The sequence below is a fragment of the Pan troglodytes genome, chromosome 2 (assembly GCF_028858775.2).
Source record: "Pan troglodytes isolate AG18354 chromosome 2, NHGRI_mPanTro3-v2.0_pri, whole genome shotgun sequence".
Classification (NCBI taxonomy): domain Eukaryota; kingdom Metazoa; phylum Chordata; class Mammalia; order Primates; family Hominidae; genus Pan; species Pan troglodytes.
Genome location: NC_086015.1, coordinates 193,507,017 through 193,628,912, shown reverse-complemented (window position 1 = coordinate 193,628,912; position 121,896 = coordinate 193,507,017). Strand labels below are relative to the sequence as shown.

Genomic DNA, 121,896 nt, shown 5'->3' with positions numbered 1-121,896 from the left:
TCAGAGATATGATATATCTATCATCATCATCTAGAAGTCCTTAATAAATAGCAGGTTGAATCATATATAATTGAGAGTATTAAATCATTTTAACCAACAAAATATAATTTTATATGGTTCAATCTAATAATTACTGAATGAACAAAGGAATAAATGAATATTAAATTAGGAAGTCCTTTTAATTTTCAGTAGATAAAAATATAACTCCTTTAAAAAACAGTTTTAGCAGGACAAAAAATAAAAATAAAAACACAAATTTACTACAGCACTTGCCAGAAAAAAATAACCTTTTCTTTCACTGTGTGCTAAACATTTTTGAAGAGGTCTAAAGCAGTTAGTTAAGTATTGCATGTACATTTATTTACTCGAGTAGATTTACTCAGAAACATTACATTGAAAATCCATTGTGCCTTTTATATACTGATAAGCAAAATTGTTATTTTACTATTTATTATTATTATGAATAATGCCAAAAATGAAAAAAGCTACCTAAAAAAGTGACAGAAAATGTAATAGCAAGATATTTTTTCATTTAAAAGGAAAAGGCCTTATCCTTTAATTCAGCTTATATAACTTATATGATTCAATATTTGTTGGTTTTTGTCATCTTCGCACAAGAATCTTAAGCTTCACAGAAAGAAAGGAGTGGCTAGTTTAAAATTTTTTTTCAAGATTCCAAGTTACTCTGAATATAATTTTCTTATGTTGTTGTCAGGGAGTCATGAATGTCACCACAAGTGCAATTTTTTGTTCTTATTTTGATTTCCATTAACTAAGCTTTTCCCTTTTCAGCCACTTAGTGTCACCCTATCACAACCCAAATTAAAGCCTAAATTACAGAGACAAAGTGCTCCTGTCCTCAGCCATAGTGGAATGCAGACTCCACGGAGCAGAAATTCTCCCTAGGGCATTCACTGGTCAATCTTTCCTTTTCCTTTACATTCCTCATTCAAGGGAATTGCTGGCAAAATTATGTGATGGGAAAATGAATATTTGGTTTCCTTGACATTTTGGTACATTTACAGCCTAAATTACTTTCATCATTCTGTTAAAAATCTGATCAATTATTAACATGTTTAACACCTAAATAAAAACTAAGTAAAGACATGATTAATTATTAATAAAATGCTGAAGTACATGCAACCATTTTGTGGTTTAGATGTTAATAGTAGCAAGCACGTCACTTGACATTTTCTCCAGCCAGAACGATCTCTAAATGAGATACTAATCATGGTGTCACCTTGCTTAAAAATCTTCGAAGCAATTTCATTTCCTGAAGGGAAAGACTTGTGCAGTCTCCTTATTCCGATAATCAAACCTCCACGGTATGTCCCTGCATTCCTGTTTCTAGCTTCATTGAACTCCCCTGTTGCCATACCCCAAGGATACCTTACACATTCTTGACTCTGTACCTTTGCTCATCTGTTATCTGCCGTCTAAGATGCTCATAACATTCACTTTTCTTTTATGCATACTTAATGATTTATCTCTAATAATGTCTCCTCCATGAAACTTGCTATGAAATAGACACAAGGTTATAACACAAAGAATTCAGAGTCAGAAAGTGTCCTCATCCTCCAGTTAATATTTTATAAGTGTGGAGAAATGTTTCTATAATCCAAATTCCTCATGGTGTATTTCTTCTCGTGTCTCATTATCTAACACTGGACACACCTAAACTAATACCATGCCGAAACTAATTGTTAACAAAGTGAATGAATGTATACCACAAATGGTTGAGCCTTCCATGGGGATAAAACCTACGCTACATGGAAGAGGAGTAAATAGTTCAATAAAACCACTGCTATAAGAAAAGAGGAATCGATTTTGATTAGGCAGTCATTATTGGTTTTAGCGCTTTCCAATGCAAAACTAATTGCTATCTCCTTAAATCCAAATTGCATTTTCTTTACACAGTTATTAAAGAAATCATATTCCAGTCTCCTGTGTGTCTGACATGAGAAACAGACTTGAGACTTCATCTCTGCATCCCCAGTATCGGGCACACAGTGAATACCAACAAAGGTCTGTGGAAGCAAATGCCATCAAGTGTATTCTTGAATAACAGAATGATGACTCGGTATGTAGTTCATGTCTAGACAGCAATACATTGAAGTTAAAGGGAGAAGAGGAGCATTTGTGTACACATGCTGCTGGCAGGCATGGTAGTTTCTTTTTCCAATTCCTCTTCTCTCACTTCCTAGCTATATGAATGTTGGCAAGGTACACAAGTTCTATTGTTTTACCATCTCCATCTGTAAAATGGAATGACTTTACATGAAAATAAGTTATGGTAAGGCTTAAGCAATCACTAATTGTAGATTGCTTAGCCCAGTGTCAGAGGCTTGGTAAATAGTATCTACAGTTAGTACAATCTGCTTAGATCAGAAAATTGTGGCTATTTTGGTCAGTGTGATATGTGGAAATAAAAGAAGCTTCCAGGAGCTTGTATTCTCTCCACAAACCAAACAAAGCCAATTTTCATAGTGATGGATAGGCCTAACAAGTCACATTTGTCCTTTACTAACTGTCATGGAAACAGCAAAATTGATAAATTCTGAATTCTCTCATCACTTCTTCTGGATTTAAAACAACAAAGCAAACAGCTCAAAAAGCATTCTTGATTATTATTTTTAATATAATACTGACTCTAATATTTATGTACAAACTGAGAAAACCTGGCAGCCCAAAATGAAAGTAGGAAGGGAGGTATGTAAAGTGAGATATAAAAGAAGAACTAAGAGTATTTATTCTTCATGCATTCACAAAGGTTTGGGTAATACTTTGCATAACCAATTTTGAAAGTTAGAATTCTAAATTTTTAATATTTTACAATGAAGAAAAATCCGGTAAAATGTGTGAAAGGAACTATGGAATAGAGTTTAATATCTGCCACACTGTATTTAGTAGACCAGTAAATTCACCTATTAAACAACTGCAATGTTTATTCAATGATTTTAAAAACAAACCAGAATTTGCAATTTATCAGGAATTCGATAATGTTGTCAGTTAATAAAACAACTCCTACCCTTACACACATCTAACCTAAGCATGGTTTGTCAATTATTACCATAAACAGTGCCACTTATAGCAAATGTTTAACTCCAAGTTATGTCAAAGCACTTTTCAGAGTGATATAATTTGTGTTAAATTTGCAAAGGACTACATTTAATGGTCCATTTCAGACATGGCCTCTTAGTTGCTGGTACAATCTAGTAATGAATGTAGAACAAACCAATGTCAAGTTTTCTGTTCAAAACGCTGTAGAGATACTATTTCCCCAACCTGGCCTTAGATTCATCTACCGACTGAGCCTATGTAGCAACATTGATTCTCTGCTCTCCCCTTCATATTTTTCTGGTTAACAGCTTCTTATATTCACATGACATTAGCTTAATCAGTAAAATTCTAGCAAAAGTGACCTAAGCAGCTTACTTTCTAGTTAGCCAACTGTTATGATGATTTTTAACCAGCCTCTAGGCCAGGTCATTTAAACGTTACTTAGTTAATCAACTAGTTCATCCATTCATCAAATATTTATTGAGGACGTAGTATGTGAAAGGTTCTATTTTAGGTATTGGAGATACACAGTGAATAAAAGAGGCAAAATTCCCTTTCTTCATGAAGTTTACATTCCAAATGATGGGGAAATCAATAAATAAATATTGTATATGTAGTATTACAAACGAGCATTTTCCAAAATTTTTTTGAAAGCATAAATTACAAACGTAGGATAGAGAGTGTTGGCTGGGGAGGAGATTGTTGTGATATCTATTATAGCAGCTGAGGAAAACATCAATGAGAATGTGGCATTTCAGCAAACACCTTAAGGAACTGAGGAGGTAAGCCATATGGAAAATGTGACAGGTGCATTTCAGACAAAGGGAAGATCATAGGAAGCCCCCGAGGCAGGAGAATGCCTAGGAAGTTTGTAGAAAAGCAAGAAGGCCAGAGTGCCCAGAACAGACTGAGTTGAGAGGAGATTAGCAGGCCAGAAACAGAAGGGAGACCAGACCTTGTGAGGCCTTCTAAGCCATTATAAAAACATCTTCGTTTCACTTTGTGGTCATTAAGAAGTTACTTGAGAGTTTTGTATGGAGAAGTGACAAGATCTGACATAGTTAAGAACATCATGGCTGGGCACGCCTGTAATCCCAGCGCTTTGGAGGCTGAGGCAGGTGGATCACCTGAGGTCAGGAGTTCGAGACCAGCCTGGCCATCTTGGTGAAACCCAGTCTCTACTAATAATACAAAAATTAGCCAGGCATGGTGGTGGGCACCTATAATCCCAGCTACTTGGGAGGCTGAGGCAGGAGAATCACTTGAACCTGGAAGGTGGAGGTTGCAGTGAGCCGAGATTCTACCACTGCATTCTCCAGCCTGGGTGACAGAGGGAGACTCTGTCTCAAAAAAAAAAAATCATTCTGGTTGGTATATTGAGGGTATATTGTAGATGGGCAAGTGGAAAAACAGAAGTACCTGCTAAGAACCTATTGGCAGTAATTTTGGTAACATATGAAGGTGGTTGGTGAGTAAGTTAGGTAAAAAGTTGTTAGTCAAGGTAGTATAAAGTGCTGGGGGTCTGTATATATTTTGAAATTTGAGACTACAGGATTTACTGATACATTAGGTATGGCATATGAAAGAGAGAACTAAAAAATATTTAGAAGATTTTTGGTCTGAAAAAACAAAAAGAAAAGGCTTTAACTTACTGATCTAGGAAATATTTGGAGAAAACACAAAGGATAGAGAAGAGATAAGAAAAATGAGAAGCTAGGTTTGGATAAAGTTTGCTTTGCAGAAGTCTAATATGTCCAATGATGATACGGACATTATGTGACATGTGATGTTTTCCTCAGCTGCCGTCACAACAATCTCCTCCCCAGCCAACTGAGAGTCTCCGCTCAACTCCGTCTGTTCTAGGCACACTCTGCCTTCTTGCTTTTCCACACACTTCCCAGGCATTCTTCTGTCTCAGGGAGCTTTGCATTTGATCTTTCCTTTGTCTGAAATGCACCTCCCACATTTTCCACGTGGCTTACTTCCTCACTTCCTTAAGGTCATTGCTGAAATGCCACATTCTCAGTAATGTTTTCCTCAGCTGCTATATTAAATATCACAACAATCTCCTCCCCAGCCAACTGACATGGAGTTGACAGTTAATCTCATGAGTTCAGGGGAAATATCTGGATTGAAGATACAAATCTCAGAGTTGTCACTTTATGGATGATAACCTGTAAAACTGACTGAGATTCTTGAGAAAGTGGATATATACAGAAGAGAAAGAGGTCTGAGAACTGAGTCTTAGGGAATCCCTAACATGGCAGGTCTAGAGAGTTGAATAGAAATGGTCAGCAAACTGGGAGGCAAATCAAAAACGATATCATTCTGGAAGCCACGTGAGGAAGGTAAAGGAGCAAGAAGTGATTAACTGTGTCAAATGTTGTCCATTACTTAAAGTAAGGTGAATAAAAGTTGACCATTGATTTGGCAATGTAATCAATATTTCCTTTCACTAGGGAGAAGAAGCAAATGGAGAAACTAGAGACTCCGACAGCTTGCTGCCTCATTTTATGTCTTCCTTATATTACTTCAACTCCTATTGTTTCCATGGATCTCTGAATTAATTTTGAAATTCTCGTTTATTTTATTGTATTTTGTTGTGTTTTATGCTCCAGTAATCAACATCTTACATCTGTGCTATATCTGATTTCATGTTGATATTTTCAATGTGATCTTTAATGAAATTATTTGAGAAAGATAATTCAATATTATTATCATTATTTTAGAAAATGCAGTTTTTATAAATAACTGTTTATTGTCATACTGCTGATTATTAGTGACCAAGGCTTCCTAACTCCTAGAACCTTAACTTGCGCCTTTAATTTTGATAAAGAGAGTAGCTGGTGATCCCTTGCTTGCTCTTTGGACCTTCCTTTATGCATGCCCACTTTTATTCATACCTTTTATTTATTCTCGCTTAATTCCTTGAATTTTGGTCCTCAATCCTTTCGAACAGCTGCATGCCATGACCTTTAAAGACAAATATTGATATGACTTCAGAGCTTCAGGGAATTTTGACTTATGTCAGGCTCCAAATCCAGAGGATAGTTTTCATATTTCCTGAACTCCAGCCATTTCGGAAGGATTAATCTCTTCTCACAAAGAAAAGAGATAGGTGAATAACCAGAATTGTGAAGTTGAATATATGTGTGTCCATTGTCTTGTAACAAAGATGTAGATAAAAGGTCCACCATCCAAGTACTGGGTGAATTTTATACACTATCACAGTGCATGTCCTCTTTCTTCTTCTACAGTTTCTTTTCAAGTTTTGCTTACTTCTATTTTTATAATCAAACATAAAAAGTCCCTAGAATCTTAGTGATCTAAGAGACCATATTGCTATGTATAGCAGTCATCCATCTTAAGCTTGACTTTCCAGTGATGACAATTCACTACCACAAGTTCATGCACATAAGGATGTAGTTGGACTTACAAAATTGATCACACATTTTAAGTGATAAAATATTACATGCACCCTATAAATATGAATGACTATTATGTACATATAAATTTTTTTAAAATCATGCTGATGGTGGATTGCCTCCATGTCAATTTTCTGGTTGTGATAATGTATAACAGTTATGTAAGATGCTACCACTGGGGTAAACTAAATGAAGAGTATATGGGATCTCTGTAGTAGTTCTTAAGACTGCCTGTGAATTTAAATTTATCACAAAATAAGCTATTTTAATTTTAAGTATCTATTAAAAAAATTTTGCAGGTAAAATTGCGCTCATGGTCAGATTTTGTATTCCACGACCACCAAACTCTCATGATGCTAGGAAGGAAATGTACTAGAGAAACTACTGTCTTAGAAACTGTTATGCTGGACGTTGGAAGTGGCATGGGAAAGTCACAGAAGTAAATGGATAAATGGCAAGGTGGAAATGAATATAAATTTTGATTTTAGCACCAAATATAATTGCTATGTTTGCATTACTATTGCGACTATAGACTCCATCTCCACTCAGCTGCCATACTCCTAATCAGGCAGCTGCTACAGAATCATGCATTTTTTTTGACAATAATTACTTAATCCATGTATGTAGTTGGTCATTATTGCAGTTTCTGAAGCAAAACCAAATATGCTGCCCTTATTTCCATTCTGTCTCTTCTCTAGTCATCTGGCCTCTTCCTTTCCCAGAAATTCTTAAGATCATTGACTCCACTGACGGAAGTCAGGCTTCTGACTGCCTAATAAATAAGTTCACCAGTGAAAAGCCTATTTTTCATTCTGTTTAATTACAGGCTTCAGAGACACTCAAAATGGAGGGTGTCTTGGGGATAAATAATACTGTAGGTTTGGTTTACTTTTCTCCTATTGGCATTGGCACCAAGCCCTTCCTCTGCTTTGAAATTCATGGCTGCGACCGTGGCTGCATACTAAACAGAGCGTAGTCACCACACAGACGGCTTCACCCATCCAGATGCAGCTCAACTAGTCCGTATACCGCGATGGCCAACTCTGTGCAGTAGTTTAGATACCTAATACTGCTGGTTTGTTTCTAGAGCAACCTATGTGTGTGATCATAAATGGGTTCATACATTACAATTTGAGTTGGATTTGGTGAACTACACTGGAGCTTGAATTACGATATTCTCATTCTGCATTGTGGATCATTGCCTTCAAAATTGGCCCTTAGAAGTGAATATATGTAAAAAATAATTAGATGACATATAGACATTGTAAAAAATATCAAAAATACAAGGAAGTAACAGTGTAAAGTAAATTTCCTTCCCACTCTGGTCTTCTTAGTTTGCAATTTCCCTTTCACAGAGCAACCACTGTTAGCAGTTTCATGCAGAGACATCCTATGCATATATAAGTATATAAGCATAAGTTTTGTGTATGGAGAGAATACTATAGCTCTACCTTCCTATTTTTGCATACAAATGTGACATGATGTACACAATGTTCTGTGATTTTTGTTCCTTTTATTCAATAACTACTACAGACCTCTCTATATCAGCATCTGTGATCTGTCTCCACCTTTTAAAACAGATTCCTAGTATTCTGTTGAATTTATATAACCATTTTGTACTTAGTCTGCCACATTTTCATGAATATGTGCTGTTTCCAATATTTTGTTAACATCAACAATGCTTTGATGAACATCATTGCATATCGTAATTTGTGCCATGTGTAAGGGGTACATTCATGTAACTTGCAAGGAGAATTCTTGCTCTAAGGGCATATTTATTTTTTATGTTGATGTATATTGCCTACTTGTTTTCCAAATAAGCTGTACAGTTTTCCCAACCGTATATGAGAGTATTTGTTTCCCCGTATTTATCCCTCTTCCCTATATTATCAATTTTTTGAACTTGCCAATCTGATTATAATTCTAAGGTTTGTTTATCTAATTATGACTGAGGTTAAGCATCTTAACAATCATTTGTTACATTCTTTCCACATAACCATTTAGCTCTTCATTATACCCTGAAAGATATCCATCTTCTCTCCACTAGTTTCAAATGGAAGCTTAAATAACTTTGTTTGAGTCTAAACTCTCCATTTCTAAACTGTCTACTCTTTTACATTTACCTTATTATTTACACGTATCAGTACTAATTTTTGTAAAATGCATAGATTAAGACATCTTAATGTACAATAGGTTAGTGCCTCTTCTTTTTCTCAGAATTTCCCTAGATATTCTTGCTTTATTTTTAAGTGGTAGTGATGGAGTTGTTTCATAAAATAAACATTGAAATATACCTTGTTTAAAAGAGGGGTATTATCACAATAAAACAAGGAAAGCTTTATGCCTAAGTTTGGGTTAGACCTGGAACTGAAAATGGTGTGTAGGAGAACAAAGAGTACCAACAAAGGGAAGAAAATTGAATAAATGTTCCAAATATGAGATACTATTAGAAACCCAGAAGTTCCCTGGACTAAAACATGCACTTGAATGTGGAAAGTTATTAAGTAGCCAGCTAGCTCTGTAGGTCAGCATTCATAACCCCTACTTTTAAAGGCCTTGACAAACAGTGCTAAAGTTCTCACCTTAAACTTAAATTCCTTGGGCTCTTAGTACCTGTAAACATGTACCCAACATTCCTTCCCCTAGCATGCACTTTACGAGTCACAAGGAGCCATTATTAATGCATGTCCTGGTAGGAAGCATAACTTACAGAGAAGCTAGTAAGTTCTGAGAAAGAAGGAAATAAACACAGGCACCAAACCACTATCCTAAGCTGACTGTCCTTTAAATATGTCAAGATCCAGACTTTTCAGTGTCACCTCAGCGATCTCAACGATAGGGATCTTGTGTTTGCCGCTATTCCAGGTAACTATCTCTCTTTCTGGGTTAAGGTTTTCAGAGGTACTCTGAGGTACTCTGAGGACTTGATTTGCTATAGATTTATATGTGAGCAACTTAACTGCTTCTACATTTAAAAGATTTCCTTCAAGCTTTACTAGCATCTTATGATTTCTTGTATTCACTGGTCAGAGGGACAAAACAAAATGTCCAAGGCATTAGTCTTATTTCTCCTTCAATTAGTTCTATTGCTACTGAAATAACGTGATTGCAAATTTAACCTTTGTTTAACTTTGCTATGCTGTAATTTTTTAAATTCAAAATGCTATTGACACAGAACAAAATGCTATGGCTGGATTAATTTAAGACATGTTTACTATTGCCTACAAGCATACTTGATGCTTGACAGTTTTTCAATGCTGACTGATGTAGACAGAACCATTTTAGGATTTATTTCAGTTCCTCTGCTCCAGCGTCCCCTTCTGACTAACACGTGCATCTCTATATCTGTGTGACTTCAATGCAAGGTATCTGAAAGATTTAGATCTAAAGTAAATTATAGCTTTCCTTACCTCTTCATAATAACTGGAAGTTTGACAGCTAATGTGTTGGCAGTGAGGTGCTAATAATTTAATACTGTGTACTATTGCTAGGGTACAACACACAGAAAAAACATGGAAGTGACTTGAAAGTGAAATACTGGTTTTATTTGTTTATCTGTTAAGCTGGATCCCAAACGATTTCATCTACTCATAAATAAACTTTCTTTATGGACAAAATGTGAATGTTCATTTTCCTTTCACTTAGTATGCAAATCTATTTGCAGCATTCTAGCAAAAAAGAATGCAACTCATTTTCTGTGCTTATAAATTGTTCATTACCATGCTCTCTGATGGCCAATTCATGGCTCCATCTGCAACTCCACAAATCTCTTTGCCCAGATAAACTTGGTGGAGTAAATACAAGGTGCTGAAGAAGATGCTTTTGGGATTAAGGGGGGAAAAGACACATCTCACACAGAACTCCCAAGTCTATCACTTTAAATTTTGTAACTTCTTACTTGTACTTTTATTTGCGTGTTATAGTCCAGGAAAATAAATACTTCAACTGACCTCATCAACTAAGTGTTCAGAGCTATACATAAATGACGTTTAAAGACTTTCTCCCTGTACAAGGAAGGAGTCCTGGTTCAAAGGGTAAGCAAGCAAATAGATAATAAGATCTTTAGAAAGAAGTGCCTTTTTCCTTGTGATTTAGTGTATGAGATGTTGTAACCTATGACACTCAGTGCAGATAACTAAGAGCATTATTTTAGAATGCTTATAGTATTGGACTTTTCAAACAAAGCAACAAAGATGATTACTTTTTTTCTCTTCTCTGATAAAGAGAAGACTGTAAATCTCAACTGGAATGTCATGTGATCTTAAATGGACCTTACCCTTAGAGCAGGTTAAAGTCGCCCTTTCATGAATATATATTTAATGCCCATTAATGCTAATAGGCTTGACTTCTGTTTCCATGTATGTACTTGGAACTTGTTTTTTTTTGCGTGAAAATAATACTCACTAATAATGAACCTCTGACCTCTAGCTACAACATGAAAACAAAAAATGCAAAGTGCACAAAAGCTCTTTAGAGCAGCAAAATCTGCATATAGAAAAAACAAAAATTGTCATAAAATCCATTTATATTGGTATGTAGAAATGGAATCTGGTTCACAATATATATCTTCTGCCACTGCTGAGCTTAAGAATCCACCCAGAGATTTTTTTCAATTAAAATTCTGTGTACCCACAATAAACTCTGCTATAGAGCTTTTAATTAAAAAAGCAAACGAAATGATATAAACCCACATTGTCTCTAGGCGCTGCTTGTATTAAAGGATTAGACTGATGAGATGTTTGGATTTTATTGTTCTAAACATGTGTTTCAGTTGGTGCTCTCGGACCTACCATGCGAAGAAGATGAAATGTAAGTAAACAGCGAAAAACTCCATGTTTTTATTTCGCATTTAAAAAATTCAAAGTATAAAAAAGGCTCAAGCCATTAGAAAAAGCCCAGTTGAGTTTCAAATGATCATTATAATCAGAAGAAAAGTAAATGGTTTGTAAATGCAGATGGCTCCATTTTTTTTTCTGAAAACAGGAAAGATAATTTTCATTACGATCAGCTTTGTTAAATAAATAAGAGGCCTAGTTGATTTCTAGATATTTTTGCACACTGAATTTATCTTCCTCAAGGTTTCAAGGGTACTTTAAGTTCATGAAAGAATCATGATGTCATCTATGGCTTCATCCACACTCAAAAATCACAGTGACCAAGGGAGGCAGTTTTCTGTATAACTCAGTTTAAAATACAAGCAAACTGACCAAAATTCTAACCTGTACTGTGTGTCTATTTCAAAGTGCTTGTGATATGAATTATGTGAACAATTGACTCAATTTTTTCACTTTTTGTGCGATAGACTTAATGGTTCTCAGAATTCTATTCATGAGATGAAGAGAAGGTGCCATTAATAATGATACTGATAATTAATATCTGTAATTCATTGTGATTTAGTATCAGAAAAGCACTTCCACCCAGCACTATCTTCTCCTGCTTGCAGCCCTTACTGTTAGCAGCTGTTTTCAGTTTTCATTGCCTGTTACACTCAAAGCCATGCTCTCTGTATAGCAGGAGGCTATGACTGTATTTCGCAGCAGAAATTGGGACCATTCACCTGCTTCTGGTGGATCTTCTTATTGTTAACAATCTGCTTATTAAATTTGTGCTGCTCTTTCAGCTTTTGCATGGCTCTCGATTGCTATTTCTTTACGTTAATTTTGGAACTGCTTTTTCACTCTGTCTTATGCTGTTTGTGATGTAACAGAGTATTTGATTGTTTGCATGCTTATCTGACTCAGGATTTCCTGGCTGCCCTTATCTTATCTCCTCATCTTCTGCCTTTGACCCAGACTAACAAAATAAAGAAGTTCAGAATTGGAAAGGATCTTAAATGTTGAATCTAACTCTAATCAACGTGACAGAAACATACGGTATTAAGAAAGTTTTTATGCTGACTTTAGCGGTAGCTGAGGCTACCGCTCTCCCTTTTAGGTGAAGGGATTGAAACCTAAGAGAAATAGTGAATAAGTAGTAGGGCTTCAACTGGTACTTAGGCATCACATTCTACTTAGGCATCACATTCTCTGGCTACATCATTTTGCAACTAAGTGTCTGTAATGGTTATCATTATTTAATACAATTGCTTTCGAGTAAAAACAAAAAAAAATTAACCCTCAAATGAAATGTAAATTGGCAGAAAATAAACACAAAGAAGAGAGTGGCTGGGAATGTAGGGTGGTCGTATAAGGTAAGTAAATGTATTGAAGACGTGCACAATATCTCAAATCTTTTGTTATCGCAAGACAGTGTCAGCGGAATGAATCTGTAAGGAAAGTCATGCTGTTTTCTGAGGGAGTAAAAAGTCCCCTCCAACAAAAATCCTCTTTCTCTAACTATATTTATACAAGAGATTTCAGTTTCAAATCACTTCTTTGATCTGAGCCATTATCTCCTGTTAAAATACACTACCCAGCCAAGAGACCATATTCATCCATTTACCAGCACTGCTATAAGAGAGTAACACACAAACATGGCAGATTACAGTGAAAAGGACCGTAAAGATGGCCTACTCCAAATGTCTTTTAAAAAATGAGAAACACAAAAGGACAGTAGCTTGTCCAAAGTTCGCATGCAAAATGGACACAGAAAAGGGAGACTTGGATTGGAATGCAAGGGAGCATCAAAGTAAAAACAGGAAACATGGATCGCCTAGGTAGAGGCCATGGTGGAGGAGGCGCTGATTAGCTAGAAATAAAAACATATGTATTAATCAACTTCTATGTTCCAAGAATTGTGCGAAACAATTTGCATATATTTTCCATTAAAACAAACAAACAAACAAAAAAACTGGTCGACCGGGCGCAGTGGCTAACCCTGTAATCCTAGCACTTTGGGATGCCAAAGTGGGTGGATCACCTGAGGTGGGGAGTTCGAGACCAGCCTGGCCAACATGGTGAAACCCCATCTCTACTGAAAATACAAAAATTAGCCGGGCATGGTGGCACGCACCTGTAATCCCAGCTACTCAAGAGGCTGAGGCAGGAGTATCGCTTGAACCTGGGAGGTGGCGGTTGCAGTGAGCCGAGATCGCACCACTGCACTCCAGCCTGGGTAACAGAGCAAGACTCCGTCTCAAATAACAACAACACTGGTCTATTTTATTATTCCCTATTTAAATTTGTTTTCAACACCAGGGTACGTTTTTCTGATCCAATCCAATTATTTCACTTTTCTAACTGTATTTTTAACATGAACAAAGCATTGCTGTGCTGTCTTTGTATAAAATTTAAATGCTATAAGTAATTTATTTTATGAAATAAAGCATGACAGAGCCCCTCTTATCATACTTCTGACTTAGTCCTCTTCTGATAAATAGCCAAGGACACTGATGTGCATGAATGAACAAAAATAGATTGATTTATGAAATATAAATATGACTATACATATAAAAGATTCTGTAAATTAATTGCATTGATAAATTTTCTAATGATATACCACATCTTGCTTGGCTTGATAAAGTGAAATAGCTTACTCAAGAGTAGGAAAGCAAGTTAAAAGGCAGAGCTTGGACTTGGACCTGGGACAGACTCCTGAGCCCAGAATTTCAACCACAAAGTTATATTGTATATCCAACATTTAATCTATTATACATCTGGTGAAATACCTGAGAGATGCATAGTCCATTCATTCTTTGAGATACTATACAATTTACTACCAGTTTCTGGGTAATATGATTTGTGACTCATCCATCCCTCAAATTACTGTAGCTGAATTGCACTTTGGCCTATGTTGAGGAATGACTTTTTAAAAATAAAAAAAAATTCATGAAATGTGTTACTGAATTTATTCTGAGAATACTATGGAAAACATTGTTCTTATGTTAACAGTGTTCTCTTTATGAGGCCTCATAGCTTGAATTTTTCTCTGGTTTCGATGCCAGGAATAGTTGTACATCTGGTGAGTAATGCTGTTCATTTTGTTAATTTTAGAGGACACTATATAACCAATATTCTCTCTCATTATGCTAGCTGCTAGGAAGCTTAAGTCAGATCTACAGTTCAATTCAAATTTTATATATGGTATTTACTATATTCGGTTTACAAACTGATCTCACTATTGGCCTATTCTCTGTCTGATCCTCACCAGGCTCTCATTTCTATTTTTTTTTTTTTAATTTTCAGTATTTCCTTAAAGCATTTGGAACACGGGATATTGGATTCATTCAGGCAATACTCCACATGGTAATATGAGGTTAGAGCTGGCTATTACTGTTCCCAGTCGCACCACGACATGGTGCTAAGAGACATGGACTCTGCAGACAGAGCATTTGGGTTGAAAACCTACTTCTACCACTTCCAGCTATGCTAACTTGCGCAAGTTACTTAATGGCTCTGTGATTGAGTTTTCTCAGTTGTAAAAGGAGAATTATAATAGTATGACCCTACTGTATAGTGGCGTAAGTTTGAGAGTCCATTATTTCACATGAAGTTACGCATCTGGTTTTAGAAGAGTGTCTGCCCTAGAAAATGCTGAGTGATGTAACAGAGAAACCAATGAAGCAACTCTGCATATTTCTTCCTGAATTTATCAAATTCATAAATGTATAATCTAAGGTCCACAGATTCTCAGCACAGAGAAGAAGAATAAAGATCAACTCATCTAACCATTCGTATTGCGCAGAAATCATCTCCATGACATCAAAGTAACAAAAGGAAATCGTTCTGATAAGGACAGAAATTATCTCCAACAATTAATTCTAGATAATTCTTATTCCAAATGTCTTTCTTACGCATTATAGTCAGCTCTCACTTCCCCCGATGATTAATTTTCTTTTTAGCATAATCGTACCAATTTGACCAATCCCTGAGGAATAATTTCATTTTCAAAAATATAACCTTTCCTATACTGAATATCTTGGAAGTAATATTTGAGTAATTAGAATACTCTTACTTTTTTAGGAACTCAAAAAGTTTCTGTTTAAAACTTGAATTTAAGAGAGAAATGGAAATAATGATTCGAGGAGGGAAGCATATGGAGCCAAAAGACACATGTTCCAGTGTAGTTCTCTGACTACGTAGTGAATTCCCCTCTTCCTTTCTCCACCTTAAGTCTCAGTGGTACACCGTGCAAAATCCTAAAGGTCAATAAATGATCTGAAAGATGCCTGCGATTTGGAACTTACATGATTACTGCACTTCTCCAGCTAACTGCTTCCTAGCCATGTTATTTCTTATCAGAAGCTCCACCAGAGGGTGCACCAGCTCAGAAAAAAAAGTGAAATAAAGTTGGTTTGGAAAATTGTTAGCCCAGGAAGAAAAAAAAATAGAGGGCCTTAAAAATTAGATTTAAGAAACACAATGAGGTGGTTAATATTTAGAATTGAGTTTAACGATAAGTAAAGGGGCTATTTTCAAACAGAAAAAAAGTAAAGGAAGAGGAGGGAGATGAAATAATCCATACTCCTGACCATGAGCTTAGATGTCACAATTCAAAAAAGAAAAACAAAACAAAACAAAAAAAAGCTTTTTTAATTGTGTCAGGACACCAAGAGAATTTCCCCACATCTGTCTCTTAAAAAATGTATATTTTTAAGGTTTTAATTTTTTAATATAATATTTTAAAGTTCTTTTTACTACAAAGTGATTCATGTACATTACAATAATTCAAACAATATGAAAGGGATAGAGTTTTTCATAATGCCATCTTCAAGAGAAGTGGGCACTTCAGTAGTCTGGTGTAAATTTATGTCTGGTAGTAATTTTGGTGAAATCATTGTACTTGTAGAAAATAATATATACAAAGTAAGATTGAAGTCTCTATACTATTTTATGTAGCAAGACTTATTTATAAACATGTTTACATTATTTTTGATGATTGAATAATATTCCCTTGTAAGTATGTCCCATTAATTATTTTTCACATCTTTTATTCATGGCCATTTGTCTTAGGGTGCTTTTCAAAGTCACACTTCAGTTGCCATTTTTTTTTTCCAGCCATACCTGTGAATTTTGCTAAACACTCTGGGTGCTCAAAAGAACAAAGAGCAAATAAACAGAAAACAGACAAAAGAAAAAGACGCAGAGATTTATATGTGGAGGGGAATGAAATCATCTGTAGGCTGGGTGATTGGTTTTTGTCTTAAATGTTTGTGATAAAATTTTTAAATTGACACTTCACATATGTTAAAAGTCATTTCTGACTGGTATGATGATGGGATGACACACTGCCTCTTCAGGGAAGCTAGACGCAATAAATTAACTGACATTTATGAATGTCTTCAAACTGCAATGAACTGAGTTATTTTAACAATGGCTGAAGAAGATATGATTAAGTATAGTGTCTTCTCAGAAGTGTATCTGACTGTGAATAACAGATTTCCACTGTTCAAGCTCAGTTCAGAATACCTTAAAAGTAGCTTGTATATTGAGGTATGAAAAAAGTCCATCAGCCCACATACATTTAGTGTGCCATGTTAGGCATAGTGAGGGACTCTACACCTACGGAGTTATACCTCCCAAAAATCACTCTGTGAACTTTGTCTGTCTGCGATCTTTTAAAACTTGTCTCAAGAAAGATTGAATTGTGGCTAGACACACACAGGAGGGTCAACTTCCTGACTGAAGGAGTCAACTTCTAACTCCTTGGTAAATGGTAGGTATGGCCACGTTCATTCATTTTCCTCCTAGCCTAATTTCTTTCCTCACCAATTGTATAACAAGAGGGCAAACAGTTGTCCAATGCCTCCTATTCTCTACCAAGGTATTCTTCCCTGGAGAATTTGAGTTTTACATGACTGTAGGTCTCTAGATGAACAGAATATAGCTATAATGGTTATCTACCTAATACCAAACACCTACGATTTGTTGTCCCTGAAGAGTTAGTCACTGCCTTCTCAATGCTTAACAGTATTTGTAACTCTAGAATCAAACCCATTATAATGCATTTATCTGTTTATGTATCAGTCTGATAATTTCACATTTACTTGTATTCTCAGTGCCTTGAATTGAGTGGGCATAAACATTTGCATAATTGTGCTGGGTGCGGGACGGTATGGGCTGGTATGGGAATATGTAGGTGATTGTTCTGGAGAAACAAGTGTGATCAGTACCAATTTTATTGGGTGAAAGAAACAGGCTTTGGCTATCCTGAGTTCCAGGACTAACGCTCTCCCTTTATCACCAGGTGTGTAAGTTATAATGACCAACACCCTGATGGCTGGTATATCTGGTAAGGATATCTTCCATTTGTTTTATATGACAGTTGGTGGTATACACACTCTTTGTCCTAAATAATTTGAGATGGTACATGAAATCATACAGCTTAAAGAAAGATTAGCCGTCATGCAAATGAATATAGAAACATCACTTTCAGATCGTTGGCCAATGTTTACTTAAACACTTCTTGTGACAAAAGGACTCACTATTTTAAAAAATAAGCTTATTCTAGAGTTGAAAATCTTTAACAGCAAAATAATTGTTATTTGTCTTGAAATCTCCCTAAATGACCCTCCACTGATATTAGTTCTGGCCTTAAAAGGCATTCCAAATGACCACTGTCTCTTCTATGAGATAATCCTTCAGATTTTTTTTTTCTCTGAGACACAGTTTTGCTCTGTCGCCAGGCTGCAGTGCAGTGGCGCCATCTTGGCTCAATGCAAGCTCCGCCTCCCAGGTTCCCGCCATTCTCCAGCCTCAGCCTCCGGAGTAGCTGGGATTACAGGCGCCCGCCATCACGCCCGGCTAATTTTTTGTATTTTTTAGTAGAGACGGGGTTTCACCGTGTTAGCCAGGATGTTCTCGATCTCCTGACCTCGTGATCCGCCCGCCTAGGCCTCCCAAAGTGCTGGGATTACAGGCTTGAGCCACCGCGCCCCGCCCCTCTGCCTACTTTTGAATTCCTATCCCCAATATCTAAAGTGTGTGTAGTTGCTTAAATACTAACTGAATGGATGGATGGATGAATGGATGGATGGATGTCTGAAAGGAAGAATGGATGAATGAATTAAGACTCTGCCTTTTAGAATAACCCTCCAATTTCTAAGGAGAAAATGATTATTACCACCTGGAAAGATCAACCCTTTCTGAGGCCAAAGAATATTTTCAGTTCAGTGGAAATGTATGGGTGGTGGTAGGAAATTGCGTAAGGAATTCAGTGTCCCACATTGCTTGCGGCCAGTCTAGCTGAGTCTTCACCCCACTTCTAGGTAGTGATGGAAGCTCTTAACTTCCCTGCATACTCTACCTCATTCTTTTCTCGGTTACTTTTGGAGTCAGGATCCTCCTGCTGCTGGTTTTGGTGGCAGCTCTTCTCTGTGGAGCCGTGGTCCTCTGCCTCCAGTGCTGGCTGAGGAGACCCCGAATTGATTTTCACAGGCGCACCATGGCAGTTTTTGCTGTTGGAGACTTGGACTCTATTTATGGTGAGTTGTCTGCACGCTTCTGGACTCTTTTTTGATACTTTGTGGTTTTGCGGTTAATTGAAAAACTGTTCTCCCAAAAGCAGATCTGGGAACTTAGAAAAAGATGTGGCTTATTGGAGACACCAAGGCCTGCATTGAGGAGAGTTTAAGGGAGAAAATTTCATAAGAAAGACAATCCCAGAAGAAAGAAAATGTGTCTTGGGAACTGACCCACAGTTAAGTATAAGGAAAGCAACTAAATATTTTGTTGTTCAATAAGCAGAAGAGAAGAAGTATGCAGGGCTGGGCAGTCCAGGTGAATGGTAGGGTTTAGGGTACTGCAAAGCATCTCTGAGCTTTTATTATCAACCTGTCTTAACTTGTATTTATAATTTCATTTACTGAGCTTTCTATGCTTTACTGAACTCATCTGAAGTAACACTGAATGACACTTTCCAGATTGTCTGCGGTCAATGCAGAATCTGAAATTCCATGGAATAGTCAGGGGAATGTCAATTTTCATGCCCTTTCATCTCAGCGTCCTGATCCTGTCAGCTCCCAACCCCCCCTCCCAAAACCATGCCCTTCCCTTCATTTTCCAGTTTGCATAAGGAAGTAAAGAACAGAGGAAATTCAGGGCTTAGAGTTATTTGCAGCTGCCAGCCTTAGCTGTGAGTAGAAAAAAACAACTTACTGATTTCTGGGAAGGCATAATTGATAGCTATTTCTTCATCTTAAGTATTGGCTCAAGCAGGGACTGTTGTGAGACTTTATTCTAAGTTACTGCATTACACACTACAGTTACCTCGGGAGCGCTTAACAGAGATAATAGCTAAAGCCGTCTTTCAGAAACTGGGCCACCGTGAAATTTGCAATAGATGGAGCAGGGTGTGCCCTGGGGAAAACTAACAGCAAGATGAAAAGTGGGGTAAAAATAAACAAAAATTTGTTAACATCAAACTTAGTTTTCCAAGATAATGATTATATTCACCTCCAGCTTTTTTTTTTTTTCCTTCAAAGGTTATTACTTAACAGAGGCAATGCATTATCAGTTAGGAAAATGGTTCTTTTAGGAAGGATAATTAAAGTCTTCAAAACAATAGTTCTTCCTCCTAAAATCAAAAGCACCTTCCACAGGGCATAGAGGGAAACAGGGTTATTGATATTTTAACAAAATATGTTAGTCAAAGGAGTCAACATGCTAACATTGGACTATTTTTCTTTATTTACCTCGAGGTATTTAATAAGTAAATGCAATTATGCTTCTTTTATCTGAACTTAAGTTTCTAAAAAGAAAAATGCAGCCTAGTATTTTCAGCTCTTCTCTCACTTCGAGAAAGACCTTTTCCTCGACTGTCTTGAATCTTAAAAGAATTTTGATTTTAATTTTAAGTATATTATTAAGCTAGACAGTTATACTGCTAAAAATTTTTAAAGCAGTTTATGTGACATGGTTATACTCTTCTTTATCTAGTGTTTTTATATTTCTTGCATGGCAGGTTCCATATGTGCTCTTGAACTTGACTGAACGTCATGAGTGTGAAGGAAGGGTCAAGGCTGATGTACTGCTTTAGCAATCTGGGTGTGCTAGCACTGAGTGATGGGCAATAGACTCACATTCCCTGTGTTACTCTGAAATCATTCAGAACAGGCAAAAAAAAAAAAGCCCTTGGGGATAAATTGCTTTATTATTATTATTATACTTTAAGTTTTAGGGTACATGTGCATAATGTGCAGGTTAGTTACATATCTATACATGTGCCATGCTGGTGTGCTGCACCCATTAACTCGTCATCTAGCATTAGGTATATCTCCCAATGCTATCCCTCCCCCCTCCCCCCACCCCACCACAGTCCCCAGAGTGTGATATTCCCCTTCCTGTGTCCATGTGTTCTCATTGTTCAATTCCCACCTATGAGTGAGAACACACGGTGTTTGGTTTTTGTCCTTGCGATAGTTTACTGAGAATGATGATTTCCAATTTCATCCATGTCCCTACAAAGGACATGAACTCATCATTTTTTATGGCTGCATAGTATTCCATGGTGTATATGTGCCACATTTTCTTAATCCAGTCTATCATTATTGGACATTTGGGTTGGTTCTAAGTCTTTGCTATTGTGAATAGTGCCGCAATAAACATACGTGTGCATGTGTCTTTATAGCAGCATGATTTATAGTCCTTTGGGTATACACCCAGTAATGGGATGGCTGGGTCAAATGGTATTTCTAGTTCTAGATTCCTGAGGAATCGCCACACTGACTTCCACAATGGTTGAACTAGTTTACAGTCCCACCTACAGTGTAAAAGTGTTCCTATTTCTCCACATCCTCTCCAGCACCTGTTGTTTCCTGACTTTTTAATGATCGCCGTTCTAACTGGTGTGAGATGGTATCTTATTGTGGTTTATATGGTCACAATTTGTTTTACGTCTGTCAAATGCTAAGCAGTAATTTGCGGATTTTCAGATATTATCTCTAATTCCTAAATATCAACTTGGAAAAGTGACTGTTATTTATCTTAGAGGATGTTATGTACTTCTCTCACTCTCAAAGGGACACATACATGCATAGATGTTTACTGCACGTCAACTAATCGAGTTTAAATTTTAAACTGTCCAGAATTGGGGCTAGGGAACCAGTGAAAATATGGGCTGGTCACTCACAGCCCAGCCCATCCCTGGACACTAAGTAGAGCCTCACTATTTGAACACCTAGACTTTTCTATAGAGCAGCTTTTCAGTAGCAGGGCTTGTGCTCCAGGATCTTCATGCCCATCCTCACTCTATTCTTTCACCCCAATTCCACTGGTTTAACTTCTGGATCTTATTTTGCTGAAGAAACATTTAAACTCTTCCATCCTGAGTTGCACTGCAAATCTCTCTACTATTGATTCCCATTAGTTACTCTGTCCTATTTATCTTTTGTGTGTGTGTGTGCCTATGCTGAATTCATTGTTAGGTTGTTCCACCCACTGCCCATGTTCCATCTTGTCCCAGGGAGGCTCAGGATGGCAGGACAGGCAGGGAACAGCCATTCATACAGTCTTTGATGTGGATAAGATGCCCAGAGCTGTGCTTTTTGGCATTTCTGTTTCTCTTCTCCAAAACAAAATACAAAAGAGTAATTTAGGAAGTGGTGATCTCCCATCTCTAGTGACTTCTTACCTAGTAATTTCTGGAAGCAAATTTCAGGCGGTCAATATTTTAAGACAATTTGAAACCTGGACCCATGCTAGATTTACGTTCCTCACTGGATCTTCATGATACCTTCACTTCTCCATACAAATCATTCTTCCTACCTAATATTTCTATAAAAAGAAGCTGCTCTCCAAAAGGGAAGTTAAAGAACCACTTGCTTTTGTGGCTACAGAAGGAGGTGAGGGTCAAAACCACAGCATCTACCTCCACAGCTCCCACAGAGTATGTGCTCACAGCGGAGAACTGAGTCCAGCTGCCACAGGATTCATACGCCCACACCAAGGTTATGGGACTGTGCTTCTGAATTTCCCTCACAGTCCCTGTTCAGAAGAGAAAGAGAAAAATGAGAAATCTCTGGAATGACACTGGTGACATGTTAGAATACAAAATAAGGTTTCTGGACTCCCTGCCATTTCTTGAGCACAAAGGAGAAGATGGGATGTTCCCCACTGAATACAGAATGTGGGAAATGGGTCATTTATTTGAAACATTTTAATGGAGAGACTAGATTTGATATATTAACCTTGGGTTCCTCCCAGAACTTAATTTTTTAAATTTTTACCAAAACTTATTCTACTTAATTATCACCATTTATTGAATATATTAATTGAAATAGCTCGGCTCTTCTGACGTGTAGGGCAAAGGTTTGACTCTCAGGATCTCCCGGAAGCTGCCCTCAGCTGAGCAGAACTCAGAGGAAACTTCTGACTGAGAAACTGAGGTGGACAAATTGTGCTAATGTTAAAATACATAAAACAGAGAATTTCTTTCCATCAGAACTACTGACACTATTACATGGTGCAGGTTGCCAGTTATTCTGATTAGAAATACTAAACAGAAAAAAGAAAACCCTTGGCTTGGATCCTTATAAAAGTATGTAAGGAGGGTGTTGCCAGCACAGCCCATCCCAATGTCTGGTGGAATTTCCTGTCTGGGAGAGGTCCGTGGGTTCTCACCCAAACACCACAGACCACAGTAGTGTTTCGCGGGCTAATGTTCCTGTCTTTTCACAGTACTCTGCTGATTCAGTCTTTAGATAACTGGTCTTCCTTCCTCTTCATAGGATCTATACCCCTGAAGTGTGGATCCTAAACTGAGGGGCTTCTCGAAAGTCTTTGGATTCTGTAGAAGAGACCCTGGCACTTATTGTGCGCTCAAAGATCACTCTCCATGTCCACAATATGTTAGGAAGATCTTTACCTTTCAGAAAGGGAAAAATATTCCCTCTGATGCCCCCTGTTGTGGGTTGAACTGTGTCCCACCCAATTTCATATGTTCAAATTCTAACCCCAGTACCTCAGAATATGACTATATTTGAAGATAGGGCCTTTAAAAAGACAAAGGCAATGAAATTAAAATGAGGTAATTGGGATGAACCTTAATTCAATATGACCAGCATTCTTATAAGAAGATATTAGCACACAGACAGATAGGCACAAAGTAAAGACCATGTAGAGACACAAGGAGAAGGGTGGCCATCTGCAATCCAAGGAGAGAGGCCTCAGAAGAAACCTACCCTGCCGAAACCTTGGTCGTGGATGTCTAGACTCCACAATCGTGAGAAAATAAATTTATGTTATTTAAGTGATCCAGTCTGTGGTACTTTGTTATGACAGCCCTAGCAAACTAATACAACTGCTCTCTTGGGGAGTGAGGAGGAAGAAGAGGGGCTGTCAGAGAAAGAAGAAGAGGAGAAGATCAGAAGAAAGTCAAGAAGGCAGAGAAGGAGAAGATGCAGAGCAAGACGAAGAAGAGAAGAAACACTTTAAAATCAGAGATATTTTAAGGACTAAAATTTAAACCTACTTATTTTATACAGATTCTAAATTCTTCTTTTTTTCTTCAGCCCCACTTCCTCTTCCTGGTCCCAGCTCCAGAATCTCCTCCTCTTTCTTCTCCCTTTACTATGTTCCCCTGAACTTCACTCATCTTCTGGATCCGGTTCTCCTTCACCATCTCTGCTACAACCCAGAGAGCGTCCACTCAATGACCTCATGTCTTCTCAAATGGCATCATCCATGCCGTAGCTTCTGAGACCTTCTTAGTTCCTTCTCTAAATCATCAAAGATGAATAATTCTAGTATTATGTGGGTATGTTTTGTTCAGTATCTGTGTTGAGGTAATTTTTTTTCATTCGTTTTGATGTTTTCTTTTCTTAGTGTATTAGTCCATTTTCATGCTGCTGATAAAAACATAACTGAAACTGCGCAATTTACAAAATAAATAGGTTTAATTGGACTTACAGTTCCATGTGGCTGGGGAAGCCTCACTATCACGGTAGAAAGCAAGGAGGAGCAAGTCACATCTTAGATGGATGGCAGCAGGCAAAGAGAGAGTAAGGAAGATGCAAAAGTGGAAATCCCTGATAAAACCATTAGATCTTATGAGACCTATTCACTACCACAAGAACAATATGGGGGAAACCACCCACCACTCAATTGTCTTCCATCAGATCCCTCCCACAACACATGGGAATTATGGGAGTACAGGTCAAGATGAGATTTGGGTGGGGACACAGTCAAATCATATCAGAATATCTCCTAAGTGATAATACAACTGAAAACACAGAAGACTTCCTGTGTTAGTCCATTCTCACATTACTATAAATAAATACCAGACTGGGTAATTTATGAAAAAAAAGTTTAAATTGGCTCATGGTTCTGCAGGCTGTACAGGAAGCATGATGCTGACATCCGCTTGGCTTCTGGGGAGGCCTCAGGGAACTTAAATCATGGCAGAAGGCAAAGAGGGAGCAAGCACTTCACATGGCTGGGCCAGGAGGAAGAGAGTGGGAGGCGGGAGGTGTTACACACTTTTAAACAATCAGATCTCATGAGAACTCACTATCATGAGAACAGCACCAAGGGTATGGTGCTAAGTCATTCATAAGAAGCCATTCCCATGATCCAGTCAACTCCCACCAGGCCCCATCTTCAACACTGGGGATTACAATTCAACACTGGTTTTGGGTGGGGACACAGATCCAAATCATATCAATCTGCAAAACCAGTTTTCTCCCCCCTCTCAAATGTGGAAATGGGAAGTGAAAACACGCATTGAGCCACAGACAGTGATCTTTTCAAAGGAATGTATGCAAATTTTTAGTAAAGATTGAGAAAAAAGAAGAGAAAAATCCTCAAAATCTTCACATGACCATCTGTATCCCAAATCTCTATTGTTTGTGGTCATCGCTCAGCAGTTCATAAATCCAAGGACTATAATTATGATAGGGTAAAATAAATATTAAAAATAGTTTTTTTAAAAAAAGATAAGGATTTTGGTTTTGTTGATTAGGTTAATTGTTTTGTTTTATTTTTTAAATTTGTATATTAAAAGTAGGCAATGTCAAAGGAATTTTGGAGTTTATTAAAAATGAAAGGTTGTTTTTATTTTAATTTACTAAAAATAAGGATGACAATAAGGTTTTATTAAAAATAAAGTTGTGATGCTGAATAAAAGCCCATCTTAATGAGGAAGCAAGATATTTAAAGATAATTAATGGAAAATGGAGTTTTGGAGGTGAGAAAAGGACAAATAGAGCTTGAGGCAGAAAAACAATTGACTAGGCATTAGAAAAGAGAGAACTTGAGATCATAGGAGAGGGACCCCCACAATTGTTTGTTCATGTTTTTAATAAAACATAATCAATTACATAACATTTAAATAAGGGTCCCTTTGCCTTTATGCCATGAAGTGTGTGGATTGGAGCTGGGTTCCCTCAGGCTTGACAAGGCTTCCTAATGAGGTTCCCTGCCTTTCCTGAGCTGATCGCAAGATGAAGCCCGAGGTGACACCCCTCCTAGGGACACTCATCTTGGCTTAGCTTCTCCCTGGGGCTGATCGCTTGATAATGCTGCCCTTCAACTATACAATCTCTCTGATCCCATTTCTTCTGCAGTTTCAGGGATAATCTTCCCTCTTTCTTATTTCTGGGAAAATAGAAATACTGGCATTCCAGCAGTGATTATATATGAGTGCTCTGAGCTGGGGAGAAATAGGAGGGCTGCAGAGAGGTGAACAAGAAGCAGGGTCTTACGGGCTCTGCTCTCTTCTCCCTCCAGTCTCCCAGGATTCTTTTATTTTATGATTTTTCAGAAATGCCATTTCCCTATGTTTCATGTTCTAAGTGTGAATATTCTGTGACTTATTTTCAGTAATAAAAAAGGAAGTATTTCATTCACAGATTTTCATGGAAAGACATGATAACAGTAATGACTCATTCATTGAGCATTTCCCAGGAGCCATGCTCTGTGCTAACACTTGACATCCTTAATCTCATTTATTCTTCCTTACCACTCTATGAAGGTTCACTATCATTCTGACCACTCTACAAATGAGGGAACAAAGGCACTTAGAGATTAAGCAACATAGTAAGTAGATGGCAGAACTGTGACTCAAATTCAGTCCTTCTGGCCACTCCCATAGAAGAGAAAGGAATGAGGTAAAGGAAAGAGAAGAAACAGGTAGAAACAACATGTAGAAAGAGGTGAAGTCTATTTGAGTGATTCTGAAAAACATAGGAAATCTCAACTCTGGCTATAAAAACTAAGCAGTAAGTGTATTGGTTTTACAAAATTAAACAGTAAACTCTGATATCTTAGAGAGCAGTTCTGTAAAAACTATAGGATTTTTGCTGGCATTTTAAATTCAGTTCTCTCAGCTTCTTAATTTGTCAAAAGATAAAAATGCCTGTCCTCCCCAGCATCCAATCACTTGATATTATATGTAAACATGCTTTGAAAAAAATTGAAAACTGATATAACACATATTTGGTTTTCAAAACTTCCTGAACACATTGGCTTAATTATGTTTACCAAATGCCTTGTGGTTTTAATAACAAGTTTAAGATCAACAGCAAAATTTGTAGGAAGAAGATAATGAGTTTTCTACGAAAGCAACTGTGAAGACTCTATTACTGGGAGCACAATATAGACAGTGGCAATCGTACAAATAAATTGGAGCTAGTACAAATAATAGATGTGTCAAGTCAGTTTGGTTGACCATTTCTAGGCAGAAAGATAGTTACCTTTGACTTTGTACTGAATACACTAGGCGCAGTTCACCAAGAAAATAGCCATCATTCATTACAAGTATTCACAATGGAGGAAATTCCTAGGGTAACTGTATTTTACCAATGTTAACTCTGATTGATCAAGTCCCACAGACTTATCTGACATCAACCCAAACTTATAAACTGCAAAGGGCTCTAACTCCATGATACTTTTCATTTAATAACTTCTATATTATAATTAATAATAATAATGTTTAAATCATTATTTAACTATGAAAAGAGGATGGATTGAAAAATAATATTGTAAATAAAAGAAGATGCATGCATGTTCCTATCATTAGTACAGTTCTTGACATATTGTAATAATAATAGTAAACCTTGATGCATAATTCCTGTGCCAGGCTTTGTTTTAAGTACTTTATGCTCATTTAGCCTTGCTTTTATAGAGGTAGACACGAGTATTATACCCTTATTGCCTAAGAGAAAACTGAGGCAAATAAATATTATGTAATAGCCCAAAAGTAGACTATTTAATTAAATAGATAACTCTAAGAAAAGTGCTAAACCAGCAGGTGAGACATATATACTAAACACAGCTCCACCCTTTACATACTTGACTTATTAGTCTTTGCTCTGGTACCAGTGAGATAAGAAATAAGACAAACACAACTGTATGAAAATCCATTATTCTAAATTAACATTATCTGCTTCAAAGTAATCATTTTGAGTAATCTCCGTATGGATCCTAGTGAAGCAACTAATGCCTAATATGCAACTAGTCTTTGAATTCTTTTGATCATTGTGGCATATTCTTTGGAATATTCCTAATGGCGTCAAATCTTACTCCTTTAAGGAAGGTCAGCAAACTTTTTCCATTAAAGGCAGATATAAAATATTTTTGGCTTTGCAAAATATATGGTCTAGGTGGGGACTACTCACCTCTGCCATGGTAGTGCAACAGCAGCCATAGACAATATGTAAATGTATAAATAAGATTGTGTTTCATAAATTCAATACACAAAAACAGAGGCCCGATTTAGTTCACAGGACTAGTTTCTTTTTAAAGATGAATTTTTGATGGTTGCTATTGTTTTGGCAGAAAGCAATCAAAATCATTCAAAGGTAGGTAAAGATCCAGGTGAATACATATTCGTTATATATAAGCATTTATACATATATATATAACCATCTTTATATATATAGTCATATATTAATATAAAGATGGTTATAAAATAGCACTATTTTTTTTTGTGTTACCCAAACACAGTCTTTCAAGGAAATACTAACAGACAATTTCCAAAAGAGCCATTAGAGTAAGTGCATAGTCTTTCAAGGTTACCAGTTAGTGGAAGAAAAGGCCAGTTCGTAATAGTTAATGGCCTATATTATGCCTAATCTAGAAGTCAAGAACTTTGATTTCCAAGTTTTTTTTTAATTTTAGAATATATTCTCTTTATTGTGTGTGTATACTTTAAATGCATGCTTTCATCACTGAGCTTAACATTTTTACTGTTTACTAAAGAGAAATAATTATTTATATTAGTTGAAGTTTGCAACCATACATGTAAAATAATACAATTTAGAAAGTGATATTTTAATTTTTCTAATGCAATTTACATTTCCCATGTTGGCAGCATTAGCTGAAATGCCATTAGTGTTGAGGAATCCTGTTCTGTGATCTACAAAAGAGGATATTCCTTCTAGTTTCAGCTGCTAAATTGTAAATGCTTCTTGATGGGTTAGACAATGATGATTTCATCAGTTCAGGCAAGCAATTTTTTCTTCCCTGTGGTGACTAAACCTTCACTGCAAAGAGCAAGATAGTTGTAATTTTTTTCTCATAGACACAAATAATTTTCTGTTGCTTCAGTGATCCAAGCAATGCCAGATTTTATCGGGCAGTTCATGTACTTATGTTTTATGCTCACTAGAAAGATTACAAGTCTTCATCTTTCTCTTTCCAGGGACAGAAGCAGCTGTGAGTCCAACTGTTGGAATTCACCTTCAAACTCAAACTCCTGACCTATATCCTGTTCCTGCTCCTTGTTTTGGCCCTTTAGGCTCCCCACCTCCATATGAAGAAATTCTAAAAACAACCTGATTTTAGGTGTGGATTATCAATTTAAAGTATTAACGACATCTGTAATTCCAAAACATCAAATTTAGGAATAGTTATTTCAGTTGTTGGAAATGTCCAGAGATCTATTTATATAGTCTGAGGAAGGACAATTCGACAAAAGAATGGATGTTGGAAAAAATTTTGGTCATGGAGATGTTTAAATAGTAAAGTAGCAGGCTTTTGATGTGTAACTGCTGTATCATACTTTTATGCTACACAACCAAATTAATGCTTCTCCACTAGTACCCAAACAGGCAACAATTAGGTGCTGGAAGTAGTTTCCATCACATTTAGGACTCCACTGCAGTATACAGCACACCATTTTCTGCTTTAAACTCTTTCCTAGCATGGGGTCCATATAAATTATTATAATTTAACAACAGCCCAAGCCGAGAATCCAACATGTCCAGAACCAGAACCAGAAGATAGTATTTGAATGAAGGTGAGGGGAGAGAGTAGGAAAAAGAAAAGTTTGGAGTTGAAGGGTAAGGGATAAATGAAGAGGAAAAGGAAAAGATTACAAGTCTCAGTCCAAGAGGTTTTATGCCCCAACCTAAAGAGGAAGAAATTGTAGATAGAAGGTGTAGGAGATTGCTGAAGATATGGAGCACATATAATGCCAACAGGGGGAGAAAAGAAAAGTTCCCCTTTTACAGGAATGAATGTGGCCTCCATAGTCCATAGTGTTTCTCTGGAGCCTCAGGGCTTTGCATTTATTGCAGCATCATGCTAAGAACCTTCGGCATAGGTATCTGTTCTCATGAGGACTGCAGAAGTAGCAATGAGACATCTTCAAGTGGCATTTTGGCAGTGGCCATCAGCAGGGGGACAGAAAAAAACATCCATCACAGATGACATATGATCTTCAGCTGACAAATTTGTTGAACAAAACAATAAACATCAATAGATATCTAAAATTTAGCTTGACCAAACGTATTTCCTAATCTTCTTTTTCCAAATCTGTTTTATCCAAACCTTCCCCATCTCAGTTAACTGCAACTGTTGCTCAGGCCAAAAAATACTTGGAGCCATAGAAGCTAGGGTAATCCTTTTTAATAAACTAGTTTTAGAGCAGTTTTAGGTCCGCAGGAATATTGAGCAGAAGGTAGAGAGATTTATTGTATACACCCTGCTTTGACACTTACATAACCTCCCCCATTACCAACATTTCTCACCAGAGTGATACACTTCTTACAATTGATGTGCCTATACTGACATCATGATCATCCAAAGTCCATAGTTTATATTATGATTTACTCTTGGTGTTGTACATTCTGTAGGTCTGACAAATTTAGAATGACATGTACCTACCATTATAGTGTCACACAAAGTAATTTCAACGCCTCTGAAAGTCCTCTGTGCTCTGCCTATCTATCCATTCTTCCCTCCCTTCTAAATCCAAACAACCATTGATCTTTTTATTTTCTCCACAGCTTTGCATTTTTAGAATGCCCTATAGTTGGAATCATACAGTATGTAGCCTTTTCAGATTAGCACGTAAGTTTCCTCTATGTCTTTTCATGGCTTGATAGTTCATTTCTTTTCAGGGCTAAATAAAATCCATTGTCTGGTTTACCAAAGTTTATGTATGCCTTCACCTGCTGAAGGATATCTTGGTTGCTTCCAAGTTTTGGCAATTATGCATAAAGCTACTGTCAATATCCATATGCAAGATTTTGTGGAGACATAAGTTTGTAACTTATGTTTGTTGGGTTGTATGTTTAGTTTTGCAACAAAACCACTAACCTATCTTTCAAAGTGTCTGTACCATTTTGGAGTTCTAGCAGCAATGAACGAGAGTTCCCATTGCTCCACATCCTCACCAGCATTTGGTGTTGTCAGTATTCTGAATTTTGGCCATTCTAATAAGTGTGCTGTGGTATTCCATTGTTGTTTTAATTTGCAATTCCCTAATGACATATGATGTAAAGAAACTTTTGATATGTGGAGTAATCTTTTTACAATGTAAGAAGCATCATTTACTTTAAACTCTAACTGAGGCACTCCACCTGAGTAAAGGAAAATGTCAAATTCCTTGACACATGGCTCTATATGATCTGTACTCCTTCCCCATCTCCATTCTTGTGACTTTCCCTGTTATTCATTTGTTCCAGAAACATTGTCCTCAAACCTGTCAGGTACTAGCCTACACCCATTTTGCAGTTATTTTTGTCCACAACATTCTTCCCCCAGATATCAACATTGCTTCACCAACTCACCTACTTGAATTCTTTGTTGGAAAGTCACCTTCTCAATTAGGCCCAACCTTTCTATTCTACTTTAAATCGCAGCCTCTCCCAACCCTGACACTCTCAACCTCCTTATACTAGAAACACTTTTCACTTTTCCGTAGCACTTATCATCTTCTACTATGCTATACAGCTGAATTCTACTGGTAGTCTGGTATGTTTCTTCCAGGACTAGAATGTAAATCCACAAGTGAAGGAAATCATTGCCTGATACTAAAACTAAGTTATAAAGTAATGTTTCCTAGTTCTGGAAATTCCCAAAAAACTGGATGAGGGTTTAATGGGGATAAGACCTTACGAAAGCGAGGGTGAGTAAAAGCCAGAGACAGCTGACTTAGTGCTGTTAACATAATCTCACTTGTATCCGCTGATGAAAAAGATCTGAAGAAGCATGTGTTTATGTACTGCAATAATCCCTGGTGTGTGTGTAGGGCTTTATAGTGAACAAACTGCTTTCATATACGCTATCAGATTTTATTCTAATGACAATTTTGTGAACTGGCTATTCCTAACTTCAAGTTGAACATGGTAGAATGAAGACATCTACTCTCTTCGGAAACCTACTAAGATTATAGGAAAGAAATTAAACTGTTTTTAATTCACAGAGACAGAGGTAAGAAGATGACAGTAAGAAGAAAGTTAATCAGAAGATTTTAGTACTTGGAAAGATGAATGAGATGGACACAGATGGTTGTCATGATTCACTGAGATTTTGAGTTTCTCTGCTTTGCTAAGTGTCAGGGAAGAAATAGAATGATTAAGCTAATATTTGCTATGGCAATCCAGAAATGTCCAAGAATTAGAGGCAAAAGAAGTGAAGAGAATTCTGAAAATGATGATGAAGCTAATCTATAGGAAGACAGCATTGCAGCAGCCCGAAGAAGAGCCAGTTCCAATTGGAACATAACAGCAGTGAGCTACAGGAAATAAGAGGCATGATTAAAGAAAAATATATATGTAGCTTTAATGTTAAATTAGTAGTAAGTGGAAAACAGAGGAAGTGAAAAGAACAAGGCATTTATTAAATCCATGAAAAACAAAAATTGGATTAACTATAAAAAGGTTAAGCTATGAAAATTACAAATAATTAGTACTGTTATAAATGGTTAAGCTATGGATAATGTAAATAATTAATACTTAAATTGATTAAAATGTTTAAATTAATATTTTAAATATGTATTATTTATATTAACAAGATAGGCAAAGGGAAAAGGTTTGTGAAGGAAGGTGGCAGGATACAGTAAGAAACCTAAATGCTAATCTGAGCTTGTGAAAATTTAATTAATTAAATTATTATTATTTATTAATAATTTATTATTTATTAATTTATTAAATTAAGTATTAATAAATTAAAACCAAGTGGTGCCAAAACACATCATTTTAGAATTAGATAATAAATATTTGTAACAAAATACTTAAAGAGTTGAAAATTGTTGTCTCAAGAAATTGGACTCGGGGATAATGTGTGGCTTAGGTATGGCAGAAAAGTACTGATTTCTATTTCGATTCTATAGTACTACTTCACTTTTAAAATTAAGTTCATTTATTACTTAAATAGAAAGAAATATAAAATTAAACAAGTACATGATTTGGCAGTGTTATAGCTTGTAATTCCAAGCCAACAAAGGAAGTTGTACTCTAAAGAAGTAAAAAATGTAAAACATATCTTCACGTAATGGGGCTACAGGTGATTTTATTTTTTATGTTTCTTGATTTTCTAATTGTTCAATTAGACTTCAAAAGTATATATATATACTTTTATAGTTGAAAAGCTCACAAATTCTGTTTTAAAAAATAGACAAAAAGGTATCTATCTATCTATCTATCTATCTATCTATCTATGCATGTGTGTCTGCTTTCATTTAATATATGAGAAAGTGTGGACCCTGGAAGACGATTTGACTTGCCCAAGTTGTATAGCTAATTAGTGTAAGAAACAAAACTAGAGACTAGGTATTGACATCTTTCAGTTCCTATTTCAGGCATTTTTCCACTATGATCTTCTAACTTTAAAAGTGACTATAATAAGTAAACATCAGAGAATGATCAATATAACTACATTGATCTCAAATGAGTGACTCTAAGAAAAAGTTTTTGTTTGTATCCTATGAGCTACGTATGTTACACCCCATTCGATTTACAGAGCAGGCAGTGGTTATAATTAACCCTTAGAAAAGCGTAAGCACATCTAGAAACAGAGCTAATGATTTAGCAGCTAATTTGCTTAAGACAGTAGTGAAAGTCGGAGTTGAAGTAACTGGAATTTATTTTAAAGTTAATTGCGTTTATGAGTCAGTACACTTCAAACAAAAGCACCTGTTTGGTGTTGGTTGGTTGATTGGTTTATTTCTGTGTTTGTAATAAATAGATTGAATTTTTTTTCTTCCCATGTTAAAGAACGTTATTTATTTATTTATTTTCGGAGACTTGATTTTTTTTTTCTTCCCCTGTTAAAGAATGTTATTTATTTATTTATTTTCGGAGACAGAGTCTCACTCCGTCGCCCAGGCTGCAATGCACTGCAACCTCCACCTTCCAGGTAGGTTGAAGCAATTCGCCTCCCTCAGACTCCGCACCCGCCACAACGTCTGGCTAACTTTTTTTTTTTTGTATTTTTAGTAGAGGTGGGGTTTCGCCATGTTGGCCAGGCTGGTCTCGAACTCCTGACCTCAGGTCATCTGCCCACATCGGCCTCCCTGGTATTACAGGCAGAGCCACAGCGCCAGGCCAAGAATGTTTGTTTTTTAAAATGAGGGTTGTTTTTTTTTCCTTTTTACTAATGATTGTAGCAATTTCTTTGAGCATCCACCAGAGGGCATGAAAGCCAATCTATGATTCCAGCCCATTAGCTAGATTGGATTTAATGGCTAGAAGAAACTATGAAGCTGAGTTACTACTGATATCAAATTTTTGACAGACCCTAGCAGAATGAAATAATAATGAGGTTCACATTTGCAAAAAGGTATCTAGTTTCTTTCACAAGAAAGCTGAGCATCAGGTGAGATGCCTGGCATCAGAATGTAGAAAATGTGAAATAGAAACCATCTTTCTGAGGATGAGGCCTATGAGTTTGAGGTGTCTACAAAGGTAGGCTAATTTGTGCATATAATGCCCACGTGGTACGCAATATCTACAACACTGGCCTTATAGATCTAACCTATATCATTTTTACCTGACTGCAAGTTCCTTTTTAATTTTCAGTTTTGTAGTTCCAAATTTGTTTCATTTACATTAGCACCACAACTTTATAAGAGACAACTTTAAAATTCAATATCTTTCACAAAAATGAAATAGAGCTGGGATAGAGTTAAAATAGCATTCATGTGGACAATAAAATGAAACTCTCCCAGAATATTATATTTAAGGCAAAATGTGAAATTCTTCAAAATTGTGTAAGAGAAAATGAAATAATGAAAATGTGTTGGCTATAAAACCATTCTGTTGAGAGTGATCTAAAAAAAAAAGAAGAAGAAAAGAAATTGACTATACATTCCAAGGGAATCTTTTACTTTCAAATTCATTTTGCTTTGTGATTTTGTACAAAATAATCCTATGCAGGCATTTTTGAATGTTTAATATTAGATATGATAAAAAGTACCATTTTTGTTTTTCACAGAACTAGCTATAGTTCTCTGAAAATGAAATAAAAGTAATGCCTGCTTTACAGAATGGAATAGGTTAATAATAAACAAAATGAAATTTGTATTTGTGCATTTGGAAAATAGTTATTTATTCTCTGAAATTATGCCAATTTATGCTTGCGATCTAACTCATGAAAAAATAATCTGTATCAATCAAAATGCTAGATTTTTATATTATTAAGATAAAAATGGCATTGCTCAGAATTACTGACACTGTTGATAAATGCAGGTTGCTTAATGTTACTATTATGTTTGTTTGGGAGGGTTTCCTTTTTGGAAAATCTGTTTTGGGACATAATGAGAAAAAGTAATATGAGTTCACTTTTTCTAATAATTAATGTAATAATGTCTCTCTTTATATTTAAAAAAAAGCCAACTTTTGTCCATAAGGTAGGAAAACTGGCCATACAAAATGAAGTCATATCAACTTAGATTATTCTCTCTTTTATATACCTAAATCCAGGTAAACTTATAATGTTAGAAGAGTCTTGGGTACTACTAATTTTCTTCTACATTTAGAAGGACTAGAGCTATTATCTTGTTTTGAAAGGTGCAAAATAATTTTTAAAAAGCCTAGATATTTATTAGAAACAATCAGTGGACAATTGCATGCTTATCTAATATTCTGTGGAGTGCTTTGCCACCTGTGACATGGTCAAAAACTACATTAATGCTATGTGAAGACAGTTGAAGTAAGAGATGTAATGCCAATCTCTTAAGAGTGGCAAAGCATTGCTGGAATGTTAAGTATCTCCCATAACGCAAAATTTCTTCCATCTTTATTTTTTCTCCTTTTAGCAAGGTTTATTGACTGCTTCAGTTTCTGCTATATTAACTAAATTAACTTACATGGTTCCTATTTACAGAATTTGAAGATTTCCCCTTCTCCTACAGAGATCCTCTCTAACACCCTCCTCTAATCAATACTTTCCATTCAATAGCTTTTTAAAAAACACACAGTAAAATATTTATTTTAATTTAGAAAAAGGAAAACTACCATTTGAAACTAAAGGATTCCTCAATCCCTTTTCCCAATTCGCTTAGTTACATGGGCTTAACTTTGCACACAATAACCTAATTTAGAAAACAGCAGAAAAATTTGATGATTTTAATAACTATTTTCTATCTATTTTTTCTAGCTGACTTAGGATGACAATGAAAGGGATCAAGGTTACTTTGCTTAGTCTCACTTCATCTGTACTTTATTAAATATAAAGTCTTCCTTACAAAGCATCCCCTTTACTTGATTTTTGCTTCTATTTTTCTTTTCAACTCCAATTTTGTTTTTTTCCCCCAATTATCGTCAACAAATATTTAACCTGCTGGTTTTGTGAAGGCAGTCTAATTTCTGCAAAAGAAATCTTATAGTATTTCACATATTTCAAAAATCTCCCAAGCCCTGATGCAAATAAAAGCTACAGAAATTAAAATTACAGTACTTAGGCATGACATCAACCCCGAAGTGTGAACCATTTTCATTGTTGAATTTTCGATCCAATTGAAATGGAGATCTTACAGACTACTGCAACAAAATAAACATTGAGAAAATTCATATTAAGAAATTGTTAATTGTTAATCTTGTTGAATGTGATACTGTATTGTGGCTATGTTGATAAAGTCTTTATTATATAACTATAATGAAGTTCTTATGAGTGGAATTATATGACTTCTAAGATGTTTTAAATAAACAAATATTTTTACTTCCTTATTTTTTGGTTGTGGATAAAGCCTATACATTGAATGTAAACATATACTTGCTAACTCTGATACTATACTATTTATACTTGCTAACTCTGATACTATTATGCCTATGCTTTGCATAAGCAATGAAACTTAATAAACTATCTTTCCTCCTGCTTAGAGTATTTTTAATGGTGAGAATAATACATTGATTAACCCAGTATGTACCGAAATTCAGATACTCACATACAAATGGAAAAGCATTTCTACTTATTTTATTTAATGTATTTTAAAGCCAAATTAGTTTCAAACTGAAATGTTTTTTAAATTGAATCTTTAAATTATATTACAAATGGAAAAGTGACTTTTTTCCAAGTCCACATAAATATTAATAATGGCTATAAAATAAAAATATTCCATGTACTACCTAAATATGTTTCAAATGCCATTTGTAGTAAGTATGTCAACCTTTGAGAAATTCATTAATATATGCTACCAAATTGGAGACACAACATAGGATGAACTAAGAACAAGAATAATATCTTTATAATTCCCCATTTTCAGAAATACACATCCAAACAATTAGTGAAAATAGAAAAAATTGCTCAATTGGCTCCATTGTGCTCAATTTAATTAGATAAACGCATATCAAAACAACAACGTGATACTATTGTTTATCCATAAGATTGGCAATATTAAAGATGGTTAATATCTTGTTTTGGCAAGGGTATGGGGAAGCAAGAGCTTTTATACAGTGTTAGTGGATGTATAACATAGTGCAGCCTTTTTTGAAGGCCAATTTGGCTACGTGTATCTAAAATTTTGATGGATATTAACATGCTGTCAACATTTCTTTTTTTTTTTTGAATGGCAAGATATGTTTAATTTCATAAGAAACTACCAAACCCAATTAAACAATAGGCAAAGATTTGAACAGACATCTTACCAAAGAATATATACAGATGGCAAATAAGCATATGGAAAGATGCTCAATGTTGTATATATCACCAGGGAATTTCAAATTAAAACAACAATGAGATGTGATTATATTCCTAGTAGAACATGCTGTCAACATTTCTACTTCCAGACACAGATATTAATTCTACAGCTAGCGTGCTATAAGAAGGCAAAGATGTTTCTAAAAGTATATTCTCTGAAACATTGTTTATAGTAGCAAAATCTATCAATAGCGATGATGCTTAAAGGGACATTTTAGACAAATATTGGTACATTGGTACAATGAACTATGTAGCTATCAAAAAGAAGAAGGTCATATAGAACAAATATCAATGAATAATTAACTCTAGTCATCTTGCTATATAGTAGATCTCTTAAATTTATTCTTTCTATCTAAATGTAATTATGCATCCTTTGACCAATATCTCCCTACCCCTCTTCCAACTAACCAAGGATCCAGGCTCTGGTGACAACCACTCTACTCTCTATTTTTTTGTGTGATTTTTATTTTTATTTTTTTAGATGGAGTTTCGCTCTTATTGCCCAGACTGGAGTGCAGCGGGGCGATCTTGGCTCACTGCAACCTCCGCCTCCCAGGTTCAAGTGATTCTCCTGCCTCAGCCTCCCAAGTAGCTGGAATTACAGGTATGCATCATCATGCATGGGTCATTTTTGTATTTTTAGTAGAGATGGGGTTTCTCCATGTTGGTCAGGATGGTCTCGAACTCCTGACCTCAGGTGATCTGCCCGCCTCGGCCTCCCAAAGTGCACGATTTTAGACTCCACATAAGTGAGACCATGTGGTATGTGTCTTTCTGTGCCTGGCTTATTTCACTTAATGTAATGTCCTCTAGGTTCATCCATATTGTCATAAATGACAGAATTTCCTTTTTTATGGCTGAATAGTGTTTATTGTGTATAGATTCTTATAGACTTAGACATAGCATTATTGCATATGATACCATTATTTTTAAAGCCTCTATATTTTTATTTTGTTATTATAAAAATGATTGAAAGTAAGCACCTTTGTAGAAAGAAGTAGTTAAACATGACCTCAAAAACTTGTCCTAAGGCTAAATCGGTATTATTACATACATCTAAATCACTAATATAGTGATTCTCTCCTAGCTTTAAATTTTTTCTTTTACATTTAAAAAGTTTTGAAAGAAAATAGCTATATTCATTAATGTCACGGCATGTGTGTATAAATTTCTAGTTCTGTGAAGAATTATCTAAGACACTCTGTGGCAATTAGAGTTCCATTTCTGTATTTACCTCTTTCTAAAGTTAGATTTAAATGAAAGTAAATTTATTCAGATAATTAAACCAGTAAACGTCACTATAGAAGACTGATTTGTAAATAGAGCAATAATCTAGATAAAATTTTCTTCTTTCTATACTGTTTTAAGCATGATTTGCAATTTTAGAAAATTTTCTAGAACTTCTTTATCATCATCTTCTTTATTTCTTTCCATATTTTGTATTTTTATATAGTATCTGATTTTCAATAAGAGGCACTGAAAAGAAGTTAGTTATCTTAACCTTTACCGGTTGGAGTAATTGTCAAATGAAAACTACTTTTTCAGGACCCCAGTTGAGTTTTCTGTGAAAAAAATGCAAAATAAACTACTTTTATAAGAAGTATGTTAAAGCCAATACATCTTCTTATAGGAGGAATGTGTAAGTTATTTTTTAATGACCCTTTTATTGGCAAATAAAATGATGGCTATGGCAATCATTCATTTTATTTCTTAAAATACATTTCTTCAAAAATATTTAGATTCATGTTTAAATTGAACAGCAAGTCAATTTCTAAAGTGAGTAAGTGGTAGAGATTTCTACTGTACTTAAAAAGAAACAGTTGTTCATGCTTTCAAACAAATTAAATTTTGAGCCTTTATGACATCTCAAGCATTCATAAAATAAAACCTATGTTTAGAGGAAATCAAAGAAATACTCCTTTACTTTATAGTCTAAATACACTACTTGATTTTAATCCCAATAAGGATCGTATGTGTGTGTGTGTGTGTGTGTGTACCTTTGGATGTGTATGTATAGTCAATCATTTATTTTTAGTAATATGTCTATATGTAAGCTAATATTGATCATTATGTTTTAATTCAATATATTTAATAAGTTTAAAGTTTGTGGTACCATAAACAAGAAAATTGGCTGGGTGCCGTGGCTCACACCTGTAATCCCAGCACTTTGGGAGGCCAAGGAGGGTGGATCATGAGGTCAAGAGATCGAGGCCATCCTGGCCAACATGGTGAAACCCCATCTCTACTAAAAATACAAAAATTAGCTGAGCGTGGTGGCGCATGCCTGTAATCCCAGCTACTCAGGAAGCTGAGGCAGGATAATAGCTCAAACCTGAGAGCGGAAGTTGCAGTGAGCCGAGATCATGCCACTGCACTCCAGCCTGGTGACAGAGTGAGACTCTGTATCAAAAGTAATAATAATAATAATAAAATAAAATTATATGATGAAAAACATAATTAGAAAGCTGAATAGTACTATTCAGTTTCCTTATAAGGAAATAACTTTTACTCAGATCTTTTTCTTAAAGTAATTTTTAAACTTGAGTCAGTCAACTGAGACTATGCAAGCTGCAGAGGGCTCATGTAGGGAGTGTATAATAAATAACTTCTGGAGTTCTGGTATAATATTATTTCTTGATCTTGATGCTAACAGTGTTTTCATGTGAAAAATTCATCAAATTATACACTTATGATTCATGTACTTTTCTGTGGGTATGTTATACTTGAATAAGGTTTGCACAAAATAAAATACAAGTAAATATTAAAACACATAATTTAGAAGAAAACAAAAGAATATTATGATTTTTTGGTAGGTGAAGACTTTTTATCAGGGCACAAAATATGAGAGCCATAAAGGAAGAAAATAATAAACTGGACTACATTAAAAATAACTTCTCTTCATCAGAAAATATCATTAATAAAATAAGAATGTGACGCATAAGCTAGAAGATATTTGCAATATCTATCTCTGATAAACAACTCATATCAAAGGTATATAAAGATTATCTACAAATAAATCAGAAAAATACATACAATAGAAAAATTGGAAAATAAATTGAACATGAAATTAAATAAATATGATATCCAAATAGACAATAAACATATTAATATGTACAGGACTTCATTACTTATCAGAAGGATGAAAGCTAAAGCTACAAATTTTTATTTGTGGATACCAGTACGTATACACACTAGAATGGCTAAAATGAAAAAAAAAATAGATTATACCAGGTGTTGGGCAAATATGTGTAGAATTGAACTCTCATATACTGCTGTGCAAGGGTAAATGGGTACAAATGCTTTGTAAAATTGTTTGGTAATATCCACTATATATGAACATTTCTATACCATTATATGGTTTGGCTCTGTGTCCCCACCCAAATCTCATCTCAAATTGTAATCCCCATGTGTTGAGGGAGGGACCTGTAATCCCCAAGTGTTAAGGGAGGGAGGTGATTGGATCATAAGGACAGTTTCCCTCATGCTGCTGTCATGATAGAGAGCAAGTTCTCATGAGATCTGATGGTTTTATAAGTGTTTGACAGTTCCTCCTTCAAACACTCACGCTGTCTTGCTGGCCACCATGTAAAATGTGCCTGCTTCCCATTCTGCCATGATTGTAAGTTTCCTGAGGCGTCTCCAGCAATTCAGAACGGTGAGTCAATTAAACCTCTTTTCTTTAGAAATTATTCATTCTTGGACAATTCTTTCTAGCAGTGTGAGAATGAACTAATGTAGTTAATTTGTATCAAGGTAGTGGGATACTGCTTTAAAGATACAGAAAATGTGGAAGTGACTTTGGAACTGGGTAACAAGCAGAGGTTGGAACAGTTTGAAGGGCTCAGAAGAAGACAGGAAGATGTGGGAAAGTTTGGAACCTCCTAGAGATTTGTTGAATGGTTTGGACCAAAATGCTGATAGTGATGTGGACAGTGAAGTTCAAGCCGAGGTGGTCTCAAATGGAGATAAGGAACTTAGTAGGAGCTGGAATGAAGATTACTCTTGCTGTGCTTTAGCAAAGAGACTGGTGGCATTTTGCCTCTGCCCTATATATCTGTGGAACTTTGAACTTCAAAGAGATTATCTGAAATTGGATCTTATGTTTAAAAAGGAAATAGAGCATAAAAGTTTGGAAAATTTGTGGCCTGACAATGTGATAGAAAAGAAAAACCCATTTTCTGGGGAGAAATTCAAGCTGGCTGTAGAAATTAGCCTGAGTAATAAGAAGCCATACTTTAATAGCCAAGACAATTGGGAAAATATCTCCAGGGCATGTCAGAGACTTTTGAGGCAGCCCCTCCCATCACAGGCCTGGAAGCCTAGGAGGAAAAAATGGTTTCGTGGGCCAGGCCCCTGGCTCTGCTGCTTTGTGCAGCCTTGGGATTTGGTGTCCTGTGTCCCAGCAGCTCCAGCTCCAGTTGGCACTACAAGGGGCCAAGGAACAGCTCAGGCCATAGTTTTAGAAGCTGCCAATCCTTGGCAGCTTCCACATGGTGTTGGGCCTGTGGGTACACAGAATTCAAGAATTAAGGTTTGAGAACCTCCACCTAGAGTTCAGAGGATGTATGGAAATGCCTGGATGTCCAGGCAGAAGTCTGCTGCAGGGGTAGAGACTTCCTGGAGAATCTCTGCTAGGGCAGCATGGAAGGGAAATGTGGGGTTGGAGCCCACACACAGATGCCCACTGTGGCACTGCCTAGTGGAGCTGTGAGAAGACAGCCAATGTCCTCCAGACCCCAGAATGGTAGATCCACTGACAGCGTGCACCATGTACCTGGAAAAGCTGCAGACACTCAATGCTAGCCCATGAAAGCAGCCAGGAGACAGGCTGTACTCTGCAAAGCCACAGAAGCAGAGCTGCCCAAGGCCATGGGAGCCCAGTTTTTGCATCAGCATGACCTGGATGTGAGACATGGAGTAAAAAGAGATCATTTTTGGGGCTTTAAAATTTAATGATTGCCCCCACTGGGTTTTGGACTGGCATGGGGCCTGTGGCCCCTTTGTTTTGGTCAATTTCTTCCATTTGGAATAAGAGCATTTATCCAATGTCTCTAACCCCATTTTATCTTGGAAGTAACTAACTTGCTTTTGATTTTACAGGCTTCTGAGTGGAAGGGACTTGCCTTGTCTCAGATGAAACTTTGGACTTATACTTTCAGATTAGTGCTGAAATGAGTTAAGTCTTTGGGGGACTGTTGGGGAGGCATGATTGGTTTTGAATGTGAAAGACATGAGATTTGGGAGGGACCAGGAGTGCAATGATATGGTTTTATTCTGCCTCCCCACCAAAATATCATCTCAAATTATAATCTCCATGTGTCGAGGAAGTGATCTGTATTCCCCACGTGTTGAGAATGGGAAGTGATTGGATCATGGAGGCAGATTTCCTCATGCTGTTCTTGTGATAGTGAGTTCTCATGAGATCTGATGGTTTTATAAGCCTTTGACAGTTCCTCCTTCAAATGATTGCTCTCTCTCACTGGCTGCCATGTAAGATGTGCCTGCTTTCCCTTCCACCATGATTGTAAGTTATTGAGGTTTCCCAAGCCATGCAGAACTGTGAGTCAATTAAATCTCTTTCCTTTATAAATTACCCAGTCTTGGGCAGTTCTTTATAGCAGTTGAGAACAGACTAATACAACCTCTGATGGAGCAATCCTCATCCTGTGTATATTTCTAAGACAAAGGAGTGCATATGTCTCTCAAAATTGTGTCCAACAGTGCTCATAGCAGCACTATTTGCAATTGCCAAAATTGGGAACAAATTAAATATTCATGTCCCATAAAATGGATTAAACATTTGTGTTATATTTATGCAAGATAATATTCTACAGCAATGAAGATAAACAAACTAAATCATATACAACAATATAAAGGAATGTTGACCCTCACAACATAATAGTAAGTGAAAGAAGCCAGACAAAAAGAGTTAAATACATAATAGTTCAGAAATAGAGAAAAACTAATCTATAGTGTTTGAAATCAGGATAGGGATTACCCACCGGATTGTGAGAATAATGGCTGGGTCCAGAACTTCTTGCACAGTGGTGTTGTGGGGGAGAGTTGGTAGTGATTGGCTATCGACAGTGACAGGAGACATACAAATTCCTAGGCAGACAGGGACAGGTCCCTGGTGAAAACTGACCTTCAAGCCAAAGGCAGTTTAAAGCCTGAAAACTGAGCTGTGAGTTATGGGTAGAGTCCATGATGGGAGTGAGAACTTCCTTGATGTCTTTTAATCAATCAATTGGTGCTTTTCCCAATTCACCCATGGACCAATCAGCATGTACTCCCCCATTCAAAGCCCATAAAAACCCCGGACTCAGTCTCACAGAGGCCTACCCACCTTCAGGCCCCCTCTCAAAAAAGAGCTACCCATTCTTGGGTCCCTTCTCCTTTGAGAGCTTTTCTCTGTCACTCAATAAAATTCTTCCTTGCCCTACTCACTATCCAGTGTCTGCGTGCCTTATTCTTTTTGGTCACGGGACAAGAACCTGGAACTCACCAAGCTGTGTGTGGTGGGAACAAGAGAAAGGTGTAACATTTCTTGATACTCAGATCTCAGGACGCCCTGTGCAAGAGCTTTAACACTCCTTGGGGCTCCACAGTTGTTGGCATCTCCAGGTTTTCAGGTGCCTCCACATTCCCCCTGTGTAGACACCAATGCCCAGTATGGAAGCTGCTTGTGGCATGCCTGGTCCAGCCACAGGCTGAGTGCAGATCCTATGGTGGGTGTGGGATCCAGGCCAGGGCATGAGCTGAGTTCAGTCTGCTGAGCCGAGTGGACAGAGTGAGCTTGGCAGGCTGGAGCACAGCCCCAGGCAGAGGTCATGGCAGCCAGAGATTTCAAGCTGGAGAAGCAGCACTGGAGGAATCCTCTAACACAGTAACCCTCCTTCCTGCTTGCCAAGCAATGGGGGAGAATAAAAGCTACCGGGTGCCATTCCCTCCTGCACACCAAACTACAAAAGCTGCAACACTATTTCTTAACATAATATTGATTGTATAGGTATATTCACATTGTAAGAATCTATCTAGCTATAAACTTGTAATTTTCTACATACACTTCAACATTAAGACTACTGAAAAAAATATTAATAGGCCTGTGTCAAGAACACATAGGAGCTAGCTTAAGCAGTCTCTATTGATCAAACATTTAATAATTTGAGTACCAAAACAATAATGATTACAGTGGATTAAACATTGAATTAAAGAAAATCTATAATTCTATACTAATAGTCAGAAATGGAAAACTACTAAAAAATTGTACACATAACTCTTTAAGAGAGAGACCATATGGCCTTGCTTTCTGAGGAACATCCTTACTTCATGATTAATGGCGCTCACTTTTTTTCTCAAAAGTGTACCAATTTGGAAAATAAATTATATATCATATCACTAAAAAACAAGCTCCTTAGTTTGTATTAGTAAATTGGCGAATAGAGGGAAAGAACTGAATATTCATCCTATCCTTTCAGGCTAACTTGAACAGACTCCAGTGAAGGGGCAAAGGCTTTTTTACAGAAGAATTTCTATGAAAGATGCAGATGCAATAGAATTAGAAAGTTCTCTTTCTACAAATCTTTATGAAAGCATTAGCACAGATAAGAATTATCAATTGTTAAAACTATCATGTATACGGTTGATGAGGAATATGGTATTCCCATAGTTTCACAATAACACTACATTGATTACTTGTTTTTATTAATGAAATATATATATGTACTTCTTTACTATGGATTAATATATGAATATATAAAATACTGCCATTTGAAATGGTAGATCCACTGACAGCTTGCACCCATGTGCCTGGAAAAGCTGCAGACACTCAATGCAACCCTGGATATATAAACTCCACCTATTAATCCATATTAAATCTATATATTATATATCCATATATTATATATCCGTATATTACATATATATCCATTTATATATATTCCATATATATATGTATATATATTCTCTGTGTGTATATATACATACACACACGCACAGAAAAATTGAGGGGTAAGCTCACCAACTTTCTAATCCAGTGAACAATTTTAGCATTTAAACTAAGAGTAAATCAACCACTTATTAGGTCTCCAGGTATGCTGTCACATCATCTATGTTGTATTCTACAAACTATTTAGCTTGATTCCATCTAGTCTTTAGATTTAAACTTCCATTACTGAAAATACAAGGCATTGAGAAATTAAGCTACATGACATCCCCAGACAAATCCAGAAGGTGGAACAAAGTGTACAAAAACTGGTCCTGCTGTTTTAACAAGTCAAGATCAGTGGGAAAAAAGTGTAACTTGATTAAAAGAGACTTAAGGGACTTAACAAAATGAAAGGCAGATCCTTGTTTTGACAAAGTAGCTGTGCAGAATGTTTTTAAATGTTTGAAGAGATTTAAACATAGACTAGGTATTAGATGTGAAATGTATTGCTTACCATAAATCAGAGGTAGTTAAATAAGAAAAAACGTAAATATAAAGCAACATATGAAATGATCTCTTCAAAAAGAGATACATATTTATATGAATGTGTCTTTACGGGTATGTGCACAAATAGAGAATATGTGGGAGGCTGTGTAGAGATTCAATAAAGTTTTAGGAGTAGTGATGTCCCAGGTAGAGAGAATTTGGTGATAATGTTGCCTTGGTATTTAAATAAGATATATTTTTGAATCTTTGTGTTTTTTACACAAAGATTTTACAATGCACATATACAGATTTTATAAAAATGAAAGGTAATTTTAATTTAAAAATTTGATCTTAGAAAGAAAGTAGTTAATGAAGGGGTGGATAAATAGCATTGTCCAATTTTTAAAATTTTTTCTTTTCTTATATTGCAATTAGTAGCCATGCCTAAATAGTAGTACCCAGTATTTAGTGAGCTATTTTAATGTTTCAATCTAATAATCTTACCTGTATATGCCTTTGGATTATACCACTTTTTTCTTTCTTGCCCTGTTACATCACAACCTGTCAATAATTACAGCTTCATCATTTAATATTTGTTTTGTTGTTCACTAGTTGCCATACAAAGCATAGTCTTCTTTATGCTTTATTTTGGGAAGCGTCATTAAATTACAATGAATTAGAAATGAATGTTTCAAATAAATTAAAAAGCAAATCTTGACATTCCTCCCATTACATACAAAATGTTTTAATTGAGAAAAAAATTCAAAACAGTCACACATATCCATTATCATCATGGTTCTCTGAAATATTTTCTTATACAAACGAAATATTTAAAATGGAAAAATTACATTTTTCAAATCTAATTAACTAATTATTTTTGTCCTGCCTTTCCCCACAAGGATTTCAAGAGACTTCTTGGAATACATAAAGCATGACAGACAATAGTATAAAATAAAAATGGGAATAAATGTTAAAAACAAATATTGAGAGGAACAACACAAAATTAATTTTAAAATGCATAGAACAATGATCAAATAACTAATGAGTATGATTTACAAATATTTTTAATGTCAATTACAGTTAATAAAAATGAGATAGTTAAATCAATTGCTGTTAATTCTCCAACTAGATTGGAACTGCTTCAGAGAATACTGTTAAAGATACTCTGGGAAGTAATAAACAGCAATTTCGAAACGTTAATTCATGTAGTAGGAATCATAATCTCATTTTCACATCATTCTTTGTTCTTTAAATTTGAAACACTTATTTCAAGGTCTTTAGAAATTCACAACTTAATTTCTTTTTTTTCAAAGAACTAATTTCTGGGTGAGTTGATATTCTTTTCAGGTACTGCAAGGGTACTGTAAAGGTACTAATGTTATTAATGTGACTGACAAGTAATTAGAAAACTGGAAATTAAATTTTACATTTTTAAAATCGCTACAATTAAAAAAATTCAAGATGGTTACATTATGAATGTGAATGAAATGTCATTAGCGACTTCGTTAAATGTATATGTAATTCTGTATTTCCCCAAAACCCACATTTTATGAAGAATATTTATTTATTTATTTATTTATTTTTGTTTTTTGAGATGGAGTCTCGCTCTGTTGCCAGACTGGAGTGCAATGGTGTGATCTCCGCTCACTGCAACCTCCACCTCCTGGGTTCAAACGATTCTCCTGCCTCAGCCTCCCGAGTAGCTGGGACTACAGGCGCCGCCACCACGCCCGGCTAATTTTTGTATTTTTAGTAGAGACGGGGTTTCACCATGTTAGCCAGGATGGTCTCCGTCTCTTGACCTCGTGATCCACCCGCCTTGGCCTCCCAAAGTGCGGGGATTACAGACGCGAGCTACCGTGCCCAGCCGCAACATTGATTTTTTAAGTAAAGTCGTGAACGTTTATTTATTTATATCAAAATATATTTGTTGAATTTTGCCATATGTCTAATATATTGCTTGGTGCTGATGATTCAGTGGTGTGTGGGCACTTGAATTGATGAATTTTAACATAGTATATTACAATAGTATTTGGATGTTTAATCAATAAATGAGTAAATTCTCTGGTTGAACTATTCTGTAGTCTAATCATTTGGCAATATATCAGCAAAGCTAGAATAGTGGTGAAATAATATGGAGATCCCTTATGTTGTTAGTGAGGTAGAAAGTCACCACGAGCGCCAGTATCAATTTAGCATTTGCCTTTGACATTTGGGGGTGGGGGGGGGGCAGCTCTTGTCTTTAACTCTCACCAGTGGCTGGTATACGAAGTTGTTATTTCCTTTTTCTGTTTTAATATAATCAGAGTAATGGTAGGCATTGATATACTAGTTTGAATTTAAAAGAATAATCTTCCTCAAAATTATCAAATAATTCACCCACTTGTTAAAAGTACAAAAAGTGAACCAAAAGCCAGGGAGAAAAGTAAGTTTCTTCATATCCTCAAAGATTAGGGTCCCTGGCCTCTTTTGAAATTGCTTTCTGTTTAAGTATCATTTCATTTTAATATTACTGTGTCATAATCTCTAATAGCTATATAGAAATCACAAACAAATATTTCTACATCCTAGCAGACTTATCTTAAAATATAGGGAAAGTGTGTACATAAGGTGGAAGGTTAGCAGAGAGAATGACGTGAAAATATAAGAGTAATAGAAAGAAAAAGTATAGGAGAATCAAACATTTTGATTAAGCTAGCAATTAATTTAATTCAATATGAATTCTAAATAACTGTTCCTGGATTGACTATTTTATCAATGTAACCATACTGATTGATGAAATCATATGCAAACACACACTGAGACGTGCATTTTACACCCTTGTGTCTACAGCATACATTTTGGCCGTCTCTGTGCGAGGGGCTGAGTATGACTTGGCCATGGAAACACCCGCGGCTGAATAGGCTTTCCTCAAGGAATAAGGATAGTTTCTCTCAGGTCCAACATCTGTTTGAAAGAAATATAAAAATAAGTAGAACTCAGTGAACTTGGGAAAATTATAAAATACCATTTTATATGTTCTTCTTCAAAAGGAGCAAGAATATAGATACTCAAAGAAGGTATCATTTTGGAACTCTAAGAAGAATCCTAGAAGACAATTTAAGATTTTCATTCTGAAAGTTTCTTTTAGGTTTAAAATTCAGCCAAGTAGATTTCCTGTTATTTTTTTTTTCTTCATCAGGAGAGGTATTCCCTTAGTTTTTTAGGTGATATTTTTAGAAACCCAACATAACATGTTAAATTCTTTAAAAAGAAGTATTTGGCTGGATCTTAGTCCACTTCTCAGTTTAACACTAAATATACATTTAGTTGAGTGGGTGAAGATTTATATGCATGTATAATTGTAATACATCAAAAAATATATATATATAGAAAATTCACAACTACAACTATGTCCAATATTCAAATGTATAATAGTTATTTTAATGTATTACAATTATATGTATATCTACATATATGCATACAATTATAAAGGTATAATTGTATATATAGACACACATATATGTATAATTCTAATATACATATACATGTGTGCATATATATACATATACATGTGTGCATATATACATACATATACATGTGTGTATATATACATACATATACATGTGTGTATATATACATACATACACATGGGTGTATATACATACATACACATGGGTGTATATATACATACATACACATGGGTGTATATATACATACATACACATGGGTGTATATATACATACATACACATGGGTGTATATATACATACATACACATGGGTGTATATATACATACATACACATGGGTGTATATATACATACATACACATGGGTGTATATATACATACATACACATGGGTGTATTCCTACCTGTTACCATTAAAAATTCCAATTACCATTAAAAATTCCAATTGTTCAAGGGCAACTGAATTATAACACTCAAACATTATTACCGTTAGTGTTATATTAATTGAAAAAATCCACAACTACAACTATGTCCAATATTCAAATGTACAATAGTTATTTTGATGTATTACAATTATACATATATGTATACATATACATATATGCATATACATATGTGTATATGTGTATACATATACATATATGCATATACATATGTGTATATGTGTATACATATACATATATGCATATACATATGTGTATATGTGTATACATATACATATGTGTATATGTGTATACATATACATATGTGTATATGTGTATACATATACATATATGCATATACATATGTGTATATGTGTATACATATACATATATGCATATACATATGTGTATATGTGTATACATATACATATATGCATATACATATGTGTATATGTGTATACATATACATATATGCATATACATATGTGTATATGTGTATACATATGTACTATGTATACGTATATATACAAGGGTATATATACAGTATGTATATATAGTATATATACTATATGTATATGGTATATATACAGTATGTATATATAGTATATATACTATATGTATATAGTATATATACATATATAGTATATATACAGTATGTATATGTGTGTATATATGTATATATGTATAATTGTAATACATCAAGATAACTATTATACATTTGAATATTGGACATGCTTGTAGTTGTGGATTTTATTTTTCAATTAATATAGAACTAACTGGGTAATAATGTTTGAGTATTACAATTCAATTGCCCTTGAACAATTGGAATTTTTAATGGCAATAGGTAGGAATTCAAATAAATAACATTTTTTTCTTTTGAAATTTGTTTCCACTGGATTGGGAAAAATGATAGTGGAGGCAAGGAAATTTGCTATTTTATTTTATTCTTACCTTTAAAAAGATATAAGCAGCAGGTGAGAACAGCTCCAGCCAAAAAGCAACCCAGAGACCCAGCCATTCCGAGCCAACAGGACCAACCAAATTTATATTGGATACCAAGAAATACATTGTGCAAAACCAAAGTAGAACGTTCCACATACACATCAACAGCATACCACACAGAGCCAATGATTCCTGGGGTACCTGAAAGAAAGGGAGGATGCTACAAATAATAGGGGACATTTTCTGAATTTAAATCCAAAAATACCTGCTTACTACCCAAAATGGCTGGCGTCATTCAGAGAGGTAAAAACAGTAACATGGATTCATGGGCGACCCAAACTTTGGACACTTCTTATGTCTCTTCCTTTTGCCTTCCATCTTGTATCTTTTTTAAATTTTATCTCAGTTTATACATAAAGAAAATGCAAAAATGAAATAACGCAGTGCTTATCTGTGTAAATCGAAATTCACCGTTATGGTCTTCTTTGATTTTCCTGTCTTTCCAATGCCATGTTAGTATTGTATAAAGGAAAATAGTGAAACAAAACCAAACAAAACAGAAAAAGAATGTAGTCTAACACAAACAGCATAGAGCATATGTTCATTCTGTAATGATTTTTAAATTGTGAGTAAATATCATTAGGAGTATTTAATGCTCCCTGTACCCCCTTTTGAAGCTATGCCAGCTACGTAATCAGCACCCATGTGAAAACTGTTTTTAAAGTCACTGATTTCAGTGTCTTGAGGTCAAACACAAATAATTGAAGTAAAAAGTGTTTTTACTTTCAAATAAATCTTTATCTACTACCCCCACACCATATAAGAATGGACCAAGAAATGTTATTCCCTTTAAATACATCTCCACAGATTAGCTTCTCTGACAATTAACTGGTTTGAAATGACGCCACTAGTGTCCTGTTATTTTAAAGGTATAAATTGCATGTCGAAGCCTAGATGCAATAAGAAATGTGGTGAGTTGGAGGACAAAACACTGAATTAAAAGAGTGTTTTTAAAATATGTACTCTCCACATGCTCAATGCCTAGCAGAAGGCAATTAGAAGAAATCAGTAATCTATAAGTTGTCTAAGTCTGCTTGAGTTGGATTTTCAGTTATTTACTTGTAAATGTATGCTTACTGAAATCCTGAAGCTGTATCAACGTTAGTGTTAAGATCTTGCCCGCCAACACCCAAATAACTGGATCCTGCTTTTCCTTCATTTCAAAGTTCTGCTACTCTGTGCTAAGTTAGATGCATGTGTTCCCAAACAATCTCTTCAGATTACATTCCAGAGTTGTTTTACTGTCTAATGAGAGAAATATTTGTCTTTCCCAAATCTAAAAAATAAAAATGAAATATGTAGTCTCCAAAAATTTTACATTTTTTTCCCTAGAGATTCTGTGATATCTACTTAAATCACTATGTAACTGTATTCTTCTCCTAATTGTTTAATGTAAGAACTTTAAGAAGGAGCAGATAGGCCGGGCACGTTGGCTCACGCCTGTAATCCCAGCGCTTTGGGAGGCCGAGGTGGGCGGATCACGAGGTCAAGAGATCGAGACCATCCTGGCGAACATGGTGAAACCCCTTCTCTACTAAAAATACAAAAAGTAGCCAGGCGTGGTGGCGGGCGCCTGCAGTCCCAGCTACTTGGGAGGCTGAGACAGGAGAATGGCGTGAACCCAGGAGGTGGAGCTTGCAGTGAGCCGAGATCACGCCACTGCACTCCAGCCTGGGCGACAGAGCGAGACTCCGTCTCGAAAAAAAAAAAAGCCAGATAATAAACACATAACCTTTAGAAAACGCAGTATATATTGCAATAGCATTGCTATAATGCCATTATCTGCAGTTTTCAGTTAGAAATTCCTTTTCTAAAACTTCAAAACAGATTACAGACTTTAAAAATAAATTTTATAGCACACTAATTCTAAAGTTTCCAAAGCTTAGGACATGCTTTCTCTTTCAATTTAGTTATTTATTCAGTCATTCCTATCAGGATTTTCTTCAGTGACTTATTTTTTAAATGCTATTTGTTTTGTTGTTTTACGTAAGATGGGTTATTTACTGATGATGCCTCAAAAATATTCTCGAACACAATTATATAACCGTAAATAATTAGATTAAATAATGTTTAAATCTGTTAAATGAAATACATTGTATGTTAAGAAGTTCTATGCTGTCAGTAGGTGGGATAATGAAATAAATGACTTACAGAAGGGAAGAATTCTAAATTTTTGTAACTTTATAATACAATCTGAGGATTATTAGGACGTTGACTTAACATTTCTGTGTCAAAAGTCAGGGAGGCCCAAGTTCTGAGCATATAAAGGGTTAGGCAGTCAGCTAAGAGTTTGCTGTGCCCACATTGCATCTTCACCATAGCAATTCAGGCTACATGTTACTACCTTAGCTTCATGCCCCTTTGCAGATCAGGAAACAGAGACATGGGTGAAGATATCACACATACATATCTACAAGTGTTTTTAGTTCCAAACTCCATATCGATGTACTACCCCACACTGCCTGGTCAGGCTCCCACTTATATTCGCTTTGTTAGCAGACAAGATTTTTCCTGCTAACAGACAAGAAGAAGACATTATGTTGCAAAAGAAGAGGACTAAGCTTTGAAGTTGAAGACAGACCTGAATAAAGTATCATTTTTGCTGTTTCACTAATAAATACTACTTAAAGTGCTTTTTGATGTGTTGTTTATTAGTCACGCTTGACTAATAAATATGCTTGACTAGTCTTCAGAACTTCAATTATTTATCTGCATCTTAAGTGAGGATAACAATATGATCTGTTTATTGTTACATTTATGAACAAATGGGTTAGTACATGGGACAAGTTTAACATAGGACTTGGCACAATTGTTAGTTTACTGTTAAAAAGAATTGGTGGAGTTGGTGGTGGTGGGTACAGGTAAGGAGGTAGAAGTTTGGGGCTTACTTTAGGATTTTAACTTTAGTAATAATCACAAGATAAATTATTTTAAAAATTGAAGTTATGTAACTTTTTAAATGGCCGAAACATAGTTTTAGAGCTTTTTTTTTCTTTATTTCCTTTTTTTTTTTTTTTTTTTTTTTTTTTTTTCCGTGAGTCGGAGTCTTGCTCTGTCGCCCAGGCTGGAGTGCAGTGGCGCGATCTCTGCTCACTGCAACCTCCGCCTCCTGGGTTCGAGCGATTCTCCTGCCTCAGCCCCGCCGAGTAGCTGGGACTACAGGCGTGCACCACCATGCCTGGATTTGTATTTTTAGTGGAGATAGGGTTTCACCATGATGGCCAGCTGGTTTCAAACTCCTGGCCTCAAGTGATCTGCCTGCCTTGGCCTCCCAAAGTGCTGGGATTATGGGCATAAGCCACCACACCCGGCCTGAGAGCTTCATATTTTGTTCTGAGATATTAACAAAAGACTAATTAGCTGACTTCAAAGCTAAAGTATGCAGGGCTGGTAGAAGTGACCTTTAGTTTTTCAATCTAGAAAAGGAAGCCACATATAATCCGAAAATGAGCAGCTTCAGCACAACACTCTCCTTCACCTCAAGTCCATAGCAGAGTCTCCCTACCCCTGTTGCTAGTCCAGCCAGACCAGTACCTGCTATTAGTAATGTGGTTCCAGCAACAAAGCAGATGCGGACTTTAATGTACGGCTCATCAGGGAGGAATTTCACGCAGTCAAGACCAAGGAGCAGGGTGAGAAATCCAAACCCAGCTAGAATATCTGCAGTAATCATCAACGCTCGAGTTACCACCAGCTTCACTGGAAGACCAGGGCATATGGTTAAAGCAGAGTCAGAAGAAGGAACCATATTAACTCACAGAGACATAGCAAAAAAACCAGACAAGTAGGTAACATTAACACACCCCTCCGGTAAAAGTCAGACTTTGTATGAACTTGAACATAAGTACCCCTAATGTTTTCATAAAACTAAAAAATATGAGATTATTGACATTATTGCTTGTTCAACCACAGTTCACTACTTAGTTCTGTTGTTGGTATACTAGCAGAGAGCATCCCGGTAGATAGTGGAAACTAAATAAATGTTTTCCTTTTTGCCTCCTACTCTGGAAAATGTCTCATTCACAAATATTGTAGCCGATTGCTGAATCGAAGGTAGCATATCTGTCCTACAAAAATTTCTTAATAAATATTGAATAAATAATCACTTTAATTGTTTTTTTATTTAAAAATAATAATTGGCTAAAATTTGACACAGGGAAGCAGAATAAAATATTTCAAGACTTCTTTTTGCCAGTTCAGGATAGAAGAAGCCATAAGGAGATCTTTAGAAGAAGGAGAGTTAATTTGTGCTATTAAGTAGAAGGTAATTTCTGGAAATTAGATCATTTTCTCTTTCAGCTATTTAAATCGTGACTCTTCTTGGCCAATATTACATATTAAGCCTTCAACCTTGCATTGTCAAATGACCATATTTTAAAGCTACAGACAATAAGAATATATGGTAGACAGTCCAGGAAAGAAAAGATCAGGAAGATGAAAGTGGAACAGTAGCAATCATCTTCTGCAGTAGAAGCATCTTCAACTATGAAAGCCTCCAGAACTCTGAGTTATAGTTATGCTGAGCTCAACTTAGGGAAATCATATCTCGAATAGAAGATTAATTAACTGAAATCAGAACTATTACTGTTCTAGCTGGCTGATGGATAAGGGTAATAAAATTTATTCGTTTTATGGTACAGCAATTATGTTTTATCTTCATATTGATCTGGGGTTTCCTTGTATTTTAAATAATTTTTATCCAATGGTAGGTAACCTTAGGGCTTATTTGGAAATATGTTGCTTGCAAAAATGCAGCCAATATTCCTTAACTTAAAATAAAAATATTATGACTCATCTGAGAGAGAAAATCAATGCATAAAATCAGTCCCTACCTCATTAGTAGGTAAACATACTATCTATAATTATCTTAATATATATGAATATTTGTCTCTAAAACAGAATTCATAAGATCTCAAAATTTAGCATCATTTCAGAAAATTTAAATGTTCCAAATCTAAGACTTATTTTTCTCAAAATTTAGGGAAGATAAAAATAGGTAACCTATTAGATAGTACCACTATTTCAAGATATCTTCTTGATCACTACATAGCATACACAAGTAGGCCTCCTACTCAGGGCCCTCAGACAAAAGTTCTTGTTCTTTGGATGGCCTCCCTTGAAATTTTCCAAGTACCCTTTTGAAACCTAGGACTATCTGGGACCAGCTATACCATCAGGATAGGGTGGTCTGAACTCATCCAAACTCTCGTGGGCCTAGATCTTCTTCCCTTCGGAACTCTCCAACTCCTATCCTACATGTAGGGTATCTGAAGAGCCTATGGGGTGGACCAGGGACCCCATGACCAGCCTGGCTCCAGGAGGGGAGTTCTGAAAGAAGATAGGTCATGCTGGCCAGTGAGAAATTTCTTTTTCTGGGATCATGTGAGATTTGACTGCCAGAATGGTGTTAATATGCTGATTTGTGGGGACTCAAATTATCTATATCAACTGGAGCCGTGACAAACATATTTGTCTGGATTAAACAACCTAAGTATACAGGACAGTGGGAAGAGTAATCTAATTGTAGTTGTATGAAAGATAGCAAAAAGTAAAAATAAAATCCTACTTCCTCACATGTAACATCCTAACCAAGAGGGTATAAATATGTCATTTTCCTAGAGTACATTTTTATCTCTGCTGTCTTTAAACATGATAGAATTCTTTAAAGAAAAGTAATGGGTCTTTAGTGTATTATTTGGAAGTAATAGGTTAAAAAAGGGAAAAATGTGATAGCATAGGTCAAAGATGAAAAAGGAACATATTAAATATAAACAGTGGTTTTCTCTATGTAGTGAGCTTATGAGTGATTATATTTTCTTCTTGCATAAATGTATATAACAGTATTTAAAAGTTTTAAATTTTTTTAAATTTTTCATTTTCTTATCAGCTTATGAATTAAAATCCATTTTAATGAATTTTTAGAATAGACAAAATGTCCATTCCTATTCAGCAAATAGTGTTTCTTTGTAGGTAGAACTAGGTTAGCACAGAGAGGGGAAAAGAAAAAGAATTAAGAAAATCCTTTTTAACAAAAATAAAACAAAGACCTTATGAACTATGTTTTTAAAAATGTTCCACGCACCCAACTTTTAAATAGCAGATGAAGAATTTTAGAGTGCTGCTGTGTTTAAGTGCTTTCCTCTGGACTGAAATAGAGGTTCAGGGGAAAAGTCACATTCCAAGGGCTTAATTTTTTATTTATCTTGAGAAAAGAGGTTGCCTTATGGTGCCATCACCCATCATTTGCTTTGAAAGAGACTAAAACCACTTTGCTTTCATAACAGAACAGATGTTTCTTAGCAGGGTTCGATGTTCTTATAAATAAACAAATAAACACTATGGAGAAGGATTGAGAGAATCAACAGTAAGATTTTTAAATTTAAGACATTTCTTTATTCATAGCAACATGGGCTCTGCTGACATGTAACTATAATTTATTTATTTATTATTTTATTTTTGAGATGGATTGAGAGAATCAACAGTAAGATTTTTAAATTTAAGACATTTCTTTATTCATAGCAACATGGGCTCTGCTGACATGTAACTATAATTTATTTATTTATTATTTTATTTTTGAGATGGAGTCTTGCTCTGTCTCCCAGGCTGGAGTGCAGTGGTGTGATCTCGGCTCACTGTAACCTCTGCCTTCTGGGTTCAAGTGATTCTCCTGCCTCAGTCTCCTGACTAGCAGGAACTACAGGCTCCCACCACCATGATGAGATAACTTTTTTTGGTAATTTTATTAGGGATGGGGTTTCACCATGTTGGCCAGGCTGGTTTCGAACTCCTGACCTCCAGTGATCCACCCACCTTGGCCTCCCAAAGTGCTAGGATTACAAGTGTGAGCCACTGCACCTGGCTTTAACTATAATTTAAAGCTAAAAGTAAGGAAGATAAGGGAGCCAGCTTCAATATTGCCTGTAACAGTGTGTCACATGTGTTGGTTTTTTTCTTCCACTGATCCCCATAGTCTATGTCTCTCTCTCTGGCTGTCTGCCTCTTTCTGCCTCTGCCACTCTCTCTTTCTTAGCTAACCTTCAACTGAAATAACTGTAAACTTTCTATTTGAACTAAATCATAGCTTAAAACATCTCTGAAATGCTTTCCCCCTAACCCGTCCAGTTTAATAATGAAATTACAGCACCCTAAAGAATTTATTTCAATTAAAAAACCATTTACTGTAAGCCTGCTGCGTATGAAGCACTATGCCTGGCCCTCTGAGGGACAGCAGAGATGAATAAGATAATATTTTTCCCTCAACGAATTTACAAATTTATGAGAAAAGAGAAAATGTGCTGAAGTATATATTTCAATTCACATTTCCGAGATGAGCTCAATTTCTAACCATTACAAACTGGACCGAACCTTAATATAGTACAATAGAAAACAAAGCGCAAAATGGAAACCTGAACTCAGTTTTCTGTCCCTTTCCCTTCCTGGCAAGCAGTGAGCTCTAAGGCATACGTACAGGGATGCTCCGCAAGTATGGAATCGTACTCATCACAGGTGCGAATCCCATCAAAAGCATTTGTGACGCATTCCCACCAGAGGCCTCGGCATTTTGTGCTCACCTAGATGTTAGAGAAGACACCGTGTGAAACAATTCATGCAGGCACAGTTCAGTTCCCCTTGATCAAAAAGAGAAGTTGGTGGTTGTGTTTGATAGCAAAGTAAGTGGTTACACATGTGATCAGAACTTCATTTACAACAAACAATGCATATTAGAATATTTTCCCTTAAGCACTGACAATTGAAGACTTTCTGGGCCAGGAAATGAATCCACTTCCTCATGAAGGGTGGGGGTAGAGAAATAAGTCACGTCTGGAAGAGATAAAACCAGAAATAAATATATTTAAATATCTGTGGCTGCTTCCACCATTGAGTTATGGTTATGGAAAAACATCATTTCATGTCACTGTGCTGACATTTACTCACCAAAAAAAAATATATATATATAACAATAGATGATAACTGTTGACACCTTGAGTCTATTAAAAATATATATTGTTTCTTTATCACGAATACTGAGTTCCATGAAGAAAAATATTATCTTTATATATGAAGTTTATAAATATAAAATAATTAGCAAAGAAAACCAATAAATGAAAAGATGCCAATAAATAAAATATATAAAGGCCCCAAGTCTTATTTATTGCTCCAATGATATATTATAAATGCTTAAGCTATGTAAAGGATGTAAGCAGATTGAGCATTAATTTCATACAACTTGACGACTGTAATCCATTTTTACTTGGAAATGATGTGCAGGTGACTCTAAGAATCCACTTAGAGCTAGAAGGTACCAGTTCCCTGAACCTTCTCATACTTTATCTACAAACCATAAGTCACAATAGATTTCTTAGAATCGTAAACATGCCAACAGAAAATAGTTTCAGGTGTTCTTGATAGAGCTCACGCATATGGAACAGAGCTAATACAATTGTTTCCTCTGACCCAGTTATGGATTCAAATTACCTTCTGTATCTGGGAATAGTTTAGTAAAGTTTAACTATGAATTATCTTGGAAAATAAAAACTTAATTTTTTCCCCAAGAAAGAATAAATAACAGAGCAGGGTGGGATGAGGAATGCAAAGGAGGGGGTTAAATTGCTGTGGGGAGAAAAAAAAACATAAGAACACTTTGCTTTGGAATATAAAATAATATTCAGGAATACATGCAGTATGAAACTCTCTGCCCCATGCTATTTTTTGAGGCCGTGTTATGTGCCAAATAAAATTCTACTGCTTGCAACTTCATCGCGATTCTGAATGTTTTACCTCTATTACTACTTTATATGTAAAATACTTATAGTTGGTAATAATTATTCAATACAGAGTCTATACCATAAAGCAGTTACTATTTAGCATATTATTATTTTTCTTATTTCTTAAGGGACGTTAAGAGATATTATTTATCATCCATTTTACAAATGAGGAAATTGGGGCACAGGAAAGTTAAGTAATAACCCCAAGAAAGCATAGTTAATGGAGGAGATAGGACTCAAACACAGCAGTGTGTGGGTGTGCTCCTGAGCATTGCAGTGTGTTTAAAACCCATTCTTTATGATCCAACAAATCTCACTACTGGGCATTTATTCAAAGGAAAGGAAATCATATGTGCGCACCTCCATGCTCTTTGTGACACTATTCACAATAGCCAAGACATGGAATCAACCTAGATATCCAACCACAGAGCAATGGGTAAATACAATATGGTATATCTACACAATGGAATACTATTTAACAATTTAAAAAATGAAATTCTTTTATTTAAGTCAGCATGGATGGAACTGAATAATGTTAAATGAAATAAGCCAGGAATAGAAAGTTAAACATTGCATATTTTCACTCATATGTGGAAGCTATAAGAAGTTGATCTCGGTCGGGCACGGTGGCTCACGCCTGTAATCCCAGCACTTTGGGAGGCTGAGGCGGACGGATCAAGAGGTCAGGAGATCGGGATCATCCTGGCTAAAATGGGGAAACCCCGTCTCTACTAAAAATACAAAAATTAGCTAGGCGTGGTGGTGCATGCCTGTAATCCCAGCCACTCGGGAGGCTGAGGCAGGAGCATCGCTTGAACCAGGGAGTCGGATGTTGCAGTGAGCCGAGATCGCGCCACTGCACTGCAGCCTGGCGACAGAGCGAGATTCCGTCTAAACAAACAAACAGAAAAAAAAACCACGAGGTAAAAAATAAGACAGAGGATACTGAAGGCTGGGAAGGGTAGGGGCCAGGGAACAAGGAGAGATTTGTTAAGAGATACAAAATAGCAGCTAGATAAGAGGAATAAGTTCCAGTGTTCTATACCAGTGGTCTTCAACCTTTTTGGCACCAGGGACCGGTTTCGTGCAAGACAATTTTTCCATGGAACCAGTGGGTAGGGGGTTGGGGATGCTTTTGGATGAAACTGTTCCAGCTCAGATCATCAGGCATTACGTGCCTGTAAGGAGCATGCAACTTAGAACCCTCGCATGTGCAGTTCACAACAGGGTTTGCACTCCTGTGAGAATCGAATACTGCCGCTGATCCGACAGAAGGTGGAGCTTCTGTCCACCATTAGGCGGTAATGCTCACTTGCCCACTGCTCACCTCCCACTGCACAGCCCAGTTACTAACAGGCCACGGACTAGTACTGGTCTGTGGCCTGGGGGTTGTGGACCCCTGTTCTATAGCACTCTAGGATGGCTATTGTTAATAGTGATATAATTTCAAATAGCTAGAAAAAAGGATATTTAATGTTTCCAACAAAAAAATAAATGTTTGAGATGATGGGTATGCTAATTACCCTAATGGGATCACTATACATTATATGTATCAAAACATTACTATGTATCCCATTTAAGAAGATGCATATGTGCTAAAAAATTGTTTAAACAGTTACAAATGTTTAAAAACAATTTTTTTTTGAGGCAGAGTCTCGCTGTTTTCCCCAGGCTGCAGTGCAATGGCGCGATCGGCTCATGGCAACCTCCACCTTCTGGGTTCAAGCGATTCTCCTGCCTCAGCCTCCCGAGTAGCTGGGATTACAGGCATGCGCCACCACGCCAGGCTAATTTTTTTTTAAGTATTTTTAGTAGAGACGGGGTTTCCCCGTGTTGGTCAGGCTGATCTCGAACTCCTGACCTCAGGTGATCCGCCCACCTCGGCCTCCCAAAGTGCTGGGATTACAGGCGTGAGGCACCGTTCCCAGCCTAAAAACATTTTTTTAAAAAGAATTCCAAATCCATTTTAAAATAAAGTAATCCAGAATTGGGTATTGGATGATAGCTTTGGGTGAAGTAAGCCCTAACTTGGATCTCATCCCAAGGCTATTATTGTGCGAACTTCACCTTGGCATGCTCCTCCTTAGGTTTAAGTTGGAAACAATTCTTGGACTTTCTGGAGGATTATCTGATCCTGTGTAACACAGAGATCAAAAAATCTAATGATAAACAGCTATCTTGTGAAATTCAACACATAAATTTCTAAATAATGTGGACATCTAAATTTATATGTGCATTACACAGAAATTAAATTTATATATGCATTAAATATTAAATATAGATTGAAACTCTTACTATCTATATTGTAACCTTGGGGAAGATCTTACCTTTTTTGATCCTCAATCTCCTTATCTGTATACGGGAGATAATCATAGGATGGTTATAAGAATTAAAAATTACAAATACACACACAATATAAATGATATGCTCAATAAATAAAAATAGTGGTAGTAAAGTGCTTAAACATCATAATGACTTGAGTAGTGGCTGTGTTAGGCTTTACTAACTAACCACTGTGAAGGTGGAGAAAGATGGAGGCCCTCAGAAAGATATGTCCACATTCTTACCACCAGTATATGACCTTATTTGGAAAAAGGATCTTTGAAAATGTAACTGAGGACCTTGAGATCATATTGGGTTATACAGGTGGGCTGACAAATTTCATTATAAGAGACACATGCAGGAGAGAAACAGACAGAAAAGAAAGATGCAATGTGACCTCTGAGGCAGAGATATTGGAGGGATGCAGCTACAAGTCAAGGAATGCCTACAGCCACCAGAAGCTGAAAGAGGCTAAGAACGGATTCTTCCAGAACTTTCAGGGGCAGCGCAGCCTTGCCAACTTCTTGATTGTAAGCTTCCAGCCTCCAGAACAGTGAGAGAATAAAGTTATCTTTTGTTAAGCCACCGAGTTTATGGTCTTTTGTTATGGCAGCTATAGGAAACTAATATATTAGAGACAGTTTGTACAGAACTGCTGTATCATAACAGAAAACAGATCTTCTCAAAGCTGACTGCCCCGCAGTGTCTTAATGAACAGGGACACGCTGCATCCAGTTCACTTTAGCTCAAACTAGGTGATACAAGTTTGAAGCCACTGTACTGTAAATCAGACAGCGACTGTCCACAATTTCTTACTGTCTAAGCCAGCCACTGAAACAAACTAGCCTACTATGGTCATTCCTGTCCTACGTGACATTATTTAGAAAGTGATCTGAAATGCATATTCAAAAATACTTATTTTACACTAATAAATTTCCATCGTGCCAAAATAATTCAGTAGTGGTATCAGTTTCAAGGCTATTGATCATTTACCTGCAATGACCATATTTAGAAAAGCAATGAGCTCATTAGAGAAAACAAGGAATCCAATTTCATTAGGTATTAATGCTCAGGGGCACACTATTAGATGGCTTGGTATTCACACTCAGTTAAGGTACGTGAGAATAGTGGCTGTAATTAACTAAACTTCTGTGTTAATGTAGCACTCACTGGAGACACACTTAAAGGTGCCTTTGTGCACAAAAGACAAGGTTACAATTTTTCATGTTTTTTATTATATTTAGGAATGCTCTCTGGTATAATTTATCATCTTCATTTACTTATTCCTCTGTTGTAAAATGGCTTATTAGAAACCAAAAAGCAAGCAAATCTAAATTCTTGAAAATTTTAAGACAGGGTTCTTAAAAAGCAGACTGATGTTTCAAATACTATAGTCAACCTTTCTTAAAGGGTAAAAAATGCAAATGTTAAGTAATAACTTTTAATCTGACAGAGTTGTCTGAAATAGAGGATTCTAAATTTAAAATTTCTCCTTCTAACATGCAACTTATGTATTAATAAATAACGTTAAAACAATGCTAATTTGTATATTGTTTCAATGAATATCTATTGTTCCCAAAAGTGAAGAGTGGATTACCTGCTAAATGGAGAGAGGTAGGTTTATTTAAGGTAAGACAATAAAGTAGAAGTCACAAGCATGAGGAAAGCAAAAAATCTCTTAATTAGTTGCCAAAAATGTGTAGAGATTTTACAGAACAGTTCAGATTTCAGGGTTCCCTTAGAAACTTGGTCATTCTGGGTACCTGAACTCATCAGTCTCACAAAGCAACAACTGGCAAGAAAGGAGTGGCTGCTCCCATTTAGGTGGAGCTCAGGCTCACCAGGTTCCCCACAGATTCTACCCAACCTGCCTCTCTCATGAACGCTGGCTACTTGGTTCCTTAAGGCATTTGAGTTTTCTCTTCCTGGTATATACTAATTATACTAATGAGAATAACTCTCCTCGCTCTCAACCTGTCAAACTTCTACTTATTATTCAAGCCCCATTTTAAAGACTTCTGTTTTTTCATTAGCCTCCCACCACCCAAGTCCCTCTAGCTGGCATTTATCACTTTCTACCCTGAAATCCCATGGGAATTTGTTCATATTATTATACCATTTAAAATATTGCATTATCTTTTGTATGTGCAATTATAGGCCATCTGTCATTCTTCAAGCTATATTTATTAAATGCCTGTCATTTACTAGTCAACATGCCGACTATATTAATGCTGGAGATACAGTGATAATAAAGACAAACATGGCAGCTGGCTTCAAGGAGCATACAGTCTCTTACTCTTGATACATAATAGGCGCTTAATAAATGTTTATTGAGGATAAGAAAATCTCAATTTGTCAATCAATTCATATACTCTCACTGGAAGTTTGGAGCAGAAAATGGTTATTATATGCACAGTTGCTACTTAATAAGTGCAATTTCTACTTGACTAAATAAACAAAAACAGCTAAATCCAGAAGCCAAAAAATTATGATTTAGACTGAAGAGCTTATATTGATTTGGTGTCATTCTGGACCTTGTTTACTCAACTGGCTCTGGAAAGTGTTTACCACAGTACTAAAAATGAGTAGGATGTCACTTAAAAGTGTTAGGAGACCATAGAGATGATGACTCTTCCAAGTTGAGTTACAGTGACATAAATTAGTTCCTTAATCCTGGGATTTCTTATTCTGGACTCTGTAGCAGTCTCCCATGAAGACTTCTCTAACCTAATCTTTCCCAGTTTCTCTTTTGTTATCAATCTTGAAATATAAGCAGCAACAATTTTGCCTGCCTTGTCTTTTTATATATCTTTTGAGAATTAGAAACACTAAAAAATACTTGAGAATTAGAGACATTCAACAATGTTCGGCATTTATCTCTTCTCTAGTAACATAGGAAATTATGTCTGTGTGTGTGTCTATCTATCTATCTATCTATCTATCTATCTATCTATCTATCTATCTACAGAGAGAGAGAGAGTAAATATACACAGCAGATTTTGTAAATGTTTATTGTTGGTTAACCGCTATCAAGATTATTTTTTGTCAATATGCATTAAGATTATAAATGTACAGACAACTAAAAGAAAATAAGCTATTAAGATATTATTTTAAAAAACCACCTTGCATATACAAATTGTAAGAATTTATCATTTTCACACCACTTTACTATCCATGTGCTAATATATTTTAACCTTGAAGATGTGACTTTCCTACTTAGATACCTACTTAGTACTTACTTAGATATATTTATTAAGATGCAAAAGTTTTAATAATATTGTAGTAAATAACGTTTGACTACTAAAATTGGAAACATTTTCAATTTTAACATAAAATGCATTTAAATTTTCCAACCAAGACTCTGAACATTTTACTTTTACATTTTATATTATATTTTTTACTATCCCAGGGCCTAAATGGAGTCAATACAGGCCTTAATAAAGATGAGGGAGCAAGACTAAAATAATCATAATCAATGTTGCCTTTTCTTTTTACTTTATATCCTACATTTATAAGATATGAAAGAAAAACATGACTTTATTTGCTAAAATTTATTTGTTTTAGTTCTGGTTATTTGTGGAGCACTGGCTAAAGGTATAAATCATAAGAAATGGGTAATGCCAACTTAGTAGAAAAATAAAATTTTGTGCTCTTCACAGGTATATGACCTACGTTATGTATCTGAACTTGCTAAATATTTTCATTTTAACATTTTTAAATGGTTACATACGTTAAAATGTCTTCCTTTTAAAAGTATGGCATTACAACTTTGTAATGATTATTGCCCAGTGATAAAGATCACAATTTATGTTGAGTAAATTATTACAAATTATCAATTTCTTTTTTCTCTCTTTTTTTTATTTCTCTCTTTAAAGCACCAAGCAAAAAGCCACATTCTCTAGTCCAGAATATACTCTTCGTCAACCTTATTAGATATCCCAAGAATCAGATTAGTATTCCAATTTTATTTTTAAAAATGAGCAAAATACATATCCTGAAAATATTTAAATTGTAGCAAGATATGAAATCTTGCTTTAAAAAAATGATCGTTTCATTACAAACATACTTCTTATTTAAGGTTCAATGTGAGATTTTCAATAATCACCTCATATTATATCATTAATATATTCATTCTTTCAACAGGTATGCTAAGTGTGTTACTAGCTGCTCTATCAACTCATGTGAGCAAATGCATCATGAGTTCACATTCATGTACATCAGTGCTAGGTACTTAGGAAATCATGAGATAAATAAGAGAACATTTGTAGCCTCAAACATCTGCTGAAAGAGTTTGAAATCAATTGGAAAGTTTAAAAAATGGATATAATCAAAGGGCATGCTGGATATAATAATTTTATTATTTACTTTATGTTTAAAAGAATTGTAATATTAATGCAAATAGAAATCTCAGAAGAGAACCTGATTATACAGATAAAATAAATACTAATGTCAGCAACTTTGTTTTGAGGTAATAAAATTTTAATCATACTAGTGCTCAGTATATAGCAGGTTCTCAATAAATAATTAACAAAGATGAACTGGAAATGAAATCTTCTTGTGAAAACACTTTTTCCTTTTTATAATTGAGAGCTCAGTAACTTCTGTGTGAAGAAATTATCTATTTCAGTGTAAATAATTAAGAATTACATATCTTGTAGTTAACATATTAACAATGTTATTATCTCAATTTATTTTCTTTGTAAATGTGAGCATTTGATAAATAACCTTCACTATTGGACTTATTATCTGTCTTATTTCCCTGGTCAGACAAAAAGGAAATAGATGTAAATATAAAAATGGGTGGCCAGGCATGCTGGCTCACACCTGTAATCCCAGCACTTTGGGAGGACGAGGTGGGCGGATCACCTGAGGTCAGGAGTTCAAGACGAGCCTGGCCAATATGGTGAAACCCCGTCTCTACAAAAAATACAAAAAAATTAGCCGGGCGTGATGGTGCTTGCCTGTAGTCCCGGCTACTCAGGAGGCTGAGGCAGGAGAATCGCTTGAACTCAAGAGGTGGAGGCTGCAGTGAGCCAAGATCATGCCACTGCACTCCAGCTTGGGCGACAAAAAGAGATTCTGATTTAAAAAAAAAAAAAAAAAAAAAAAGGCAAATGACAGCTTTAGAGAAGTAAACAAAATTTCTCCAAGAGAAGCAATACCAAAAATAGGAATAGAATTTAAATCTTATATTTCTCTGTTCAGCGAACATTACGCAAAATGTCATCTCCTTCTCCAGAACAAAAACAAACCAATAAACTGCAAATAGACAATAATATATCTAATATTTATTGGCTGATTCATATCTGCCTGCTGCTGTGGCAAATGCTTTAGATACACAAGCTCATTTAATTCTAACAAGAAACTTATGATGTGTGTATTATTATTCTCTCATTACTTAATAGGAAATGTGGTTTATAGCTATTTAAGAGTCTGTCTAAATTCATACAGCCACTGCCTGGTAAGGTGGGATTTAACCTCAGGTCCCTCTGATATAAAGTTAAATCTATAAACTTCTCCATTGTAAAGAATTGTGTTCCTACCTCTAAGTATTGTATAATAAGCTAAGCAGAAAAAAATAGTAGGATGGTTCAGGGACATTGCTCCATGAAGGTTTCTGTATAGATACTAATTTTCATTCATTTAAACTCTTGGTGAGTAACATCACCACCCCTCCAATTGCCCCAGATCAGAAAGGCAGATTTCAACTTTGACTGTGTCTCTTCATCACCTACTTCCCCACATGCAGTCAATTATAACTCTCATCAATTTGACATTTTTAGAGCCTCCCTTATTTCATATTTCTTCATGCTTGCTGTCACTGAAGTACAGACCACTATTGTTTCCCTTCTGGTCTATAACAAAAGTCTCCTAGTTGTTCTCCCCATACCTCATTTTACCCTTCCAATCTCTCCCCACAGATAGCCAGAATGATTAATCTTTCTAAAATACATGTACATATTGCTTACAGCGACAAACCCTTGCCTATGGTATAAGATCTATATTTTACATGTTATGCAAAACTCTTAATGACCCAACCCCTGTATTCTTTTCTCTAAACTGGAAATTCTTACTATGATGAAATATACAAAATACCGCAAACATACAACGCTCTTGTACCTTGATCTCAGTTCCTGCCATTTCCTAAGCTTGGAATACTCTCTACTTCTCCTGCTTCACTCACCTGTTCTTCAAGTCCTAGTTTAGATCTCTTCTTTTGGGTAGCTTTCACTGGTTATCCAAGACCAAGTGAGCCACTCGCTTAGGGTTTTCATTATCATAGTGTGTGCTACATGGTGCTATAACTGTCGGTTCACCTATTTGTCCCACTCGCTACACTGGCAGTAGCCTAGGGAGGCTCCAGGTCTCATCCTACTTCATAACCATGTACCCACCATGGTGCCAAGTATACAGAAGTTGTCAAAGATTATTTGTGAAATGACAAAAGGTAGAAAGAAAAGAGAGAGAAATGAAGGGGTAAAGAGATGAAGGAGAAAGAGAAAGAAAGAAAAAGAAGGATATAGGAGGGAAAGAGAGAGAGTTAAGAAAAGGGAGGAAAAGAGAGAGGGGGAATAAAGAAGAGGAAGGAAGGAACAAGGAAATGAAGGAAAAAGAGAAGTTGGAATGAAGGAAGGGAGAGTGTATGAAGCTACAGAAAAATGGAGGATCCTTCCACTAGATTCCCAATGGAAATGTCTGGAGAAGTGCCAGACACCACCAGTCCATTAGTGAGTGTCCAACTCTCTGAAGTTTCAGACAGTCATGGAGACATGATGTTAAAAAAAAAAAAAAAAAGACTGAAAAGGACCTTAGAAACAACTGAGTTCAACTATACAATTGAAAAAACTGAGCCAAAGACAAGAAATGTGACTCGCTTAATAGAAGGCAGTTAATAAGGGTTAAGATGCAAATATACGCTTGAAAAATCTCAAAACCCAAATTCTCTTCTCCCTATCAGTCTTCTCAGAGACACAAATGAATCAATAATGACAAGAGCAGGATGGTAGCTGAGGGCCTCTAGTCACTGATGTAGGGCTGTGCACATCGTAATTCTGTGTGCTATTTTCTTTCCTAACATTTTTACCTAATACGAAGAACTTCATTTGAGATAGGTAGAGTGTGGTAGGCAAAAAGAATATCTGAGCTTTTTCTGCCTCCTTCTTTGTGTTACCCACTTTACTCCTCTAACAAGCCCTGAGCTTTTCCTCACTTTGCACTTTTGCCACTCTGTCCCCTTATCTGAAAGGCCCCTGCTGCCATTTCTACAATTTGAAATGCTTTACATCGTTTCAAGGCTTTGCTCAAATGCCTTTTCTTTCATGAGACCTGCTTCGATGGCCCTGATAGGAAGTAATCATCGCATATTTTCTTCCCCAATGATACTTCATTTATTTCTTGCTCAAAATATGAATTTATTTATGCTTTTTATTATAGTTTCATGTGTATCTTTGTTTTCCCCTCATTAAATGTGCGCTCCTGAGAGGCAGGAGCAGTTTTTGCTTTATCTTTGTCTCTTCTAGTAGGAGTAGCATCATTCCTTTTATATGATATAATTGTATATATTTTTATACTGAATTGAACCACAAAACTCTTCTTCTAACTCCCGTGCCAACATCATCCAAATATACTAAAAAAAAAAAAAACTGGAAAAGTATAATACTCCTTCTTATTTAAATTGTCTATTGGTATTCCTTTTTTTTCTTAAAAAATCAAAACAAAACAAAACACTTGTTTCATTGACTTTTGTCCATCAATTGATTAAAGTGAGCTGCTGTGGTGGTTCACTCCTATAATCCCAGTGCTTTAGGAGGCCGAGGCAAGAGGATCACTTGAGGCATGAAGTTGGAGACCAGCCTAGAGAACAGAGAAAGCCCTTGTTCTTACAAAAAAATTTTAAAATTAGCCAGTTGTGGGGACATGCACCTGTAGGCCTAGCTACTAGGGAGGCTGAGGTGGGGGGATGACTTGAGCCTAGAAGTTTGAATCTGCGGTGCGATATGGTCGCACCAGTACACTCTATCCTGGGTGACAGCGTGAGACCATATCTATAAAAAAATAAAAATAAAAACATAAAGTGAGTTGTTATATGGACCAAAGGTGATATATAAACGAGGATGGGGGCAAGAAAAGAGAAGAGCAATTGAGCTAGTATCAGAACCTTCAAATTTGTGGAAAATATAACTTTCTATCCTGGCCTGTTGAAGTAGAAATTATTATAAGAGATTATTGTCTCTTTAAAAATATTGACAAGTAAAGAGATTGTTGAAAGAGAAGGGGGCCGGATTTGTTACAGGGTTCTTCTTCTTCTTCTTCTTCTTTTTTAAGACGGAGTCTCGCTCTGTCGCCAGGCTGGAGTGCAGTGGCACAATCTCGGCTCAGTGCAACCTCCTCCTCCCTAGTTCAAGCGATTCTCCTGCCTCAGCCTCCTGAGTAGCTGGGACTACAGGCGCCTGCCACCACACCCAGCTAATTTTTGTATTTTTGTTAGAGATGGGGTTTCACTATGTCGGCCAGGATGGTCTCAATCTCTTGACCTGTGATCTGTCCGCCTCGGCCTTCCAAAGTATTGGGATTACAGGCATAAGCCACCATGCCCAGCCTCTTCCTTTAAATGTGAAGGCTTCTTGGGAATATTATAGCAATACATTTTAAGTATGGGAAATAAGAAGGAAGCTAAGAAATATTAACTATTTTTCAAGGTTAGCAAGGGTTTACTTGAGGTGTGTAACCTGGACTGCTCATTCCATTCGTTTTAACTAGAAGTATTCTTTCATGGGACAGATGGCAAATTGGTTGGTTATACTAAAATGAAAGAAGACACTTTAAATTCCAGGACTCTCAATCTCTCTCTCAGCAAGGTTTGACCCTTTCTGAAACTATTTCTTATCAAATGAAGTTAGCAATTATGTCAGCTTAAGCAGAAAGACTTTTAAATTGTTTTAGAAAATATTTTAACAATGCCCCTAGAAGGGATTTTACATTTTTTTGCATTTTAAAAAACATAATTATAATTATGCTCAAGTTAAACATATTTCTGTATTCATCACCTACCACTGGCCATCTAGATAATGGCAAACTAATGACAGCAGAACGTTTTATCTGCACTTTTCCCTGAGCACTGTTCAAAGGGCACTTATTTCATTCTCTGCATATATTCATGGCCAGATAAAATGCATCACTGGGCTCACTTATAGCAGACATCCTTTACAGTAGTTCAATTCTATCACAATTTTTGGAAATGTAATTTTCTAGCATTAAAGAGGTATTCCTAACTCCATTGGTTTTGAAATGCCATGTTCAAGTCAGAGGCAAATTAAAAGCAAGAAAAAGTGAGCAGCAAAAATAATGCACAGCAAAATAGAATCATTATTACTTTCTATTTGGAACTCCAATTTGAGAGTTTAATAAAGAAAATTAGAAGAAAAATATATAAACTCAGTCGAGTATCTTTCTTAAACTTTATAGAGGTGACATTATAGCATTTGCTAGGGTAAATTGTTCCCTTCAGGATGCACATTAAAAAGCAAACTGTTTTGCTATATACTCCTTTTTTTGAGCTCTTGAAATATTGTTTCTTTTTCTTACCTGTGTTTTCCTAAGCCTCATTAATGAACAGCAGCTAATTCTGAAGATTTGATTTTTTACTCAGTTCTGCCTCTCTCAGATTCCTATGGCCACAGGTAATGGTTTTGAACTTCAAAATTACTTCTTTCTGAGCTTCTCCAGTGAGAAAAATAAAATCCTCAAATGTGAACCCACTCACTCATCTTTTGAATAGTAGTCAGTTCCCTAGAGCAACTCATTTTAAGGGAGGATTTAAATCCATGCCTGTCCCCCGTACATTGGGATGCACTGGAAAGACATTTTCTCCCTCAACATTTTTTCTTTTACTTGGAAATCATTAAGATTATGTTTTTTCCTCTTGCATGTTAATTGGGTAGGTTTTGCATGCCTTGCATTTTCTTTCTCAATGTTTTAGATTATTAATACTCCTTAAAAAAAGTCTATCACACTATTCTTAATGCTGTCATCAAGAGTAAAAAATTTATCTTAGAAAAAAGGGTGGTACTGAAATGTTACTCAATATGATATATGCAGCAATGGAAGACGTGAATTTCTGGAGGTCTCAGTAGCAGAGATCACTTAATTACCCTTGTGGAAATTTATCCTTGTGAAAAAAGGAGGAACTATTTAGTAACTTCGTCTGTTTAATGGGATAACAAGACCTACCTCATAAATTAACTATGAGGATTAAATGAGCTAATAATATAAAGACTCAATAAATAGTCAGTCCATGTTGCCTATTTTTGGTATCATTAGCCTTAGTAAAGATACTGAATGTTGTACATGGCAGTTGGGACTTAGCGAAAATTTGGGCTGGCCTGGATCATGAAAAGAAGCTGCTATCTTCTTACCTCCAGAGAGTCATCAGCATTCACCATCCAACAGTCAGTCCAGGTGGCCACAATCAAAAACCCAGCAGAGAAAAAGGCAAAGAAGCAAGCGATGTATTGAAGAAGATCCCTCATTGTGGCAAGCAGCCCATCCAGATGGCAACATGGGCAGACACCAGCCCTGGCCCCACTTAAGTGGCGGGTGTCAGTCTTCTGTGTTTCTGGTACCTGGCAATGTGAAAATACTGGTCTTTTACTTTTTCTCACACCCTGCTGCAGGTGTCTTGAGTTGCAGTAAGAATAATACAAACAGGCTGTAACCAACAGTGGGGTCCTGGAGGTCATTATCCGAAGCAACCAGCCTCCAATCAGAAGGCAGGTCAGTGCAAGGGCTGAGTGTGTTTCGGGTGGGGGAGAGAGGGGTTCTGTAACGTTTTCCGACCCAACTGTGGGCTAGTGGTGGTCACCAGACCAAGTGCCAGTGCCAAGACGGGGAAAGCAGGAAGGGTCCCACCCCATGCTGGAACCTGTAAACTGATCTTTCTTAGGCCCTCTAGGGAGAGTGAGCTATTCTCCTCCCCACTCAGAAGAAGGCTACACGGTTGACTGAGTGTTGTTTTATTGTTAGGACTATTTTAATATTCGCCAACTACTTTAGACAGACAGGCCACTGGCGAAACTATGCTAAACAAGTGCTCGCTCAAGGGAGTCTGCATTCCAAAGTGTTGCGTAGAACAGCTCCATGAAGGACTTGTAGCACCTGGGCAGTAGGGACAGCCAAGGCTCCTAACCTTTCAGCATCGTAGAATGGGAACAAGTGTGCATTTTAATGCAGACAGCTCTGGGTGGAAATCCTTGCTCTGAATTTATGGTCTGAGAGCCCTTGGGCTGTAGTTTCTGAAAATGCATGTATTAATATTTTCTTTATATAATATTTGTTCTTTATATGAGGAATAAAAGATATTGTGCCTGTAATTCGCTTAGAATAGCATCTGTCAGTAATAGCTAAATGGAAAATATTAACATGACCAAGAATTTCCTATATTATTACTTTTCTCTCCTGGACCAATGTTTGAAAACGTGTCTAATGAAGAAAAAAAAAACTGTTATATTAGAAAGAAAGTGTGTTTCTTTTTTGTAAAAAAAAGTTTTTAATATGTAACTGGGGCAACTGGAATTTTATCTGTATCTGAATAGGTATCCTTAATGGGTCTACAAATTCCATAACCAATACTCTTTAATATGCTTTAAAAAGCACATATATCAACATTTTCTCTTCATCAGGTAGACTTCTATATACTAAAATAAAAATTTTGAATGAGAACAGTAAAAACAAAGTGGTGATTCTTAATGTAGGAGAGAATGTCAAAGGGGAGACAGAGTGAGAGAAAGAAATTGGGAGGGAGAGAAAGAAAGGAGCAGAGAAAAGGCCAGAAAGAGGTAATTACTCTGGAATGAATCAGCTACTAAGATACTTATTTTACCAACAGCTCATAAAAGGATTACTTTTTTCCATTTGAAAATTATTTGATCATAATATACAGTATAAAAGGCTAAAATCAGTATTGATAAACCATTTTTCAAAATATATTAAAATAATAAAATTTTGTGACTAAACTTTGTTTTTTCTAATTTTAATTCATTTTATTCAAGTATATAAAATGTAAATTTAAATGTAAAAGCTGCATGGAAAACCATAAGTGGAATATAAGCTTAATTATTTCTATACATAGGGTCTACAGTACCACCCCTGCTATCCAGAATTTCCCTTTTGAGGCTTCAGTTACCAGTGGTTAATCATGGTCTGCAAAAATTACGTGGAAAATTTCATAGATAAACAATTCATCAGTGGTAAATTGAACACTGTTCTGAATAGCGTGATGAAATCTCAAGCCATCCCACTTCACATGGGATATGAATCATCCCTTTGTCCAGCATTTCCACATTGTATGCACTACCCACCCCTTAGTCACTTAATAGCTGCCTCGGTGATCTGACCTACTGTTGCGTATAGTGTGTGTAGGATCCAGTACTGTCCTTCGTTTCTCACATCCACTGAGGGTCTTTGAACATATTCCTCAAGGAGAAGGGGTGATTACTGTACACATTAGCGATCGTTATAACTATCTGTGAGGTACATTACAGATGCTTTTATTTTACTTATTTTGTTTAACAGTTGGAAAAAAAATACCTGTTTTTTAAGTGCTCATTCAAAGAATGTCATTGCCCATGGAATACAAACATGCTGCTTTGGTGAGTCACAGAGAATCTTTCCCTGTGCCCTAAAATCTGAAATGCTATTAAGATTTACTCTCTTGATCTGGGAGAGCAAACCAATTCCAAAAGCACATGCCCTTTGCAGGAAAAGTCCTGGACTTGTTGCTGACATTTCACACAGGGACTTTTCACAGTGTACGTTACCTGCTGACAGTGCACTCCAAGGCAGTAGTTCTTCAACCTGAGTGTACACTGGACTCTGTAAGGCCACTTGTTATAAATACAGACCCAGGAATTCCACTCCCAGACATTTGGATTCAGGAAATTGGGAGTGGAAGCCAGGAATTCATATTTTACATGTGTTTTGTATAAAATTCTGATTTTGAAACAGATGGCCATACTTTGAGAGATGAGTTTAGAACAACAAAAGAAAAACAATTTTTTAAGAGTTATATACTACAAATCACAGACAAAGTTTTAGAAAAGAGGGTATCAGAATTCCATCTTTGCTACAAACTCTTCCCTAACTAGCACCAATAGGTCCCAAATCCAAATATCAGAACTTAATGGAAAGAAATAAAGACCAAAAAATGCTAAGCATATGCATTCTCATATGCAAACACACACATGTGCATACATATCTCTGGAAATCATAGATTCTTTCACACACAAAAAAATCTAGACTATAACACTCATTCGCTCCTAATGGTCACTGAACATTGTATGTGATAGGGAGTGGGGAATTATTCAGGTGGCTATAGAATTGTTCCTGAATTTAAGTTTACTACTCTTAGAGAATAACATAAAACATTCAGGCTTGCATGTGAAGTTCTGTGAGTGAGGCCATAATGTAATAGGAGATACAAAAAGGAGAGTCATGCAAACTGATAGAGCAGTAAACACTTCATGGATGGGATGTGAGTGCACTTCTAAGAAATGTGTAGGGCGTTGTGAGGATGGAGGGCACAGATGCAGAATAAACTGCTCACCAATCTATATAGACACATCTCTTTTGCATTCGGACCCTCCCTAGGCTTCAACATTTTGGCTTATCAACTCTTTAATAGTTTAATTCCATTCCATCCAGCACACATTTATGAACAGTGTACTCTGACTCTAGTACTTTCTCTTGGGACACAGAGAAAATAAACGGTTGGAAGAACTCATCCTAGTCCTTGAGAGGTTTACTCTTCAGTGAGTGGACCAGAAGCAGGAAGTAAAGAACTCCATTCAGGTAATTCTGACAACAGTCTTAAGCTATAATACCACTCCCAATAAGAGTACATAGGCATATTAGTTAGAAATATGATGTGTTTTCCAATTTATTATAAACATGAAGAAAAGTTATTACTGTGTGTTGCTCAATAAGGTTTACAAAATATTGTCAGATATATTATCTCATCTAAGCTCCGTGAAGACAGACATCTTTCGTTCACCAGTGCATCCCACATGCTTAAAATTCTACCTGGCATATGGTAGGCTCTCAACAAATGTGTAATAATTTAATTCTCAGAGCCCCCACATTTTACAGAAGAGGGAGTAATATTGGACTTTCCCCTTCTGAAACATTCAGGGTCCTCCAGGATGGATACTAGGCTGGCAAAAGTGTCCTAATCATCTTTGCAGCTCCAGGGCTATTGATTCTGCAAGATCTCTAAGACCAACAGTTTCGTCAATTCATTATGCACCATGTTCCTACTCACCCAGTGCTTGCACTACTCCTGGATGAGGCTTTAGAGCCACCTGGTGATCAGTTGAGTGACACCCTTAATCTAGCACCGTGGCTGTTGTTCTATTAAAGGAAGTAATTGTAGAACTGGAAGTATTGCAGTTGTCCTTTTGGTCTGCAGGTGGAAGCAGCCTTGCATTTTCAGTTGAACAGAACAGCAAGCTCTTGTGTCAAGAACAGCATATTTTTGTGTTAGTTCTGTTTCCATTAATGTCACAAAATGTTCCCTCTATATTTATTAGGATAATAAGAGTTATTAGAAGGAGTAAACTGACTTATACCATATCCTATAAATAGTCTTCTAACTCCCTTTGAAATTTCCAGTGCACATTGGAAAAATCTAAACAATAAAATCAGTTGCTGTTCTGAAAGGCCATGCTAGCTATAACTAATATAAAAAAAGCGGTGGTTAAAAGCTTGGACCTCATAGTCAGGCAGACTCGAGTTTAGGCTAAGCCCATTTATATATGACAGATCTTGAGCAAGCTAGTTAACATTTCTGAGGCTGCCTTCTTGTCAATAAAATGAGAATTATGAATTTTGTCCCATAAAATGGCTGTGAAAAATGAATAACGTTTGTAAAGGTCTTAATGCAGTGCATAGAACTCAATAAATAAGCAATAAATTGTAGTTAGTATGATTTTTATAAGTTTGCTGTTTTATATATGTGCCATGCATATACATGTGTATGTATGTGTGTACACACATGTATGTGCGTGTATGTATATCTATATCTATCCATCTATATCTATATATAAAACAACTTACTAAGTTGAAAACAAAGGAAAGGAAAAGTGTAGTCATAAAACAATTTCATTTTTGTCTCCTACGGTGCTTTCAAATCCATTTGGTCTGGGCCTATTCCTCCCCTGACCCTTGAATAAAATACAGGGCAAATTCTATGACATTTATGTCATTTTCAGGTAATGTTTCAGGTAATATAATGTATTTTAGTCATTTCAAAGCACAAAGATACCGCTTCATTCCAGTGATATGAGTATCTGTACCCCTGTACATAGGCCAAATCTCTTTATAGCCACTCCTCCATCATGCAGTCATCTTCCATCATGTAGGCAATGTGTCTGCTAGAACTTTTGTTCCTTAGATTTCTTAGCTGGAGAAGTGCACAGGTTTACCGTGTTTCTCTAGATCCAGGGAGCAAATACCAAGTGTTCAGAGCAGATGAACTGAAGCCTTGTTCTTTAGGCTTAAAGTGAGATTCAAGAACTCCCAGTGTCTGCCCCCTCCGTGGTGACATAAAAGTGGTACTCAGTACATATCAATAGCTCCCTCCAAAAATTATCTCCTAAACTCTAACTCCTTTCTTGGGGTTAAGTTTATTTGTTTGTTTGTTTGTTTTGAAGGGGAGAGAGATAGCTGGTCCACTAGGGGCTGCAAAACTGGTTCTCAGACACCATTTTTGCAACTCCGGCATAGGTCTCTTGTTTCATTTTGGAACTTGGTCTTTATTGTCTAGTGGATTCAGTAAAAACTGAGTCAGAAATGATTCTAATTTAAAATCCTATTACACTAGCTTATGTGATGTTGCACTGGAAGTCAAGTGTTCATTTTGGGCAGCCCACACCTGGATTTGTTGTGTTTACTCTTGGGTACCACTATTTAAGATAAAGCCCAACTAGAGAAGGTTCCAGTTAGTGAGATTAATGAGGAGATTGGCAACTATCTGGCAACTATCTCACATGAAGCATGACTGAAGGAAATTGGGACAAAAAGAGTATTTTAATTGTTTTTAAAAAGGGAACAGAGCAAACGTGACAGTGGGTTTAAAATAATGGGTGGATGGCCCAAAGGAATTATGATCTTTCTGGCAGGCTTCAGAGAATATAACTAGAAAATATTGTAAAAGCACAGAGAAGCAGAATTATGCTCAATTAAGAAGGGACTTTCCAACAATTAGAACTGACTGAAAGGAAAATGGTCTGGTTTGGTGGGGGTTCAAATAGTGGTAGGATCACCATTGGTACAAATGTTACCTACAAAATTCATCAATCAGTTCATGATGGGAATAATTGACATCTCCAATGTGGAGAATGCCTGGGCAAGCATGAGGCCCTGAAAATAGTATGCTCTTTATGCGTCTGTTTTCTTACATAGAATTCGAGTTTTACTTAAGCCAAACCTCAGCAATTACTCAGTGAATCATTCATCAAAAATCAACCTCAAATTCAGTAGCAAGGCACATGTTGTTACTCATTCTGTAACTTACTTCACCTGAAAAAACAAGATGTTCATGATGGTACAGCAGGATTAAGCAATGGGGGGTGTTTTGAGTGAACCAGGTTGGAATAAACCTAATGTGAAAGGTTAACATTTTACTCCCTTTGAGTTAGTAGGCAACTCATGAAGTCATTCTGGCATAAAACCTTTCTCTTGAATGCCCTACACCCTTCCACATACATCCTATGTTCATTATGAAATAGGACATAAAATGAATCTGTCTGAATTGGGCTTAATCTCACAAGTTGAGGCTTTTTTTTTTCTTTTGACTCAAACACATTCAATTGGTCATTATTAATATCCTTTCATTATTTTGTATTTCCTTCTTGTTTTCTCTCCAAATATTTAAATATTCTCTCATGAAGTCAATGTCAGCTCTTCTTTGTAAATCAAAAAGACTATGCAAATGGTAAGATTTCAGTGTGTACTTAATCCATGTTGGGCAAGGAAACACTGAAATTGCCAGGAAATGTAGGATACTCTCTATAAACTGTTAGGTTGAGTCCTTATCGCTGCACTCATGCCAACCTTCCCAGTCCAGTTAGCTTAACTGGTGTGTTCTTAACTCAGCACATCTGTTCTCACTTAACCATTCTGGAGTGACAAATATACAAAAGCAGTCCCTACCTAACACAATAAAATAGAAAGTTAGATGACTAACTTTCTATTTTATTCCAATACACTGGTGCTAAATCACATCAGGGATAGAAATAATATTATCAAGGGCCTAGAGGCAGTAGGAGTAAGTATTAAATTAAGAAGTAGTGAGTGAGTACTTTGGTATGTCCAGAGTTTAGCATATGTTTAGGTCAGCATAAGAAAATGAAGCTGGAGTAGCAGGTGATGGTAACCTTGTGGAAGATCTTCAGTTCCAGATGAAGGAGCATGGATAAATTTGAACTTATCTTTGAGAGTAACTGAAGGTTTTAGACAAGAGAGTAACAGTGATCAAGCAACAGATTAGGTAGCATCGTTTTTTACTGCTACCTGTAAACTTAAACTTCCATCTACTTACACTTTTAAACCAGAGTGAACTCCCACCAACGAGGTATGGGGAAACTAATAAAAACAAGTTCTAATCAATTGCATTTTAGGAAATTACCAAGAGTTCTCTCCCTTTACTCTTTTTCTTGCTGTTTGCGCTGCACCCGCATCACCTCCCTATCTTCTAATGGCTTCCTGAATTTGCAGCCTTTGTAGTTTATTTGTCATTTGTATTCCAGTCCTGACCTTTGGACTTGAGAATTGACTTTGGGTTCCCCATCTTTTACACTTAGTATTCCTTAGGGTGCAACTTGTACTCACACTCATTGTTCATCTGAATAACCTCCATGCTGTCCTATTTAGCTCTGGTACCGGGAACCCTACCTTGCATCAGTTAATTTTATAGAACCATTTCCATTTCCTTCTTCTCAACAAGGGGAAGCAACTTCAGGCTTCGATTGTCCAGATTTCTTGATACACAACTAAAAATTTTACTAATTTATTTATTTTTATTTATTTATTTATTTTAGATGGAGTTTTACTCTTGTCGCCCAGGCTGGAGTGCAATGGCGCGATCTCAGACCACTGCAACCTCTGCCTCCTGGGTTCAAGCAATTCTCAACCTTTGTTAGATGCATAATAAATTGTAAAAATTTTCTTCCATTCTGTAGGTTATCTGTTTACTCTGTTGATAGTTTCTTTTGTTGTGCAAAAGCCCTTTAGTTTAATTAGATCTCATTGGTCAATTTTATGCTTTCTTCTTAACCCATGAATACTTCAGTCTCTCAACACAGTTATGCAATTTCTTCTGCCTAAAATGCTTTTTTATTTTCCCTACCATTTATCATAATCCTAACCATCCCTCAGGAATAAATATTAACTTTGTGAAGCCCAAATTGATATCTTCAGTTACTCTCCTCCTCTCTTTTTGATGGACTTAGAATCAGTAACTGGATAGTTTAGTATGTCACAATTAAGCTTTCTATATATTTGATACCTCTAGATGATGTTTATTAGTCTATAACCAAAAAGCAGAAGGAAGGAAGGAAGGAAGGAAGGAAGGAAGGAAGGAAGGAAGGAAGGAAGGAAGGAAGGGAGGGAGGGAAGGAAGAAAAGGAAGGAAGGAAGAAAAGGAAGGAAGGAAGAAAAGGAAGGAAGGAAGGAAGGGAGGGAAGGAAGAAAAGGAAGGAAGCAAGGAAGGAAAGGAGGGAAGGAAGAAAAGGAAGGAAGGGAGGAAGGAAGGAAAGAAGGAAGGAAGGAAGGAAGGAAAGAAAGAAGGAAGGAAGGAAGGAAGGGGATTCACCAAGTAGAAAATATGTCAGGCTTAGGTCAGGCACTTAGTAACTATAGATTAATAGAATGCCATTCAAGAAGCTTGCAGGCAAATAGAAGTTTAGATAGATAGATAGATAGATAGATAGATAGATAGATAGATAGATAGACAGACAGAGTTGATAGACATAGATAGATCAATCTAGGTCTACAATGTTGAAATATATGTTTCCACAAAATGTTATAGGACCATAAATGAGGAAATGATTAATGCCTCTGGAAACTCATTACAAAAAGCTTCATGGAAAAGATAATGGTTGATGTAGTTCTTAAATAATAAGAATTTGTTAGAAAAGAAGGGAGTGTTCCTAAAGGGAAACATCTTGAACAAAGACAAAGACTTGTGAATGTGCATCACTGTATTAAGAAATGTGTTTGTGAGAAGCATCTTATAAACAACTTAAGAGCAGGGATGCTTTCTTTTGCCTGTGCTTGTACATGCACAGCAATACCAAGTACAGTGAATGTATCATTGTAGATGACCACATGATGATGTTGTTTGTTTGTTTGTTTGTTTGTTGAAGCCCAATGAGAATAAAGATTGTGTGACTAGCTTTATTAAATTCTGGGTTTTAATACATATATGTTGAGTGAATTAATAAATGAACAAATGAATTCTATGTGCCATACATTGTGCTAGGCACCAGAAATTCATCAGTGAACAAGATATTCTAGTCGGGGGAGGGTATCCAATAGTATTTAGGCTCTTGATAGATTTTTGCTATCTTTCTATCAGATGAGATATGTTACTGTGAGCATTCTAAAGAGATCCTTCTAAGGTGACCCTGTAATAGTGTAGTTTATTTTGGAATACATTTTACATTCAAGAGGCTAATCATTTTAATAGAAAAATGGACTGGAATTATAGAAACTTGGTTTCAGTCCAAGGTACACTTCAGAATTTTTTAGCTTATATTGTCTTGAAATGAAGGAGGTGAAACTTTGACAATTGTTCAGTTGATCTGACCATTATAGAAAGCCAATCTATGTAACTGAGGCTCAACAACAACAAATCAAGTACGTTTCTTTGCTTACGCCTCAAATTTTCAAAGGTCTATAGCCCAGTTTTTGAAGAATTAATGGAAATAACTATCATTATTCCTCATTTTAATCATATTCAATTGGAGTATATAAACATTTGTATTTATTTTTATTTTGTACTACAAGACATAATTAGAAAGGCATCATATCACCATTTTCTAGATGACAAAAATGAGGACTATATATTAAGTGACTTATTCAACCTGACACAGCTAGAAAGTGGCAGAATTGCAGTTTGGATCCAAGACAAGCAAAGTAGAACACAGGCAAACGTCCAGTGGAAATTACGAAAGCCAATGTAGATGAGTCAGGGAGATGGAAGTCCTCCCAAGGAGAGTGAGGCCTACTCAAAACTGGCACTTATTCAGGAACAAGTTTCCATTTCACCTGTTACTTGTCCAAACCCTTACTCATCAAGATCCGACAGCAGGACTCATACGTAAGAACTCATCTACCATTGAATAGGATGGAATCAGGGCCTGGCACCCATGATATTTGGACTGTCATCCTGGTTTCATGAAAGCTCTCTGCTGAAACGATGAAGCAAGTCACTTCATTCCCTTGAATTTATCAGTGAAGTAGTTTCAATCATGAGTGATCATGAGTGATCAGCCCTCAGGGAAGCATCACTCATGAAAGGTAGAAGGTTCTATTGTACTGTATATCCTGTTCTCTACATGTGTGAAAACCTTGTGAGTTTTACCCTCCTTTAGAAAGAACTTCTCTCATTTTTGTCTCTTATCTCTCGTCTGCTGATTCTACCTACTGAGACCCTCCTCCATCTTCAAGGATCTTCTCAATTGCTGTCTTCTTGTAAGTGCATTGTGAGCCCTCATTCATATGTGACCTTTTCTTTGAATTATTATTAGCTCTTTGCTTGTTGTAATAATAATTATATAAGAGGTAGTCACTATTATAAGCATGTGTTTAATGGACAAGGAAACAGATGATTGGGGTGGTAACTTATCCCAGTTTTTACAATAAGTAAATAATGGAGCCAGGATTTAAACCCAGGTTTGACTGACTCCAGAGAACATGGTCCTAAATAACACTATGCAATATAGACTTCTACTTTGTTATCCCCATATCTTTCTCTACTAGATTTCTGGAAACTCCTAGTTAAAACTAGAAAGGAGTTTGGAGATACTCTTGTTCAGGAATTCCTTTTACAGATGAATAAATAAGGTTGCAGGCAAGTATTTTCCCAGGATGACAGCTGTTAATGAGAAACCTAAGACTCAAACCTTCTTTACACTTTTAGCTCTACCTGTAAGATTCGTAAGGGTAGAGAGGGTGCCCGCTCACCCTCTTATCACTCGCAGAATTTACACACACATCTTGCTCGTAGCAAGGGCTTAAAGAACTATATTTCACTGGAATTTTTTGGCAACCAAAGATCACTAATCAGAAAACAGAGATTTTAGAGCTTTTCATAGTGATTAATAACATACATTGAATACAAACCAGTAACTGTTACTTATTTGCACATCTAAGGAGACTTTAAACAGAGAATCTCAAAATACAGAGTTGTTTTGCTTTGTTTTGTTTTGTTTTGTTTTACCAGGGACAAAGCTCAACTAAACTTATTTGCAGAGATGAAACTAACAGAGACCCAAATAGAACCCAAGAGTACAAACTCTTATGATAGAAGGATGATGACCATGTGACCTCCATTTTTAGTAAAATGTTTCAACCCAAGAACTTAAACAGAAGTGAAAAAAAAGTTATTTGGATATCAAATGCATGAGCAGCAGCATTTGCTTGGTGCTTCCTTTACCACATTCCTAACTTTTTAAAGATTCTCATCAATAGCAGAAAAAACTGCAAAGTATGTAGCACAATATGCAGATCTTTCCCAAGCTGGTTCTTCTTTTCCTCTCTAGATTCACTTCTTATGCATCCCTAATATGTACCCTGTTTTCTTGCTGTTCTGAAATGCATAAAGTTCCTTTGAACCCAGTAACATTTTCTCTGGCATCCAGAAAAGGCTCTTCCCGTTGCCTGGAAGATTTTTGTCCTTCTTTCCTCACTCCTTCAGCACTTAACTAGCTTCTCTGCCTCTGTCTAGACTCAGGTTTCATCATCCGATAGTTAGTTGATTCTAAAGCCTGTTTGATCACCAGAGTCACCTGGGAATTGCTATTAAACATCAGATGCCCAGATAAATAGTGATTTACAGGCATTGCCATTTCTTAAAATTGAATTACCAGGAGATTCTGAGAAAGAACTGCCTGAGATAACTGCTCTGAGTCTACCTCTTCCTGTTACATCACTTATCAAACTGTAATTCTCTGTGTCTCTTCTCCTTACCAGGATGGGAATTCTTTATGGGCAGAGAAATGCCTTACATTTCTCTCATGGCAGCATTAGATCAGTGATTAAGTTTGGATACCTAAACGAATACATTCGGTTGGCAAATCATTAGCTTATTTACTCAAATTGTTTCCTCTGCCTACAACATGACCATGTACACCCCTTTATATTCCCGTAACTTTTTCAGACTCTTTTGGTTAAAATTACTCTCTCCTTGCTGTATATTCCTGTGGAAGATGCTTTTGTTGATTTTTCTCTTATAACACTTTATAGTTTTACTTATATTTATGTGTTTGTGCATCTCTCCCACCAAGTTCTCAGCTCCTGAAGGTCGGAGACTAAGATTTTTTTTTCAATTTTGTGACTTCTTCAGTAATCATCAACATACCTTTCATTTCTGTTGTTGAATTATCAAAATTTTATATTTCTTTACTTTTCTAATCTTTCATATCATTAATATTCTCAGAATACAATCCTTATGACCATTTAATACTACTCAGAAATGCGGTTCTCCTGCACAAATGCTGGGGAAAGTCTTATGTGCTCAAATTGGTACAGGATTCTTCATAATAAATCTATAATTGATAGTTTCAGCACAACTTATTCTGAAGTCAATGATGTGGATTCCTTTGAGAATTGTGCCTCAAACATCCAACCCTATTGTTCTTTCAGTTCCAAGCTATACCTAGTAGTACCTGCCACTAAAACAAACAAAAAGTACAAGAGAATAATTGTGCTGCTTGGCAAAAATGGAGGGGGTTACTGGAATTATTCTGCCAGAAGTGATCTGAGATCAAGATACTGGCACAGCAGAGACATACGTTTGAAGCCAGGTGACAAATCAGGGTGTTTTTTTGTGGGGGGAGGGGTGCGAATGTTTAACTGAGAGGCAAGGGTGAAGAGATGAACAAGAATCAGTGAAAGAAGATGACCAGAGGAAAGTAACAATTTAGTTGGAGAAGCCAAATCTTCTAAAAATGGAAAACCTGTGAGGCACTCACTTTGCATTAACCCACAAAAACCTCGCTGGATAGAGGGGAGACTCAAAGGAAATAAACTGGGATCAACAGTAAATGTTTAATAAAGAGATAAGTGAAGAACAAGCAAATGCATTAATGAATATCTGGTTTTACTTACATCTAAAATTTCAAGTAGTACCATAACAACCTGTTTTTTAACCCCCTGCTATCTGCTTTGTGTAGCAATGTCTAAATCAACTGGAACTAGGATCAACCATAAAACAAATTGGTTTCTTCCTGCATGACCCATAGTCATGTATGAGGTACTTCCTCTTAATTCCAGCATGTGATCTTTTTTCATCTGAGTTCCTGCAATAGCCAATAGCTTTCTCTAGATCTATAGCCATTCTACACTTGCAACCTTGGCATTCCAAAGAGCCTAGAGGCTGAAGCAAAATTAAATACCAAGTTTGGAAAACAAAATGAAACAGCCTAAATCCCCTTGGTCAGTTAACATTTGCAAAAATGCTGTCAGTAAGTTATTAAACAAAGATTATTTCTTTGACCTTAAGGAATTATATATGAAAGAAAAAAGTAGGGTTATCTTATCACTTCTCCTAAAGTGCATCTCACCAACAGGAGTTTAAACATCCCTTCTGAATAAATAAAAATGAGGGATGAAGTGCAGGAAATAGATAAATAAAAAGATAATTCCTTGCAATAACACACAAGGTACCTTTAAAAGTTTTATAAGTATATGCCTCTTTTTATAAGGAAATATAGTATAGATACAAATCCAAGATACTTGTAAATCTAATGCCATGTAAACTTATTTAACTGTTCCCTATTCTCTACCTTTATTTTTAAGATATCAAGTCCTATTTACTCTCTGCTTATATTCTCATTAGTAATACTTAAAACTAGACCAAAAATAGTAATAAAAATCGGCACACAATACATGCAGAATTTTTGAAATATTGTTTTAGGTTTAGTAGCCTTGGTCTTTTTAAAAACAAACTTTCTTTTTTATTTATTTTAACTAACAAGTGTTGTTGTTCTTTTTGAAAATAAATGATGGAAAACCGAAGAATTAAGACTGATAAATGATATGCCTGGATCTATCTAGAAAGCTAATGTCTAGATGTGGGAAAAAACTGAAAACTTAACATGCTGACCTTCACATGCTGTATGTGTTAGGTCCAACCACAAGAGAATGGTTTTCCAAACAGGTGGCCAACAACGAGTTCAGTCCTGCAGAGCGATAAAGAATGGATTGTTTAAGGGTGTTAGGGCAGGAAAGGGAAGCAAACACTTAGCTTGCCACTCCCTTAAATGGCATCCTTTATGAACTTTGGCATCCTTTGTAAACTTTTTCTGGTCAAAAGCAATTCATGGAACTTGTTGATAACTTACACATTTGGCCCTGTGCAAATTAAGGGTCTCTGACTCTGCTTCAGGGAAAACCACACACACACACACACACACACACACACACAGACAAAATGTTTTTCAGGGCTGGAAGGAAAATAGAGAAAACTAATGCCTCCACAGATTGATGATTCCATTACTCATATGGTAGACTATTCTGGATTCTTGGAATCTGGAGATTTTTACTTGCATTTTGATCTCTCCAAAACCTTTCTATGACTGAGTTCTATGATTATATGACATAAAACCCAACGAGCTAAAATTTTGCTGCTTAAAATTCCTACTCATTTTTTTTTGTCATTCAGAAGAAAATATAAGCATTTAGGGCTAAATTTCAGCCACTGAGAAGTTTCTTCCATCCAAATGGAGAACAAGGGGAATTCAGAAGTTTCCTAACAAGTAAGATGAGTCTTTTACTTGCAAGGGAAATGTATAAGGATCTCTCAGGTCTCTTGCCAGACCACCAAAACAATACTGATCTGTTTTCTTTTTTTTATTTAAGTATGGGCACATTATAGGCAATTTAAAATATATACCACTATCATCTATATTTCCTACATCATTGACTAGCTCTGAAGAATTTCTTCCTGCAATAAAAATGCGTCCTGAGCGCTGGACTAGCTATTGGATAATCAGTGATGACTGACACCTGTTCTCTAAGAGCTCACAACCTGTCTTGATAGATTAAATAATCTTATCTTAAATAATGCACAACAGCATTATTTAAGGCAATATAAATTAGTTAAATGCAATGTATTATAAGTGTATTTGAGGCCTAACCACTCAAACTATGCTTAACAAGTTTAGTAAAGAATAGTCTTTCTTACAGCCTTTATGTTAAAAAAAGCATGAAGTCAAAATTTCTTTGCAGCTTTTCAAGAAGATTGAGAATCAGAGAACAAATGTATTTGTTCTAAATGAGTTACTCATAACATTATATGTTCTTAGCTTGTATGATTAATGAAACTGTTCATAAAATGCTGCTGTGGTCATAGGTGTAAAGTAAGAATTTGCTGGCTAATAGGCCCAGTGACTCCCTGAGGATGAATGAGGGACAAGGAGCAGATTGGGTGAGTCAATGGACTAAGCCTCTAGAAACCCTGGCTTCAACCCCTGCTGAAACAGATATTTATTATATTAGAAAAATCATATCACTGCCTTGAGCCTCATTTTCAAAGTATAAGGAGAAAGGGAAGGGACTTCTCAGCTGTTAAAATTCTTATACTAAATTGGATTTCCTAAATGCTACAAATGTCAGATAAAGAACACCTGAGAGACAGAGTAGGTTGGCTGTGTCAGGGACTGGAAGGCAGAACAAACAAAGGGGCTGCCCTTTGAAGAGTCAGGCAGATTATCAGCATGTACAGTAAGGATTCCGACACAGGCAGAAATGCTAGAAGGAAGAGAAAGATGAGGGGTTAAATGGCTGGGGTCAATAGTCAGGAAACAGGAACTGGGCTGTATGGAGCTAAAGATTCAGGCTCACAAAAGCAGATCAGATACAGGTACAAGCCCCTCGTATTGGGAAGACCTTGATACTTAAAGAAGGCCTTTGACAAATGACTGCTTTTATGTTTTCCTTTAAGGAAAGGATTGAAGGAAAGCTAATTTGAATGAAATTGCTAGGGACCAAGGGCCACATTACACATGTTCACAAATACTAGCTCATTTTTGTTTAACTCATTTATTTATTTATTTTTAGTTAGAGGCCTAGTCTTGCTCTGTCACCAAGGCTGGAGGGCAGTAGGACATTCACAGCTCACTGCAGCCTCAAACTCTTAGGCTCAATTGATCCTCCCACCTCAGCCTCCAAAGTAGCTGGAACTACAGGTGTGTGCGACAAGCCCAACTGAATTATTTTTATTTTTGGGGGAAGGTGGTCTCAACATGTTTCCCAGCCTTGTCTCAAACTCCTGGCCTCAAGTGATACTACAGCATCAGCCTCTTGAGGATCTGGATAAACAGGTAGGCTCCACTGTGCCAGGCTCAATACTAGCTCTAATTTTGGTTTGTTTGTGAGGAAACTGAAGTTCAGAGAGCATCAGTAAATTTCCCCACTCTCAGGGATGTGAAGGAGCTGGGTGTCTGTCCTGAAAGTGTGGGTAATAAGGCTGACAGTGGTGTCTCCCTCTGTTTGCAAAGCTTTCCAAGTCTTGGGTTGAAAAAAATAATTTCCAAATGCTGTCCAAATGCAAGACTCATCCTTAGCCGGCCTCAAGTGCAGCTAATCCTGCTGGGATGTGACCTAAGTGGGGAGTGAGAAAGACTGTGAGACAGGGCATGGGACCTGAGATAAAACACATCTTACACTGGAGCAGGTGCTCAGAGCCAGACTAAGATACCCTTATATGTGAGGGCAAACAGCTCAAGAAAGAGAGCATAGACGCAAAAACTTATGGTGGCCAAGGGCAGTCAACAGCCCAGCCAGATGTTCAGTGACCTGGGACAGCAGATATGTGGGCTTCAGTGTCAGGGAATCTGGTGTCTCTCAATTTACATAACCAAGGAAAATGGCAGAAACTTTGGCAGACTGAGCATCTGACTTGGAACTAGGGTTCAGGAATGAGCAAATTACCAGCTGCCAGTTGAATTGGACAGAATATTTATTAATGAACTGCTTCAACAAATATTTATTGATCACCTCCTAATTCAAGGCTTTCCTCCAGCCTGGGATTATATCAGTGAAAAAATAGACAAAAATCACTACTTCATAGAACTGACTTTTTGTTTGAAGGAAACCAGCAAATAATTTGGGTACCAAGGAACAGACTGGGAATGTAATTTCAAGAGCAGGCATTAGTGGGAAAATTGAGAACATCAGAGTCTGACCTGATTCCTTCTGCCTGGACTATTGGTCTATGACTTATTAAGTTCCTTCTTAATAGAGATGCACTTGTTCCCATATCCTGGCATGGCAGTGAATCTACGAAGTGTAGGGTTTGGAAGCATGAGACAGCAGGAAAGTCAGAGAAACTAAAAAGAAATTATCATGAGCAAGCATAACCCTCACATATGTATGACTCATGTATATCTATCTGATTGCCTATATGAGATGTTTAACTGTTGTATTAGTCAGGTTTCTCTAAAGGGACAGAACTAATAGATTAAATATGTATATATTATACTATACATATGTATTAACTCACATGATTACAAGATCCCACAATAGGCCATCTGCAAGGAACAGAACTAATAGGATAGTCCATAGAGGGACAGAACTAATAGGATAAATATATATATATTATACCCTATATATATTTATGTATATATTTATACATTTATATTTGTTTATATAAATTTATATATGTATATATATGTGTGTGTATATATATATATATATATATAAAGGTATTAACTCACATGATCACAAGATCCCACAGTAGTTCATCAGCAAGCTGAGGAGCAAGAAAGCCAGTCTGAGTCCCAAAACTCAAGAACTTGGCATCCGATGTTTGAGGGCAGGAATCATCTAGCACAGGAGAAAGATGTAGGCTGGGAGGCTAAGCCAGTCTAGCCTTTTCACATTTTTCTGCCTGCTTTATATTCTGGCCACACTGGCAGCTGATTAGATGGTGCCCACCCAAATTAAGGGTGGGTCTACCTTCCCCAGCCCACTGACTCAAATGTTAATCTCCTTTAACAGCACCCTCACAGACACACCAGGAATCAATACTTTGCATCCTTCAATCCAGTCAAGTTGACACTCAGTATTAACCATCACAACTGTCATGAGTACACTTAAAATCAAAACACTTTTTTTGCAGGTTGCACATGACGTAGGTTTAGCTCATCATTCAGATCATAGTCATGTGAATTACACCCCTGCAGGTAAGTTATGCACAACAAGCATGGCCACATTTAGAAACTCTAAATTTTTACAACCAAGCCATAATGAGTGATACTAACTTGGTAGTGATGATAACCAAGATGTATGACACTCAAATCATTCACTAAAATTTGTTTGGAAAATACTAAGTTTAAGTTAATGAGTATGCTCATAAAGTAGGTAGCTAAAGATACAACATAAATTGAGGAAATATTTACTTTACTGTCTTTCTTTTAGAGAATGGAGTAACTTTCAGGATTATATGGAAATCGCTGAAGAAGCAAAACCTACACCTAATGATTCACCACATCTTTCAATCCAGTCTTAGAGACTTAAAATAGCAGAGCTAGAATGCTTCTAAGATATTTCTTAAAAGGAAAGAGACCCTTTCAAGGTTCCAGAAATGCTAGTGACAATTCCAGTTTCAGAGCCCAGGTTTCCTAATGGCCCATTTAGTGCTCTTGCCTTTCTACTACGTTGTCATACCCATCATATAAAAGAATGTCAGCTATTTAGGGTAAAAACAAATGTCCTCTGTGTGTCTCAGCCTTTCTCGGAATACAAAATTCGCATTAAGGCTTTTTGCCAATTCTCAGTTTGTGAAAACATCACAGGTTTCATCTACTCAGATCTTTTACTCAAGCAAGGGAAAATAATATTTAGTTCCTCCCTGCAACAAACAAGTCTAAACAGAGCCAGGGCTGGTTTAGTCAGTTTTTCAGCCATTCTTTCGTAAGATTTTGTTTATGATCATTAACCTGAGTCACTGTTTTCCCTAAAGATAAGCACAAAGAAATATATGAGAAAGTGGTTATAAGGACAAAAGACTCAATAAACAAATAAACATATTTGTTTGTTGACATAGAACGATGTTCATAACACACTTTTAAATGATATAAAACTAATACTAGTAAAGATTCATTTTTCTAAGATATACATACAATTTCTATTAGAAAAAGACTAGGATAATGTACATCAAGTTTATGGAGACATTTCAGATTATTTTCATTGGTGGAGTGGTTTGCTTATCTAGATTTTCTATTCTATAATGAATATTTGTTGTGTAATAAAAATGACATGGTAATCAAATTATAGCAATTTCTCACTGCATGTTCTCTTATGAGCAGCTTCTCTAAACCAGATCAATAAACAATTTCATCTGAGCTCTACAATAGCTTTATGAATCAGTTAAAAGATATGCTAGAACTGGAACCTTAATGGTAATCATTACAGAGGAAAGAAAAGATATGGCTGGGTACAATGGGCCAGTGAAAGTTACCTTGCTTTATTCTGTCTCCTTGGAGGCAGTGACTTTCTGAGTAAGGGGTCTAAATTAGACTTGCATATGGCAGCAGAATTTAATAGTTAGTAGTGACCTAAATAAGTTGAATAACAGTGATATGTTGAAAAAAAAATCTGTCTTTCAAGGAGCATGACACAAGACTGCATAACCCAGAACAATGGAAAGGAGGGCTAATCAGGTTAAGATCTATGACTACCTGTTTGAGATCAGAGGCTGAAGGATGTTTTACAAGACTATCATTTTTGGTCTAATAACACATTATAAACTAAGATGCTTGCTAACATTTAAAGGCAGGGCCTCTACCTATGTATACACTGGGATGGTCTTTAGTAGCAAGCAACAGAAAATCAAAATCAAGCAAGTCTAAACAATAAAAGGGTTTGGCTAGCTTAGAAAAGGGAAAAAATACAGAGGAAAGGTGGAATTGTAAGAATTTGTAACCAATTATTTATGCTCTACCCTCTTCAGAATGACAGCTTTGTCTTCATGCTGGTTTTCCTTGTCCTGACAGAATGACTCTGGCCTCCTCATACACACGTTTAACCATCCAGGAAATAGGAGAATATCCACGTACAAGAATTTCCTTCAAAACCCTGAAAGTCATTCTGAATTGACGAACTTAAGTCACCTGTCCACTTTTATTCCTATCACTGTTTCAAGAAGAATGAAACACACTGATTGGTTTAGTCAAAATCACTGTATTAGACATCTACTACTGTGTAACAAATTACCCCCAAAACTTAGCAGTTTAAAACAACAAACATTTCTATGGATCATTTCTTTCTATGGATCATGTTAGTTGTGTGGTTCTGACTCAGGATCTCAAGCTGTTGGCTAAGGCTATAGTCTCATCTGAAGGCACAATGGGGGAAAGAATTGATTCTACTCCATCATTGTTGGCGGGCCTCTGTGCCTCACCAGTTATGTCTGATCATCAGATCCCTGTCATTTGAGCCCCTTCATAGGCTTCCCACAGAGTGTTCAGAGGGACAGAGTGTGCTTTCAAGATGAAAGCCACAGTCTTCTGATAACCTAATCTCAGAAGTAACAGATCATCAATTCTGCTGAATTCTATTGATCACACAGGGCTATCCCAGGATGTGGGATCAAACTGTACAGGGTATGAATACCAAAAGAGGACAGACATCATTGAGGGCTATCTTAAAGGCTGCCTGCCACAGCCAGGCATGCCACTCTGCAGCCAGGAGCAGTATCAGCTTCCCCAACACATCAGGACCCAACGTAAATCAGATTACAGAGATTTCTGGAAAGGATAAAGGGAGGAAAGATTATGGGAATGTAATCAAAATGCAGATTGCAGAGACTTTTGGGAAGGAAAGGGGGAGGAAAGATTATGGGAATGTAAGAAAAATGTATCTACTGCAGCCCACAGCTTTATATTTCATATTAATTAATACAATTGTTTCTGACTCCACCTTGCTGACACTAAAAATTTTCAAGAATGAAATGGAGCCAAAAGTGCATAAAACATATTCTACTAATTCTAATAAATTACATGGAGTTCCACAATAAAGTAGGCTTTGGCCAGAGAGTTAAGGCAACAAAACAGAAAAGGTTTCATTTTCCATAATAAAGCCATTTCAAAACAATGAATTTTGCAGACCCTATGTTCTGTGTAATACTCTTTGACAAATAATAAATCGGACATTTGGGCAACATGATCACATTGATTCTCCTCTAATCCTAATATATTATATATTCCTTCCTTATTCAACAGGCAGGTATTGAATTTTCCCGCTGAAGAAATTCACCCTGGAGAAGTAGTATTGAGTCACTAGTTCACAGGCCAAATTTCTGTTTGATGGCTTTCATATGGTATACTAGTAAATTCCAGGGGGAAGATAATTTATGCCTATAATTTTGAATATTAAGTATCAACTATCTAAAAGGTCACAAAATAGATTGTTTCATGAAGTAATGATTATCTTGCTTTCTATCACATTTAAAGTTTCACTATGCACTTTAATATCTACGGTCAAATACAAACCTTTGGAGTTATCAGAGTACATAGTATTATCCTATCATAAAACAAAGAAGAAAAGAATATTCATTTCTTTCAGAATGACAAATGAGTGTCTCTAATCAAAGGGGAGCAAGATATGAAAAACAGTGTCGACTAAAGATAAAAAGGATTTCAAAGTAACCCGTGGTTGAAAATGTTGTGCTAAAATTAAAATCTTGAATGTTTTTATGTATCTTGTTCTTTGAACACCCCCACATGCTGCTTTGGGGCAATTTTAAGGCCTTTGTGTACATCAGACATTCTCAATTTTGGAGGTCTCAGCTCATATTATATCAAATAAAGCAGAAGGTATGGTATGTTTCTGAAACCCCTCTGCAGGAATAAGATACTCCCCAAAGCTGCTGGGAGACTTAGATGCTGATTGCTCAAAACTGAGATCCTCTCTAGCGACTGCTCTGTTATAGGGAGCTTCTTTCCTAAGGATACCCACCCTCCTGGAAAGCAGCCCACATCTCAGGATGTAGAAAACAGAGTCACGGTCCTTTCCCCCAGTTTGGGTCAACTCTGAAGGGTCATCCCAAACACAGAGCTCCATGGGGGATTGGCCAAGGTGTTTTTGTAAGTGTATCAAAGTTTAACTTTTCTCTCTGTCCAGTCTTACTCTCACCCTTTTACAGGTGTGTTTGGATGAGCACTGGTTAGTAAATCTCCTGCTTCTAAGTCTCCAGTTGAGAGTCTGTTTCGCCAGGGAATGTGACTTAAGACCACTGGTATCAGGAGTGGGCCTAAGACACAATCTTTAAAATGGGATTTTTTAAAAAGCTAGATCACCTACTAACCAGCTGGAAATGAAGACCCTGTCACTGGAGTAGATGGATTACTCATAGCATTGGCATGCTGTGTCAGTGGCATTGTTAAAAGTTTCACTGGTGATGAACTTGGCTGGCATAATGTTGGAAAGTAATACATGGATGGTGCAACATGTCATACATTTTGAGAAAGAAAGAAAATGAAAGGCTAAAAGCTATAAATCCTAATTTAAATGACCAATTTAAGGTAAATGTCAGAGGCGGCATACAAAAATACTCTCATTTCCCACAGCTGCAGGGACAATAAAAGCAGGCCCAGGACTTAAGAGCTCCAGAAAGCATTGATTGAGAAGTAGGATCTTTAAACTTGAGAAGGCAATATCTGGGCTGATGTACTTACAAACCTTGCTTTCCGAACATGAATCCTCTCTGCTTGTAAGAGTGGCCCATTTCTTCAAGTTAAAGACTAGTGCTCCCCCTTGCTTAAGAATTATGTAGAGGCCTGTGCCTTGCAAGGCAACATATACCCACTCGAACTTTGAATATACTAACACTTCTCCTCTAGGCTAACAAGCAGGGTTAAGTCACACCATACCTGGCTGAAAAGAACTGGGTTGGCTAGGGGAGGAATGGAACACAGTGGTGAATAAATTGCCAGACCTAGGCAAAATAGACTGGCGAATCTGGGAGACTGTGTATAGTACTGGACCGTAAGAGTTCTAACGGTGCTAAATAAAAGGAGATTAGTAAAACACAAAGATATCTAAGGGAGAGTTGCTTGATTTCAGATCGTTCTTCTGTGATACAAGATTTAATACTTGGTCAAGGATCCTGGAAAATAGTATTAGAGTTGTGAGGCTGGTTCTTGGAAGTTTGGGAAAAAAGATGGCTCATACTAGATGAAGTAGAAATACTAGAACTTTCATGGAAGATGGTGACCAAAAAATATCAAAAGGCTCAAAGAAGTGTGCATAGCAAAATGGTCATACCACCTAAGGCTGGAAGTCCACTATCCAACCATACTCTATGGAAGAATCCAAAAGACACTTCACTGGCCAACACAATAAAGAGTGCACTGGTGGGTGCAGCATCAGAATAGCTGAAAAGATAAGTGGTGGCTATCCTTAGAAGGCCAGGACTGACGGCAGGGCAGGCTGTTACAGAATGAGCTCTCTGGTAACAACAGAGAATCCCAAAAGAACATAGGCCAGTGGTGCTGATCAATCACCTGATGCAAGGACATATAATGATTGTAAAGTTCAGAGTGGCAGCCAGGAAACATGAGACCTGTGAAGATAGTTAATAGACCGTAGTGTTCTTAGGAAGAGATAAACAGCCAAAAAGAGTGTTACTTAGTGCACATAAGCAAAACAAATTAAGGATGGATAAACAGGGGGCTGAGAGCAAATTCCCAGTAAAATTTCTAGTTTTCAGATCTGAGCCAGTTCTCAAAACAAGTATCCATTGACTAAAGAAAAAAAAGAAGAGACAGATCCCGGTGAAGAGAAGCCCTAAAATACTCAGGGGTCTGCCATGTCAGTGAAGTTTTGAGGGGCTCTGTGACGTGGGGCATGCCGATATAATCACCTCGAAAAAAAAAGACAACGCTCAGCTCCCCTCTTTGAGACAGCATATTCCACATTTGGGAATATGTCTTTGACTTATTTACGAAGTGACATTCAAGACTGGCAGCTTCGAGTGGACCCAGCACGATAAAGGGCTCTTCGAAAGTTCTAGACTGCAGTGCAGGCAGCCTTACCACTTGAGCCAGCCAGATCCTAATGCTACTAGAAGTGTAAGTTGCAATTAGAGAACCACAATAGAAATCCCCAGGGCCCTAAAGCAAGGCCAGTCATACCATCGGCAGCAGAGAAGTAAACACCATTTGAAAAGTAGTCCTTGTTATGCAGCTGGGATCTGGTAGAGATGGAGGATCTACCCGTGGGACAACAGGAACCATTTGGCCAGAGCTACCCATCAGCAGCTCATCATGAGCTATGTTCTGTCAGAACCACAAAGTCATAAGATCAGCCAGATCTATAGCAGTTTATTGTTAGAAGAGGTACATCCAGGATGGCATGTACAGGACAAGAGCTACATGAACGGGTGATCCAGACTCCCAAGCCATACACCACTGCAATACTGCTACATCTCCCTCAACCAAACTATATTCACATGTGGGTGTCCTATTATCTGGCCCAGACTCCCAAGCCATATACCACTGCAATACTGCTACATCTCCCTCAACCAAACTATACTCACATGTGGGTGTCCTATTATCTGGCTGAAGGACAAGGAAAAAGGATAAGCTTTGTTCACAAATGTATTGGTTTGGCTTAATTTATAGTGCAATCCAAAAAAAATTAAAAGGACCATTCTGCACTACAGCCTCACTCAGGATTACACTAAAAGATAGTAGTGAGAAGACAATCTCCAATTAGGCAGGCAGAATTCTTCAGGCAATACAATTGATACTTCACATTTTGTTTTTAAGAGAAATATTTCCTGGTAAGAATATACACACATTCAAGGATAGTGGAAAATGATCAGGAGTCTGGAGGAAGATTAGATTTGAGAAAAAAAGAGAATAGGAAAGAGACATGAGGATGAATCTATCCGGGTAGGTGCAAAATATGATCTTCGGATCACATGTTAATCCAGTGGGATCCATCAGAGAAAACCCACTGTGTAAAAGACACTAAACAACCAAACAGGCCGTTAACATCAATAGTAAGTACAATTTATCTACAGCTACAGCTGCAGCTCAACTCAACTCTTGCAAGTAACTGATTGATCTATATCTCACCCTAATTGTCAGACAGGAGAAAGAAAAAAAAAATATATATATATATACACACACACACACAGCAACTGGAATTTAATAAAAAATTATTATACAGTCAATGAAGCAGAAATATGTGACCAACAATCAAAAGAAAACAGTTTGTAGAAGTGAACCTACATATAAACCAGACCTATTTACTGGAATTAGAAGACGAAGACTTTAAAATAACAATTAAAAATGTGGCAAAGCATTTACAGGTAAAGACAGATTGAATGAATGAAAAAAATGGACCAGTTTAAAGAGATAAATGGGAGTTGTAGAAAAACAACCAACTAGAATGCCTGTAACTAAGATATGCAATACTTGAAATTAGAAAATTCATTGAATGGTGTCAATAGCAAATTGAACAGTCAAAAAGAAAAAAATAATGACCTAGAAAACAGGGCAATAAAAATCACCCGAATTACAATGGAAAATAAAGAAAAATTCTGGAGAAAAATTAGTGCCCTGGGAATTAATATCGAATGGTTGTAATCGAAGTCTCTGAAGGAAAGGAGAAATTGGAAGATAAAAATACATTTTAAAAACAGTCGCTTGAAAAAATTTTTGAATTTGATTTTTTTAAAAATGCACATACGCAAGTTCAATAAACCGAAGCAGAAAAAATACGAAGTACACATATTCAATTACTTTCCCAAAACCAAAACTAAGGTGAGCATCTTAAAAGAGCCCACAGACAAAGGAAAAATAAAGACAACAAAAAAGGAAAACATATAATGTATAGGGAGACAGAGATATAAATACAGTAGCCTACCCTTATTAACAGTTTTGCTTTTCAAGGTTTCAGTTATCTGCAGTCAACCGTGGTCTGAAAATAGGTTCATTTTGAAATAAAGCTAATTAAAACAAAAAGTCAACTTGCAATTTTTTATTTACTGAAAATGTTCTTCAAAAAATGAAGGCGAACTAATGTAACTGCCCAACCGGTTCACCTTGCCTGCTGCCTAGACAGAGCCAATTTATCAAGACACGGGAATTGCAATGGAGAAAGAGTGATTCAAACAGAGCCAGCTCTGCGGGATACTGGAGTTTTATTATTACTCAAGTCAGTCTCCCTGAGCATTTGAGGATCGGAGTTTTTGAAGATAATTTGGCAGGTAGGGGCTCAGGAAGTGGGGAGTGCTGACTGGTCAGGTTGAAGGTGGAATCACAGAGGGGGTCGAAGTGAGGTTTTCTTGCTGTCTTCTGTTCCTGGGTGGGATTGCAGAACTGATTGAGTCAGATTACTGGCTTGGGTGGTGTCAGCTGTTCGATGGAATGAGGGTCTGCAAAATATCTCAAGCACTGATCTTAGGTTTTACAATAGTGATGCTGAAATGGCCTCATTGTCTGGAGTAACACCCAAGGTTCGTTCTTTCACAGCCATGGAGAACAAGGACATGGACACACAAAGAGTGAGGTTGAGAGCAGAGGTTTAATAGGTGAAAAAGAGGAGTCCCAGAAAAATGGGTCTTCAAATGCAAGGGGTTTTATAGATGAGCTGGTGAGGAGGTGCTGTCTGATTTACACAGGGCGCGAAAGACTGGTTAGACCAGGTGTGCCATTTGCATAGGGCACAAATCCCTGGTAGCCCCCACCCTTATCATTTATTACGCAGGTGGATTCTCTGAGCTGTGCCATATTGCCCATTTCTTTATTACAGTACATGTGGTAACAAAAAAAGGAAAGATGGAGCCCCCAGTTGAACATGTCTGGCCCCCAGCTAGCCCTTTTCTGTTGGCACAGCTGCTGGAATTCCCCTGTGAAAAGTTCCAGCTTGTTTATCTATGTTTGCAGCTCAATTTTTCAGGCTGCTCTTTGTTAGGAAAAAAAAAAAAAAAAAAAAAAATTCTTGGGCTGCTTTTTGTTAGAAGGGAAGCTCTGCCAAGGACTCTTTTGCCCTCACTTTCTGCCTAAATAATTTCTATCTACCTCTTGTATCAATGTTATCTCCAGGAGCAATTTGGGGGCGTTCAGACTTTTGCAGCCAGAGGCAGCATGACCCCTAAACCATAATTTCTAATCTTGTAGCTAATTTGTTAGTCCTACGAAGGCCGACTGGTGCCAAGTCAAGAAGGGAGTCTTTTCAGGGAAGGGCTATTATCAATTTTGTTTCAGAGTCAAACCATAAACTAAATTCCTTTCTTTGGTTAATTCAGCCTACGCTCAGGAATGAACAAGAACAGCTTACAGGTTAAAGGCAAGATGGCGTCGGTTAGGTCTGATCCCTTTCACTGTCATAATTTCCTCAGTTACAGTTTTTGCGAAGGCACTTTCACTAAGGACTAACTGAGATAATGCAATAGTTAAAGCCAATTGCTAATGGGCATTTACAAACAGTATAAAGACTGTGAGCTCTCAGTGCCTATTGAGTGACTAGCACATAGTAGGTGCTGGGTAATTACTGACTCACTGAAAGAATGAAATCATATTATTACATTGAAGTGTTCAAGTTTCTTTGCTCTTTATTTTCAAAAGCTAAAATAAAGACATTTTAACATAAATAAAATTGAAGGAATTAGTTCCCAGTAAACCTACACTAAACATAATTTCTTAAATGCTTAAAAAATAATTTTATGGTTTAAAGCAAGTACAGTAACAACGTATTATGGAGTTTATCACATTTAATAATAGCACAAAGAACAGTGGGGGTAAATATGTGTATATTTTTGTAAAGTTCTCTGTAAGTGAGGTACTATAGTATTATTCCAAAGGTGACAATACTAATTTAAGAATGTATATTCTTAAATATGCAGAAGAGCAACCACATAAAAATAAAATAAAAGTCAAAACAAGAAGAAATAGACAAAATGGCAATAGAGGAAACTAAATGGAACTCTATGGAGAAAAAAAAGTTAATCCGAGAAAAGCAGGAAAGGAGGAAAAAGAGAACAAAGAATAGAATGGGAAAAAAATAAAAGAATACCAAGATACTGGCTGATGTTCAACCAAACAAATAATTACATTATAATGAATAATGTAATGGAATATAATACAAATGGACTGAAAACTCTAGCTACACTTTGTTCTTATCACATTCATCCTCCCGATTTCAACTCTGCTATTACACCAGTTGAGTTTCTTATTATCTCTTATTTTGATGATTGAGAACACTTCCTAAAATGGTCTTCCTGCCTCCACTCCCTCACATGTCACACCGGATAAATCTTTCTAAAACCCAAACCTTGACGTGAAACTCAGCTTGTGCAATCCTTATTGCTTTACTAGTTTCTCTCCCACCTAAATGTGAGGTTTCAGGCCTCCTCTCAATAAAAGAAGGACTGGGGCTGAATATCGGAAGCTTAGAAAATGTTCCTATTTTCCTCCCTGGAAACAGTTTATACTATTTTAGAGAATTTTGTATATCTTCTGCCTTGGACTAGACTTCTACTGTTTGTTGTATTTCTTTGGGCATCTATACTTGGTTTGCAAAGTTTCTTTGTTTCTTGCCTACTTTGCTCTAAATAACAAAGTCAGTTTCTTTTTCATTCTACAGTTTAAAGACCAAGGGTCAGCCAAGCTTCAGTCTCAGCTCAGCCCAACCCAACATCGCTTCAACCAGCCCAGTTAAGAATTCCAGCCCTAGCCAGAGTGTCATCTTGGCCAAGAGAAGCATTCAAATACCTTTCAGTGCCAAAACTCGAGATCCATGTTTCTTCACATCGAGCCTCATAGCTCCTTTTAGGCCACAAGTTCAAGTCACATCAAATTTCAGAAGTTTCTGAACATTTCTTTCTCTTTAATTTGTTTGCATCTTTAGACCTACCTTTCTTCTTTAAGAAATATTCTAACCATTTTCTCTGCTTTGGGAATTTATCCTCTAAGACCTGGCTCACTGAAGCACTCTTCTTCAGTGCTCCCATGCTACTTTGAACAAGCACAGATCACATTAGTTGTAAATATTACCTGTCTGACTCAACCATTGGACTGTAAGGAACAGGATTTTATTGAACATTGTATATCCTCTTTGTACTTAGTAGTAATGCTAACATTAAAAATCTTTTCACTAGGTGATAGTTGACTAAAGATACAGTTTTTTATAAAGCAGGATAAGAAACATCAAAAAATGAAGCATTATATTCATTTACCTTTAGAAACAACTGTAGAATTACAATAAAGCTGCACTGGATTCCACTCATTTAATTCAATTAGAGTTTACTGAACACTTACATAGAGCTAGAACTCAAACATATGTGGAAGAAACTGAGTGACAATACTGCATAGGCATTAAGAGAGTCAAATGTGGAAGTCCTTCATGCAAGGTGTGTAATGTCTGAATTTAAATGTTAAGGTCATTTGTCCAGGAGCAAAATAGATGATAATTTTTATTCATCAAAACTTTTGCCAGAAATAAGACAAATTGCAATGCAAACAAGATTGCAGTTGCAGGAGATGCTTAAAACACTTGAATGACCAAATTGTAGCATTTTCCAATCATTAATTTATATACAGAAAACAAATGCCCTGATTACAAATCATACTGTGCTATAAGAAAAGTTTATTAACTTGAGTAAATACATGTATCAAAACAATAGAATATCAGAAAGCCCAGAATGAAGCCTTCTGCAATTAGAATAATTTTATTCTTTAAAAAAATAATAGATTAGGTTTCAGTAATGTCCTGAACTATGAATATTTTTCAAAGGAAAGGCCATAAGGCCTCTTATTTAGGAAAATTTACCCATTAAATTGGATTATATCTTTCAGTAACTACTGATGTCCTTCCAAGGGTAACAATGGGAAGAAACATGGTCTGCAGCAGAATTGGATTTAATGAAAAAACTATGTCCATTGAATTTCAATTTAGGCGACTGGTATGATGGGTTAGGTCATCATTAGTTGTCTAATACAATATTAGCCTGTTGAAGTTCTGAGCAATAAACTTGTTGTTGTTTTTTTTAATTTTGCAGGAAAAGTTTACTGTGGAGATTAATTATGAAATCTTGGGAATAAACAGCCAGCTCTTACTGCAAAATCCTACACAATTTGCAATCATCCTACAATTGCTGTTATCCCTAGTGATGCTTTTGCTTTCCAGTCTACCCTCTGTGTGTGGTAGAGAATTCACAGAGTGAATCTTTCTGTCTGACTGATCCGTGTGTTTGTACTCAGGAGGGACGAGTCTGATTTTTATTCCACTTGAAGTATTCAGTCCTATGTGGCATTCCTACTTGAAAGTTGCTGAATTGGAGAAATGAATGCACTCATGATTAGATTTTCTTTTTAAATTATTAGAGAAGACATGCTTTATAATGCATGCTTTATTTCTGGTATCCTTGTAGTAACTCTCAGCGGCTCTTATTATGACATAAAATTCACAGAGTCACACTCTGGGCTTACAGAAATTTGAGGGAAAAAGAAAAAAAAGCATTTCTCCTAAATCACAAAGCAAATTATATTTATTCTTATTTGTGGAAGAAACATAAAAAGGAAAGAGACCAGAGTTTAAGATCCAGATTCTTTTCTTTTTTTTCGTAATACTGCTTATCCACCAATACGTGCCAGTCAGTCTCATTTTTAGAATCCTATTCTATATATACATACTGAAGTCCTACTACCAGACCTCTGTGCTAGTTGCCATGACCCAGGGGAATACAAAAAATATGAAAGTAAAACAACAATCTCTCCCGTGAAGGAATTTACAAATTGTGGCAGAAAGACACATATGCAATATAAATTAACGTGTAACAAGGACCATGAGACTAGTCTGAAGTGCTTGGGGATTATGGAGAAGAAAATGTAACGGATACAGACCCAAAGATGGCTTTAGGCAGGCTGTGGTTTGATTTTACAAGCATAGAAAGATTTAGCAACAGCAAGAAAGAGGTACATTTGCAATCTGGGCTGATGGGAAACCACGAGTAAAGCACTAGCCTGTGAAAGAGGAAAAACACAGTCAACATACCAAGTGTGCAGGGGGTGGTGTAGGAGTGAGAAACGTAAGCTTAAATTATTTTGGGAAGAACTTTCAGTATCATACTGAGGAATTGGACTTTAGTCTTTGGAAAATTGGAATTCCTTAGGGGTCACGTTTGAAGTTTAGAAAGATCCCTCAAGAGCAGAGGTGAAGCACAGAAGAGGAACTAGAATGAGGAAAGGAAAATGAACAAAGGTGAAAGAAGAGTTAAAGAGTTGTTACGTTAATCCAGGCAAAAATAAAGAGTGTTTGAACCAAAGTATTGGCTGTAAGGAGAGAGGACACAGTGAATATGAGAAAATTTTCAAACCAAAATTACGAGTTCTCAGTTAGAGAAGGGTCTGGCTTAATGATCAGGTAGATTCAAGGTTGTGTTTTTCTGATCCCAGATCTGCAAGTTTTAGAAAGTTTTCTATTTTAGAAGCTCATCTACAGAACTCTGCCAAAATTCTGCATTAGGACATACTCATAGGAGGATGTTAATTCTGTAGGAACATTCCCTGTAAAAATGAAAACGACTTCTTTTTGAGTTCCAAAAATAAGGACTGTGATTAATTTGAGTACCTTTAAAGCTTTAAAGTGGATATAATGACATATACTTTGAATATATCAGGTAATAATCCACAGGATTTTTAACAGTGAACACTAATTTTCATCTTTTGAGAATGTAAAATGCAAGGCTGTGTATAATCTACATAGCGAATTATATGCCAACTCCATTAGAATCTTTGTATATTAGTTCACATGGGATAATTTTGCAATTTGAAGGCAATATTACATAACTTTTAATAATTGAATAATAAAATATTTTCAACCTAAATAATATGATATCTGCAATCATTATGTTTCAAAATTATATAACTTATCCATAGTTGTAATAATAATTCTTTCTTTTATAGCATGGAATATTTATTTCAGTAAGACATTATGGTATAAGGGAAAGATAAAACTTTATTTCTTCAAAATAGAGAGCTATCTCAATATCACTCATTGAATATTATATCCCTACTGCTTTTAAATGCCAGCTTTATTACAAAGTAAATTATTTTATATGTTTTAGTATGAATAACATTGGGTTTTAAATCAGATTGAGGAAGGGCCATCTAATTATTTCAGATAAACATGCCTTTGGTTTACCACAGACAGGTAATTTACCACAGTGGTATTTGGGCCTGGGAGTTCAGAAATTTTCCATCAACATGCACATTAGTCTGAAAATCTACAGATTTGTCCAGACATGAGTATGTATGCTTTGTGTATATAACATTTTGTTACAAGCAAGAATCATCTAAATTTGAAACTTAGGACTTTCAGATCTTATCACACTTATTATAGCAGTATTTTTTCAGCAATTAATCGGGATGGTCTGAAAAAAAATGTAGAGACATATTGAAGCTTGTTTTTTATTAACTCCATAAAATGCAGGATAAAAATAATCTAAAGATGTCATTACTAATATATTACTTAAACTTTCTTGGTATAGGAACCTGAAAAAAAATTGTATATGCTTAGCCTACCAAAATGATGACTTTTATTCTTTTCAGCAAAAATCATATTGATTTTCCTCAACTTCCTCTTCACCCTGAATTTCAAGAGGAAATTTCAAGAGGAAATTAAGAGTCACTAAATCTGAACTGGACCTAAAATAATTTTAGGGTCAGTTCAGTTTTTAGTGACCCTGACTTTCTTCATGTTAAAGACTCTAAAAAGTAAAAATTGACCAATTCAGGTATATTTCATAGGAAGATAAAAAAAATAAAAGAACCAACCAACAAACAAAAAACCCCACAGAAATGAGAAATCAAAGTATGGACCTAAAAAAATGCTTCACTTTTTTCCTGATCTAAGCTATATCAATAATTAATTATATTGCTATTTTTCTTTTATATGGGTAATCCGGCATTTGCTATGTGCATACCACTAGAATCTCAATGCATGTGAATATTCCATTAAAATGCTCTATATTGGTTCTCACAAGATCGCAAGGAAATTTTTCATCTAAAAACATTGTAACAACATGAATATTTATTACTAGAATTACTAGAGAATGACATGTAAAGTCCATAAATCACACATTTTTCTAATAATCTGAGATCTGATGTTTTGTTTTAAATTCTTAAGAAGTTTAAATTATCCTAGAGAAAAGGTGGGTCATTCTACAAAATTATTTCTCAAGTAGTTTTAATTAGAAAGTTTTCCAAAAAGAAAAAGAGAGTCGATAGAACATTGCTTTTGTAGTCCAAAATCAAAAGTTTGAAGAGAAAAGAAGAGGACTTGGGGATTTTTAACAGGCCAATAATTTTTAAGTATTTGGCTAAGGTGGAGGTAAAGAAAAGTCATAGAAATCAATATTTTGGTGTGAATTAGAATATATTAAAAAAACAAAGTTAAAGACATCAACAACTAAAAAACAAATGATTCTTAGTCTAGCCACGACAAACCCTGTTTATCACAGACATTTAATTATCTCTAAAAGTATATAATAATGGTGTGAGAAAGAGAGACCAGATTACCAGGAGGGTTTGTTGTGTGTAAGTGTAATTTGAAGAAAAAGGAGCTCTAAAAATAACTTTGAAATGCTTTTTGTGTGTTAGACATTTTTCAGTTACTTTTCTTCAGATGAATATAACAATGCCAAGAAAAAACCATTAGAATAATGTTGATTTATTGAACTAATACTTTGACCTTTTCTGTGAGCCAAACCACTTGTTAGGCACTTGACATGGTAAGGTGTATAAAAACACAGTTACTCTGAGCAAAAGGAAAGATTTTATGACGTCGCATAAAAAAGCAGAGGTTTCAGAAAGGGCAGGAGTAGATCTAATATCAGGGACATCCAAATTCAGGGTATTCAACCCTTTAGGGTTTCCCATCTCTTCTACCTGCTTGTCGCTAGCTGTTTGCTTCATTCTTTAATGGCAGAAACGCCACAAAGCCTGAAACTATAAGGTTTCAAGTAGTCCTAGGCTTGGCTCTGAATCTCTTCTTGTGAAATATTCCCCATAATCTCACAACCAATGAAAACAAAATTTTGCCCAATTTGCACCACTTTTAAAAAGTAGAAATGTCTCTTATTGGCCAGACTGGATCACGTGCCATCTCAGACTGTGGTCCAAGCATCAGGATACAATGATTGGTTCACCTGTCTTGCCATCAAGAGAACACGAAGACAGCACAAGAGTGTCATAAAGAAAAGAGTGCGTCTTCAAAATCCCTTTTTATATAAAGTAATTAAAAATGAAATCCATCATGTGACAGTTCCACCTCCGTACAAGGGGAAATTAATATACAAGGTAGGCACACCAGGAAATGAAATCTTGGGAATCGTTTCAGAATTCTACCTATCACACCTTTATTAAACATTCCTGCAAAGAAACTGTGGTTGACAAAATAATAGTTCCCTAAAAGACATTTGCATCCTTATTCCTGAAACCTCTGAGTGTTCATATTATATGCCAAAAAATGCCTCTGCAACTATGATTATCAAGATGAGACCTAAATGCAGTCACCAGTATCTTTATAAAAGAGAGAGAGAGAGAGAGAGATTCAATACAGACATAGAAGATGGCAACATAACTATAACCGACAGAGATTGGAGTGATGTAGTCAAAAGCCAAGGAATGCTGGCAGCCAGCAGAAGCTAGAAGAGGCAAAGAAAGGATTCCTTAGACCCTCTAGAGAAAGTGCAGTCCTCAAACACCTTGATTTCAGCCCAGTGAAACTGATTTGACTTACGGCCCTCAGAATTGGGAGCGAACAAATTTCCATTCCTTTAAATCACCAAGTTAGTGGTAATTTGTTACAACAGCCACAAGAAACTAGTACAGAAACCATGAGTTGAAGGTAAGATGAATAATGTTAAGAACAGGCAAACTCCATGAGACAAGGAGGGCTATCACTTTTACTACTAGAACCAGCTCTTTGTCAGCAACTTATCAATAAAAATGATGATACAGAAAGGTCTGGTAAAGCCAACTATAGATAACTAAATGAACTAAATATCAAGAGGATGATTTAATATCTCAATTGTTTGAACGACTCTTAAGTGTATATTGTGCCTTGAATGTTAAAATAAAGCCATGTAAGAAAACCTTTAAACTAGTGTTTATTTCATCTTGATCACAACTTCATTTAAGATTTAATAACACAAACTTGTGGTCCATAGACATAACTAAATAATTAAATATACATATTCCTGGGGTACATGCTTTATTCATTTATTTATGTTTTTATTAGGATTGGGTGACCAAATGACTTTGAAAGCCATTGCCATAAACAATGGGAAGCTATTGGAAGCTGGGTGCACTCATCATGATAAAATTTATATTTTAGACATAATAACTTTGGTATGGTGTGGAAAGTAGGTTGAAGAGAAGAAACTGAAAGCAAAGAGATCAGTTAAGGGGTTGTGAAAGTAAATTGCTCACAGCAGGTCACTCTGAATTTTGGATGAAGGTGGCATAGTCTTACAGTTAATAATATAATAATTAGCAACTTACAGGATTGCTGACTGGGTGGCAGTCTCTGTGACTTTGTATTAATGCTCATGATAACTCTTTGGAGTAGGTACTATGTTTATCCCATTTTACAAAATCACTTACTCAGCAAATATTAATGAACATTTACTATTGGTTGCGTATTTTATTAAGAGCTGAGGAGGAAATTAAATTGTACTTAAGGGCCATAAAGCTTCTAGATACTGAGCTGGGATAACATTCAAGTCTGTTTGACACCTATTTCTGAAGGGTGGAAAAATGAGGAAAGGGAAATATGAAATAATTTAGCACTATCCTAATTGTTTAAAACCAGTGATCTACTCACTGCTTATACAGCTGATGTAAGAAAAGAGGTTTTTTTTATCCTTTTTTTTTTCCTGAGAAAACAACAGAGCCCCGATAAATTCTACGAGATTCTCTTTGGAGGCCCCAAACTATTCTGAAAGCAACTGCAATATTTCAAGGACCTTTTGATGTTCTAGAATAGTAGCTTTTGCTTATACTAATGAGACACAGAGAAAAAGAAAATTGTCACATTCAAATAGAGCAGTTTTCTGTGCGACTTTTCGCAACCATAGCTACTTTGATTTCTAATTACACGATTAGTAGCTAACCTGATTAGCTCTGCCTGGGATACAAAATTCAAACACCACTTTGCTACAGAAAGTGGAATTTACTGTTAGAATAAACATTTCAAAATAGTGTCATAAATATTCCTAAAGCTGGAAATGACCTGGAATGTTAATCTTGTTTATCCTTCTGCTTTAGGATAGATCTAAATAAAGACGATTCCAATCACATATTCTGTTTCTGAGCTATTCCAATATAATTAAATACAACAAATATTTACTGGGAATTTATATGTACCAGCCACAATATCTAGAAAAAGAAAAACTAAATTTACTTGGCAAACTTTTCTTACTCTTTAAAATTGTTAATTATGTTTGAAGTTGTAAAGAAGCTATCCTGAACCCCCTTCCTTTTTTATTGTTTTACTAATTTATTTGTCTTTTTTTAAAAAAAAAAAAACTTTTTCAATTGCCCTCTAGTTTCAGACAAATAATATTTAGAAAAGCATGATTCCAAAATTATAATCACTGTCAAATTAAGACCATTAATTACCTGTGTGTTCTCAACCTAAGCAAAATGCAGAATATATGCAATTACTGGGATAATTCAAGCCAGGAAAAACATTTTGCTGTACTTGCTAGAGCTCTCCCTGATATTCTGATTTATATTTGGGACAAAATGGCCCAGTTTAACTTGAATACTCTTGAATGTTTCCACAATTAAAAGAGAATATAATTCCCAATGGCCCTATAGTCAATATTACCTTTCCTTTTAGAATGCTAATAGATAAAATAACCTTAAGTTTTTGTGATTTTTTGACTGCAATATTTGCATTAATTATTTACCTAGTTTGTTTCTTGGTTATTTTGTTTTCCATCTGTTTACCTCTATTTCTCCCCAGCAACAGATAATCTTCAGCCCAATATCTGCTAATATGTTTCATGATTTTGACTTAAAAAAATAAAAACCTTAAAAAGTAATAACAACAACAACAATAATAAAATGTTCTATTAATTCAATGTTTACTAAATGGCAGTCACTGTACAATTTTGTTTTAAATTCACTGGTTTGTTTAAATATTACTACAATCCTACGGACTAGGTTACATTTTACACATGAGAAAACTGAGACTCAGAGAGGCTATTGTGTTAATCTGGGTTCTCAAGAAGCAGCTCTCAAGATGGGATTAAATGTGTAAATTTAAGTAAAGGAAACACTTATGCTGAAGAAAATAGAAATAGAGCTGGAGAAGGCTGGGAAAAAAAACAGTCAGTTTCAGTTCCTTTTGCATTGCTGTAAAGGAACACCGGAGACTAAGTAATTCATAAAGAAAAGAGGTTTTTTGGCTCATGGTTCTGCAGCCTGTCCAGAAAGCATGGTGACAGCCCGTGCTTCTGGTGAGGGACTCAGGAAGCTTCCAACCAAGGTGGATGGTGAAAATGAACAGACCTATCTATATGGCAAGAGAGGGACCAAGGGAGTGGGGGGAAGTGCACAGTGTTTTAAACAACCAGATTTCCCATGAACTCAATTACCACTCATTAATCAAGGAGAGCACCAAGCCATTCATGAGTGATTTACCCACAAGACCCAACACCTCCCACTATGTCTCAACTCAAACATAGGGGTCATATTTCAACATGAAATTTGGCGGAGACACACCTCCAAACCATATCACAGACCACAGTGCAAGTCTGGCCCAGAATGAAGAAGACTGCGAGGAAAGATTGTCTATAGACTAAAGAAGTTTGAGCAAAATCATAGTGAACCCTTGAGCCAAACTCAATGATAAAAGATTTGCCTAACTCCCAGGAACAGGTCAGCCTAGTATCTCCTCTATACTCAGTCATTGGTCAGATAAGCCTAAGGAAGTTATGGCCTGAACCCAAACACAGTAATAGGTTTCAATGCCAGTAGCCTGAGCCCAGTCAATTAAGCTGCCTGTAGGTCTGGAAGGTGCATTCTCATGGCTGCCACAGCTAGTTAAATGGTGGAGCTGAAATTCAACCTTGTACATTCCTGACTCCAGAGGCCTTTCCCTTTACCTGTGATATTTTTCATGACCTTTGCATGTTCTCTTGATTTTGGTATCGAATACTTTTTTCAACATCATAAAATCAAAATTAGCAATTCTTAGTTGCTTTTCAAAATACACATTGACTTTTTAACATTAAGTCATTTTTAATATCTTTAATATGATAAGTAACAATACAATCCAACATCTACAATAAAGTATATATATATATATAACATTATGAACTATGATTCTTAAACTTCAAGTACTGCTTTTATGTAGAAAGGCTTTATCATTTCACACCAGACTTTGGGCTAATTTGAAGAGCTTTATGCACGGAATAAAATGAATCATGTCTCAAAAACCTGTTCCTTTTTCATACAAATTTGAAAATATTTCTACTGGATTCTACTGGATTCTTAGAATCTTCATAAGACATTAAGATGTACTTAGATGTGGGAGGGAGATGGTTAAATGCTTGTCTCCATGCCCTGCCCTGTGCCCTGGTCCGCTCATCTATTCCTCATTTTCCCATAGCTTGTTTGGTCAGATCATCCCCTCAAAAGATTAGTACATCAGTCATTTCTCTGTACCAAACCACCCGAAATGCAATGGTTTTAAGACCAATCCTTCATTATTGTAGCTACCATGCTTGTGAGTTGAATGGGCTAATCAAGGCTGACCCAGTCTGAACTCACTTATATACCTGCAGTTTGACTGGGGCTCTACCCTAGGATAGGCTTGCCTGGGGCAGCACAGCTGGGAAATCTTTCATTTTCCTTCTTTACCTTGGGTCTAGCTCAGGCATGTTCTTCTCATGGTAATGGCAGGAGTGCAAGTGTATAAAAGGAACATGCAAAGCCTCTTGTGACCTGCATGTAGAACTGGCACACTATCATTTTCACCTCATGTCAATGGATAACACAAGTCACAGGGTCAAACTATGCAGGTCAACGGTTGGGAAACAATACTATATTCCTTTTATAGACAAAAACAGTGAAGTCACACAGAAAATGATGTGGACTCAGGAAAAGTAAAGACATGACCACGGATGAAACATACCATGAAGGGGGATCTGTATTAGTTTGTTCTCGCACTGCTATAAATACCTACCTGAGCCTGGGTAATTTATAAAGAAAAGAAGTTTGACTGACAGTTCCTCAGGCTGCACAGGAAGCATGGCTGGGGGTCCTCAGGAAACTTACAATCATGGCAGAAGTGCCAAGGGGAAGCAAGCATGTCTTCATGTGGTGGCAGGAGAGAAGGAGTGAAGGGGGAAGTTCTACACACGTTTAAACAACCAGCTCTTATGAGAACTCACTCACTATCATGAGAACAACAAGGGGAAATCCACCCCCATGATCCAATCGCCTCCCACCAGGTCCCTCCCCCAACACTGGGGATTACAATTGAACAACTGGATTTGGGTGGGGACACAAAAACCATATCAGGGTCTTACCATACTATTTCCTTTCATCTATCTGAAATCGATTCATCAACCTTAATGCCCATCAATGACAGACTGGATAAAGAAAATGTGGTACATATACATGCTGGTATATTATGCAGCCATGAAAAAGAATGAGATTATGTCCTTTGCAGAGACATGGATGGAGCTGGAGACCATTATCTTTAGCAAACTAACACAGAAACAGAAAACCAGATACCACATGTTCTCACTTATAAGTGGGAGCTAAATGATGAGAACACATGGCCACATAGTGGGAAACAACACACACTGGGGTCTTTTGGAGGGTGGAGGGTGGTAAGAGAAAGAGGATCAGGAAAAATAACTAATGGGTACTAGGTTTAGTACCTGGGTGATGAAATAATCTGTACAACAAACCCCCATGACACAAGTTTACCTGTGTAACAGACCTGCACATGTACCCCTGACCTTAAAACTTAAAAAATGAATTCTTTAAATATTTATTGACACAATTTCATAAAAGAAGGTTTGCTTGGCAATGGGGGCATAGTTTTTATTTTAATGGGATAAACAGACATGAAAGCATATTGTTTTCTTTCTTCTGGTCTGACCACATTTATCCATGAGACTTAAGTGACTGCAGGCCTATGTTGTAGGCTTTTGTTTTCCTTCACTCTGCACAGTCTCTCTAAGCAATATCTTCTATTCCCATGGCTTTAAATGAAACAAAAATCAGTGTGGGTGTGTATATCTTTGTAAGAAACCTAATCTTCCAAAGACACACACCACACACACACACACACACACACACACACATTGCAGTCTTGCCGTCTTCCTTGACATTGTGGTCTCATCTTTTTTTTTTTTTTTTAATTCTTTTTTTTTTTTTTGAGACGGAGTCTTGCTCTGTCGCCAGGCTGGAGTGCAGTGGCACCATCTCAGCTCACTGCAAGCTCCGCCTCCCAGATTCAAGCAATTCTCCTGCCTCAGCCTCCCGAGTAGCTGGGATTACAGGCAAGTGCCACCGTGCCAGCTAATTTTTTTTTTTTTTTTGTATTTTCAGTAGAGACGGGGTTTCACCTTGTTAACCAGGATGGTCACGATCTCCTGACCTCGTGATCCACCTGCCTTGGCCTCTCAAAATGCTGGGATTACAGATGTGAGCCACCGCGCCCAGCCCATGGTCTCATCTTCTACCGATTCCTCGCCCTGTACCACCACTAGGTTCCCTATGCTCCAGCCACAGACCTTTTTTTCTGTTCCTTACAAACTACAAGATCATCACTGCTTCTGGGCTTTTGTGCACTTAGATCCCTGAAATCACCTCATATCATGCAGGTCTCAGCTCACTTGTCGCCACTTCAGAGAAACCTACTTTCATCCTCCAAACTGAAGAAGGTAATCTGTACCAATCATTGACTTTCATATCACCTCTTTTTATTGTCTACACAGCAGACATGCCTAGTTGAAATTGTCTTATTTATTTTTGTTGTTTATTATCTGTCTCCCCCATCAAGAATGACATTTCCATGAGGGCAGGAACTTGCCTATCTTATTCACAACTGTGTCCTTGATACCTAAGATAATAATTGACATGTGGCAGACACTCATAAGTATTTAGTAATGATGAATGAATGCTACAATTTTCTGATGGTCTAACACAGACCTTTCTTTTGAGTGCCAGACCATTATATCCATTTATAACTATATGTTCCATGGGCACTTCAAACTCAGCACTGGCATCTCTGAATTTTTCTCCTTTCTCTCTAAAACTACCCTTTGTCCAGTGTTTTCTAGCACTGTAAATAGGAGGTCTACCCAGAAAAACTGGTAGTTTTTCTTGACTCCTCCCTACTTTCTCATCACATCAAAATTATTAACAAATGTTATTGAGTCTACTCTAAAAATATTTATCAATCAGAATCATCTATATGTTGCCATCCCCATTGCCACCATCATCATGGCTCTGCAATCGTTTCCTAGCTGGTCTCCCTGTCAATCGGCTCTGCCACATATTAGCTTTGTGACCTTGGACATATTTTTAAACTTCATAGTGCCTCAGTTTCTTCACTCACCTCTCCAGTTAGGCAAACATCTTACAGTTACAGCATGAGGATAAAGAGTATCCTCCAAAATAACAATAGTGTTCTCCAAAGTGTCCCCCCGCCCAAACCTCAGCATGTGAACTTATTTGGAAATAGGAGCTTTCGGAAGTAATAAGGTAAAACTGGATCAGGGTGAGCCATACAATAACTGATGTCCTTATAAGGAGAGAACAATTTGGACACAGAAACACGGGCAGAGGGAAGGCAATGGGAGACACAGGAGAGAATGTCATGTGGAAAGGCAGAGGCTGGGGTGATGGATCTGCAAGCCAAGCAACACCAAGGATTGTGAGTAACCACTACAAGCTAGGAAAAGGCAGGGAAGGATACTTCCCAAGATCCCCTTCAGACAAAGCATATGACCTTACTGGTATCCTGATCTCAGACGTCTGGGCTCCAGAACAATGAGAGAATGAATTTCTTTTAAGCCACCTAGTTTGTGGTAATTTGTTGCCACATCCCTAAGAAACTAGTATAGTTGATGTAAAGAATACTAGGACAACTTACATAAAGAATGTACAGTTTTGGCTATAGTAAGCATAAAATAAAATTTAGTTATTATTTTAATTTCAGCATCATCATGAATCTAGATCAAAACTGTTAAAACGCAAATATGACCGGGTCACAACCCCGCTTAAAATTGCCAGAGGGTTTTTATTGTTCACAGAATAGAGACCAAAACTTTAAAACAGTTCAAAATTCCCTGTAGCAAAATCTGGTCACACTCCCACCTCTCTACACGGTACTTCTTTTTCCTTCAGTTTTTTTTTTCCTTCCCTAAGCAAACAGAACTTCTTTCGAATTTTTATTCTCTCTCACCTCCAGGCATTCTAACATGTGGTTCCCTCTGCTAAAACACTTTCTTTTCTGTTTCTTTCCTTCGGTCTCTGTGTAAATTCCTTCTTTAAGGGAGTTCCTTCCTGGTTAAGGAAGATCCCTCTGTCTTATGTGCCATAGGACCCTTCAGTTCTGTCCTTGGCTACTTCCATCACACTTCTGAATGTTCATGTGTATCGTCACTTACACTGTAAGACCTAAAAGGACTGGTTACAAGAGTCTTGTTATTTGGGTTTAGTCCAGTCCCTGGCATATGCTCAGCACTACCTCAATAAATATTATATATATTACATAAATAAATGAATAAGATTATTTCAATACAATGTAATCAATACAGTAATAAACCTACAGTTGTTAGTTTAAAGGAGGGAACAGATGGATAGACTGGCAGATTACCTGGGACAAACTGAAAGTCAGAATTTTATGAGAAGGAAGGAAAGCTGCCAAAGTGTGTTTATTTTAGCCTCTTCCTGTATTTCACGAATGAATAACTGGAAGCCCAGTGAGGTAAAGCATTTAAACAAAGCTGAACACCTATCAGTGGCAAAACTAGAACCAGAATTCCTTTTCCTCATCAAAGAGTCTTTCTAGAGAGCATTATACTGCTTATGATAAAGAGAGACAGAGCTAGGCCTGTAAAAAATAAATATGAGATTAACACAACTGAAAGAAGAGGCTCTGCAAAAACACGAGGCTTGTTTACAGAGGAAAAATAATAGTGATGAGATGAGAGCATTTTCAAATAATTCCAGGATTGCCAAATAGGGTGATTCAAAGCTGATAGGAAGTAACTCAAATTCCATAAGTGCAGTGAGAGAATGTGTAACTAAGGGAGGAGAAGTCAAATTCCTGAGGTGCAGTGGGTGTGTGATATGAAGAGGAGAAGAGAAAGTCCCTAAACTGAGAAATATCACAAAATGAACAAAGAGGTTGTGAAAGACCTTTTATCTGGTAGTATCCGTCTGAGCCAAAATCCTGCCTGCCTGCCCCTAGAAGCTCTTGCCAGCTATCTCCCTGGTTACTATCAAAGCTGGTAAGACAACAAGAACCAGGAACTTAAACTGTAGCTTAATACAGAGTTCACTAGCAGCACTGTGTGTGTGTTAGGTGGAGAGGGGTGTCTTTAGTCAAATTACTTTATCCTTTAAATCTACAAATTTCAGTGTTAACACTGGTATTAGCTTAACTCTTCCTCTGTCTCTGAATTTTGTCTATTTTCCCCATACTCTTCTAAGTAAAAGTCTGATCTTATTCATTTATTTACACTTCTGGGTAAATAGAATTATTTCCTCTCAGTCGATCTGTCTGAAAATACAGCTACCTGACCCTTCTCTGCCAATATTCAATGTGTCCCTAAATCCCAACCAAATTCCTAGCATGAGCAAGAAGACCCCCTTTTACAGCTTGGCCTAATTTTTGCAACTCTTTCTCCAGACATTTAGCCTCGTTTATTCTATAACCTAATCACATGATTATCTGGAATCCTTAGTTTTTTTTTTATTTCCACAGCTTTCCTTATGCTACTTTTTTATGGAAGACAAGGAAAATTTAGTGATTTAATTCTTAATGTTTTGCCAAAATAAAAGTGTCAGCTAAAAGTATACATACATATATAATTTTAACATTAAATATATTTTCACATTTATACAAATGCATTTATAGAATACATAGTATGTATTACAGTATGTACTATGTATAATTATGAATTATATATAATATACATTATTCACTACTCTATAATACTTATATGAAAATTAAGAACAATTTATGTGCACATTAAATCTATCAAATATTAATGACTGTTTAAATAATATTTAATAGCAATTCATCTGTAGTACTTTTAATACCAGTAGTGAATATGATTAAGATAATTAAAGCTTCTGGGAGGCGCATGCATAAAAATCCACATATGACTTTTCTGGGAATTTTAAGAAGTTATTCAGAGATGTTTAGGTAATATAAGCAATTTCTCTGAAGATGTTATTTAGTTGCAGAAATTTGGCAGCTCTGTATTTTATAATGATGGCTATTCTTCATATGTGCTTTCAAAGCCTTTTTCAAAATTATTTTTTATATTTTTTATATTTTTTATATTTCATTTCATTAAAAAATGTATTGTGCACATTTAAGTTATACAACATGATGTTATGATACATGTATATAGTAAAATGATTACTGCAGTGAAACAAAATAGCATATCCATCATCTTACATATTTATTCATTTTTCGCCCTATCGCATGTGAAGATACAATCTACCCATGTAGCAAAAATCTTGACTACAATACATTATTATTTACTGTAGTCTCTATTTGTACATTAGATCTTTCAACTTATTCATCCTACGCTGCTACTTTGTATCCTCTGGCCTGTATCTTCCCAATTTCTCCCCCAAACCTGAACTCTGATAACCACTGTTTTATTTTCTATCTCTTTTTATTGATTTGGCTCCCCTGCCATTTTTTTAAGATTCCATATATAAGTGAAGTCATGTGATATTTTTCTTTCTGTGTCTGTCTTACTTCACATAGCATAATGCCCTTCAGATTCACATATGTCGTGGCAAATGGCAGAATCTCTTTGTACTTAAGGCTGAATAATATTTCTTTGTATATATACACTATAGATTTTTTATCCATTCATCCACTGATGTACACCTAGGTTGTTTCTGTACCTTAGGTATTGTATGAACAACGCTGCAATGAATATGAGAGTGCAGATATCTTTATGAGGCAGTGATTTTATCTCCTTTGAGTATATACCCAAAAGAGATATTGCTGGATCATATAGTAGCTATATTTTTAATTTCTTTAGGAACTTCTATACTTTTTTATGGCTGTACCAATCTACATTCCCAAAAGTGTACAAGGCTTCCCTTTCTTCCACACCCTGACCAACATTTTTTATCTCTTGTCTTTTTTATACCAGCTATCTTAACAGGCATGAGGTGGTATCTTATGGTAGCTTATGATATATTTTCCTGATTATTAGTAATGTTGAGCTCTTTTTCATACACTTGTTGGAAACTTTTATGTCATCTTTGGAGAAATACGTATTTCAGTCCTTACGCAGTTATAAGTGGGTTATAAGTTTTCTCACTATGGAGTTGTATGAGATCTTTATAAATCTTTTATATTAACCCTTTCTCTGATACATGATTCGCAAATATTTTTTCCAACCCGTAGGTTGTCTTTTCATTTTGTTGATTGTTTTCTTTGCTATGCAAAAGCTTTTTGATTTGATATAGTCATACTTATTTACTTTTGCTTTTGTAGCTTAAACTTCTGGTGTGATATTCAAGAAATCATTGCCAAGGCCAATGTCAAGGGTTTTTCCCCTATGTTTTTTTCCAGGAGTTTTATGGCTTCATTTCTTATGTTTAAGTCTTTAATCCATTCTAAATTAATTTTTGTGTGTGCCATAAGGGTCCAATTTATTTACTTTGCATGTGAAAATCCAGTTTTCTGAGCACTATTTATTGAAAACACTATCTTTTTCCCATTGCGTCATGTTGGTATCTATGGTGAAAATTAGTTAACTGTAAATGTTTGGATTTATTTTGGGACTCTCCCTTCTGTTCCACTGGCTGACATGCCTCTTTTATGCCAGTACCATGCTGTTTTGTTTACTATAGCTTTGTATCCTTTTCAATTTCTTTCATTAATGTCTTATAGTTTTCAGGGGACAGGTCTTTCACCTCTTTGGTTAAATTTATTCCTAAGAATTTCAATGTTTTATGCTATTGTAAATCAGATTGTCTTTTTGCTTTCTGTTTCACCTAGGTCATTATTTGCATATATAAGTCCCACAGATTTTTGTATGTTGATTGTATATCCTGCAACTTTACCAAATTCTACCACCATGTGAGACGTGCCTTTCACCTTCTGCCATGACTGTGATGCATCCCCAGCCATGTGGAACTGTAAGTCCAATAAACCTCTTTCTTTTGTAAATTGCCCAGTCTCAGGTATGTCCTTATCAGCAGCATGAAAATGAACTAATACAGTAAATTGGTACCAGCAGAGTGGGGTGCTCCTGAAAAGATACCTGAAAATGTGGAAGCGACTTTGGAACTGTGTAACAGGCAGAGTTTGGAACAGTTTGGAGGGCTCAGAAGAAGACAGGAAGATGTGGGAAAGTTTGGAACTTCCTAGAGATTTGTTGAATGGCTTTGCCAAAAATGCTGATAGTGATATGGAAAATAAAGTCCAGGCTCAGGTGGTTTCAGATGGAAATGAGGACCTTGTGGGGAACTGGAGCAAAGGTGATTCTTGTTATGTTTTAGCAAAGAGACTGGCAGCATTTTGTCCCTGCCCTACAGATTTGTGGATCTTTGAACTTGAGAGATATGATTTGGGGTATCTGGTGAAAGAAATTTTTAAGCAGCAAAGCATTCAAGAGGTGACTTGAGTGCTGTTAAATGCATTCAGTTTTAAAAGGGAAACAGGGCATCAAAGTTCAGAAAATCGGCAGCCTGACAATGCGATAGAAAAGAAAATCTCATTCTGGGGGGAGAAATCCAAGCCGGCTGTAGAAATTTGCATAACTAATGAGAAGCTGAATAGTAATCACCAAGTCAATGGAAAAAAATATCTCCAGGGCATGTGAGAGACCTTTGTGGCAGCCCCTCCCATCACAGACTTGGAGGCCTAGGAGGAAAAAAATTGTTTAGTGGGTCAGGCCCAGGGTTCCTCTGCTGTGTGCAGCCTAGGGACTTGGTACCCTGCATCCCAGCTGCTCCAGCCATGGCTGAAAGGGGCCAACATAGAGCTCAGGCCATGACTTCAGAGGGTGCAATTCCCAAACCTTGGCAGCTTCCACCTGGTGTTGAGCCTGGAAGTGCACAGAAGTCAAGACTTGGGATTGGGGAGCCTCTGCCTAGATTTCAGAAGATGTATGGAAACACCTTGATACCCAGGCAGAAGTTTGCTGCAGGGATGGGGTCCTCATAGAGAACCTCTGCTAGGGCAGTGTGGAAGAGAAATGTGGGGTTGGAGCCCCCACATAGAGTCCCTACTGGGGCACCACCTAGTCGAACTGTGAAAAGAGGGCCATCATCCTCTAGACCCCATAATGGTAGATCCACTGACAGCTTGCACTGTGCACCTGGAAAAGCTGCAGACACTCAATGTCATGCTAGCCCATGAAAGCAGCTGGAGGAAAAGCTCTACCCTGCAAAGCCACAAGGGCAGAACTGCCCGAGACCATGGGAACCCACCTCTTGCATCAGCATGACCTGGTCATGAGACCTGGAGTCAAAGGAAATCATTTTGGAGCTTTAAGATTTGACTGCCCTGCTGGATTTCCGACTTGCATGGGGCCTGTAACCCCTTTGTTTTGGCCAATTTCTCCCATTTGGAATGGCTGTTTTTACCCAATTCCTGTACCCCCATTGTATCTAGGAAGTAACTAACTTGATTTTGATTTTACACAGGCTCATAGACAGAAGGGGCTTGCCTTGTCTCAGATGAGACTTTGGACTTTTGAGTTAATGCTGAAATGAGTTAAGATTTTGGGGGACTGTTGGGAAGGCATGATTGGTTTTGAAATGTTAGAACAAGAGTGGGAGTCGCTAGGGGCAGAATGATGTGGTTTGGTTGTGCCCCCACCCAAATCTCATCTTGATTTGTAACTCCCATGATTCCCACGTGTTGTGGGATGGACCTGGTAGGAGGTAATTGAATCATGGGTGGGAGGTCTTTCCTGTGCTACCCTCTCATGATAGTGAGTAAGTCTCATGAGATTTGATGGTTTTAAAAATGAGAGTTCCCCTGCACAAGCTCTTGTCTGCCACCACGTGAGACATTCCTTTCATCTCTGCCATGACTGTGATTGTGAGGCCTCCCCGCCGCATGGAACTGTAAGTCTAATAAACCTCTTTCTTTTGTAAATTGCCCAGTCTCAGGTATGTTTTCATCAGCAGGATGAAAATGGACTAATACAGTAGGCATCCTTGTCTTATACCAGATCTCAGAGGAAATGCTGTCAGTTTCTTCCCATTGTTTATGTTAGCTGTGGGTTTTCCATAAATAGCCCTTATTACATTGAGGAACTTTCCTTCTATACCTTAAGTGTTAGAAGTTTTTATCAAGAAAGGATGTTAAACTTTGTCAAATACTTTTTCTTTGTCAATAGATATGATCATGTGGCTTTTTGACTTTATGTCTGTTAAGATGATATATCACCAACTGATTTGTTTATATTAAACCAACCTTTTATTCCAGGGATAAATCCCACTTGATTATGATGTATAATCTTTCTGATATGCTGTTGAATTTGATTTGCTAATATTTAACTGCTGACTTTTGTGTCAGTGTTCATTGGAAATATTGTCCTATAGTTTTTCTTGATTTCACACCCTTTTGCTTATAATTCTAGTATAATATTTATTTTTTGACTTTTATAACAACTACCAAGATAGTCATTATTCGCTATTAAGACTACAAGCTCCTCAGGAGTAGTAGTAATTTTTTTTACATATGTGGTAAAACAATAATTGTTTAATGAGTTTTTAAGGCAGTATATGTGGTTTCAATTCTCACAGGAGGTTAGGACATATTAATCCTTAAATCAATTTTACTGCTGACCTATCTTACAAGTTTACCTAATGTATGCTATTTCCAATGATTATTAAACTTCTAGCCCTTTTCAATTATTTTCTAGACTATTACCATAATCTATGAAATTATATTTTTGCAGCTAGACTTGCCTCTCATACATTCTCTCCTCAACACTGCTGCCAGATTGAGTTTTCTAAATGTGAATCTAATCACATCACTCCCTGCTTGCTTCTGCTTCATTAGTCAGGATTGTGACAGGAAACCAATGTCACACACGAATGAAGAATAAAGTATACACAGGAAATGACCACTAGGTGAGACTGTGGTTCTCCATAGAGAAACCCAGCCATTGCCACATGTAATTGAGTTAGGCCCAGAAGCCTAGAAGCAGAGTATTAGACAGAGAGTCTTGTGCAGGTGATTTCTAGAAGGAATACTCTTAGAAGTCTTTAAGGAAGCAAGAAGAGCAGGAAAAGGTGAAGGATGGGTAGAGTT

The 121,896-nt window shown here is 36.5% G+C and overlaps 2 protein-coding genes across 4 annotated transcripts; one reads left to right on the top strand and one right to left on the bottom strand.

Annotated features, from left to right (window-relative positions):
- Nucleotides 1–8,934: 8,934 nt before the first annotated feature.
- On the top strand, nucleotides 8,935–39,092 carry TMEM207 (transmembrane protein 207). 2 transcript variants are annotated; one of them, XM_054681333.2, is made up of 5 exons: nucleotides 8,935–9,350; nucleotides 11,257–11,294; nucleotides 17,610–17,654; nucleotides 18,701–18,846; nucleotides 38,205–39,092. In XM_054681333.2, the coding sequence occupies exons 1-5, from the start codon at nucleotides 9,276–9,278 to the stop codon at nucleotides 38,459–38,461; spliced, it is 561 nt and encodes a 186-aa protein (XP_054537308.1). In that variant the 5' UTR covers nucleotides 8,935–9,275; the 3' UTR covers nucleotides 38,462–39,092. The 2 variants fall into 2 exon arrangements, with proteins under 2 accessions (XP_054537308.1, XP_003310222.2); XM_003310174.5 differs by lacking the exon at nucleotides 38,205–39,092 and adding an exon at nucleotides 29,001–38,197 and having other exon boundaries at nucleotides 8,951–9,350.
- Nucleotides 39,093–42,646: 3,554 nt separating this feature from the next.
- Nucleotides 42,647–73,142, bottom strand: CLDN16 (claudin 16). Of its 2 annotated transcripts, XM_001161102.7 has the most exons (5): nucleotides 72,510–73,128; nucleotides 58,476–58,578; nucleotides 54,542–54,706; nucleotides 50,957–51,148; nucleotides 42,647–49,082 (listed from the first exon to the last, which is right to left on the bottom strand). In XM_001161102.7, exons 1-5 carry the CDS (start codon nucleotides 72,831–72,833, stop codon nucleotides 48,949–48,951), a joined length of 918 nt encoding a protein of 305 aa, XP_001161102.3. In that variant the 5' UTR covers nucleotides 72,834–73,128; the 3' UTR covers nucleotides 42,647–48,948. The 2 variants fall into 2 exon arrangements, with proteins under 2 accessions (XP_001161102.3, XP_009445292.3); XM_009447017.5 differs by lacking the exon at nucleotides 54,542–54,706 and having other exon boundaries at nucleotides 72,510–73,142.
- Between the last annotated feature and the right edge of the window lie 48,754 nt (nucleotides 73,143–121,896).

Coding starts and splice junctions, on each gene's coding strand:
- TMEM207 (XM_054681333.2), top strand. CDS start 9,276: ATGTCAAGATCCAGACTTTTCAGTGTCACCTCAGCGATCTCAACGATA. Junction 9,351..11,256: donor TGTGTTTGCCGCTATTCCAG/GTAACTATCTCT, acceptor CATGTGTTTCAG/TTGGTGCTCTCGGACCTACC. Junction 17,655..18,700: donor CCTGATGGCTGGTATATCTG/GTAAGGATATCT, acceptor TTTTGGAGTCAG/GATCCTCCTGCTGCTGGTTT.
- CLDN16 (XM_001161102.7), bottom strand. CDS start 72,833: ATGACCTCCAGGACCCCACTGTTGGTTACAGCCTGTTTGTATTATTCT. Junction 58,579..72,509: donor ATGCTGATGACTCTCTGGAG/GTAAGAAGATAG, acceptor TCTAACATCTAG/GTGAGCACAAAATGCCGAGG. Junction 51,149..54,541: donor AACCACATTACTAATAGCAG/GTACTGGTCTGG, acceptor CCTTTCTTTCAG/GTACCCCAGGAATCATTGGC.